At 38.1% G+C, this 121896-nt stretch overlaps 7 protein-coding genes and 1 long non-coding RNA gene across 13 annotated transcripts in view; 6 read left to right on the top strand and 2 right to left on the bottom strand.

Annotated features, from left to right (window-relative positions):
* The first annotated feature begins 674 nt into the window (after window positions 1–674).
* Window positions 675–4275, top strand: LOC148845122 (SEC14 cytosolic factor family protein / phosphoglyceride transfer family protein). Of its 4 annotated transcripts, none has more exons than XM_088954754.1 (4): window positions 675–1147; window positions 2115–2379; window positions 2513–2707; window positions 3547–4275. In XM_088954754.1, exons 1-4 carry the CDS (start codon window positions 895–897, stop codon window positions 3557–3559), a joined length of 726 nt encoding a protein of 241 aa, XP_088810880.1. In that variant the 5' UTR covers window positions 675–894; the 3' UTR covers window positions 3560–4275. The 4 variants fall into 4 exon arrangements, with proteins under 4 accessions (XP_088810880.1, XP_088810879.1, XP_088810881.1 ...); XM_088954756.1 differs by having other exon boundaries at window positions 773–1147; window positions 2115–2337; XM_088954753.1 differs by lacking the exon at window positions 3547–4275 and having other exon boundaries at window positions 2513–2923.
* A 14951-nt stretch (window positions 4276–19226) lies between these two features.
* Window positions 19227–22869, top strand: LOC148845121 (cation/H(+) antiporter 15-like). Its single transcript, XM_088955214.1, has 3 exons — window positions 19227–19669; window positions 19771–20766; window positions 21358–22869. The coding sequence occupies exons 1-3, from the start codon at window positions 19433–19435 to the stop codon at window positions 22654–22656; spliced, it is 2532 nt and encodes an 843-aa protein (XP_088811340.1). The 5' UTR covers window positions 19227–19432; the 3' UTR covers window positions 22657–22869.
* Window positions 22870–36710: 13841 nt separating this feature from the next.
* On the top strand, window positions 36711–40011 carry LOC148845120 (cation/H(+) antiporter 15-like). Of its 2 annotated transcripts, XM_088954908.1 has the most exons (4): window positions 36774–37242; window positions 37389–37587; window positions 37711–38390; window positions 38474–40011. In XM_088954908.1, the coding sequence occupies exons 1-4, from the start codon at window positions 37003–37005 to the stop codon at window positions 39743–39745; spliced, it is 2391 nt and encodes a 796-aa protein (XP_088811034.1). In that variant the 5' UTR covers window positions 36774–37002; the 3' UTR covers window positions 39746–40011. The 2 variants fall into 2 exon arrangements, with proteins under 2 accessions (XP_088811035.1, XP_088811034.1); XM_088954909.1 differs by having other exon boundaries at window positions 36711–37242; window positions 37389–38390.
* A 1706-nt stretch (window positions 40012–41717) lies between these two features.
* On the bottom strand, window positions 41718–58420 carry LOC148845119 (putative magnesium transporter NIPA6). 2 transcript variants are annotated; one of them, XM_088954781.1, is made up of 9 exons: window positions 57731–58420; window positions 57571–57627; window positions 56253–56343; window positions 55984–56144; window positions 55751–55878; window positions 55265–55402; window positions 42923–43015; window positions 42562–42682; window positions 41718–42434 (listed from the first exon to the last, which is right to left on the bottom strand). In XM_088954781.1, exons 1-9 carry the CDS (start codon window positions 57858–57860, stop codon window positions 42304–42306), a joined length of 1050 nt encoding a protein of 349 aa, XP_088810907.1. In that variant the 5' UTR covers window positions 57861–58420; the 3' UTR covers window positions 41718–42303. The 2 variants fall into 2 exon arrangements, with proteins under 2 accessions (XP_088810907.1, XP_088810908.1); XM_088954782.1 differs by having other exon boundaries at window positions 57705–58133.
* Window positions 58421–79290: 20870 nt separating this feature from the next.
* On the top strand, window positions 79291–89590 carry LOC148845118 (uncharacterized). The gene is made up of 2 exons (XM_088955644.1): window positions 79291–79424; window positions 89140–89590. The coding sequence occupies exons 1-2, from the start codon at window positions 79321–79323 to the stop codon at window positions 89411–89413; spliced, it is 378 nt and encodes a 125-aa protein (XP_088811770.1). The 5' UTR covers window positions 79291–79320; the 3' UTR covers window positions 89414–89590.
* A 6052-nt stretch (window positions 89591–95642) lies between these two features.
* Window positions 95643–100746, top strand: GLDH (L-galactono-1,4-lactone dehydrogenase). The gene is made up of 6 exons (XM_088954808.1): window positions 95643–96507; window positions 97181–97431; window positions 97607–97792; window positions 98186–98606; window positions 99016–99156; window positions 100341–100746. Exons 1-6 carry the CDS (start codon window positions 95827–95829, stop codon window positions 100497–100499), a joined length of 1839 nt encoding a protein of 612 aa, XP_088810934.1. The 5' UTR covers window positions 95643–95826; the 3' UTR covers window positions 100500–100746.
* Window positions 100747–101574: 828 nt separating this feature from the next.
* LOC148845116 (uncharacterized) lies at window positions 101575–102530 on the bottom strand. The gene is made up of 3 exons (XR_016102587.1): window positions 102395–102530; window positions 102127–102204; window positions 101575–101809 (listed from the first exon to the last, which is right to left on the bottom strand). It is a non-coding gene; the product is annotated as an uncharacterized LOC148845116 (long non-coding RNA).
* Window positions 102531–121780: 19250 nt separating this feature from the next.
* LOC148845115 (wall-associated receptor kinase 2-like) overlaps window positions 121781–121896 on the top strand; it is a 6682-nt gene continuing 6566 nt past the window's right edge. The window contains exon 1 of the mRNA XM_088956000.1: window positions 121781–121896. This exon is cut by the window's right edge and continues 764 nt beyond it. Coding sequence (XP_088812126.1) covers window positions 121781–121896 — 116 coding nt within the window.

The following is a 121896-nucleotide window of genomic DNA, read 5'->3' as shown; positions in this document are numbered from 1 at the left end:
CATGTTGCAATGGACTAATGTCTTTGTGAAGCCTTCAAGAACAATGCCCAGTTTGGTGTTACTCTGAATTATACCAAAGCCTTGGGGCTTCTTGCCGCATATGGGGTAAACCATATATGAGTATCTTTCAAATATGAAAGAAACTCAGATCTGGTCATTATTCGTTGTTCCCGTAGTTTTGGCAAAGAAAATGAAAGGAAGAGGGGGAGATCCGAATAATCTATAGTGGAGGGTAAAATAGTCTTTTTCATATCTATGCTGACGGACCTTAATGCTTAAAAATGATTAGTTAATTATCAGAAACAAGAAACAATAGGGTAGTATTTGTCAATTTTTAAACTATAAGGGTACACTTAGGGCCTATTCATTTGCTGTGGAGTTTAATGAAAGTACAATAATTATATCTCAAAGTACAATATTTGTATTGGTTAATATTTCTTTCTTCTGATGAATTCTGAATGTAGAATATGTTTTATTTTCTACATTCATATATTTGAATTCTAAAAATGATCAAATATCCATTTTGACCTCATATATATAAGAGTTTTATTTATATTTTTAAGAATATCATTGAAAAACAAAAAATTGTATGATTGCAACAAGCAACTAATTTTATGTTAAAATTAAAAGATTAGAATTAAGATAAAATGAACATGTTATTAGTTATTTTAGCCCGTTGGATTACGGCCCTCGTAGACGTGATCTTCCATTTTGAGCTACTTCAACGGTATAAATGTCTTCGAAGTACAATATTAATATAGGTAAAGGAATGAATAGATCATCAATATCGCAAAGTTCGCAATCACATTTCCGTCTGAAAATCCTCGTTAGGTCCACTGTGGTGTGCTCCTGTTACTCTGCGTGTGCGTGTTTGAGAGAGAGAGAGAGAGAGAGATGGGGAGTTCATCGGACGATTTCTCGGTGTTGGTGTTAGCGTCAGATCTAGGCATCGACGCTCGGCCCTTCTTGACGGCATCTGATCGAGAAGAAGAAAATAATAACAGAGAGGAGGAGACCTGGCATGATTGCCCTTCTTACCCTTCCGATGAAGACTTTTCCGACCTCGATGCGTTACAGCTCTTCCGTGTTCAAGGCACCGATAAGTCTGGCAATCGTATCGTCCGCATCGTCGGAAAGTACTTTCCAGGTCTCTCTCTCTCTCTCTACACACACACACACGACAAACCTCCCATAAAGCTCGTTCTATTTCATCTGTAATTTGTATGGATGTCTGGGGATGGTGGTGGTTACAAGTTGTAGTTTAGAACCCATTTTCATTCTAAGGGTCTTCCAATAACCCTTTTTTTGGGATAAAGGTTAAATGTTTCTTTCTTTTATTTATTTGCTTCAAATTAGGCATCTGAACTCTAAACCCATCTGCTTAAATCGGGTTGAATAAACTTTCAAGGGGTCAGCTCATAAACTGGATTTTATTTTTTTAACCTCCTTGAAGTTTATTGTAGGAAATTGGCTTCTTCTCTCCCTCCCCCTCCTTTTCATGGTTAGGTACTTAGGTTTGAGCTTGTGTTTCGTTATACTTGGGGGGGGGGGGGGGGTTGGTTCCTTGTAGTTGTTTCTATTTCTTATTACTCTTTTTTCTCTTCTCTTGGTATTGCAATTTTTGGAAATTTAGCTATCCAAGTTGAAGAGGTTATCAATATATATGCAGGAAGATTTTCAAAATGAAGTTTTTGGAATATAATATTGTAGGAAATTTGTTCTTCATTTTCTAGATACTAGTTAAGGCATTTTACTATCATATTTAACAGTTTATATCTTAATTTGAAGACATATCTTGGCCATAATTTTCTGATATGTAGCCTTCCCCTTGATAAATTGCAGAGTTTCTCACTGCTTTCTTCAGATTTTTTTTTTTTGTAATGTTAAGTCCTTTCTCTAGGTTTCATGTTTCATGGAATTTAGCACTGCAGGAAATTCTTATTTGTTTTTGGTTCGAGCCCATAAGGTGAACATTAAGACTTTTCTGTTTCTGCCACTTGGTTAACTTGTAGACGATGCTTATCTGGAAAATGTTGAGAATGAATTGCTTGAATGAACAACTTTTTGGGATGATGACATGACTAAATGTACCTGGTTTTATTCATGATATGCAGCTCCAGTTGTGAGTGGAGAACGGCTGAAGAAGTACATTTTCCACAAGATCTTCACTGAATTGCCTGAAGGACCATTCTGCATTGTTTATATACATAGTGCAGTGCAAAAGGAAGATAATTACCCTGGTTTGACAATCTTGAGGTGGATTTATGAAGAACTTTCCACTGACTACAAGGAGAGGCTTCGTATTGTGTATTTCCTGCATCCAGGAATCCGTTCAAGGCTAGTCTTTGCAACTCTTGGCCGATTCTTTTTAAGTGGGGGGTGAGGACTTGATACCTGGAGGTTTTTAGATAGAAAACTTGAATTTAGATTTTTCTGATCAGCTATATACTGATAATTATTGCCATTATAGGTAACTGTAGACTTAAAAATTTTATCTGCTGCCTTTTTGTAGTTTATATTGGAAAATCAAGTATGTTAGCCGTCTCCAGTACCTTTGGGAAGATGTAAAGAAGGATGAGATTGATATTCCTGATTTTGTGCAAAATCATGATGATGTTCTTGAGCATAGGCCACTGACAGATTATGGGATAGAACCAGATCCACTCCATCTGTCTGAGGTTCCACCTGTCGGGTATTCATTTGGGAGGTATGAAGATAGGTGGGCTTCTCGAGAATATATGTCCTAATTTTATTATTTCTTGGAAATTAACAAATGTACAGAGTAAGGCTTTACAATGTTCTTGTTCCATCAACAGAGTCCATGAGTATGAAGCTATATGTTGGTCTTTTGAGATTCATGTAATGAAGTATGCACTATGCAGTATAATATACTTATCCACAGTGACATGTGGTAGGCATGCAATATGATAATGTACCTTTCTACCTTCCCCCCCTGCCAGTTTCATCATCATCATCATCTAAGCCTTGTCCCAACCATATGAGCTCGGCTACACTAATTCTGTTTAGCCATGTTGTTCTATTCAGTGCCATATCCATTATAAAATTTTGCAGGTTTCATTTAATTATTTTTATATCCTTCAATTCACTTTTATTCCTCTATTCCAATTCTAATTGGTTGAATCATATCCTCCTTGAAATTCATTTTCAGCATATAAAGTGTATTTTGAATCATCAATAAATATATTGTATGCTTTGAAAGACATGAGCTCTGTTGCCACTGAACCGTCAAAGTTGGGAGTTTCTATGTGGTTTTATTCAGTATGGGGTGATAATTTTATCCTACCATGTACTGTTATCCAACTACTCAACTATCTTTTATAATCATGAATTACAAGAGTTTATACTCAACTATCTTATATAACCATGAACTAGAACAGTTTTACAATTTCTTTGCTACATGGAATGTGGTTATCCATTATCCCTTCTCTCTCTCTCTCTGTGTTTTTATTACATAGACTTTTGAGTTAACCATATAATTCAAAGTAGCTGGATTGTGGAATTTAAAGGGTTTATTGGTTTAAGTAGGATCAATTTTTAAAGAGGGAAGAAGACCATGCAGGAGTGGAATAAGTAGAACCGTCTATGGATCGGCATCAATAGAGGGATCTCCAGAGTCATTGTGGGTTGCAACCAATGAAGGGACACGCTCCCGTTTCTGCACCTTACTGGAATAAGAACTGTCCATGGGTTGTGGTTCTTCATTGGTCATAGAGGTACCCACCAAGATGTTCAAGGCAGTTTGTTGGTTAGTGAGAGCTGCCAGCTTTTGTGAATGATCGCCCAAGTGACTCTAGAAAGGCCCTATGGAGTTGTAGCATCTATACCAAGTCGGCAGCTTGGCAGAGCACATGATTACAGCAGCAACAACAATAATGTCTCACTCTCACCAATTATCCGATTTCCACTAATGTTTCTTCCACTGTCCATCTATTGTTGCCACCGAAAATTTGTTTCATGGTGACCATGCTGAAGCAGGTGAAGACGTTGTAACCTGCAACCGAAGTCTGGGTGATCTCAAAGACTTGCAGAGGAAAAAGAAAGGAGAAATCTCATGCTTGCAAGTCACTGCTTAGCCGTTAATGGATACTGATTTAGGAGTTGTAAAAACAAATTGAAAGTCATTGTTGAGTCAGTTAATTACAGGTGATTTAGAAGGAATTTAGAGAAAGGAATTGCAAGTCAATGCTGAATTAGCTAAAGAAGAACAATGAAGGGATAAGAATGAGGGGGCGCTTACATGTCTCCATCTCTCAATTTTGTTTTTTGTTTTTACTTGAAAGAAATTGGACGTAAGCATGAGACGAATATCTCTGCAAGTAACGGGAGTGAACATAGATGCGAAAATCTGTTAATTGCCAAAACTTGAAATAAAAAGAATAATAAAACATGAAAGAAAATGACCACAGAATGAAATAACAAAGTCAAAGGTTGCATAGTGTTTTGGTCGCAGTGATGCACATGGTGAGATGTTTTGTAGATTGAGATGTATTTGCAGAGCTCCAGCTTTGACTGCACTCGGAGTTGGATCCAAAAATGGATGCCTCCTTGCTCTCTTTCACTTTCGGTAGAAGGGTGGAAAGGAAGAGAGTTGACTCTTAAAACGCTGGAAGAACATGGGATGCGACCAAGAGAATGAAATGCTAGAGTGAAGGAAAGCACTACTTAAAGAGAATGAAACGATAAAGATTGTCCTAGATTGGAAGCTCCCCATTTTTAAGATTGGAAGTTACAATTCGTTTATGTATCTAAAATATGGCAATTTCCCAGTTTTTGGCAACTTCCCTCAATTACGATACTAATTTTTTGGCACCTTTTCTGTGATATTATAATGTGATTTATAGAGAGATGACATAATCCAATAGGAGAGGGAAAACGTTAATGAGGTGGCAAGTTGAGAGTCTAAAGAATGGTATTTTGAGGAGAGCGAGTGAATGAGGGAGAAGCCAGGAACTCAGAATTGGGGTAATTAAGCAAGGAGAGGCTATCAACTGCCACTTTTGACAGTGGATAAGAATCCTCTTTTAACATACCAGATAGGTTGTTTATGACTGTTGCGGTTAGCCGCAAAGAGAGAATGGTCAAGTTTGAGCCCGATATATAGGTTATTGATAATTGTAGGGAGGTGCCTAACTAAGGTTGAATTGAACTATAGGAGCTAGGGGTGGCCATGTCTAAGCTTCTCACGAGATATTTGAGCTTGGCTTGGCTTGGTTTAGACCAAGCTTCGAGTCGAGTTTGAGCCCAATATATAGGTTTGTTTGCTAATCGAATCGAGCTCGAGCCCAATTAAGCTCGGTTAGTGAGGCTCATGAGCCTAATTGAGCATAACTTTTATTTTGTATACATAATATTTTTATTTTTTATGTATAATAGTAAATAATTTTTATAAATCTTAATTTTTTGTATGTAAAATAAAAAAAAATTATGTGATTTTTATTTTTTAGAAAAAGCTTAGATACAATTGAGCTCGAACCTAACAGAGCTTGAACTTGTGAGCTTTTGAATCGAGCTGAGCTTGAGCTCAAATCTCTAACTCGAATCGAGCTCGAGCCTAACACTATTTCTATGAGTCGAGCTTGAATAGCCAAATATTTGGCTCGACTTAGCTCGAATCCACCCCTAGGCCCTAGTAAGAGCTAGAAAGGAGTGACATAAACACGATCAAGTTGTTCACTAACCAAACCTGAGGATCTCTGATTAGATCAAGTAAAATGAGGACCTTGGGAACATTATGTTGTGAACTGAAGGTAGTTATTTGGGCTCAAAGCTCATCATGATTTGTGTGGGATGAGTGGCCATAGATTTCATAATGTGAAGAGCCTTTTTTTTTTTTTGCAATAGAAAGCCAGCATTGCTGGCAAATTTATTTATATGATGAAGGGGAGATTGTCAACCTATTACATATTTAGCTAATATTAATATTATATATACAAGACTAGTAAGCAAAAAGATGGGCTATGGTGTTCCGCTCACGTCTAACATGTTCTATCTGAACCTCCTCAAAGGATCTTTGTAAAGTGTATATATAGTCTAAAAGCATTGTTTTGACCCAGTTGCCACTACATTCTTTACTTTGGATTTTTGTCACCGCTTGTGCTGCATTAGAAAATATAAAGACTTTTTTGAATCCTTTCTTTTTCGTTGCTTCCTTTGATTATGGCACGGAGCTCAACATCTTGGCATCTAGCTGCTTGACATGGATTTCCTTCTATAGATATTAGATGGTTCTCCTTAGACACTATAGCATAAGCTGCACTGGCATGCAAGCATGAGGGTTTAAATGAGCCATGAGTGGAAGAGCTTTCAAGGTTTTCTTTGTATAGCAATTTTAATTTTTCTAGCACCTGTATAGGAGATGAGAATGTATTTCGAAATTTCCTTGAGTTTCGCTTGTCCCATATAAGCCTCAAAGTAACGCAGAGTTTAGCAAAGTAGTGATCGAGTTCCTTCTTACTCATAGTTAGTTTGAGCCTGTTCCACCAAGAATGAATGATGAGGTGAAGATGTTCTTGTTGAATGTTTTCTGGATTGATACCTAGTTGAGTACCACACCAGATAGCCCTAGAAAACAGGTAGTGGAAGAAGATATGGTGAAATGATTCCTGATGAGAATTGCAAAGATAACATTTATCCTCCATTTTCCTTGTGAGAAATTTGCTCTGGATAGGAGTTCCATTCCATAAAGCCTTCCATATAAAGAGTTGATACATGTATGGTATCTTTAATTTACATAGAATAGACCATTTAAAAAAGGAATCCGATGAGGAAGGCCTATTAGAAAGGAATTCCTTATAAATGGATTTGATCGAAAAAACTCCCCTTTGAGTTCTGGACCAGACAAGCTTATCCCTTGGATTCTCACTTAGGAGTCTTACTTTTTTAACTTGTTTTAAAGATGCAGGAGAAAAGAACTATCCAAGTAGAGACAAATTCCAGCTGCTATCATTATTTAAGAAACAAGAGATCTTCATATCTTTTAATTGTGGCGGATCTTGAAGATCCCATGGAAAAATTGGAAACCAAGGATCTTGAAAAGCCTTTACCTTTTCACCATCATGAAGGACCTAACAAATATTGCTTTTAATGGATGATAGCAGTTTGAAAGCTTCCCTCCAACAAATATTGGGGTAGTATTTAGCTTTGATAAAAGCTTGCCTAGAGAGAATTTTCATCACTTATGTGCCTCCAAATTTGTTTTGAGAACATTGCCTTGTTCATTTCTAGGCCTGGTCTGAGCCCAGTTCCTCCTTTTGTTTTGGCTGACAAGTTTCTCCCATGAAATTGAATGAAAATTATAGCCATCTTAAGAGCCTGTCCACCAAAAAATCCTGCATAATTTATCATAGTGTTAAAAGAACTTTGGCAAGATAGTTGTGCTCATAGTGTAGATAGGAACAACTTGAGCTATTGATTGTATTAATGCATTCCTTCCTGACTATGAGAGAAATTTTGCTTACCAAGACTCTAATTGAAGTTTTAGCTTATGAAGTAAGTCTTGTTGTTGCTCCTTTTCTGCATTATTTCCCCCCATCTTGATGCCAAGGTATTTCATGTAGGTCTTGACATTTGTAATATCTAGAATTGAAGATAAGATTCTTCTATGCCTCTTAGGTATATTGTTACTAAAAAGTATACTTGATTTGGAGAGATTGGTTTGTTGGCCTGATAATATTTCAAATCTATTTAGTATGGCTTTAAGATTTTGGAGATGCTGAGGAGTGACTTCACAAAATAGTAAATAATCATTTGCGAAGAGCAAATAACTAATACAAACATTTGAGCACTTTAGTTTGTAGCTAGAGATGAGACGTGAAGCTTCTGCATCCTGTAGTGAAGTGAGTACCTACATGCCTATGATAAAGAGGTAGGGGGATATTGGGCCCCCTTGCATAATGTCTCTTTTTAATTTGAAGCAGCTTCCTACTGAACCTCTTAATTTGACAGCATATGAAGGTGTTGAAATACATTGTTCAACAAGATTATACCATTTGGAAGGAAATTTCTTAGCTCAGAGCATCTTTGTAATGAAAGACCACCCCATCCTATCACAAGCCTTTGACATATCTATTTGTAAAGCAATCATTGAATGTAGGATCTCCTTGGCAAGCAGAATGTTATTTGAAATTTGTCTTTCTTTTAGAAAACCAGCTTGGTTTGGAGTAATGATGTCTTGGAGAAGTGGTTTTATCCTGTTAACCATTCACTTTGTGACAATTTTGTATAACACTTTGCAGAGACTGATTGGATGGAGCTGCGTTAGCTCCACAGGAGATTTGACTTTTGGTATGAAGACTAGATTGGTATTGTTTATTTCTTTTAGTATATGTTCATTGTTATAGAAATATAGAGCCATTTGGTAAATCTCCTATTCAAGGAAAGACCAAAACTTTTGATAAAAAAACCAAAATATCCATCAGGCCCTAGAATCTCATGTGGGTCCATTTGAGATAATGCTTCTTTGACTTCATCACATGTAGGAGGCCTCGTGAGAGTGAGAATTTGAACGTCTATCAAAGTCGGGAGTGAGATGTTATTCAACCCTTCCTTGATAAATAACTCATCTACATTACCCACTTTTTGAGCTTCCCTTTCAAAAGCCTCCATGATATCCTGGCTTTCAGTCAGCCAAGAGTTGTTTGGTGCTCTAAGGCACATTATCTCCTAATGTCTTCTTTTGTGTTTCACCATTTGATGAAAAAACATCGTATTACGGCCACCATCTTTGAACTATAGTTCCCTAGATTTAAGTCTCCAAAATTGTTCTTCTTTCTTAAGCCAGTCCATCATATTGTGATTGAAGATGTAGCAATTCCTTCTTTTCTCTAGGAGACTTTAAGGATTGTTATAAGGCTTGAATAACATTCTGGATTGAATGAAGTTGAACTTCAATTCTTCCAAAGACTTTCATATTCCATTCCTTCAACCTTGATTTGCAAAGTTTAAGCTTTTGGACTATTCCATATGTAGTCGATCCTGTTAAGACTTGTTTTCATATTAATTGGATAATTCCCTTGCAATCTTCATGATCTGCCCATATGGATAAAAAGTGGAATTGGGACTTACCATGATCCACTTTCATGGAAGTATCAAGTAAAATTGGGTTGTGATCAAAGTGGATCATTGGGAGGTGCTGTATCCTGGAGTTGGGAAATAACGATAGCTAAGGATCACTTGCTAGTGCCTTGTCTAATCTTTCAAAAACCTATCCTACCCCATTTGGCCATTGGTCCATGTATATGGGGGCCAATGAATCCCAGATCTTGAAGAGCAAATCTTTCTAGAACCCCTTGCATTATTGATGATAATTGAGGAGTAGAATTCCTTCTTGAGTGATAGTCTGTTTGAATACATATATCGTTCATGTCACCAATTAAAATCCAAGGGCTGTTCTCAAGCTTAATGTACTGAAGAAGGGTTTCCCATATTTTTCTTCTATGTTCACGTTGTGGATGACCAAGAAAAAAACAAGAAACCAAGATGACACTAGGAGTAGATCCTCAACTCTTAATTTGATAATATGGGAGTTTTGGAAGAGTATTGAGAGAGATATATTTTGACCCCAAAAGCAAAGAAGACCACCTGAATTGCCGACAGCCTCTACCAAACATGAGAGGGAACTTCTTATAGAATTTCAATGCATTTTCCTTTGACATCCGAGTTTAAGATATAAACATGAAGTCTGGTTTATGTCTGTGATAAAGAAATTTTAAATGTCTCTGCATTTGAGGGTTGTTTAAACCTCTCGCATTCCATAAAAGTATTTTCATATTGGTAGTATCTCCAAGATGATAGATACTGAAATATAAGTGCAAACCATACAGATGTATATTTTTATGGAGAGAATGATTACCTAAGTTAAAATAGCTGCCACTTGTATTAAGAAATGATAATTAAGAAAACCCATGATATCCGCTCAAGAAAATCGTGGGCTAGTATTTTATAGGTGGGAACAAGTGTGACTGCCATGTATTGTGATGGAGCTGTGATCACCACCTGTTATGAGAGATTCTTGCATGTTGGAGACGTGGAGAGTTATAGGGAATGAGGTAGGACATTGTTCATCTTCCGAGTTATTGGCCTGGTTGATTCACTTCTGCCTGTTGCCTGAAAACATGAAACCAATGATGCCTACCATCAAGGATTCCTGCAAAAACATATTGATACAGGATCAAGGTGAGATGGGGACTAACCTTGACATAGAAAAAACAGGCTTGAAACTGAGAGAGATGAATACAATCTTAAGGCCAAAGAACTTGACTACAAGCTTGGTGCCGATGAATTACTACAGGTTTGAGGCTGAAGAGCTTGACTTCAGGCTTGATGCCGATGTGGAGTCAAACTTTGAACATGCACGAGATAGGCTTGATGCCGATGTTGAATCTGAAGAAAAGAGCTTTAAAATCCTTTATTTTTATTCAGAATTGAAGAGACTCCGCTCGGCTTGTCACTCACTCGCTCCTCCATTGATGACTCTGCTGGATTGTTACGGTTTGACACAGGCTTAGCCTTGCCTATGCTTGGTAGGCTTACGTTAGGGACATCACCGTCATTTTTGCTTGTAAGATTTTTTGGGAGAATTGATGTTATCTTCAGGCAGACCACCAAAAGCTTAACGTACTCTTTGAGGAGGGGTGGTCGACCTCCTTGGGTGCCTAACCTTGGCACTCCTAGACCTTCATCCCATGCGGGGCGGCCCTGGTTAACGGCTAGCATGGCTACCAGGGTTCCTCATGGGCACACACATGCTCATGGGGACAGTGTTGGACCGGCATTGCGCTATCGACACTCAAGGGAGGCTTGGCATGCAGGCCTGGCTCAAGCATGACCCTTCACCTCGCCAGCCCCCTTGCCCAAGCTGATTGAGCTATCCAGTTGCCCCTAGCGCACGGGTGTGTTCCGGCCCAAGTGGTTGCCTATCATCATGGCACAGGTTCCTATCATCATTGGCATACAGGAGACCCTTCACATCGGTGCCAAGTCACCTCCTCGGCGCACAGTCGCCTTGCATTATGGTTGTCCCCCTTTAGCACGTAAGTGGCGCCTCCCATGGACCGGTCTGAGCCAGCCGAGTGCCCTGGCCATTGGACTTGAGGTCATGATCCAGTGATACTGACTTTGGTGGAGCCATCCCATCGGGCAACTCATAGCCTCTAAGCGCATTAAGGCTTGTCCTGGCTTACCTTGGCCTGGACGCCGCACGGGTTTCTTCTGCTGTAGAACTACCCCCGTGACAGTTGGTATCAGAGCTATGAGGTCATGATCCAATGCTACTGACTTTGGTGGAGCCATCCCATCGGGCAACTCATAGCCTCTAAGCGCATTAAGGCTTGTCCTGGCTTACCTTGGCCTGGACGCCGCACGGGTTTCTTCCGCTGTAGAACTACCCCCGTGACAGTTGGTATCAAAGCTAATTGGCCAATTGCTGCCACAGTTGGTTTTCAGTAGATTAACCTAGAGCTAGTTGAAGCGGTCATCACGACAAGCAGCAACATTGTGGGGTGCGGTCCTTAGGCACTTCCACCCAGGATCGAGCAGATTTCAGATCAGGCCTGGCAAGAGGCCATTTCATTGTTCATGTTCCCATTCCAATGACCCTAAAATAGCTTCCCTTGCGGGGGCAGACACATTGGTTGTTGTCCTCATGCGGGGGTAGACACATGAGCCTTGTTAGGAATGTGGGTACACTAGCCGTTGGAGCATGGCGACCCTACACCAGCAAAGTATTAGGTGGACATGCTCAGTTTTCAGGTGGATCACTTGTAGCAGCAGAAGCACATCACAAGGCGAGTGCATGTTCGGCAACTCATGGGTAAAAGTTGCCACACTCGCACAGAAAGCGGTCAGGTCTCCTTGAGGCAGTAGTAGTGGGGTCCCCTCGGAGTGAAGATGTAGCCCGAGTCGACGAGGCGAAGAGTAGTTTCGAGGGCCAAGAGAGCATAAGCCATGGCTAGGTTTGAGTAACCCGAATTGGTGAGGTGAAGTCTACAGGCCAGCATGGTGAAAGGGTACTCAGGTCATCGCCAACATGAGGAGTAGACCTATCAGCGTGTTCGGTAGCATCACTGAAAAGCTACCAAGAAGACGGTTGAGCCTTGAGGTAAGATGATACATGGGGCGGACCTCTGCGAAGTACCACACACATTTCTTCGAGGGCCCTTCTTTAACAGTTCAACGGCATAGCCATTGCGCGGTTTGAGTAACCTCAACACTGGGAGGTGAAGTCCAAACAGGCCGACATGGTGAAATGGTTCTGTCCCCATAAATGGACACCGACATAGGCGAGACTTGGGCTAGCTAGACGAGCCCTAGAACTGGCAAGGAAGTGGATGGTGCGGGACACATACACGCATTCACGAGAAGACCATTGTCGAGGACGACAATGGATTGAGTGGGGGAGCCTGTTATGGTCTGGCACAGGCTTAGCCTTGCCTACACTTGGCAGGCTTACGTTAGGGACATCACTGTCATTTTCGCCTGTAAGATTTTTGGGAGAATTGATGTTATCTTCAGGCATACCACCAAAAGCTTAACGTACTCTTTGAGGAGGGGTGGTCGACCTCCTTGGGTGCCTAACCTTGGCACTCCTAGACCTTCATCCCTTGCGAGGTGGCCCTGGTTAACGGCTAGCATGGCTACCAGGGTTCCTTATGGGCGCACACATGCTTATGGGGACAGTGTTGGACCGACACTGCGCTACCAACACTCAAGGGAGGCTTGGCATGCAGGCCTGGCTCAAGCATGACCCTTCACCTCACCAGCCCCTTGCCCAAGCTGATTGAGCTATCCCGTTGCCCCTAGCGCAAGGGTGTGTTCCGGCCCAAGCAGTTGCTTATCATCATGGCACACAGGTGCCTGTCATCATCGGCATACAGGAGACCCTTAACATTGGTGCTAAGTCACCTCCTCGGCGCACAGTCGCCTTGCATTATGGTTGTCCCCCTTTAGCACGTAAGCGGCGCCTCCTATGGACCGGTTTGAGCCAACCGAGTGCCCTAGCCATTGGACTTGAGGTCATGATCCAGTGATACTGACTTTGGTGGAGCCATCCCATCAGGTAATTCCTAGCCTCTAAGCGCATTAAGGCTTGTCCTGACCTACCTTGGCTTGGACGCTGCACGGGTTTCTTCCGTTGTAGAAGTACCCCCGTGACAAGATGGCTTGGATCTAGGTACATTGGATCGCTATGGTGAGTCTTGAGACTTGAGAGAACTATCGAGTTCCAATTTAGCTTCTCCCCGGCGACTCGGGTCATTGGTTATCATCGCCGTGTGCAACTGACGCAAAAGATGCAATTGGTGACGAGCACCGAGCGGTCGTTGCCAAAATACCAATTCAAGCTGATGTTCTTGGTTACTACGATGAGCGCATATTTGATACGCCTACTTCAATTCAAGAGCTTAGTGGCCATGTCAACAAACATGGCACCTGAGCTACAACCCATGACAGAGTTCTACCGCTAGCGACAGGCCAAATTGGCTATGTGAAGTGCAATTGAATTTAAAGATTTCATAATAATATTGATTGAGAGTACCATCCAATCAAAGACACTCATGAAGTTGTAAGGTGATTTCTTCTCTAGTCAACAAAGTATAGTCAAGAATTCTAGGTATGGGTTTATAAACAAAGAAGAGGTTATAAACAAAATATAGTCAATCCGTCTTTACCTTTTTTATCCTTTTTGTGTTTATGATACTTTAAATGAGGTAACGTGAATTAATATTAAGCCCTCGTTCGCTTTTTTTGGTAAATTACTTATCCATCGGTAAATGCACTCACCCGTAAGTGTTTCATGGTAAACAGTTATCTACGTAAGTGCATTTACTTATATTCTTTTATTTTTCATGTAAATAAGGCAACGACCATTTTAGCTATAAAAATCCTTTATTAAAATGGACATTTTTGTCTCACTCAAATGTTGATAACTTTTTTTCAAGATGGGAAAGTTATTTACCCACCTAGGAAGAGGGGTGTCAATTGGACTGGATTTGGTCCAATTCGATTCAGTCCAATGTGAGTCCATTATAAATGGACCAGGTCCAATCCAGTCCAATGAATATTTTGGACCATTTTGGATTGGTCGTCTGGTCCAATTCAATGTCTGGACCATCTAATCTGTTCAAATTCATTTTGATTTAGATTGGTTTCAACCCAAACTTGGTCCATTGACACCTATATTCTTATCTTATATCAATGGACCAGATATTGGCTTAATCCAACCCAATTCAATATAAATTTATTACAAATGGACCAGGTCCAATCCAATCTAATATATTTTGGACCGGATTGGTCCAATCCAATATGTCTTGTTGGTCCGTCCAATTTGTCCAAATTGATTTTGGATTGGACAGGGTCCAATCCAAAACTGGTCAATTGACAACCTTACCTAGGAGATGGGCATCATTTGCCCCGACAAGTGATACCCAGGAAAATAAATTTTCTCTAGTCCCCACATAAATCTGAAAAAAAAAGAACATTGATTTTTTGGTCAATGGGAACTAAAATCCTATTGACCCTTTTTATTTGTATTTATGTCCATGGTTTTATGAGCCCATGTAAGGCTGTAATTAATCACACCTAGACCTCTTCATGGGCTGGGCTTGGCCAGGCTTTTGCTCTTCACTAACAAAAATTTTTTAGGCCTGACTCTGAAGAACAAGTTCACTGGTGGCGCCGGTGCCTAAGTTCACCTCTGAGAGTGAGAATGTCGCCTGAGTTCATCGGTTCCTAAGAGTTTGAGAGTGAGAATGAAAATTGAGAAAGTGAGAAGATAGAAGATGAAAATGGTGTCGACCGGAGAGACGGCCTAATTTTGGTGGCGCCGATACTTGAGTTCGCATGGGTTTGCCGGTTCTAAGAGCTTGAGAGAGAGAAACTGAGAATGAGAAGAAAAATGAGAAGATAAAACACTACTGAAAAGAAGGAAATGGGAAAGGGTTAGGTGATTTAAGAATTTAGGGTTTAAACTATATAAAAGTTGGGACGGGCTGGGCTCTTTTGAGTGAAAAAAAATCGAGCCGGGCTTTTAGGCTTAGGCCTACGGGCTAAAACTCATATTCAAGCCAGTCCGAGGGCCGGGCCTGCCTGTCGGGCTACCCGGCCCATGAACAGTTCTAATCACACCACATATGTTGTTCCGAATAAGATCCATAGAAGCAAAGGGATGTAATTAATGTAATTAATGTACAACAGAAGGCTGTAATTAGTCTTTCTGTCAATTGTCAACCCAAGCCCACTAAATATGGGTATTGTGTAGGGTCAACTAATGGGTCAACCTGCTCCACTTGATGCACGGTTAAAATCAATGTTTTCAAGTTTCAACATGCTATCGAACCAACTGGTTTGACTGGTCAAATTTACCTAGATCCAAAATTAATTTTTGAATATCTGAATTCGAATCTTATTAATCATATTTAGATCAAACTTGGATTGGACATGAAAATTGAATACCATTAATAAATTCAACAAAACAATATGATATTATACATTAAATAATAAAATAAACTAAAAGGCTTGATATTATATTTCATAGATAAAATGACTTCATAATAATTTTATGAAACCTGAACTTCCAACTCTAGTAAATATACAACATCAAACTAACATTATTCATAGATAATTATTTTATGTAGATATAACTATCAATGTAAATGTTTAAATATTATAGGATCATATTGAACGGGATTGGAGTACATTCATATTTGATCCAATTATAAAGGATGAAATTTGAATCACCTCAATGTAATGATATTGGAATTCAAATTCTGAGGCAGCCCTTTCTAACTTAAAGTCATGATTTATAGCAAAAAAATTAAATCCTTCATTAATGTCCCACTACACGTAGATGCCAAAGATTATTATTAATGGTAAGAAAATGGAATGTTTTCTTTTAGATCTATATCTGGGTTCATGAATCTATGGATCCATAAGATTATTTAGGGGTGGCAATGAGTTGAGCTTTTCATGAGTTGTTTGAATTCGGCTTGGCTCGGTTTCAACCGAGTTTGAGCTCGAGCTCGAGCCTATTAGAGCTCGACTTGTGAGGCTCGCAAGCTGGCTCGAATATATATATATATATATAATTATCAATTATTATAATTCTTAATTTTTAAAATTTAAAATAAAAAATATATATATAATTTTTATTTTTATAAAACAATTTTTTTCTCAAAATCGAACTTGAGCCGAGCCAAGTTCGAGCTTATGAACTTTTGACTTGAGCCGAGCTTGAGCACAAGGTTCTAGCTCGAACTAAGGTCGAGCTCGAGCTCGAGCTCGAGCCTTGTAGAATAGTCTCAAGTCGAGCTCGAGCCTAGTACTATTCGGCTCATCTCGACTCAAATCCACCCTAGACTATTATTAATATCACATACATATGCTATTTTGCATAGAATCCATGCACACCACTCAATTCTCTAGGTTGTGTTTGGTTGCAGTACAAATTTATTTGCAACTGATGTAAAGTTATAGTAGTGCATATGATTTCAATGCAAATTATGATTTATTTTTATTCTAAAACAAATTAAATTAGAATTTGTATTATTTCAATTTGCACTCCCAAACATTTGTACAAGTTCAAATAAAATTTGACTGCAACCAAATACAGCCCTAATATTTAGGCTCCATTTGGTTCATGGGAATAGGGGTCTGGAATCAGAATCGGAATTGGAATGGGCTATTATGGTTCCAATTGTTTGGTTGGGAAGAATCGGAATCCCATTCCTTTTCTTGCTGAAGTGCATTACCCCATTTGAGGGAATTGCCATTCTTTACCCCTCTCTTGGGAATGAAATCCCATTCCTATTGATTCTAATTCCTATTTTTATTTATATCTGAACCAAACAGACTATGAGAATGAATCATTCCGATTCCAATTTCAAAGGATTTCGATCCTGACTGCAAGCAAAACGGACCCTTAATAATTAATAGAGTAATTGATTAAATGAATGGGTCCGATTTCCTACTCACCACATTCTATTGCCCTTCCTACTAACTTAATGACTTGGTGACATCTGTCCCATGCCTTGTTTGACATCCCTCCCTTGTGTAATATGCTCTCTCGTTTTTCTTTTCTCTATTTGCAGACCTTTGATTGAAAGTTGAAACCCTAAATAGGCAGGAAATCCTATCATTCTCTCTTAAATAAAAAAGAAGCACGATAGACAAATTTTGAAGCTTTTCTAATAAAACATTTTTTTTCTTTTTAAAAAATATGTACTTTTTGGATGTCATAATGAGTTGGGGGTTCTGCCTGGATTCACTAGGAAGAAAAAAACTACCGGAGGCGGTGAAGCAGAAGCAAATCATAACTACTTTGTTCGACAATCATTGTGAAGGAATAGTTGGGGGTTCAGTTTAGATTGATTATAAAGCAAAAATGGGAGAATAACTGATCAATCCAGCTCAGAATTCTTAACCCCACCTCACAGGGGGATGAATCCTGACCGTGAATGACCATGAATTGATGTCAAATCCACGGGCAGGATATGGTTTATGAGATGCTACTAATAGACTATGGGGGCAGTAATTTCAGAATTAATTCTGCATTCAGCTGCAGTGTATTTCTCGTAAGAAAAAAATAGCAGAGGTAATGCTTTCAAACAAACCAGAAAATGACCCCTGTCAGTTGTGAAGAAATACCTTGACCAATCTACAATTGGTTTTGCTTCCGTTCCCAACAAGCTTTAACCATTATACCAATGGGTCTTTTTGTTTTTTCAATTTCTTTTGGTAAATGGGTTTTTAACGTCCTATTAATTTTGGCCATTAATTGAACATTAAACGACGAGGAATGAATTTGGAGACTAGTTGAAGCCAATAATAAAAGCTCCCACCCATTTAGCATTGTTTAAATGAACCAATAGGATGGATAAAATCTATTATTAACTATGAACAGAAACAAGAGAAAAAGGAATTGATGGGAGGACGATGATACTGTTGAGCAGCGCTAGATGGGGGAGTGGGAGATGTTTCACGTAGAAATTGTTGCACATAATAATGAGGTCACATGTCACCTACGTCATTGAATTAGTAGGAAGGGCAGCAAAATGGGGTTAATAGGAAATCCGGACTGAGAGTTGGGAGGGGTTATTTGTGTCTGGCCCACGAAAAAGGAGATGAACTGAAAAGTATATCCAAACTGTTTTGATGGTTCAGACAAGTTTTCCTCAAGAGAAGAAGAAGAAGAAGAGAGGAGAAGAAAGGAGAAATCAGTTAAATTAGAGAGACCAAACCCGAACCCAACCCGACTTGGATTGGGTTAGGGTTGAAATTCTTGAACCCGGCCTTAATTCGGTTGGGTTAGGGTTGACCCCTCGGGCAACCCGATCCAACCTGAACCTGACCCCTATAATACTAGACTACTAGTCTACAACTCTACTACATGTCATATATATATTATTCTGATTTGTTTAGATGCACGATAGTTATATAGCCCCCCCTATATACTATCATGCATTTCTTTAAGTAATTCATAGGTACTTGATTACTTGTCTTTGCCTTTTGTCTTGTAATTTTTATGTGTGACCAAATTCAAATTATTTGCTTGATCCTATGAATTGTTATTAGTGATTTTATTTTTTTAATTTTATGTTTCATTATTGTTAATTTCATGAATTTATATTTTTAAGAAAAATTCTATCATAGGTCATAACTCATGATAAATAAATACTTATTTTTCTACTAAATTTCAAGGGATGGGAAGGTTGGGTTGGGCCCAACCTGAAGTTGACATCGGGTTGGATTGGGATGGGTTAGGGTTGAAGGAATTAGTTAGGGTTAGGGTTAGGGTTGAGTAGGTCGGGTTGGGTTAGGGTTGGGATTGGGGGTTTAGAACATAGGGTTGAGTTAGGGTTGGCCTCAATCCGACCTAACCCGGCCCGACTTGCAGCCCTACTTTTATTTTATTAATTAAGGGTATAAAGACAAATATGCCCCCTATGGGATGACAATTCACCACTTAAAGTCAAATGAAAAAGACTAAGTTACCCCTACTCGGCCAACTCTAACACAAACAAAGCAATGCACACATGTCATCATATATATCAATGAGAAAATAAGAGAAAATGAGCATTGCCCACGCAACAGCCTTGTTCACTACAATTTGTGAGAGTCTCTCGGTACTAAAATATGAGAATGAGCATTGTCCACGCAACTGAATTATCACCATTCATCCAAAAAATAGAAAAGAGTAATGGCGATTGTCTTCCCTACTTATTTGCTTTGTTTTTTTTTTAAATCTTCTTCTCCTTCATTTCTCTTCAGTTCCCTTCCCGATTACACTTTCGATGGCCTTGTCGACCCCTTTCTTTTCTTTCTTCTCCTAGCATTCTCACATTGCTAGAGAGAGAGAAAAGAAGGGTGTCAGACAGGGAAATTGGTGGGTGTGGCCTTCTGCAGAGGAAGGGAGGCCAAAATGTCTGGTCTTGATTCTAATTCTGCAGATGGCCTTAGCATGAACTTCACAGGGGAGCCAATTGTTTGTTACTCGCCAACCATGATCACGGCTGGCGGAATTTGGGAAGGTGACAACCCCCTGGACTACTCCCTTCCTCTTTTCACCTTGCAGCTTGGCCTGATCGTCATTATCACTCGCATTCTTGTCTTCATCCTAAAGCCCTTCCGCCAACCCAGAGTCGTGTCTGAAATCCTCGTAAGCATACATATACTACACCTTGAACTCAACTGCATCGCATCGATCTTTTTGTTGTTTTTGCTTTGTACGTAGATGTAAAGACGAATTAATGAATGCAGGGAGGTGTGATTTTGGGCCCATCTGTCCTTGGGAGGAGCAAGACCTTTACTGAGATTGTATTCCCGTTGAGGAGTATCACGTTGATAGAGACAATGGCAAACGTAGGACTTCTCTACTATTTGTTTCTAGTTGGAGTGGAGATGGACCTCACCATGATTAAGCGCACAAAGAAGAAAGCATTTGCCATCGCTATTGCTGGTATGTTCCTGCCATTTGCCATCGGAATTATATTCATGTCCTTCACAAGCCGAAACACCGGTGTGAGCCATAGCACTTCATCTATATTCTACCTAGCAGTTGCCCTCTCTGTAACTGCCTTCCCAGTGGTAGCACGCATCTTGGCAGAGCTTAAACTCCTCAACACTGAGTTGGGGAAGATCGCCATGTCTGCAGCCCTTGTTAATGATATGTGTGCATGGATGTTACTTGCTGTGGCCGTTGCCCTATCTGGGAATGATTCAAACAACATGGCCCCACTTGGCATGGTGTTCACCACCATCTGCTACGTTGGGTTTTGCATCTTTGTCGTAAGGCCTGCCATTGAATGGATCGTAGAACGCACTCCAGAGGGTGAGAACTTCAGTGACTTCCATATTTGCCTCATCCTCACTGGTGTCATGGTATTTGGGTTCATCAACGATGCTGTGGGCACCCATTCCATCTTTGGTGCATTTTTCTTTGGTCTTGTCATACCCAATGGTCATCTCGGAGTTGTACTCATTGAAAAGCTTGAAGATTTTGTCTCAGGATTGCTTCTTCCCCTCTTCTTCGCCGTTAATGGCCTGAGAACTGATGTCGGGGCTATTCAGGGGTTTGGCAGCTGGTCTACTTTGATCCTGCTCGCTGTCTTGGCCTGTCTTGGCAAAGTATTTGGCACACTATTCGTTTCTTTCTTATACAAGATGCCAATGCGTGAAGGGGTTAGTCTTGGACTGCTGATGAACACCAAAGGCCTTATCGAAATTATCATCCTCAACATTGGAAGGGAACATGGGGTACAAATATTCTCTCTCTCTCTCTCCACGACTTGCTAATCATACCAACTTCACAGCATGTTTACAATTGAATTCAATTTACTCCTCACAGAACGCGCCTCACACCACCTTACAGCCATGCATGGGAATATCTCCCATCCATGAATGCATGACAACGTACAAGTACAGGAGATATTCCGAATGTGCCGTTGCACGTGCTGTAGTGAGGAGCAAATCCAAATTCTTCCTAATGCATGACTGCCACATGCCGTGAAGGAGATGGGATTTCATCCTCACAAAATTGCTCCTCACCTTGCACAACCGGCCCTGCGTTGGGAACGAGTCCACAGGGGTTAGAAGGTATCTTATTGGCAGAAGATCCCAACTCATTGGGAACACCTCAGTACTTATATGTTTTCATCCTCACATTTGTGCTGTGAGGAAGATGTTCTCAATGCACGGTTAAGTGTTGTGAGGTCAGGGTGAGTACCAAATCCGGATTAACTGTGAGGTTGGTGTGAGAGCAAATCCAATTTACACGATTGTAATTAATTATTTTGCTTCTGACCTTCACAAAAACACACACCACACACTTGTATACTGGGTGGATAGGTTCTGGATGAACAATCATTTTCAGTCATGGTGATTGCGGCGATTGTGATGACGAGCCTTATCACACCCATCGTGACGACTATCTACAAACCCACAAGGCGATTTTTACCCTATAAGCGTAGGACGATTCAGATGTCGAAGCCTGAGAGTGAGCTCCGAATACTGTCTTGCATTCACAGCCCTCGCAATGTCCCGACCATCATCAGCCTTATTGACGCCGCTCATCCTACAAAGAAGTCCCCAATTTGTGTCTACGCTCTCCATCTTGTTGAGCTCACTGGTCGAGCCTCCGCCATGTTGATCGTCCACAACACTCGCAAGTCCGGTCACCCTGCTCTTAACCGCACTCAAGCGCAGTCAGACCATATCGTTAATGCCTTCGAGAACTACAGGCAACACACTTCAGGCATCGCCATCCAGCCTCTCACGGCCATCTCTCCCTACTCCACCATGCATGAGGACATCTGCAACCTTGCTGAGGACAAGCGTGTTACGTTTATCATCCTTCCATTCCACAAGCAACAAACAGTTGATGGTGGTATGGAGGCCACAAACCCTGCCTTCCGTAGTGTAAATCAGAATGTCTTGGCCAACGCTCCTTGCTCCGTCGGCATCCTTGTTGATCGGGGCTTTACTAGGTCGGCAAGAGTGGGAAGCAACCACGACACTCACCACGTTGCCATGCTCTTCTTTGGTGGACCAGATGATCGAGAGGCGTTGGCTTATGCATGGAGGATGACAACCCACCCTAATGTTAAGTTGTCATTGCTACGCTTCCTTCCAGGGAATGATACCAGCGAAATCATAGTGGCAGCTGGCAATGAAACTGAGGATTCAAGTATTTTGACAGTGGTAACCGACAACGATAAGGAGAAGCAGCTCGACGAAGAATACATAAATGAGTTCAGGCTAAGAACCGTCCACAATGAGTCAGTCACGTACAGAGAGAAGATTGTTAAAAATGGGGAGGAGACTGTAGCGGCCATACGGTCCATTGATAACATACATGACCTGTACATAGTAGGGAGAAGCCATGGTGTGGTATCGCCTCTCACGGCTGGTCTCACCGACTGGAGTGAGTGCCCAGAGTTGGGGGCGATTGGGGACTTGTTGGCATCATCGGACTTTGCAGCCACGGTATCGGTACTTGTAGTGCAGCAGTACGCAGGGGCAGGAAATCATGCAGATGGGATGGGGACAACAGACAGTGCAGCACAGCTCCAACAAAATGATCAAGACAAGGCAGGGAACGCTGGAGGTGGTACTTTTCAAAATCAACCCCTGGCCATGGAGGTGTAGCTAGCACTCAAGGGAAGGGGTGGGGCGACTTTTTAAATTGGGTAGGGCTCCCATTCATCAATATAATATTGGTGTGGTTAGTAAGGAATTGCTCTGATAATGTGGGAAACAAAAAACTACCTTGTTTGACAAGAATTGTAATGTAGATATCCAAAAGGGGAAAAAAAACAAGAATAGCAATGGGATTGGACCAAATTTTGTTTTATGGTTCCACATCATCATCTTCTTCTTCATTAATTTCCTCTTTTCTTTTCTGTTCTTTCAATTTGTCTTTTTTTTTGTTCATCATGGAGCTAAACAAGAAGTCCCCAAACCCATAGCCCACCAAAACTCTGATGAGAAGGGGATTTGATCCCAAGTCTCCCCTCATCCAGTCAGATAATTTACCATTCTAAGCCACACATCATCAGTTGGTTATTATGGTTCCACACAGCTTTGTGCATGCACTTGAAAAGATTACACTCTCATAGTTTGCTAGTCCCAATACCTAGAAGGCAATAATTTCAAGGCACAAATATTGACTAAAATAGGACACACTTTGTAATTTGGAAACATTAATGAAATATAGTTCAGTAGTACTAAAGAGTTTTGCATGTCATTTGGGTCATACATGTAATCCTTGCCAACAACATCAACATATATATACCTTTTATGCAAAACTTTAAATCTTGAGAGCGGATGGATGGATTTTATTTGTTACCCGGAATTTTGTCAAAAACCTTCCAGATCATCAAAAACCTCTGTTGCTAGGCTCCTAGGTTCTCCGTGCACTGATGGGTTTGGGATCTTTACCAAATAATATAATTATTAGATCATTAGTAACATGACCTTGAAAAAAAAAAAAAAAAGGTTAACTTCTCGATCTTGATTTGGGTTACGAAATTGTGTATAATTTTATTTATTTAGGGAGATTTAAAAGATTTAAGAAGAGCTTTGTTTTGATTTGATAATCAATCGAATTTTAATTAAAAACCATATATGAATTATATTAAATAAACTATTTGGTGAGACTCGGTGCTCGTTTGGAATAGCTTTCTCATTTGTCAGGTGGGATCCACCTGAGTAGCCTATTTTACTAAGCCACTTATTAAAATCAGCTTCACCACAGTCAATTTCTTGGCTGAATGTGAAAGCCTATTTCGGCTTTCCTGGTTTTTAACCAAACAAAGCTTCGAGGCCTTCCGTGTGAAACCCATCTTGCAAACCTAGAAGCCGCTGCATGAAATCCTCATGAATGTTTGAAGAGTGGCTTCTTCATTGTGGTTATTTGGCAGCTAAAGCAACTCAGCCAAAGCTTAGGCTCTCCCATTTCCCAAACAGGGCCTCATTGCCCGCATGGAAAGGGCGAATTACGTGAAAAGCCTGTATTCTTGGCTCTTGAGAAAAGAAGTGGCCATGTGGAGTGGATGAGAGAGAAACCTGTATAAGGGTCCTTGTTTTAGTGTGTATTTATAACAGTGTTTTTAGACGATTTAGACCAAAGGCGGTTGAACCAATAACCAGTAACTCAATTAGTGTTTATTTGGTTTGAACCTGACAAGATTGGTCTATATGGAGGTATTAAGCAAAACATGATTGGTAAGAGTTTGATGTAGCTAAGCAATAAGAAGAAAAATGAAAAAATAACTTAACAAATAAGAGAGAGAAGATAAATTGGATGAGTATAGATAATAAAATTACATAGAGGCTAGCTAGGTAACATAATTTCGGGACTCAATCAAGAGATTATTCTCTTGACACTCAAAAACTATGTTCCCGACTCTTACCTAGAAAGGTAAAATTTAGATGTTTCAAGCTTGAAAATAGATGGTTTTACATAAAGAAAAATATAGATGTCAAATTGGAAACTGGCTTGGAAATCCAGTATTAAATTAGTTGTTAAAAATTCACTAATAAATTAGGTGTTAGAACTTAGAAGCCAAGGTGCAAACTAACTATTAGAAATCTACCAACCAAAATAGTCATTTATAATTTCATTTGTTTTTTAATAAAAATGATTTGGTGTTTCTTTTTCTTTTTTTTGGTAAACAAAGATGGTGTTTGGAAGTGTGGGTACTTTTGGGGACCGATTTTCAAAAAAAAAGCCAATGCTTCCAAGACCCATTTTTTCACAAAAAAAAAAATGCTTCTGCCACATAGGTAGTGAGCAACACTATGTTGTTTGGTAAGGTGCTTTTCATAACTGTTTTTCATGTATGTGCTAACAGGTAAGTAGTGTGTCCGGAAGCACGCCATTAAACACTCTGGAACACCAGTTTAAACATTTTTAAATTTTTACCGTTTCTCAAACTACTAACATAGTAATTGGGTGAAAATGGATCGTATCCACAGGGAAGCAAGTGAAAAATTAATATATACTTAGATCTAGACAACAAAATGCATTCGGGAATGACATAAAATACGAAAATAAAATCTATTGTTGTTGAGAGTAATGTTTCAAATTTAAACAAGATAATAAATAAAAATCATAATCTAGTAAAGTATGGGAATCAACAAAGGAAATAAAGTAAATAAATAAAAAATGATCCAGAATACGGATCCGGTGGTGGTAGTTGCAGATCGGTTAGACAGCTTGCAGAAACCCCTCCTAACAAGAACCAGACATCTGTTCTTTCTACAACCCTCGAACCCCTCGAAACACCTTAGCCTTGAATTGAACGAATTCAGATATATAAAATAGAGAAATGAAAAAGAATTAAATCTAAAAGATTACGGAAATAAAAATAACAAAAAAGAAAAAAAAGAAAAAAAAAAGAATGGTTGATCAGATCCAGTAGCGATCATTGCAGAATGGTTGAACAGCTTGCAGGAACCTCTCTTGACAAGATCTAGATGTACTCCCCTTCTACAACCCTTGAACTCCTCAAGAAACTTTAGCCTTGTTAATTGGGTGAATTGACCAATCCCTTCTACAAGGCCCCTAGGACCTTTTTTGTAGAGAATGGTGGATACAACTAGATATAGGGAGAAAGATGGGGGCAGCAACTGAGATTTAGCAAATTTAGGGACACCCTAGGATTTCTAATGGATGCTAAGATGGTTTTGGGTGATCATATTGCTGAAAAATAAAAGGAGAGGGTGCCAAATGTTATATAGGGCTGAGATTTGGGCGCTCAGAAATGGAGGGTGTAGATTATAACATCTAAGGTTGAAGGGTTAAGATTAAAAGAATGGGTGATTTGGATGTGAAGGGCTGGATGGTGAGGATTAGCAGAATAGGTGGCTTCCTAGGGTTTAAAAACTATAAAGGAGAGCGCTAAAATGAGTGGTTGAGATTAAAAGAGGTGGAGGGTGGAGATTAAACACCTAGGGTGGCTAGGGTTTGTTAGGAGTGAAAAGATTAGGTTGAAAAGGCTCCCTACAGTTTGCTAAGGAGAGGGGAGCATGGTAATATAATAGGATGGGCCCCAACTGGGTTTAGCTTATAGGAGGCGTCCTCCTATTCTCAATTCTTTACAAAAACACCCCCTCTCTCAGTTGGTCTTCACACCAGCTTCCCAAAAACTTTAATTCAGCCTAGAAAACTTTCTAGTTTTTTGTATAATTTGCACAGAGACTCTCATAGGTCACATAATTGATTTTAACTGGGAAAATGTTACAATTTGACTATTCTAAGGCAAAAAATACTCCTGAATTTTTGCCCTTAAGGCATCAAAATGCAGGGTTATCACACCCCCTAACTTAAACATTGCGAGTCCCTTAGCAATGCAACCTTAAAATTACACTGAGTATATAGATCTTTCTCATTACAATGTCATCCCTAACAGAATTAATCAAGCATCATGATTCCAACATTCTCAAACTCTGTATAGATAGGTATTGGGCTTTAGGGGTAAAACTGTCTTATTTTGAATATTAATGAAACATGGCTTAAAAATGTTATTTACCTTTCCATTTGTAAACTGTCTTGATAGGATGAGATTGATTTTAAAATCAAACAAGTATTCTTATTATTTCTGATAGCGGATTTTTACCATTGAACTTATTTTTATTGTTATCTTTCACTGTTTTACACGAATCTCAACACTTGACTTAGGTGAAGAGACCCGATTATTAAGTGTTAGGCAAATATCTTTGGCATTCCCTTTTCTGTTTGACGTGAATCTCGACACTTGACCTAGGTGAAGAGACCCGGTTACTAAGTCTAGGGTGTCCATTGACCTTTTATTCTCTCTCCCCCTCTCTCTCTCTCTCTCTCTCTCTCTCTCTCTCTCTCTCTCTCTTTGCAACACTGTTCAGGGTAGTCCACTGTCTTTTAACAATTTAAAGAATTTTGTCTAAATTCTCAATCTTTCTCTTCCTGTCTTGACAGGGGCAAACTTGGGAGTATTTTCTAATTTCTAAATGGTTTTGACAATATTCAAACATGACCAATTTTTTAGACTCCTATCACTTGCTACAAATTTCTACATAATTCAATATTCTTTTATCAATTTCCTTAACTTTTTCTATTTGGGAATCTCTTTTAATGGAAAATTTTTAATATTTCAGTGAACTTTTAATTCTCCATCTTTAATGGCTTAGTTTCATTACTTTTTTTTTTCAATTTTTCTCTCTCTTTCCTCACCCCCAGCTTAAATGTCATTGTCCCTAATGGCATGACTAGAATGATGCAAAGAAGATTTGGGCCAAAGGGAACAACGAGTAGGGTTTTCCTGAGGGGTTCAAGGTATGCCACCTAGTCTTGAATTAAGAAAAAAAAGCTCTAATCCTAAAAGTAGAAAACTAAAAATGACGTTGGGTTGTCTCCCAACCAATGCTAAGTTTAACGTCTTCAGGTAGACATAACTGGATCACCCAAACTAAAGGTTGCAACTCCTCTATTCTCAGATACTCCTTCTATGTATGGTTTAAGCCTTTCGCCATTGACCTTGAACATGGTTTCATTCTTGGGATCAACTATTCTAACCGCACCATGCTCAAACACTTTATCAACAATAAATGACCCATCCCATATGGATTTTAATTTCCCCGAAAACAACTGTAACCTAGAATTAAAGAGCCAAACTTTTTGACTAGGTTCAAATGTTTTTCAAGAGATGTTTTTATCATGAACGCTTTCATTTTGGCTTTATAAATGCAAAAGTTTTCATAGGCTTCATTACGAAGTTCTTCCAGCTTAGAGCTCGGTGGGGTCCGTCTTGGGTTAAATCCTAGTTGCACTTTTTGATGGCCCAATAAACTCGATGCTCTAATTTTACAGGAAGAAGGTAAACTTTGCCGAAGACTAGCCTATAAGGAGACGTGCCAATGGGAGCTTTATATGCAATCCGATAAGCCCAAAGTGCATCAACCAATCTGTCAGGCCAATCTTTTCGGTCTAGCCTAACAGATTTTTGTAGAATACTCTTAATTTCCCAATTGGAAACTTCCACTTGTCTATTTGTTTGAGGATGGTAAGGGGTTGCTATCTTATGAATGATTCCATATTTACGGAGCAAAGCACAGAATTGTAAATTAGTGAAATGTGACCCCCGTCACTAATGATTGCTCGCAAGCACCCAAACCTAGAGAAAATGTTCTTTTGCACAATTTTCATTACAATTTTGTGGTCAATGGTCCGGGTTGCTTCCGCCTCAATACATTTTGACGCATAATCAACAACCACCAGGATGTATTCGTAACCGGATGATGGCGGAAATGGTCCCATGAAATTAATACCCCAAACATCGAAGATTTATACAATTAGAATGATATTAAATGGCATCATATACCTACGGGACATATTCCCAATATCTTGGCATCTTAGGCAATTTTTACTAAAAGCATGGGCATCCTTAAATAAATATGGCCAATAAAAGCCACTTTGTAGTACTTTGGTCGCCGTTTTCTTCCCCGAAAAATGCCCCCCACAAGCAAGAGTGTGACAAAAATAATGATACTTTGGTGTTCAGACTCAGGGATGCATCTTCAGATTACTTGATCCGAATAGAGATGGAATAGCTCAGGGTCTTCCCAGAAATAATATTTGAGCTGTGAGAAGAATCTATCATTCTCATTCTTGGAACACCCCTTAAGAATTTTACCCACTGCTAAATAGTTGATAATATGAGCAAACCATGGAGGTGTGCTATGGGAGACCGCTAAGAGGTGTTCATCTGGAAAAGAGTAGTCATGCATGGGTTTACTCTTCTCAATTTGGATTTTGGACAGATGATTAGCTACTACATTTTTAGAGCCCTTTTTATCCCGAATCTCAAGGTCAAATTCTTGTAAAAGAATGATCCATTTGATGAGCCTACGTTTGGCTTCTTTCTTAGACAACAAATGTCTTAAGGCCGAGTGATCAGAATAGACAACCACTTTGATGCCCAATAGGTACTGGAGGAATTTTTCGGAGCAAACAATACAGTTAACAATTCTTTCTCTATGGTGGTATAATTCAATTGGGCTTCCGAGAGGGTACGACTTGCATAATAGATCACCACAGGATGTTTATCCACATTTTTTTTCCAAAACAGCTCCAATGGTATGGTCGGAGGCATCACACATGATTTCAGAGGATAAAGACCAGTCGGGAGGTTACGAAATTGGAGTCTTGGTTAGTGCCCCTTTCAAATACTCGAGGACCTTAAGACCTGTGTCATCAAAGTTGAATGAGACATCTTTTGCTAGGAGGTTGCACAATGGTCTAGAAAATTGGGAGAAGTCCTTAATAAAACGTCAGTAGAAGCCGACATGTCCAAAAAAGAATGGATTTGCTTGAAAGAAGTGGGAGGTGGAAGTTTAGAGATTATGTCAATTTTTGCTTTATCCACCTCGATACCCCGTTTAGAAACTATGTGGCCTAAAACAATGCCTTCTTTGACCATAAAATGACTCTTCTCCTAATTGAGGACAAAGTTTGTCTTGATACATCGTTGAAAAACTTTTCATAAGTGTTCGAGACATGATTTGATGGAATCCCCAAAGGTTGAGAAATCATCCATAAATATTTCTAGGAAATCACCTATCATTTCCAAAAAAATTGCCATCATGCACCTCTGAAAGGTTGTTGGTGCATTACATAATCCAAGCGGAATTCGTCGAAAGGCGAATGTTCCATAAGGGAAGGTAAAAGTTGTTTTCTCTTGGTCTTCGGGGTAAATGGGCACTTGGTTATACCTAGAATACCCATCTAAGAGGTAGAAATATTTTTGCCCGATGAGTTTTTCTAGAATTTGTTCAATGAAGGGAAAAGGGAAGTGGTCCCTTTTTGTCACTACGCTGAGTTTCCTAAAGTCAATGCACACTCGCCATCCCGTGGTAAGTCGGGCAGGGATTACTTCACCTTGATCATTAATGACCACGGTGAGTCCAACTTTCTTAGGCACCACTTAAGTAGGACTTACCCAATTGCTATCCAAGATCGGGTAGATAATACCCGCATCTAACCACTTAACTATTTCTTATTTGACCACCTCTCTCATATTTGGGTTCAAAATTCTTTGCATCTCCCTATTAGGTTTGGCACCTTCCTCTGTATAAATATGGTGCATACAAATGGATGGACTAATACCTTTCAGATTAGCTACTAACCAACCAATAGCACCCCTATACTCCTTTAATGCCTCAATCAATTTCTCTTCCTGTCTAGGGGTTAAGTCTGTGACTATGATCACCGACAGTGTTTGGTCGGGTCCTAAAAACACATACTTAAGGGAGTCCAGTAAGGGCTTTAGTTCTAGTTGTGGGGGAGATTCCAGAAAAGACACAGGTGGTTCACCCTTTAGTTTTGGTAGAGGTTCAACAATAGGCCAACATTGAAACGGGTGAGGAGACTTCATTAAGGCATTAGTTTCCTCCATCGGGTCATCTACTGTGGCCATATTGGTTTCTCTGTGGTTTCTTTCTACATCTATCGTACAACAATTCTTATTCTTTTCTGGGTAGGCAGAAGGACTTTCAGACTCATACAGGTCTTTACACCTTTCCTTCCTTTGAAAAGCTGAGGTTTCTATAACATTTTTTAATTCTGGGGTACTAAAGGTTATAGGATATTTGTATTGGGGAAGACCTAAGGATTCATCTCTGGGGTTTACAACCGGTTGACTAGGCATTGAATCATTTTCCTATTGCAGGTTAACTTCCCTAAGCAGAATTACTTAGCTCTTTAATTTTAGGATTGATTGCTGCTGAGCTAAGATTAGCTATTGGAGCTACCAAAACCTATCATCAAATGAATCGGTTTGATAAGGCTGGACCGGTTGGGTCATAGAGTAATCATTATACTCATAGTGAGCCTGAGCTATAGACCATTAAGAGTGCAAATTTGGCGGGGTGGTTTCTTGGGCTTGGGCCCAATAGGCAAAATTGGGTTGATTCTTCCACCCACGATTATATGGATTAAATGATGAGTTAACATTGGATTGGAGAAAATTGTTAGCTGCATGTAATTTCTCTGTGATTATTGGTTGACATAGGCCCGCCATAGGGCATTGACTCACATGATGGGCTGGGCTTGAATAGATGGAACATGTTGAGTAGGATGACAAGGTTGGGAATTGCTGACGATATGAAAGGATTTGGTCAAGTCTTTAGGCCATCCCATTGATCTTCTCTAGTTGTTGAGACACATAATTCCAATCTATTTGTGGCTTAGGTTGGAATTAGTTTCTCATTCCACACACTCCGGCCATTGCAATTTTTTTTCTTTTTTCTTTTTTATTTTTTGAAATTTGAAATTTTAATTTCAAATTTAGATATTGAAATTTAAATTCTAAAATTTAAACTCAAATTTGTTTTTTTTTACTTTTTTTATTTTTTATAATTCAAAATTTAAATTTTTGGAATTCTAAATTCAAATTCAGATTTTGAAATTTAAATTCCTAAAGTTAAAATACAAATTTGAATTTTTTAATTTTTTATTATTTTTTTAAAGTCAAACAAATCAACCACACGACCTAGGGGCTGACCTAGTGTTTCCTAAACTAGTGGTTCAACCAATGTGAATTCTTTTAGGTTCACTTGGAATTACACCACTTCCTTTGAATTAGTCAGGTAAGAGGTGGGGATGTGGGAGACTCCCCTTGATCTCGCAAGGACCTAATTAAGTAACCACAAAACCTGCTTAGGCTTAGCCATTTAACCTCTTTCCTTAGACACCAACCACCGGTTATGGAAAGTAATTACAAACTTTCCTAAAATTCAGCACACCTTTGAACCAAGTGTGAGGCTTTCTTAAAGGATATTGCTATTCAAATTTTAAATTAGGGTTAGGGTGAGCCGCATGTGAATAGAGGTGATTTTTGGTCCAAGGAAGGGTGATGAAATCCTCACCTTATCTTATTTAAATTGGATACCCTTAAATGGATTAATGGAAAAGCATAATAAACACAACAAATGCAACTAATTACGATGCATGAACAAGTATTTCTAATATGCAATTAGCAATATAACATAAAAGAATAAAATAAATTAAGCAAGAGAAGTAATTAAAATAAAAAGAAACCCAGCACATTCATAACTAACAAACTAATTTCAGCAATTAAATAATCCTATATGATGCATGCTCTAGAACATATCAAATCCTAGATGTTGGAATGCAAATGCAAAACTTTTAAAATATTAATTTTTTTATTTTATTTTATTTTATTTTATTTTTGAAATTCAAATTCGAATTAAACAATTTCCTATTTAACAATTAATTATTCAATTAAAGCAACTAAAAGAAAATAAATTAAATAAAGCAACAAATAATAATTGCAAAAAAAAAAAAACAAAACAACAATTAATTGTGCTAAACAGAATTAATAACTACCAAAAATAAATTCTAACAAACTAATTGCTAATCTAAAAATTAAACTGAAAATAAAATGATCAAAAATAAAATTATTTAAGAAATAGATAAAATAAAAGAAGAAAAATACAAATCTAAAAAAATTAAACCAAAAATAAAATAAACAAAAGAAAAAATATACTGAATTATTTATATATATATATATATATATATATATATATATTGTTTTTTAATAAAATAAAAACACAAATCTAAAAATTAATACGAAAATAAAATTAACAAAAGAAAAATACTCTACAAAAATAAAATAAAATAAAATACTCTTCTTTATTTTAAATTTTAAAATAAAAAAGAAGAATAGATCTAGAAACAAAATGGAAGCAAAATACTACTAGAAAAAAATAAACTGGATCTAAAAAAATTAATTAAAATTTCAAAAATTACTATTCAACTAAAAAAAATGAGTTTAGAAATAAAAATAAAAAAATCAAAAGTAAAATGGAACGACTACACCTGAAACACAATCCAATTCTCTTCTCTTCTCTTCCATCCCACAATCCCACAACGCTCCGATACCCCACCTTTACTATTCGTCCTGTAGTATCAATGAGAAACAAGAATTAAACTGAGATAACGGATCAAATAATAAAACGAAAAAGAAAAAATAATGAAACAGATTCAGAAGAAGTAAATAAATTTTTTTATCCATGCTTCCCCAACATTGGTGCCAAAAACTTGGTGTGTCCGTAAGCGCATCGTTAAACACTCTGGAACACTAGTTTAAACATTTTTAATTTTTACTGTTTCTTAAACAAATACTAATGTAGTAAATGGGTGAGAATGGGTTGTATCCACAAGGAAGCAAGTGAAAAATTAATATATACTTAGATCCGAACAAGAGAACGCATTCGGGAATGGTAGAAAATACGAAAGTAAAATCTATTATTGTTGAAAGTAAATGTTTGAAATTTAAACAAGACAATTAATAAAAATCAATTTTAAATAAAGTATAGGAATCAACAAATAAAATTAAATAAATAAATAAATAAAAAGATCGAGAATCCAGATCCAGTGGCGGTAGCTGCAGTTTGGCCAGACAGCTTGCAGAAACCCCTTGAACCGAACGAATTCAGATATGCAAAACAGAGAAACGAAAAAGAATTTAATCTAAAAGATTGCGAAAATAAAAATAACAGAAAAGAAAATTAAGAAAAGAAATGATTGGTTGATCAGTTCTAGTGGCGGTAGTTGTAGAATGGTTGAACAACTTGTAGGAACCCCTCGCGACAAGATATGGGCATCCTCCCCTTCTACAACCCTTGAACACCTCAAGAAACCTTAGCCTTGTTAACTGGGTGAATTGACCAACCCTTCTACAGGGCCCCTAGGACCCTTTTTATAGAGAATGGTGGATACAACTGAAAATAGGGAGAAAGATGGGGGGCAGTTGGGATTTAGCAAAAGTTAGGGATGCCCTAGGGTTTCTAATGAATGGGTAAGATGGTTTTGGGGTGATCCTATGGCTAAAAAATAAAAGGAGAGGGTGTCCAATATTATGTAGGGTTGAGATTTGGGCGCCCAGAAATGGAGTGTGTAGATTAGAACATTTAGGGTTGAAGGGTTATGATTAAAAGAATAGGTGGTGACCAAGATTGAATGGTTGGGATATAAGATGGAGGGAGTAGCTGAGATTTGGAGGTGAGGGACTGAATAGTGAGGATTAGCAAAATAGGTGGTGCCCTAGGGTTTAAAGGGTATAAAGGAGAGCTCTAAAATGAGTGGTTGAAATTAAAAGAGGTGGAGGGTAGAGATTAAACACCTAGGAGCGGATAGGGTTTGCTAAGAGTGAAAAGATTAAATTAAAAAGGCTCCATAGGGTTTGCTAAGGAGAGGAGAGCATGGTAATACAATAGGATGGGCGCTAGGTTTAATAGATAGGAGGTGCCATCCTGTTCTTAGCTCTTTACAAAAGCACCCCCTCTCTCAACTGGTGTTCACACCAGTTTCCCAAAAATTGAACTTCAGCCTAGAAAAATTTTCATTTTTCTACATAATTTGCACAGAGACCCTTAGAGGTCACATAATTGATTTTAACTGGGAAAATGGTACACTTTGACTATTGTTAGGTTGAGAAAACCCCTGAATTTATGCCCTTAAGGCATCAAAATGTAGGGTTATCAGTAAGCACCACATAGGATACATATTAGTCAATCGTTGGGGGAAACACATCGGTGAGTCCCGATTTATGAGGCATGCCCGATTTTTCAATAAATGCCTGAACCAAACATTCATATATATAGGCGTTTGTTGAAATACTTTTGTGGATCCGACGTGGCACCGTTTTTTTGAAAAACGGCCACAGTTCCAAACATCCCCAAAAGGATATGGTCTTCAAAGAGCATAATTTGATGAATCTTTGAGAGGTATTGGACAACACGGTTGGCTTTGTTTTTGAAAACAAAAACAACTGCCATGTCATGCCAGTCTTGCCATGTCAGCTTGCGAGTCTTGGTGGGTTGTACTTGCTTGGCACGAATTTCCAAGAGGGTAGCCCAGTATGGTTTGAAGTCCGGATCCAAAATGGGCAACATGACTTGTTTTAAAAAAATTGAAAAGAATAATATAAAATGTTAAAATAAATTAACAGGATAGATAAAAAACTGAAAGAAAAGATCTTAAAATTTTATTTCAATGTTGATGTATACAATTGTTTATATATGAAAGAATAAAAAGAAATTGAAAAATTTACAATAAAATAGAATAATAAAATTAGAAATATAAATTTATATACATATATGTATATATTAATATATTATTGTATAATAATAATATTTATTATTATTATTATTATTATTATTATTATATACATATACATATATATATGTAACTTGGCCCGCTTGCTTAGTGACTGGGTTGTGGTGGCCCGGCCAGGCGGCCAACTTTACACCTCTACAAAATACCCACCATAATTATAAAACAATTTTCTAAGACCCATACCCGATATGTACCTGTTGTAATGGGTTGAAAATGGCTCTACTTGGCTCCAAAAGAGAAAACAAAAACCGCTTCAGTTAATAACTATAAAACTATTTCGTCTATACAGGACTAAAAATGCATGGTTTTGGCCATGTCAATGATCATTTCAAAACCCGTTATTTTGCATTAAAAAAAATAGAAAATTTAAAGTTCACTCTACCTCACGGATTTTTATTAGATTTTTAGGTTTTATTTATCAACAATTCCACCTATGATTCACTATCCCCTTGAATTTTGATTCATTCTCTTTCCTGCACCTGAATGAGTAAACTGATATGTAGACTTGGCAAAAAGTTGACCCAATCAAACCTAAAAAAAATAGGATTAGGGTCTCATATGGAACTACTTGAATTTGAGAATGACCCGACCCGATCAAATTGGGAAAAATTGGGTTATGTTGGACCATGGGTCAACCTGCTGACCCGATTGTTAGTTCTAATTGGGACTATTTATGTATTGTTAGAAGCTTTCTCTCTTTCATCTTTACTATTTAGTCATTACTCATTATCATTTACTTTTTGAATTGTTGAATGTTCAAATTCTTTGATTTTATGTTTGGAGTTTTAAGGCTAAATCTTTTAATTTTGACATTTTTCATGTATTTTTTCTTTATTTTTTAAAACTTCTATTATTTTTAAAATGACCCGACTTGACCCATGGGTCAACCCTAACCCAAACATTTAGGATTAGGGTCTATCATTTGCTGACTCAAGCCGGAATCCAACCCGATACGAAATCAACCCATAACGTCTCGACCCACCCAACCCAATTTCCAGGTCTACTGGGATTACACAACATGATATTACCCGTCCCCCATACCCATAAACCCACCCAACCCTGTTGACAGCGGGATTTGATCCCAAAGCCTCCATTACAACTCAGCGAGAGACTTCACCAACGAATTCACATCTGCGCCCCACACAGAGGGCGCCCACAAACGCCCCACATGCACATCTCAGCAGCATGCATTGGGAACATGTTCCAAATAAAAAGAAGACAGTAAATGACATGAGTCTTAAGCTAAAAAGCTAATAGGTTGAAAACAATATGACCTTTGCTTCAGAAAGATTAGTAAGAAAAACTACTAACTTGGACCGGTGATCCACAATCTCAGGCCTCATGCAATCCCGCTTCAGTAGGATGACAGATTAAGCTACGGGATTGTAGGGATTCCAAAGAAAAGAGAGAATGAGTAGTGACCACACAACATAGCGCATCCTCCAAATGGAGCGCCCGACCACCTAAAGAGTCAATAGTAATTCTTCCCTCCTTTACCACCATTCATCTTCCAAGCGGAAACAAGGAAGCATTACAGTTCGTCAAACCTGTATTTTTTTTTCCTTATCCTCTTGGGTTTCCAAGTTTTTCTTTCTTTTACTACAATTCTCTCACGTCCCCATGTTCTTCTTTCCCTCATTTGACTCGTATCTTCTCTCTGCTTCCTCTCTTGTCTTAATGGGTTGAGGGAAAGAAAACGTATCAAAGGTTATCACTGCAGATCATCGTGGTGATGGGGGATGCACTTGTTTCGTTTTTGTTGTAGGTAGAATTTAGAAATATATTGCTGTTGGTGTTGAGGACGGAGGAGTGAAATGGAGTTAAACGTAGACACCTCTGGGGCTGCGGTTGGTCCTATGAACAAGACAGAAGACCTAATCGTATGCTATTCGCCAACCATGATCACCACAAGTGGCATCTGGCAAGGCGACAACCCTTTGGATTATTCGCTTCCTCTCTTCATCTTGCAGCTCACTCTCGTCGTCATTACCACCCGCGTTCTTGTCTTCATCCTCAGACCCTTCCGCCAGCCCAGAGTCATCTCTGAGATCCTTGTAAGGAAAATATAAAGCAAACAATAGCACTACTGGACTTCATGATCATCTATCTTCTCTCTGATTTGTAGTTTAATCACAACCAAATTAGAAACAACATATAACGTAACGAGATGAATGAATAATGATGAATTTAATTAATGCAGGGAGGTGTGTTGTTGGGTCCATCAGTTCTGGGACGAAGTAGTAAGTTTGCCAACGCAGTGTTCCCATTGAGGAGCGTGATGGTTCTAGAGACCATGGCAAATGTCGGATTGCTCTACTTCTTGTTCTTAGTTGGGGTGGAGATGGACCTCACCGTGATCAGGCGCACAGGAAAGAAGGCCTTGTTCATCGCTCTTGCTGGTATGATCCTGCCATTCATCATAGGCGCTGCGTTCTCCTTCTTTTTGCTCGAAATAAAGGAGCAAACCACTGTTAACCATGTCACCTACCTCCTCTTCCTCGGTGTCGCTCTTTCTGTGACAGCTTTCCCCGTGCTAGCTCGTGTCCTTGCAGAGCTAAAACTCCTCAACACGGAGATCGGAAGAATAGCCATGTCTGCGGCCATAATAAATGACATATCTGCATGGATCCTGCTTGCCGTGGCCATTGCTGTGGCCGAGACTGATGCTGCCTCTTTGGCCTCCCTCTGGGTGATTGTCTCCACAGCCATGTATGTCTTGGTTTGCATCTTTCTTGTCAGGCCTGCAATTTCATGGATCATAAGACGAACCCCAGAGGGCGAGAACTTCAATGATGTCTATATCTGCCTCATTCTCACCGGGGTCATGATCTGCGGATTCATCACTGACGCTATAGGCACCCATTCCATCTTCGGTGCCTTCGTCTTTGGTCTTGTAATACCCAATGGACCGCTTGGAGCAGCCCTCATTGAGAAGCTTGAAGATTTTGTCTCAGGGCTTCTTCTCCCGCTCTTCTTTGCCATTAGTGGCCTTAGGACCGATATTGCCTCCATCCATGGGTCTTCCACCTGGGCAGTATTGATGGTCATCATCGCTTTGGGCTGTGCCGGAAAGGTGTTTGGAACAGCTCTTGTTGCTTTCTTCTACGATATGCCAATTCGAGACGGAATCGCTCTTGGACTACTAATGAACGCTAAAGGCTTAGTTGAAATGATTGTCCTCAACGTCGGCAAGGACCAGAAGGTCTCTCTCTCTCTCTCTCTCTCTCTCTCTACCATGAGTGCAGTGTACTTAACCCTTTTTATACATATTGAGTACTGGAACAGGTTATAGACGATCAGTCATTTGCGCTCATGGTGGTTGTTGCAGTACTCATGACAAGCGTCATCACTCCGGTCGTAACGATGATCTATAAACCGGCGAGACGATTTGTACCATACAAGCGTAGGACCATTCAGAGATCCAAGCTTGACGGGGAGTTCCGTATATTGTCCTGCATCCACACACCTCGCAATGTCCCAACCATGATCAATCTCCTTGAAGCTTCTCATCCCAGTAAGAGATCACCCATTTGCGTCTACGCACTCCACCTTGTGGAACTCACAGGACGTGCCTCTGCCATGCTGATTGTCCACAACACCCGCAAGACTGGTCATCCTGCTCTCAATCGCACCCAGGCACAGTCTGACCACATCATCAATGCTTTCGAAAACTACGAGCAACATTCAGGCTCTGTCTCCGTCCAGCCCCTCACTGCAATCTCTCCCTACTCCACCATGCACGAGGACATATGCAACCTGGCTGAAGATAAACGAGTCGCCTTCATCATCCTCCCTTTCCACAAGCAACAAACTGTGGATGGTGGTATGGAGGCCATCAATCCTGCCTGCCGCAATGTCAACCAAAATGTCTTGGCCAATGCCCCTTGCACCGTCGGCATTCTTGTTGACCGCGGCCTTGGTGGGGCTTCACGAGCGGCAGCAGGCCAAACCTCCCACCACATTGCTATACTCTTCTTTGGTGGACCTGATGATAGAGAAGCATTGGCGTATGCATGGAGGATGTCGGAACACCCCGGCATTATCTTGACCGTGATACGCTTCATTCCAGGGGAAAATGCAGTGGATCCCCTGGTGGAACCTGCCAGCGATACCCATGATATAAAAATCCTAACAGTGATTACAGACAGCGAGAAAGAGAAGCATCTCGACGATGAGTACGTAAATGAATTCAGGATGAAGAATATGCACAATGAATCGATTACATACACGGAGAAGATTTGCAACAATGGGGAGGAGACGGTGGCCGTAATACGGTCCATGGACAACATGCACGACCTATACATTGTTGGGAGAGGACAAGGTATGGTATCACCTCTCACCGCTGGTCTCACCGATTGGAGCGAGTGCCCCGAACTGGGGGCAATCGGAGACTTGTTGGCATCGTCGGACTTTGCTTTAACAGTATCGGTGCTTGTGATGCAACAATATGCGGGAGCGTCACATCATAACGAAGGAGCTGGGATACCAGACAGCCCAGCAACACAATCTGGTGACTATTTCCAGCAAATAAACCGGCGGATGTTTAGGGGGGGCTAGTGATGTTCAACTTCCAACCACGAATACATGCCGGAGAGAGGTCTAGGGAGTGGAATTGAGCTGGAGGAGCTCCACTGAGATTTGTTGTACAATTCTGAATAGTATTGGAGGATAAACAACGACCTTCTCTAACCTACTGAACCATTTGGAAAGGAAGAAAAAACACAAGTTTTCTTCTTTCCTCGACCATGAAATACTGTTAAAATATGTTAGATGTAGTAAAATTGTCAATTATTAAATGGTGTAAGTAGTGATAGATCCCTGCAGTTTACTGTTCTAAGTAGATTGGTATAATTTGATAGTGCCTAAGTGCCCGCTTTTTCCAAGTCATATCAAACTTAAAAGAAATAAAATAAATCTTTAGGCTCAGTTTGGAAGGAGTACAAATATAAATATTTACAGTATAAATACATACAAAATACATAATTTTGCACTCTACGTATTTGCATTTACTCCTTCCAAACTGAGTCTTAGTGATTAACTGCCATGGTGATGAAGGTTTGCTATCTGTTCTTAAATCTGGACTAGTGAATGAATTACATGAAGCTGAAAAAGAGGAGATATCTTGGGAGGTTTTAATGCTTAAAGTGGCATGCATTGACTTGGAGCTCCTTTCAAACGGACCAAAGCAAGTTCCTGCACTAGATAGTAAAGATACTAATCAAGGACTAAGGAGATTTTCCTCATGTGTGGCTTTCCCAGCTTTAGATCCAATGTCTTCTCTCAAATCTATCCGTTTTCCCTTTCCAAGTTTTCACATTGGCCAGCTTTCATCGTTCAATTGTGATGTTCAGAGGGAATTTGCCATGAGGGAACATATAACTATTTGGTTTTGTTCAATGTTTAAAGTATCTACATGTATCGGGTCATATCGGCCGATAGTATCGTATCAGGAGCTTCTCGATACACCCCTATATACCCTTACAGAGGGTGTATCGGGGTTTCGACCAGTTCAAGGGGTGTACGGACCTTAAACCGACCCCTCTGAACCAGATTTGACAAAAAAAAAACTAAAAAATAAATAAAAAATCTATCAATATTGCCCGATAAGCCAATCGGGTGTATTGATATTTTGAACCTTGGTTTTGTTCTGTTTGTCATTTAAACAAAGTAGGGGATAACAACTTACAGGGTGTTTTGTTCTGTAGGCATTTATTCAATAAACGGTGCCACATAGGCACCACTTCAGCAGTTCCCCTCTCTTGCTCTTCCGTACGCATCGGGAATGACAAAAGTGAACTTCAGTTTTTGTATATACCTACTGTTTGGAGAAGTTAATTTTCAAAGTTTCCACAATGGTTAGCCGTTTTTTTTACTGATATACTAATGTAGTGATATGGGCTTAATTATCATAAACGGTTGTAATTATTACCTTTCTCGATTTTACAAACAAATAAAATACAAATGTTGAATGAAAAAAACATAAACCAAACCAAACACATACTTGTTTTGGCTCCGTCCCTGAAGTAAATTCCTCTTTGATCTGCTTTAAGATGACAAGAATAATTCTTTGAAGGTCATCAACGTGGGTGAAAAAGATACCATTGATGGGGAACTTGACAGATGAACAACTACAGTAGTACTACTGTACTCCGAATCATCAAATATTGGAAGCACTTCTATACGAACAGTTAGTTTTGAAGCCATAGAAGGCTCCAAAGTTTCCAACTCTAGTAGACAGTTTTCAAAATTGACAACCTAATCGACATATTCACCTTTTACATGTCTTAGCAGGACTATCTGCTATGTAAGCCAATAGCCTGCAGTCTTGATGAACACGTTTTCCTGTACAACAAAAGAATAATTCCTTCGATGTCTGAAATAAGCCCACTTTAGTAGGAAAATAATATATTCTAATTCCAAATTTAGTATTTTATCAAATAATCGACCCTAGGCCCTATTAAACAAACTTCAAAAATCAAGCCCTCGAGGTTGGTTATTCCTTTGCAAAGGAGACCGAATAGATAATAGGTTTACGTTTAACAAGACTTGAAACTTTTCACTGTGAGCATAAAGAATACAAAAATCAATGACATACTGTACAAGAATACACCAATGTTGTACAAACCAAAAAATAAATGCATCAGTGTCGCTGAGTACCTGATGAAACCTCACTTTCAGGTATGTCTACATTTTTCTGTGCAGATACTTCTTGTGCAAAAAAACTAACGTCATGACCAAAACTAGGCCTTTCATTCCACTTTCTTTTTCCCACAAACACAACACTTTGTGCCAAACACCCATTAGGGGTAGAAAATCTGAGAAAGTACGTGTCCTGGCAAGTAAACCTGAACAGCCATTCCCATGACCTCCTTCCATAAAACTGCAATTTAAGGAAACCACAAGTTTCAATGGACAACTTATATGAACCAAATTCTGCAAATTTCCATTCCCAAGAGCTTTTCCAAATCCTTCTGAAATCCACTTTGACTTCAACTAATGACGTGGAACTATCAACTCTATACATCTCTTCTCAGAATTTGCAAACTTGCACTCTGGTTTCATCATGTTGTCCAGTGGTATGGTTGGTGAATAGTTTCTTGGAACACAACCAGCTACTAGTACAGCTCTTGTCTTTTTAAACAGATTTCCTCTGAAGTTGAAGCATCTTCGTCACCATGCTTCAATAATTCCCCATTTCCACTATAGAGCCGGGCTGACAACGATGGGGACAATGGTGCATAATTACCTGTATGGATGTAAACATAGTAAATACAAGAGTCTAGAAGAAATTCAAAAATTTAGTAAAATGATTGTATGGGAGTGAGTGGGAATGAAGACAGATTGTGAAAGAAAATAACAAACTTATCTCGCACCTCTAAAGGAGGAACTTCTATCAGAGTCTTTTGTCACATGTAATAAAATGGTCCCAGAGAGCACTACAATAAATCCACATATTTCTGATACAATGCTTCCTCCACTTTGCCCATCCCAATCCTGAAATATTTCACCAGAAACAGTGTGAACTGACCAAAGATTTTTTTTCTATTAAATTTTTCTTAATATTTTTTATGATAAAATTCAGATGATAGATGATTGGTCTGACACAAAATGGTCTCACATATCAGCTTGTGTGAGGAACCAACCCAACAAAGCTAGCATCAAACAAACTAACTTGAAGAAACAACTAAGAGGAGCAGTAGAACCAGCATGAAAACTTCAGTGGATTGACAATACCTTAAACATTATGACGCTTGCAAGGATCGTAAGTGTTGTGAACATGACATAATATATAGGAGACACGATAGCAGTGTTGAAGGTGTCAAGAGCCTGAAACATTGCAGAGAAAACCTTAGGTGATGTTTGGTTACAATTCTGCTCCAAAGAACCACTATTGGAAGAATGGGTTCTTTGAAAAAAGTGATTCTTTGTTGAAATTAAAATTTTCAGCTTCAAAGAATGAATTCTTAGAACGAGTTTTGAACCAGAAAAAGAAAAAATTAAAAAAAAAATCATATATTCTCTATTTTGGGCTCATTTGTAATTGTAATTTGTTATTTGGTAGTTTTTCCCATTGGGAAAGTTAAGAGAGCTTATCTCCCCTTTTCTGTATTCTCATTTTAATCTGTTTTAATGAAAAGGTTACTTGTTATTGATAAAAAAAATTAAAAGTGATTCTTAGAATCACCATCGGAATTTTTTTTTTTGAGAAAGGATAACTATTATTTTCAAAAAAGGGCAAAAGGAAGGGGGTGTACATAAGATGATGTACAAAACCATCAAGATCTCACTATCAGAAATTCACTCTTCAAAGAAAAAACTATCAGGATTAATTCTCTGAAAGTATACCAACTGTAGCCTTAGTAGCTTCTAAAAATATGTAAATAAACATCTATGTCACGTTGGAAATTGACAAACAAAATAAGCTAATGAAATTAAGTAACAAGTCCAGAAATCTAAAATATTCTGAGATAATCCAAAGAAAGCAATGACTCCAAGAGCTAATAAACTGAACATGGGAGGAAACGGATACAACCCAATAAACATTATGCACCCTTACAGATTTTATTAAATATAACCTGTTCATATGAAGCCCATGGCAATTTCTCTATATATGCAGGGTCAATGTGAACGAGTATTGATACTTTTTTTTTCCTAATCAAAATGTAGAGATCCGAAGATGCAGTACAGATGATATTATGAAAATTATCTTAAAAGAATTTCCTAGATACACTTAACAGCAAAATTAAAAGTTAAACAAAAGAGATCTATATCTAGGTTGTTGGTAAATCGCATCTCCAGTTGAATGTGATGTTCAGACTTATACCAAGATATCTATGCTCCCTAATGTGATAATGAAGCACACCTGAAAGTCCCCCTCCACCTCTGCCCACAAGGTGATTTGGAGTTGTAAATTAGAAGGCTTCTTCTGGATAGGGAGGTGGAGGAGTGTATCAGGCTGTTGGATGTACTAGAAAAATCAAAGCTGTCAAGTTCTTCAAGGGATGAACTTTTGTGGAAGGAGTGCAGGAACCAGAGGTTCACTGTGAAACCCTTTTATTCAGCCTTAATAAGTTCGCAGATGGATGCAAATCAATGTGTAGGTGCATGGGGCAATCCTGTTCCCCCAAGAGTGGAAGGCTTTGTGTGGTTGGTTTCTATGGAAAATGTTTTAACAGCAGATCACCTAAAAAACAGGGGTTTCAGTTGGGCTAGTGTCTGTTATATGTGTGAAGAGCAGGACGAATCATTCTTTCACTTGTTCTTATCCTGTAATATTGCTGGTTTTTGTTGGAAATTCTTTTCAGTATGCAAGTTTTTCAACCAAGAATCCCAGAAAAAATCTTTTCAATATGGCCAACATTTAGAGGAGGTAAAAAGTTTAAGGTAGTGTGTGGAGCTGCATTCCATTTGCTATCCATTGGACCATCTAGAAAGAGAGGAACAGAAAAGCATTTGAAGATAAGCATCGAAAGATTGAATTTGCAAAGTCTGCATTTCAGATCTAGGGGTTAATTTTAGGGTTGTACTTGAGTTATGAAACTGTAAGTGCGAAACTTTCTTTTGAGTTGTTCTTCCTCGGTGTTACCTTAATACCTGAGTATATTGTAATTCTCTTTTTTTTTTTCTTTTAATGAAATTTTCATTTTACTAACAAAAATGTACTTAAAGTTTTGAGAAATTTTAACCAAGATTTTTTTATAATAAAGGGGGGGGGGGGGGGGGGGGGGAGGGGAACAAGAGGAGATATACAAAACAGGGGGGGGACCCCCTGCAAGTTACAAAGGAGGAAGCTTGTCGCTATACAAATGCTCCAAATACACAACCAATTTAGCTAGGCCATCTGCGGTATGATTGTATTTCCTAGGAATCCAAACTAAATTAACATTCAACCCATCCAAAGAATCCCAAGCTCTGAATCACGTGCAATGATCAAATTCTGAATACCCAAATTCTTAATTATCCTGATTCCGGTGAGAGCAGCCATCACTTCAGCCTTTGTGGAGTTGGCCCAACCGATTGGGCCACTAAAAGTCCAGCAGATATTGCCCCTTTCGTCCCTTACTGTACCACCAATACCTGCAAATCCCGAATTTCCTAAGGCACAACCGTCAAAATTAAGGGTTATCACACCTTCACAGATGGGAACGGAATGCCTCAAGGGAGTTTTCTGAGGATGAGGCAGAAACAGAAAGGGGTGAATATTTCTGCTAATATAATTGACTGAAAGTCCTTTAAATAGATCTGAATTCACCAACCAAAGGATGCAAAGATAGGTAATATCTGAGATTAACTCCTCCAAGGTTCTGCTTTTATTGTCAAAGATATGGGTGTTTCTTTCATCCCAAACGCCCCACATTACTGCATGAGGCACTGATTGCCAAAAGACTTTACCCCTTTTGCTAAGCCCTATTCCTTGCCATTGATTCAAGTTGTCCACAATGTGTTTTGGAAAAGCCCAGCAGTACCCTGCCATATTCCAGAAATGGGACCATATCCTTTGAGTGAAGCTGCGATGAAGAAGGATGTGATTACAGATTCACCCTCATTGAGACATAAAATACAAACATGAGGAGAAATGGAGCATCTTCCCAAAGGCTTTTTCTGAAGAAGATCACAAGTATTAACTTTCTGGAGACAGGCTTCCCATACAAAAAAGCAAATTCTTGAGGGGATGTGACTACACCAAATTTTCTTGTAAGGAAAAGAGGGATGCTGATCTTCAGCAGTCAAAGCCCTGAACATAGACTTAGAAGAGAATTCGCCATTTGGGTGAAGGGTCCATATTCGGGTGTCAGAATGAGAGGGGCATATATAAGCATCTTTGAGGGTTTGGATTTAAGCTATTAAATCAGAAATCTCCGAGTCCCTTAGGGGTCTTCTGAGGTGGAGGTTAAAAGAATTCTCGGTGGACTGGTTTGGGAGGCAATCAGAAATAGAGGCTTCTTGGACAAGGGTGACGTTAAACAACCTTGGGGAAAGAGGCATCCAAGGTAGATTACCCCCACCAAAGATCTTTCCAGAATTTAATTTTAGAACCATTTCCCACTTTATACCTTATAAAAGGAAAGGAAGAAGTATGAATGGAACATATACCTTTCCAAGGATTGATGGCCTTTATCCTGTTCAAATGGAGATTGCAATCCCACCCGTTTGTATTTCGCCCATATTTACTTGAGATGACAGTAGTCCAAAGAGCATTAGGTTCTTTCGGAAATCTCCAGAGCCATTTGCATGGAAGAGAGGAATTTTTCTCTTTAAGCTGTTCAATACCCAAATCGCCTTCCTCTTTTGGTCTACATACTTGTTTCTAGCTAACTAAATGGTTTCACTTATCTCCACCACCTTCCCAAAGAAAATTCCTTTGAAGCTTCTCAATCTGATTTCTAGCTTTGGTCAAAATCTGGAAGACAGAGAGAAAGTAGACCGGCAGATTTGATAAGGAGGCCTTCAAGAGAGTAAGACTACCCCCTTTGGAGAGATAACACTTTTTCCAAGTCGATAGTTTCTTCTCGCATTTCTCCAACACAGGACTCCAAAAGTTGAGGGATTTTGGATTCCCTCCAAGAGGCATCCCAAGGTAGGTAATGGGGAGATTCTCCACTTTGCACCCCAATAAAGATTTGAAATTTTCTAGAAGATCCACTTCCACTGAGTTTATAGCCACAATACTACTTTTGTAGAAATGAACTCTCATACCAGTAAGAATCTCGAAACATTCAATTACCATTTTAGTGTTTGTGATGTTGGTTATAGAGGCATCTAAGAATAGGATTATGTCGTCGGAAAACTATAAGTGAGAGATGTGAAGTTTATCCCTACCCACTTCAAAACCTTTCGTCAAGTTGAAAAGAATTGACTTGTCAAAGAGAGAATTAAATATATCCATCACCAAAGTGAAAAGAAAAGGAGAAAGAGGACAACCTTGTCTTAGACTCCTGCTTGCCTTGAAATAACCTTTCACTTCACCATTTATCAATACTGAAAACCATGGAGAGCCAATACACCCTTTAATTCACCTAATCCAGTTTCTCCCAAAACCTCTTAGCCTTAAGCAATCAAGAATGCCGACCCAATCCACTTTGTCGTACACCTTCTCAAGATCAAGTTTCATAAAGACCCCTGGGATCCCAAAGGATTTTCTGTCTTCTACACACTCATTTGCAATAAGAATGTTGTCCACAATTTGTCTTCCTTTAACAAAAGCAAACTGATTTGGGGAAATTAGATCTTCAAGGGCTTCTTTAAGTCTATTGGTCAGAACCTTCGCCAAAATTTTGTATATGCTCCCAACCAAACTTATGGGTCCGAAGTCTTTAATTTCCAAAACTCCCCCTTTCTTAGGGATAAGGCAGAGAAAGGTAGAGTTAAGGCCTTTGTTAACAATGGCAGATGAATGGAGGTCCCTGAAAAACTCCATGAGATCTGACTTTACAATTTCCCAACAATTTTGGAAGAAAAGATAGGGCATCCGGCCTTGGAGCCCTATCATTGTCCATGCTGAAAATAGTCTTCTTGACTTCTTCCTCTTCAAAACTTCTTTCCAATCAATCCCTCTTTTCAGCTGAAAGGGTAGTGCCAACCCAATTAAGTATTGTGAATTGATTTTCACTATCCTTGGAGTAAAAGTTTTTAAAGAAATAAAGGAAAGCTTCAGAAATTTCCTCAGGATTCTCCACTTCTCTCTGATTAAGATTGAGCTTAGAAATAAAATTCTTCCTACTTCTTCCCGAGGCATAGGTGTGAAAAAATCTGGAATTACTGTCTCCTTCTTTCAACCATCTCACTCTTGATCTTTGTCTCCAATAGATCTCTTCCCTTCTAACTAGTTGCTCCTCTTAATTCTTCTCTTTTATTTCTGTTTAAGGCATCGAGGGTCCCATTTTGCTCTCTATTGTCCAAGTCCTCTAATTCCGAAAGTATTCTTTTTTTCTCTTCTTCAACAGCTTTAAATTCTTCTCTTCCCCAAGCTTTAAGATTTTTCTTCAAAGCTTTTAGTTTCTGAAGAAGTCTGAATCCAGCCCAACCCTCTACTTTGCAGTCTTCCCACCATGTTCCAACCTTTATACCGAAATCCTTGTGTTGTAGCCAGAATTTTTCCAATCTGAATGGGGACTTTCTTTTAATTATTCTCTCGGTGTTCAGAAATATGGGCCAGTGGTCTGAGGTACATCTTGGACGAAGTTCTTGACACAGCAATAAAAGAGAATTAATTACAATAGTGCCCCTTGAGGCACAAACTACTATAAAATCCGAACATTTATTTTGATGATATTCTTATATATAGAAATAGTCCAAAAGAACATATCAATCATTTAAGTCAAGTGATGAGAATTTTACACCAAGAGAAACTCTACATCAACTTTAGGGAAATGACCTTTCATGACACCTGAAGTTATATTTGTGGGGCTTGTTTCTGCTGAAGGCGTAAGTGTTGATCCAGAGAAGGTAAAGACTATCTTAGAATGGCCCCTCTCTCTTCAAGAGATTAGGAGCTTCTATGGCCTAGCTACCTCTTATAGGAGATTTATTAAGGGGCTCAGCACTATCATGGCCCCAATTACTGATGTAATGAAAAAGGTGAATTTAATTGGATTAAGGCAGCAACAAAAGCATTTGAGACTGATTATAAAGAACAAAATGACAAAGGCACCTATTTTACAACTTCTAGACTTCTCTAAAGTCTTTGAAGGGGCAAGTGATGCATCCAATGTAGGAATTGGAGTTCTCATGCAAGAAAACATTACATTGCATTTCATAGTGAGAAACTAAATGAAGCCAAGAAGAAATATTCAGCTTATAATTCTCTCTCTCTCTCTCTCTCTCTCTCTCTCTCTCTCTCTGTATATATATATGTGTGTGTGTGTGTGTGTGTGTGTGTGTATTCAACTTATAACAAGGAGTTACATGCAGTAGTGCAAGTTCTATGACAATGGCAATACTACTTAATATCTAAGGAGTTTGTATTCTTTTCTAATCATAAAGCCTCATAAGTACTCAAATTACCAAAACAAGCTAAACTATAGGCATGGGGACTGGGGAGTGGGTGTCATTCCTACAAGAATACATGTTCGTTCTTAAGCACCAAGTTAGGAATGAGAATAAAGTGGTAGATTCTCTAAGTTGGGTGTCTTACACACTTCATTCCATGAATGCTCAAGTCATTTGTTTTGAACAATTAAAGCAAGGCCATGCTGGTTACAAGAATCAGCATCATCTGTGCTGATTTACAAACGAGGAAGCAAGATGAGTATCATTTATTTTCACTGCATAATGATGATAGGCCCCCAATTAACCTTATGTATGCTAGGAGAAGGAAGGGGCAGCATAAGCCAGGTCAACAATTGGTTAAGGGGGGAAAAGAAGAGTCGGAAGGGAATAAGAAGAGTTTTGGGGCATTTATAGAGGAAGTCAGAAGGGAATAAGAAGAGTCTTGGGGCATTTATAGCTATGTCAGTTATGAATAAGAAGAGTGTTGGGCATTTATAACTAGGCCAGCCGGGCATTTATAGGGGGAGTCAGTCATGCTGTCAGAAGAGTATAAGAAGGGTCTTTGGGGGATGGGGAAAGGTATGTTTTTGTGGAGTGAAGAATATTTTGAGTGTTTGGGAGAGTCGGCGGTCTCTCAAAGAACTGACCAACTGTTAATGCTTTCCTCTGAATGAATATCAGTTTCTTTTCATTTGAGTTATGCAATTTCTGCTGTGTCTGAGAATTGTGTGTGAAATCTTCTGGGACATATCAAATGGCTATTTGTTTTATGATATTTGGTTATGTTTACCAAATACCTCTTTACGGGATTTTGTTATTTGGGAGTTACATGTTGGAGGTGTAGTAGACTAGTAGGTCATTTTGGTAGAGATAAGACTGTTACCATGGCAAAAGATAGGTTTTATTGGCCTAGTTTGAAGAATGATGTTGCTCATATAATAAAGCAATGTAGGACATACCAACTTGCCAAAGGACAAAAAAAAAAAAGAAAAAACATTGGGCTATATACACCCTTGCCTATTCCTCATGAACCATGGCAGGTTTATCCATGGATTTTGTCCTTGGATTACCCAAGAATGCTAGAGGTTACAATACATCTATGTTGTGATGAATTGTTTCTCCAGGATGGCCCATTTCTTACCATGTAACAAGACACATAATGCTTCACATATTGCTACTGTATTTTTCAAGGAAGTGGTTCAACTTCATCATGGAGTTCTTGCTACTATTGTGAGCAATCCAATGATGAAAATCACAAGAAAGTTGGGAGCAAAGCTGGCAGATCACCTATTGATGAAAATCAGACTTAGTGATCCTATTGGAGAATATGTGATAGATGTCAAGAAGTTTCAAAGGTTGGTAGGAAGACTTCTCTACTTATCAATGACTCAACTTGATATAGCATATGTTGTTGGTGTCCTTAGTCAGTTTATGCATGCTCCAAGAACTTCCCATTTGGAAGTAGCAAAGAGGATACTTAGATATCTAAAGAAATATCGGGGAGTGGCATATTGTTCAAGAAACATGATCATATGAAAGTGGAAGTTTACACAGACGTAGATTGGCTGGTGCAGTTGATGATAGGAACTCCACTGGTGGATACTGCACCTTTATTGGCGGAAACTTAGTCACTTGGAGAAGCAAGAAACTAAGTGTAGTTGCTAGATATAGTGCTGAAGTTGAGTATAGGGCTATGGCTCATGGGGTAGCTGAAGTACTCTGGGTAAAAAATTTAATTGGTGAATTGGGCTTCTCTGTTGATGGTCCAATGTCCCTTTACTGTGAGAACAAAGCAACCATTAATATTGCAGCCAACCTAGTTCTTCATGGTAGGACCAAGCATATTAAAGTTGACAAGCATTTTATAAGAGAAAAAAACGTGAGAAGGGTGGAGTTTGTACTCCTTACATCACTTCCAAGGAACAATTAACAAATGTCCTTAGAAAAGGCCTATACTATTTGCAGCATAATGAGTTGTGACAAGTTGGGCATGATTGACATATATGCTCCAACTTGAGAGGGAGTGTTGTAATATGTTATGTATGGTGTCGTAGGGGTATTTTGGTATTTTTTTATTCTTTTCATTGTATGCTATCACTCTAAGTATAAATATAACTTAGCCATCGCCAACTATAAACTTTTGGAAGAGACTCTTCCCTTCTTACTCCTATTCTCTTTTCTTTTCTTCTCACTTTTCCTACGTTTTTTTCTTTTCTTCTTTGCTAGACTACAAAACTAATGAAGTATTTGCAACCTCTTTCAGCAACAATAGTATTAGGGACCCACACATCAGAGTGAACAATTTGAAAAAGAAATTCAGCAATTTTATTTCTTGGATGAAAACTTGTTCTACAATGTTTGCTTAGAGGATAAGTTGGACACTAAAGTGAAGACTCAAACACTGACTGATCGGTTTTTGCACCACTTCCCTTGGTAAAAAGATCAACTTGTTGCCCCCTCTAGAGGATTCATGGCTATGCTCCTACTCTCCTCAGACTGAACTAATGAGTATACTTCTTGAAGTGATAGCAGTACTTTGCTCCCTAAAATCTAAATCCATATGGGCTTATAACTAGGGTTAAGACCTACAAAGAAGGCAAACACTTGCTACTGATTTACAAGCCTTTTGTACTCTCTTGCATCTGATCCATTCTTCCGGTCCACACTTTGGCAATGATCAAGTTCCCTCCTCATGGAGGTAAGAGATGAATAATAACCTGACAGCCTTTTCTCCCCTTGTTTACAATTGGAGGACTCAACTTATAGCTGATAAGTACAAGCATAGTGCCCCTGCTCAGAAAAAAACAGCCTTAGCCTGGTCCAAAATCTCCTTTGCAGTTTCACCCTACATAAAATTCTTTCTCAGACTGAGGTGAATAGAAGTTACAAGACAAGACATGATCAAATAATTTTCTTGAACCCACTTATAATGGGCTGCACCAGCCTCTTTGGGTTGAGGGATATCACCGGACAAGTACCCAAGCTTTTCTCTAGACCCAACATACAATTAACACTTCTGGACCACTCCAAATAATTCAGTCCATCAAGGATTGAATCATCAGTTGACATTGTTTGCACACAGTAAATATTACAACCCACAAGCAACTTATACCAGGAAGAAAGGAACAACACTAACAACCAAAGAAATTCGGTCTGTTTTCCAGTTTACAGTCCACTGTAAGCAGCAAAGAAATGCTCCGAACTCCTTTCACAAGAAGTAGGTAACATAATAAAACACTTTTAAACACCCCAAATTAGAAACAAGAGGAAAAAACCTTCATCCAAACTTCACAGGTTAAACACTGCTACAGTCTTGAACTTCCAAGTAAAACAAAGAACATCCAGCAAAAAAAAAAAAACAACAAACAGTACAGCTGAAGAAAACACAGACCTGAAATGAGAGATCCAAGAAACTAGGCTTACCACTCAGCCGACTGGACCTCAGACCACACAACCATGGAGAACAAAGAGAGACACCTCTCCTCACACTCAAACCTCCATCACAGGATACAAGGGAGACACCCAAACAATGACCCTTTTGGTTCCACAACCAAATGGGGAAAAACAGTACAAAATCCCTTGCCCAATCAGCTCCATCTCAGATTTGAAGTGTTAAAACTTACAATCCTTTCCAGAGAAAACCAAAAGAAAAAAGAGGAAGAAAAATCCACATGAGCACCAATCTGCTGTCAAACCTGCTCTGGTACCATCTGGAATGGAAGAAGAAGAGAAGAGAGAAATAGAGAATAGAAGAGAAGAGAGTTTACCAAAAGATAGTAGGGGCGGTGGCCCACTTGGCTTATATATTAGGGTGTTCAAATAAAAAGAGGATATTACAAGAATACCCCTGATTGCAACTTAACAGAAAAAACACATAAGCAGGCCCACTAACAACCCACTAACGGCCCAATAACAGCCCTAATAACATTCCTAACAACAAGGATATTTTCTCTTCTTTCTAAACTTTTCTGTCAATCATCTCAATAGAAGGATAGCCTGCATGATTGATCTCCTAGTCATAGAACCAAAGTGGTTTCTTGATATACTTGTTTCATGCCATAACCTTTGCTCAATTACTCCCTCATAAAGTTTCATAGTGTTTCCGATGAGCTTAATCCCATGATAATTGTTACAATTATGTATATTTGTAAATACAAGAATCAGTGTTCTTTCTCCATTCATCTGGCATCTTATTTGTTTTCATTATCTTATTAAATAGTTTAGCAGCTTTAGCTAGCCATGATAGGCCAAGCTCTCCCGTACCATACCAAACTTCTAGCGAGATACCAACAAGTCCTAATGTCTTTTCCCTTCTTCATCTTATCTAACACCTCCTTCACTTCCAAAACTCTAATTTTGTGAAAGTGCATATTATTTTTAGTAATATTTTTTTTGATAAATTATTATTATTACTAGTAATATTAGAGTTACTAATCCCTCCTCCAAAGACTTTGGGCCAGGGACACATCTCTAAGCTTCACTATGTGGTCCTTTTTTAGAAATTAATCTCTTGGAAAGGTTATGCTTTCCCTAATAAATGCATTTGGAAATACAAGCCCTCATTAAAGGTCTCCTTTCTGGCATGGACTGCTGTTCTCTGACCAAAGATTAGCTACTTCATATGGGCATGAACATCTACGATACAACATGTGTTTCTTATGGAATGGAAGAGAAGGCAAGCAACCATTTTTTTCCTTCACTACAGTTTGCAACCAGGTGCAGAGTTTCATTGTGACTATTTTTGGAGGGGATTGGTTCTTTAGTCTACTGGAATGTTTATTGTATGGTATCTTATTAAGTGAACAAAAAGGGTAGGGTGGTTTGGAGGCTGGTTCTTATGGATATAGTGTGGACAGTATGGAGCGAATGAAATTACAGAGTTTTGTCTAACAAACGAGCATCTAAAGAGATGGTTTTGAAAAGGGTAAAAGGATTCATTTATTCGGTTAATTCTGGTTCAGAGATTGAAGGTTCCACTTCAATAAATGAGACTCAGTTAAGAGAGTTCCCTGTGTACTCACTTGAAACAGGGGGCTAGTTGATGGTATGAGGTAACAAATACATTTGATCTTGGAGATTTCACTCTCTTGAAGGTAACAGATACATCTAAACAGAGAATCAGTCTATAGAGGGGTCATAACGTAAGTCTAAACGTTAAGATTCCATTCTCTCCTAGTGTGAACGGTAACAGATACATTTGGACAGAGGACATCGGTTTACAGTGGGGTCATAAGGTAAGTCTAAACATGGAGATTTCACTCTCTCCTACTATGAAAGGTAACAGATACATTTGGACAGAGAACATCAGTTTACAGAGGGGTCACAAAGTAAGTTTGAACCTGGAGATTTTACTCTCTATCTCCTACTGTGAAATATGGCAGATTTGCGTTCTGATTTCATAGGTTAGTGAAACCTTTGTCTAATTTAGTAGATTTCAAATGAGTTTCATAGTCAGATGTGTTTCTTAATAGGGGAAGCAAAACCAACTCAGTAAGAGTTCAATCATCTTCTTTATTTTTATTGGAGTTCAATCTTCTTCTGGTTTTAATGAAGTTGCAGGGTTTTTAATGGAATGGATTCTTATTTTGGTTTTAAACAGAGAAAATGGTGAGAGTGTCCTTGGTAAATGTGCAAGTTGCATTTTCTTCAATTTAAACAACCAAACACTCACAAGTTTGCATTCAAATTTGTATTGTTCATGTCCAAACAAAATGAATCCATTGGGTCTTGAAATTTAGTCCCAGTTTGCACACAACTAAACCATTCTAAAACACTTATGTAACGTACATTTCTGCATTTTATCACAACCAAACGCATCCTAAAGTGCATTAAAGAGGCAGAGAACATCAAACAAAATCAGAAGATTGGGAAATTATTGAGCTTGCCATTTTTTACAATTATTATATCTTGAACAATGATGCATATATTCATGATGGTTCCCAAGTGTTTGGTTTTTATCACATAAGTAAGAAAACATTTTGTCCCTAGACCCTAGCTGGGATAGCTTTTTGAATGTAACAACTTCACAAGAGAAAACAGCATTATTTTAAGCATTATCATAGTAAACAACAGTAGCCCATAACTAACCTTGTTGAGGTAATTCATTTGTGTGACAACACAGGTAACCACTACCAACATAAAGAACCATGTTTCTGGGTAGACCAATTGATTGTTACCCTCAAAGGTCAATTTCAGGGAAGTTCCAATGGCTTTAACACTCATTACCTGCATAGTAAATCAATACTCAGTGGATAAAAATTGCAATTTATATGTAACTTTAATAATTTCCTTTTAGCTTTTAAATCCTAACTAGGTAAGCAAGGATTTTTTGGTTTTTCAATCACAAGCTGATGAATGAAGCAAAGATCAAGCATAGTCATATGGAATAGCTAGAGAATCCGAAGGTTATGTATATTTGGGTAATTTGTAAATGAAACATTTTATTCAATCACTACACTCTGGTTATCTCACCCAAGCCTTTAACAAGTTTATGGATGCCCCCAAGAACATTGGAGTGTCAGGTCAGATCAAAGTCTCCAAACTAGAAAAGCACAAGCAACTTAACTAGCTTACCGAAAGGGAGCCCATCAAAGAACAGATGCCCGTGAAAACTAGTATATTTGTATTTCCATATCGTGGTGCAAAATGAAAGACTAGAACAAAAACCAGCACAATTACTGATGCCACGTAAAGTAAAAATGCTGAAACATAAACAGAAAAGAAAACAGAAATACAAGGATTTAGCCATTAACAGAGTAGTCAAATCATGTATAAGGAATATGAAAATAATAAGAGAAACCTCACACCTGTTTGAGTTGCCAAACTCCAAATTTCTTGAACAGAAGTAATTAGGTGCTCTTGAGGTGCATGGATAACAATTACAACTGAACCAGCAATGCACATCACACAGCCCAAGATTCCCAGTTTGTGTAATCTCTCCTTCAAGATAAAATGAGCCAACACAGCACTAGTCCATGACATCCAAACCACCATAAATAGTCACTGAAATTCCCTCTTACACAGAAAATATTGAGTGAACACTGAAATAAAGATAGAACACAAGGACGGTGATTACCTGACAATAATACTTAAGGCACCAAGGGGGGTAACAAGAACAGCTGGAGCAAATGCATATGCAACAAAATTTGCAACTTCTCCCACAATCACTAATCCAGCAAGAGATGGGAAAAAAGTATTATAATTGCAGACATTCAGTAAGAGAAACGAAGAGAATGCTGAACAATAGTTTGGTTTCTGAATACACCAACCATGAAAAAAAATAGGAAAAAAAAAGACCAACCTACAAATTCAAACTAAGAGAACTTTGCACTCACTAAAAACATAGCCAGAGTCACATCCAATCTTACAAAAAACATAAGCAGAGATGTATTCCCATTAAACATCTAAAACAAACTACCGCTCTTTTGCATCAATCTAGACACAAGGATACTAAATGAAGTTATTGCAAATTGCACACAGACTAAGTCAGTAATGAGTGTGGTTTGGACCCCTCTACCTAGTGGATTCGTGAAACTAAACTTTGATGGGTGTAGCAGGGGAAATCCAGGACAATCGGGGACTGGGGGTGTTTTTAAGGATGAAAATGGGGTCATTTCTACTATATTCTCTGGCCCAATTGGAGTGGGTGACTCCCTTAGAGCTGAGATCTTTGCAGTTATGGAAGGAGTACAGAAAGCTAAGGAGTTGAACATCAAGAAACTCTTAATTGAAGGGGATTCAGAGGTGGTGATAGGGTGGCTGATCAAAGATCACAATGGCTTATGGAAGTACAATAATGAGAGGAGGAAATTCAAGTGGCTGGTGCGGGAGATGGAAGTTAAGATACTTTGGGTTAAAAGATCGGCTAATTCCCTCGCGGACGGTTTAGCTAAACAAGGGGCAGAAAGGGATTCACTTTTTTGGACTAAGCTGTAACTATAGTGTGTTTTCTTTATTTTTTTCTTTTCTTGAGGTTCTTTGTTGCTCTTGTAAATTTAAGCGTGTTTGTCTTCCTATTGTAAATCTTATTTTGATGAGTTAACGAAAGTGTTATTGATCAAAAAAAAAAAAAAGGATACTAAATGAAGTTAAATTTCCAAACACTCGTAAGAAAATGATTAACTTAAATATATACAGTGAACACAAAATTAAACCTGCAAAATCCATAGAAAATAATGCATATCTAATACCACGAACGGAAACTCATAACATTTTCTTGAAATAACTATAATCCGTACTCAATTCAAAAAGTAAGTTAAAAGCCTAAAAAATACATAATTTAACACCATAATCTATGAATCACAAATAAGAGGAAAGCCATAGGAAAAAAATGAAGCAGAAACAAAATTTAATAGTTTGTGCACAAAAGGTATAAAAAGAAAAAAGAAAGTTACTTGTGATCATGCCTGCCCACCACAGAGGTTCCAAAAGATACGAATAGCCACCAACTCCTACACCGGAAAAAAGGAAAATAGGAAAAAAAAACAAAGAATCAACAGAAACCCATGTCAGAAAATCAATAACTCACCAAAGCACTGCATCAAATGAACCCACCCGCTCGAACTCCAGAAGCAGCTGCAGCACGTCTAAGACCTTTCTTTTTAATTATAAAACTTGCCCCTATAAACCCACTTGAGAGAAGAGCCAAGACAAATCCTTTCAGATTATCTGCCGAGAAACCCATTCAGATCTTCCCTCCTTTTACTTCTCCTCCACCTTCTCATTGAAATTTAGCAACAAAAGCTTCTGATCATTTGAGTCTTCCTTCCAACCACGATAGTTTTCTGTACTACCATATAAAACAAAGCTCTGCATTATATATGGGTCCTACTCCTACCAATCAGTTCCGGGTAAAACCCACCAAATTTGTCATTCAGAACAAGGTTTCACTGTTCCACATCCAATTACAAGCTGGAGTACAGGGATATTTGTTATGTTTGTTTTTACTAAGGTATTTGTTTCGTAGCGAGGTAAGAAACGAATGGAAGAGTCGGGTTGAGGCCGATCCTAATTCAATTCAAAGTTTTAAACCCTAATCTAATATGGCCTTCAACTCAATTAACCCAATCCTAATCTTAACCCTAACTAAATTCTTTAACCCTAATCCAATTCAATCCAACCTGAATTCAACTCGATTAATCCAACTCTAATTCTAACCCTAACTAAATTCCTTCAACCCTAACCCAATTCAATCCAACTCGAACTTGATTTTGGGTTGAATTGGGCTTGGGTTGGGTCCAACCCAACCTTCTTCCCATCCTTTAAAACCTCATAGGATTTCTTGATTTTAGATCTTAATTCAATTCTCACTACATATATTAATACTGTGTGGTATTTGTTTGGTAATGTTTTTTTAGTTCTTTTGGTACAAACTTCAGAAAAAAATAAGTATTAGAAATGACTATAGTTTATTATGAATTATGACTTAAGATAGATCTTTCTTAGGTGGCAAACAACATAGAGGAGATATTATGAATTATGACTATAGTTTATTATGAATTATATTAAAAGAAATATATGATACTATATGGTGGGGGCTATACAAATATCATGCATCTAAATAAATCAATGTATGTTATATATTACATATAACATATATTCATATATGACATATACTATAGAGTTGGATTCAGGTTGAGTTGGGTTGGCTAAGGGGTCAGCCCTAATCCAACCCGAAGTAAAGTCGGGTTCATGAATTTCAACCCTAACCCTAACCCGAACATCAATCCAACCCAACTTTTTCTGGTTGGGTTCAAGCCAACCCGGTACAAGTTGCAGCCTTAATACTGACCAATGGAGAGTAGAGTAGAATACTTGACAATTTTTTTTAACGCAGTCCTAAGGTAATAACTCTACCTTTACTGTGTACTACCCCAAGTGGCAATTGACATTACCGTTAAAGGATTCATAAAAATAAAAAATAAAGTGTTTGAAAATTGACTAACGCTACTCTTGACAATTGATTAAAGTGGCGTTTGATAAATCTGAAAATTCATATCTAAAAAATTAAAAAGATATTAAATGTGTTTGAAATCTGAAAAGAGGTATAGTTGCTTTTTTACTTTTAGAAGATCTGAATCCATGAATTTGTTTGTGTAGGATCAACCTTTTGCCATTTGAAATTTATTAATTTTACTATTTTACCCCTAAAATATACAATTTGAAAATGTTGAATTCAATTTACATTGTCTCATAAAAAATAATTTTCAACCTCAAAATAATATTGAAACAATATAAATAAAAAATAATAAATTAATAATTACTAATTAATAAATGAAACAGTTAAAATTAAAAAAAAATAAATAATGATTATAAAAATATTAAAATAGTTAATAATTTATACAAATAAAAGTTAAAATAATTTTTAAAAATTAATGAAATGATTAAAAATTATTATTTAATAAAAATAATTAATAAATAACATAAGTAAATTTAATAAAAAATAATTAATGTTTAATAAAAAATATTAAAATAATTAATAAAAATATTTTATAATTAATAAATTAATAAAACCAATATTATTGTTCACCGAAGTACCGAACCACCACTGTTGTTTGCTGCAGCGGCGGTAGCAATGGTGGGAAGATAGGGGAGGGAGAGAGAGAGAGAAGACAGGGGGAGAGAGCGAGAGCAAGAGAGAGAAGACAGGGGAGAGAGAGAGCCACCATAGGGGGGAGAGAGAAGACAACAGCGGTGGGAATACAGGGGGAGAGAGAGAGAGAGAGAGAGAGAGAGAGAGAGAGAGAGAAGATAGGAAAGGAGAGAAAGAGAGAGAGGGGGAAGCGAGAGAAGACAGTAGGGGAGAGAGTCGTCACTGCAACAGCTGCAAGGCGATGGTAGGAATATAGGGGCAAAGAGAGAGAGCAAGAGATCGAGCGATCGAGCGAGAGAGAGAGAGAGAGAGAGAGAGAGAGAGAGAGAGGTTGAATGTTTTGGTTTTCTAGGTTTGGAGTAACAAGGGTAATTTGGGTCATTTATGAGAAATTGTAAAGATATTTTGGACATTGAACCCGAAACATAACTGAATGCATTAAGAGCTAACCCAAATTTGTGATTTTTAGATCTGAAAATTTGTTTTAGACCCAATTTAAAAAGTACAACCAAACATGAAAAATAGCATTTTCAAGACGTCTATAAAAAGTGCAATCAAACGGCACCGAATACGTTATAAAAAGACTATTTTACTCTTTATTTTTTCCAGATTTTCAAAATAAAACCTTTGTCGTCAAGTCTAAGAATTAGCGTCTTTTGCTTTTTTTCCCTCGGATATTCTGTCGGTCACGTGATGCTATAAGACAACGGTTCACTGTCCTATTCCGCCAGTCCCTACCTTCTCCTTCGGTCTCTTTTTATCATTATCCCGTTTCTCTCTCTCTTTCCTCTTTCTCTTTCTTCTCATTCCTCTCCTTGTTGGTGACGTTTCAACTCATCCTCTACCTTTGTTCCCCGGTTACAGAGGAGAACCGGTCCAACTAGGGGAGAGAGTAAGCGAAGAGAGTGATAGAGAGGGAATAAGAGGGAAGAGAATGAGGAAGAGGGGAGAGAGTGATGGTTGGCCGATACCGTAAATCGCAGTGGCTGCAGTGGAGTTTCAGAACGAGTGAGCAGAACAGAGGAGTAGGAAAGATAGAAAAATCACAGTATAGTTAACTTTTCCCCAACCATCTCAGATGATTCAGAAGATGATCTTGATGTACTTCTTTCTTACCAAAATGGCTCATCTGATTCTGTGATTCTAACAAAAAAATGCGAGCTTTTAAATCTTTCCAGAAGTGCTTCCATTCGTCTTTTTTGATCTTCCATTATGAGAAGAGATTCACTTGCAAAAATATCCCCATGCAGATCAAGTATCTCTGTAGTTAGCAGGGTGTCACCGTTTAATTTGTTCTATATTTCGACTACCAGGACTTGCTTCTCCTTTGTTCAGTGATGGAACTGGATTCAGTTCCCATACTACTGACAGTGGCGGACATTCATTTAGGCTAGTTATGTAAGGTGGCGCACTGCCTGTCTCGTTCATTGGCTAGTGCACGCAAAGAGCGCGTTGTTGTGCTAAGACGGGTTGGCTAGGAATCCGTCTGAATCCTCTGGTCTCACAGGGAACTTATTGGTTGTGCCAGTCAATCCCCGCCGTTCTTTCTCTAAAATTTTAAAGGCTCTTTGCTTCGCCGAGCGGACCACCCCTCGTTTGTTCATAGCCGCTCCAGGTCGGTGGAGTGTTAATTATTTTGTTCTTGGGTTGCGCGAGCGGACGTGGAGTCTTGTTTTGCTAGGTTTGATGAGCATTCAGCAGAAGAAGCATAGCGCTGGTTACCTCCGGTTTTTGTGCAGTCAAAATCCGCCAAAGTCGATTTTTACATAAGATTGTGTTGGATTTCAATCTCATAATAGATTAAATACAATGGGTTTGATTGGTAAATTATAAAATTATAAGTTTTGTTTTCAATATTTTAATAGGAGTTGATTTTCACTCCTTAGAACTACTAGAGTAGAGTATGAGGATTCAATACCCCGCAACGTGTATGCACGCGTGTTGCGTGTGTGTGTGGCGCAATGAGGTACTTTAGAAGCGCACTTTGCTCGCACCCGCGTGGCTTGCGATGAGCGGCTTCGATTTTGGTACGTTGATGACCATTGATCACCATTGATGAGATCAACGATCACAATTCGATCGGGTGTGATCAAGAGAAACAATTCAAAGTTAACAGTCACCAATTATTAACAATTTTTTAAACAGTCACAATGGTTGAAATTGTGATTGTTCAATGTCCATTCTCTAAACTAGCACCTACCTTTTTCTCATACCTCTTCACAAGTTATGTAAGGAACATGAATGAGACTCCAAAACACACAATTTCGAAATTCATTATCTCTCTCTCAGTACTATCTACTACAGTTTCACATAAGGTTTCTTTGGAGACTCTTCAACTTTGTTGGTTGCAGATTCTCGCCCAAGGCTCTATTATATCCTGTGAACGAATTTGCCTATAACCCAACAGTAAACTCAATAAAACTGAGAGGGGGCAAATAACGTCTGAAGACACTGATAATGTCTAAAGACAATGTCTTCAGACGCGCCTCAAAACTTCTCCTCTTAAGTTACAGTGACCCCATCTTCACCAACTGATTGTGGGTGGGTCAGGTTTTATACAAATATTGATTTCCAACGTTGATTTTTACAGAAATCATGGTTGTTGGCATAGTTCCAGGAACCGATCATTGTTTTCCAGTTGGAAAATCCCAGAAAAGGTACCCTTTCGCTACTATGGTTGCTGCATCGAACAAAACTGTAGCAAAAACGGGTTAAGAAGACAATGAATCCGGGTCAGATTCTAGAAATTTTGTACAGTGAGATGCTCACACACAGCTCATTTTCAGACCTATTTTTGACATCTAGGTGTTTGTGTGTGTGACCGTGTGGAGTTGTCATCTGTTACCGGGAAACACAGCCTTGATTTTCAACCTCCTTAATGAGGTTCTAATATTGATTACCAAAAGAAAAAAAAACAAGAGTTTTAATCTGAAAAGCCAACGATGACGAGGGCTATAATTCAGTGAGAGACCACACCTTCGCCGGGTTTTTTACTATACGAGCAAAACTTGCAACGGTGACGAGGGGCCGAAGGTGGGTGGGGTTATTTCCGCCACTAGTTATCACAATTCGGTTTGCCGCTACAGAAGGGGACGGACGAGGGAGTGATAATATTGAGACTTTAAAGAATTTTAAACATTGTATGTTATCATATGTTTTGATGGGATATTAATGGATGTTCGGTAAAGTTAATCAATTGTTATAAGTAATAACAATTAGCTAAACCGTAAAGTTACGTCAATTAGCTAAATCATAAGATATAGTTTAAAAAATTTATCCAAAAATAAAATATTAAATTTACCATTCACTATTTTTCAAATTTTCAAAATAAAATCAATTGATGAAATTTTTGAATCCATTGGAATAATAAAGAGAAACTACTTTTCTCTTTCGATCTTACGACTAGAAGCTTCAGCAACCGACTGAACACTTTCTCTGATCGTCCTCGCTGATGACTGGTATAGATCGAAGCAACCTGGATTTGTATCGCTGATTGTGGAAGAAATTGTAGATAAAACCATATGGGTCTCCACACCTACAATCCTATTCGGACAGCTAAGCTAACGAGTGCATCAGAATTGACTCTCAGATGCCAATGGTTCTCGCATTTGAAACTCATACCAGATTTTCATTTTAATTTTTTGGGTTTAAAAAAGGAAAAAATCTTTATTAGCATTTTGTACTTTGTGCCTAGTGTCTTAAAATGCGACAATTCAATATTTGAACTTTTAAAATGTGACAATTTATCAGTAGTTAATCTGTCATTAAATGATATTTGAAAAGGATACAAATATCCTTCAAGTGTTATTTAATTTTCTTTATCAACCATCTAAATATTGACAAAAAATTATCAGTCACAAATCCTTGCTTTTTGTGTTTAAGAAAGTTTGGGTTAAGTATTTTGGTGGTCCAAACTTTTTTGAATAGAAGAGGCAATGATTTGGGACTATTAATTTTTTTGTCAATGTTTAACTAGTTGATAAAGAAAATTAAATGACATTCGAAGGGCATTTATGTCTTTTTAAAGTATCACTTAACGGTTGGTAAACAATTAGTTAACGGTATATACTGGATTATCACATTTTGAAAGTTTAGATACTAAATTATCACATTTTAAAGTTCGGAGACCAAAGTGACTCTAGACCCAGAGTACATGGTACTAATCGAGAATTTCCCCTTAAAAAAAAAAGCAAAATCAAGCTGGAGAAGATGCTTCCACCACTAAAGCTGGTATGCTCTTGGTCTTGTGAGAAACCATTAACAACCCTCTTCTTTAAGCCTAAACCCACCGTTACCATAATAATCTTGTTTCTAATGATGATAAAAATGGTGCTCCATGTCCAACCCCTTCACCTCCACTGAAGAAGCCGAAGCTACAACAATAGAAACGCAGGAAGAAGAAAGAGTGGTAACAATGGCAACAAGATGAAGTCTCCATTGCGTTGTTGAAGGTGGCCCGCCCCAATTGGAGCCCCAGTGCCATCAAGTCGGCCCTTATGACCACCGCCTACACCCGTAAGAACACCAAATCCCCTCTCCGTAATGCAGCCAGTGGAGCAATTTCCAACACCGTAGGCCCATGGGTCGGGACATGTGGTTCCATAGAAGGCTTTGTCTCCGGGGCTGGTGTACGACGCTACACCTAAGGAATAAGGAATACATCGCATTCCTCTTCTCGTTGGACTACAGCATATCCTAAATCCAGGTGATCACCAAGCAGCCCAATATCACCTACTCACGACGGTTTGTAGACCCCGGTCACGTAAACTATCCATCCTTCTCTGTATTCTTCAGTGTCGAAACGAGGATGGTCCAATACACGCCCTCAGTTTACAACATGATGTTTTGACCGAATCCGCCAGTTCTATGAAAGTTGGCGATCAAAGTGGCAGGTTAGGTCTCAAACGTTTCAGGTCACCACTGGTTTGGCGGTGACAGAGGAGACTAGAATTGAGGAAAGAGGAGCAGAAGAAGAAAAAGTATTTTAAGAATTTTTAGGAAGTTTGCAAAATAAGGGTATTTTAAGAAATTTAAAAATATCAATCATGATATTACATGTGAACCGAGTATGATAGAAAATTAACAGTAAGGAGGTTTTAGACAAATGTTAAAAAACTTAACAATACTTTAAGTTAATATGTAAACAATAAGGATAGAGTTAGTCAATTTCCTAAATATTACGATACTTTAAGAAATTTGCCCAAATTTTAAATCTTCTTTAGGGGCGACTGCTAATAATTCTTGGCTTCTTGCTTTCTTATATAGTTGGATCATGAATGAATGAATTGAGTGGTCACTGAGAAATCGATGAGACCTCTCTATCTTTTTTTTTTTTTTTAAGTATTTGACACCATTAATAACTTCCCCCTTGACCCCTTTTTCCCTGAAAGTGGTGGTTATGGGATTCGATTCTACGTCAACTACTGGATTGAAATAAATGAACTTGTAGATCCCACTACTGGTTTGATGTAGTGGTTGTAGAGTAATTCCAACAACTTCAATTTTGTTGAATCAGTAGAAAAATCATTTTGCTGAATTAATATAAAACTGAATCTTGCTCGTAAGTTGTGACCTTTGTTGTTTCTTTTTGTGAACTCTATAACATTATTGATTTTAGTATATATTTCTCCACGCTGGCTTGTAGATTCTAACATGAGCTAATAATCTTTAAAAGGATTTTTTTTTTTTTTTTTGGCTTAGTAATCTCATCACATAGGTCACACAAGCCCCTCTCTACTCTTTGACCTGTGTAGAAATAAAAATGATAATCTAAAAATGAAAAACAAAAATAAGACCACCTTGTCTCAATTCCCCTTTGGCCCTTTCATGCCTTTCATAAATCCAATTATAAATAGGAAATTTGAAGAAGAAAAATTCTACAAGCTAATTTTGGTGGGTAAAAGAGCTGAGATGGAACAGGTTTCCATAGAATGCATCCCATGTGTGCCTCACACAAGACTGTAATTGAATTAAGCACTAATCGAATAGTTTGACCTCGAGTTTGATTAGGCTCGATTCAATTTCAATTCTAATCTATAAAGCTAAAGACAAGCACATGCCTAGCCCAAGACATAGCAATCAAGCCCAACGTAATTCCAACGGCTTCAAATTGTTGTAATTGTTACAACTTGTTTTCAAAATTCAAATTGCTCTCTCTCTCAAGGCTACCTATCATGAAACAGAGACCTCTCTTCCAAACACACCTAATACATGGTATTATTCCAACCCTGTCTCACCTACATCTTCAAGAATCACCCTCTCTAGCCTCACCAACCTAATTTTTGTCAAACTCTACAGAACTAACTATCTTCTTTGGCTTACCAAATTATTCTAACCTTAAAAGGCCATCGAATCTTTGTCTACGTTGATGGCTCATTCCCTTGTCCACCTCAACGTGTGACTAATACCAATGGTCGAAGTATTCCAAATCCTTATTATATCTTGTGGAAAAAACAAGATCAACTGATCCTTAGCTAGTTGCTTTCCACATTAAAAGAAATAATGTTGGCACAAGTAGTTGCTGTTCATCCTCTCAATCCATATAGGAGACACTAAACAAGCTTTCTCTTTATCCAATAGAGCTCGAATTCATTATCTTAAATTGGAGCTAGCACATGTGAAGAAAGGTAACTTATCCATATCTGACTACATTCAGTGTGTAAAAGGCATAGCGGATTCTTTGATTGTTTCCAAATATCATGTTTTCTGGTGGCTTATCCCCAAAGTATGACCCATTTGTTCTCACTATTACCACAAACTTTGATCATTTAATCACCAATGAAGTATAAAGTTTGCTTCTCAAGGCAACTCGAGAGAGATGACTAACTCACTATGCCTCCCTCTACACATGTTTCCAACTGTACAAAAGAAAAAGAATTCCACCTCTAGTATTCTTCTCAATCTCCATATCAAAAGCTTAAACAATCACCCAACAACCAGAAAACCAAACAACAGTATCCTCCTCCCATCAATAACAACAATGCTCGACATAAAGCCTCTTGTTATATATCAACTTTGTGGATACAGTGGACATATTGCAACAATATGCTGACGATTAGGGCTACAAGTTGGGCCGGGTTAGGTCGGATTAAGGCCAACCCTAATCCTAACCCAACCCAAAGTCAAATTCGAGTTGGGCCCAATCCAACCTTCTTCCTATCCCTTAAAATCCCGTAGACCTTCTTAATCTTAGATCTTAACTCAACTTTCATTAAATATATTAATCCTGTGTTTTATTAGTATTTGTTTGTTGATGTTTTTATTGGTTCTTTATATACAAAATTCAGGAAAAAAAAGTGTTTGAAATGACTATAGTTTATTATGATGACTTATAATATATATTTTATGGCAGCAAGCTATGGGTGACAAACAACTGAGAGGAGATAAAGAATAAAATATTAAGAAAACATAAAATATGTTATCAAGGTTTTAGTATTTCCAATTAGGTTTGACTGAAGTGATTATCTTAAATAAAATAAATGATAGTATGTGGTGGTGGCTATACAACTATCATGTATCTAAATAAATCAATATATGATATAATATATATAACCCTAACCCAAGCATCAACCTGACCCAACCCAGTCAGACTTTTTCAAGTTGGGTTAGGGTTGGGTTCTGGCTAACCCGACCCAAATTGCAGCCTAACTGAAGATACCTTGCACTTAAAGGATCTTCATCTTCTCACTCAAATGGCTCAACTCTCATTGCCCCTTCTCCCTCCTCCAACGCTGACATAAATTGGTACCCTGATTTAGGGGCCACCGATCATCTCTTGCCTGATTTGCAGAATCTCTCTTTGTATAACAACTATCAAGAGACAGATCATGTTACTGTAGGCATGGGATAAGGTTTGGAAATCTCTCATGTTAACTCATCTATTGTGTACATTCCACATGGATCTTTGCAACTTGGGAACATTCTACATGTTCTCAATGTCACCAAAAATCTTATTTTAGTAAATCAATTCTGTCACAAAAATAATGCTTTGTTTGAGTTTAATGTTCATGATTTTTGTGTTAAGGATGAAGCCAATGTTACAAGGCCCAGTTAAAAATGGTCTCTATTAACTTCAGGCTTTACGTTAACAACATTCAAATAAAGGTGGTGTTGCACTCATTGGTGAACGGATCACAACTTCTCTTTGGCATAAGAAACTTGGCCATTTGAGTCCAAGAATCACTCAACATGTTATCTTTAAGTTTCAACTACATATTTCTAATAAAAAAAGTTGGACTTCTATGCTTTTTGTCTATTTGGAAAGAACCATAGGTTCCCCATTGTGTCTAGCACTTCTGTTGTTTCTAATCTATTGGAGATCATTTATTCAGATGTTTGGGGTCCTGCCCCCTTTCCATCTTCTACTAGTTACAAATATTATGTATTGTTTGTTGATGAATATAGCAAATATTCATGATTGTTTTTGATGACTTGCAAATCCCAAGTTGCATATATCTTTCTTCAATTCAAGGATTTTAATAAAAATAAGTTAAATTAAAAAATAAAGAACTTGTATACTGATGGCAGTAGAGAATACAAACCTCCAGATACTTTTCTCCAAGAATATATCATCACTCACCAACTCACATGCCCATATACTTGGAACAGAATGGTGTGTCTAAATGTCATCATCGACACATTATCAAAATTGGCCTCACTTTTTGCCACCTCATCTATTCCAGAATCATATTGGGTGATTCTTTTAAAGCTATAGTCTATCTGATTAACATCATGCCATCCCTAATCATCAACATGGTCTCTCCATGTGAACATTTGTTTGGCTCCATTCCAAATTACATATTTCTTCATGTATTTGGGTGCTCTTGCTACCCTTACATTCGTTCATACCAACACAACAAGTTTTAGTATCAGGCTTCTCTTTGTGCTTTTCTTGATTACAACAATCATCATCATGGCTACAAATGCCTTGACATGACAACATAGAGGATGTACATTTCCAGACTTGTTTTCCCTTTGCCAACAAAGCTTCATCTTCCCTTCATCCTACCACACCCACTCAACCATCCACCCTTGGACCCTCACATGTACACTTCCCATCCACCAACCCGGTTCCCTCTCTTACCTAAATACTACCAAGTTCAAACCCACCTATTTATCCTTCTTAATCTTCACCATTACCACCACAACCCACACTGTTAGATCGATCCCCTTCCACTAGTAGCTCGCCTACTCCCATTTCATCTCTTTCCATATCCAACATTGCTCCACTTACTGAACCATATCACCCCATGGTAACCTAATCCAAACATGGCATTGTCAAACCCAACCCCAAATATGCCTTACAAGCTAGCTCATTACCTGAAACAAAACCCACATGCTACATCATTGTTCACAAAGACAATCATTGGTTACTTGCCATGACTGAAGAGTATGAAGCCCTTCTTTGCAAGAAAACATGGACTCTAGTCCCACCACTCACTGGTCGCACTATCATTAGCAACAAATGGATCTATCATATCAAGCAAATACCAGATGGGCTAGTACTTGACCACTTCAAAGCCTGTTTAGTGGCAAAGGGCTACAACCAAGAATCTAGGATTGACTATAAAGAAACTTTTAGCCTAAACATAAATCCAACCACAATTCGGGGTTGTCATTTCTCTTGCTACCTCATCTAATTGGGTTATCTGCCAATTGGATGTTAGTGATGCTTTCTTGCATGGCCACTTGGAAGAAGAGCTCCATATGAAGCAACCTATTGGAATTGTTAATCTAAGACACCCTAATTATGCGTGCAAATTTCACAAATCTTTGTATGGACTCAAGCAGACCCCTAGAGCATGGTTCAAATGCCTTCATGATTATCTTTTCACTCTTGGATTCTCTGACTCCAAAGCTGCTGCATTAATATTGTTCATTTTGCATACAACCAATGATATTACTTTCTTTCTCGTATACATTGATGGCATTTTGACATTTTGATCATAGGATCAAATCCTACAACCATTTAGAATATCATCTTGCATATCACATCACAATTTTCTCTCAAAGACCTTGCTTGGCTACATTTCTTCTTAGGTATTGAATTGAAATTCATTGTTCTAGTCAAGGTATCCTTCTCTCACAACACAAACACATACAAGACCTTGTACGAGCTAAGATGCATGCAAAACCTTGCTCTACCCCCATGGAAGCTTCCACTCACTTCACCTCCACAAAGTGGTCATCCCATTTCCCATGTCTATGAGTATTAAAGTGTAGTTGGCAGTTGGCACACTTCAATACGTGATTATCACACAACCAGAGTTGGCTTGCTCTGTCAACAAAGTATGCCAATTTCTAAAAGCTCCAACTACTAAACATTGGTCTGTTGTCAAAAGGTTACTTAGATATCTCAAATGCACCATTGATTATGGACTTCCAATAAGGTCTGGTCCTTCCATTACCCTTGAAGCATTTTTAGAAACTGATTGGGAAAGTTGCCTTGAAGGCCGACAATCTCATGGTTGGTTATGCATTTATCTTGGTCCAAACTTGATCTCATAGAGCTCTAGGAAGCAAAGTACTATTTCCCACTCCAGTACCAAGTCTAAATACATGAGTATTGCCTTTGTAGTTGCTAATTTTACATGGGTTTAAATGCTTCTCACTGAAATGGGTTTCTCCCCTACGTCTCCACCCATAATTTGGTGTGACAGCTTAGGGGCAATATACCTATCTACAAATCCAATTCATCATGCCAGAATGAAAGCACATCAAATTAGATATACATTTTGTGCGTGAAAAAGTTGCCAACAACTCTCTTCGAGTTTGTTTTCTCTCCACTAAGGATCAAGTTGTTGATATATTTACGAAACCTTTATATAGTGCACACTTTAGTGACTTACGTGCCAAGCTCACCATCTATTCTCAAACAGTTTACTTGAGGGGGGCTGATAGAGCTAAAGACAAGCACATACCCAGTCCGAGATCCAAGCCCAAGACATAGCAATTAAGGTTGTTGGATTTCAAGCACTACAATTACAACTTCCATATATACTTTGTAGTCTATGTAGTCAAATTTCAAATTGTTGTAAACGTTACAGTTTGTACTCTATATATTTGTACCTATTCAATCAATAAGACATAGAAAAAGTTCTTCCTCTTCCTCCAATATTTCACTAATCAAGCTCGAATTGAGTTCAATTAAATCTCAGGGTAATTTTGATTAGTTGGGCTTGGGTAGGTTGGTCGGATTTGAAAGAATTTATGTATATATTTTTATATAGTCATCTTTTATTGGGCTTTATGACTCAATTTAAGAATATAATTAATTGAAAATATGTACAAATTTCATTTATAAGTGCATATATACATATTTTATACATGTACACATATATACATAATTAGAAAAAAGATAATTTTTATATAAATATAATATACAAATGTATGTATTCTTTGGGCGGGCTCAGTTTGGGTTGGGCTCAAGCTACCCGAAAGCTTCAACCCAAGCCCAACCCAAATTTAGGTTGAGCCCAAGTTTTTTGGTCTAGGACCAGCCTACAACCCTAAAACTCAGTCCCAAACCCATGCAAAAAATTCAGGTTAGGCTCAAGTTGGACTTGCCTAAGTATCACCCCTGGTAGTGGTTTCCTTGTGAAATTTATTAAGAATTCCCTCAATTTTTTCCCACTCGTACTTTTCTATCAAACCAAACACAACATTAGGGATAGGGATGTGTTCCATTTGCCAAAAATAAATGTACCCAATCACTTAGGGTGCAAGTTGGAGAGACTAGACTAGGTTTGATGTCAACCTAGGCCCAACACTAAGAATTGGTCCTAAGGCCTAAGCTTAAATTTGATAGAGATAATGATAAAGATAACATTGATGTTAGAGATAATGCTAAAGATAAGATCATGCACCAAAGAGTCATCAAGAACTCAAATACTGTGTTATCCTAATAACTCATTTTCCTTATCTTATACATAATTTTCTTTATATTGTATTCTATTGACATTAAATAACTTATAGATGTACACATGTAACTCAAATATAAATATACAAACGACTCTCAACAAGAGTTATCGATTTTATTCTTTCCCTCAATCTGTTTTGTTCTTTATGGTATCAAAGATTTCTATGACCATGATTTCCTCTACTACCTCTCAAACCTCTAACACGACTATTGCTAATCTCAGTCTACTAGCAACAATCGCACACCTAATCTCTGTTAAGCTAGACCATACAAACTATCTTTTGTGGTGGTCATTGTTCACTTCAACATTGAAAGGATTTAAATATCTTGAGTATGTTGATGGAAAAAGCAAAGCACCAACCAAGTTCCTTAACTGGATCCAGTGACTCAACTAATCTGAATCCAAAATACATACTCTGGGAGCAACAAGACCAACGAATTCTAAGTTGGATTTTATCATCTCTCACTGAGGGTGTACTTGATCAGGTTATTGGCCATACCATCGCTAGAGGAGTATAGGAAGCTTTATCGAGGCTCTTCGCGTCTCTCTAGAGCTCACATTATGCAGTTCAGATTTGAACTCATGCACCTCAAGAAAGGAACTACAAGCATGGTAGATTACCTTTAGAAAGCCAGGATACTCTTTGACAACTTGGCAGCTATTGGTGAGTTTATTTCAGATTCAGAATTGATCCAGTATGTTTTTAGGAGGGTTGGGTTCAGATTATGAATCTCTTGTAACTAGTCTTATTCTAAAATCTGAAGACTACACACTTGATAAAATTCGTGCTCTTTTCTCTAATCATGAACTTCGAATGGAGCAATCAAAGCTTCTATTTGATGTTACACCATTTGCAAATGTTGCTTCTCGATCTACCCTTTACAAGTCTTCTACTCCCAAAACTGATGCTAGTAAGAATAAGAACAAGACTGATAAAGAATGTAAGTCAAATCCCTACCAAGGAGTCAAATGTCAAATTTGTCTTAAACCACATCATACTGCCTACAAATGCATAGCATGTTTTGATAAAAACTTTGAACAAGAGAGGTCAGAAGGTAGCAGTGTTGGTGGTAACGTTTCAACCTATATTGCAAGCACTGCACCATTCATTGACAGTAGTTGGTACCCTGACTCAGGAGCCAGTTATCACATAACATTTGATCTTGAGAACTTATCTCTGCATATGATGGTCCTGATCAGATTAAGATTGGTAGTGGAGCAAGTTTGGGCATTAAACACATTGGTTCTTCTACACTTTTTTCATCTTCTAGAAAATTTGCTCTTCATAATATCTTACATGTCCCTGACATCACTAAAAACCTATTATCTGTTGCCAAGTTTACACAATATACGATGCTACAACGGAGAGATGGAAGAAAAGCTTACTTCCTGCAGTAGCATACAATGGGACAAGGGTTTTTCGTGGCTAGCATATAGCATTGTTGTATGCCCGCCCCGAACCACTTCAACTGCCCATCCAAGAGCATTTGGCTTCAAAATACTTGTTTTTCTTTTTTTTTTTTTTTGGACTGAAAAGATCTTCCAGTCCAAGCATAGCAAACACAGAGAGCAGCTCATGCAGAAGGGATAATAACTGCTACTTTGAATTCTATCTCTTTGGTTTTATAGTGAAGGATCTACAGACAAAGAACATACTTCTAAAAAGACCAATTGAGGAAGGAATCTATAAATTGCAAGTCTACTCCAAGGGAGCAGTAGATTATAATGACTTTGGTTCAACATTTGTAGGTGAACGAACTTTAGCAAATAATTGACATGCTCGGCTCGATCATCCTGCAACACCAATTGTTAGACATAATATGCATAGATTTCAACCTCCAATCTCTTCTTATTATTTTGATTTTTGTTCATCTTGTCCTCTTGGCAAGGCACATAATTTACCTTCTATTTCTAGTAGTAGTACATATTCTACTCCGCTGGACTTAATCTATTCAAACTTATGGGGACCTATCCCAATTTCTTTAGTACATGGATATAATACTATATTATTTTTATTGATGCATTTAGTCATTTTCAATGGATTTTTTCTCTCTACAAGAAATTTGATGCCTTGAATGCCTTCTTTCTATTTAAAGCAAAAGTGGAGAATTTGTTCAACACCACCATCAAACAGTTTCATTCTAATGGTGGGAGAGAATTCAAAGTATTTAAGCCTCTCCTTGATAAGTATGTTATCATTCAACGTGTGTCATGCCAACATACACATGAGCAAAATGGTTTTGTAGAATGTAGACATCGTCAAATTGTCGAGACTGGTCTAACATTACTTGCTCATGCCTTGGTACCTACTAAGTACTTGTGGGAAGCTTTCCATTCAGCTATGTACCTTGCTAATTGCTTGCCTACCAAGACTCTTCAGATGTAAAGTCTGATGGAAGTCTTATTTGGAATTACACCAAATTACAAAGAATTGAAAATGTTTGGGTGTGAATGTTTTCCTCTATTTCGACCATACAATGCTCACAAGCTTTAATACCGGTATGTAAATTGTGTTTTTATGGGTTATTATGATTCCTATCGTGGCTATAAATGTCTTGATCTTGCTTTAGGTTGAACTTATATTTCCCGCCACATCGCATTCAATGAAAGCTCATTTCCGTTCACAATGAAGAACGTGTAAAGACAATACAATGGTTTCACAGTCAACTCCTACTTCCAGTTATATTGGACCACCACCCACTGTGATTGCCATTGCAATCATAGATCCAACTAGATCCACTCACATTATTGATGCATCAAATCATGTCATTGAACTTGTCACAGATCAACACACCATTGATGCATCAAATCGTGTAGTCAAACTTATATTTCCCGCCACATCACATTCAATGAAAGCTCATTTCCATTCACAATGAAGAATGTGTGTAAAGATAGTACAATGGTTTCACATTCAGCTCCTACTTCCAATTATATTGGACCACCACTGATAACTCTGCATTTTGATGCCTTAAGGGCATCAATTTAGGGGTATTTTTGGCCTTGGAATGGTCAAGATGTGTTTTTTTCCCTGTTAAATGCAATGTTGTGGTCTCTAAGGGTCTGTGCAAATTTTGGGGAAAATTGGAAAATTTTCATGGCTAAAATGTAGATTTTGGAAAGCTGGTGTGAAGTCCAGCTGAGAGAGGGGTGTTTTTGTGAAAAACTGAAAGCAGGAGGGCGCCTCCTAGCTGCTAAACCCAGTTTGACGCCCCTCTTACTGTATTAGCATGCTCCCCACGCCTTAGCAAACCCTAGGGCGCCTTTTAACCCATTCTTTTCACTCTTAACAAACCCTAGCCACCCTTAACTGCTAAATCCTCACCTTCCATCCCTTCTAATCTTCACCATCCATTCTAGGGCACTCTCTTTTTAGCATTCTAACCATAGGAGCCACCTAACCTCTAATCTTTACCATTTAGCTTTTAGCCTTTAAATCTCAGCCTTACATAATATTGGGTGCCTTCTCATTTTCTTCTCAGCCTTATGATCACCCTAGAACCATCCTAACCCCTAAACCCTAGGGCACCCATATTTTTGCTAAAACCTAGTTGCCGCCCCCCTCTTTCTCTCTATTCCTAGTTGTGTCCACCATTCTCTATAAAAAGGGTCACAGGGGCCTTGTAGAAGGGGTTGGTCTATTCACCTAGTTAACAAGACTAAGGTTTCTTGAAGAGTTCAAGGATTGTAGAAGGGGAGGATGCCCACTTCTTGTCAGGAGGGGTTCCTGCAAGCTGTTCAACCATTTTGCAACTACCGCCACTAGATCTGATCAACCATTCTTTTTTGTTATTTTTATTTCTGCAATCTTTTAGATTTACTTCTTGTTTGTTTATCTGTTTTTGCAGATTTGAATTCGTTCAATTCAAGGCTAAGGTGTCTCGAGGGGTTCGAGGGATATAGAAAGGACGGACGCCCAATTCTTGTCAGGAGGGGTTTCTGCAAGCTGTCTAGCCGATTTGCAGCTACCGCCACTAGATATGAATTCTGGATCATTTATTTATTTATTTATTATTTTCTTTGTTGATTCCCATACTTTATTAAATTTTGAATTTTATTTATTGTTTTCTTTAAATTCGAAACATTTAATTTCAGCAATAATATATTTTATTTACGTATTTTCTGCCATTCCCAATTGCATTCTCTTGCCTGGATCTAAGTATATATTAATTTTCACTTGCTTCCCTATGGATACGACCCGTTCTCACCTATTTACCACGTTAGTAGTTGTTTGAGAAACGGTAAAAATTATAAATGTTTAAATTACTATTTCAGAGTTTTTATGACATGCTTCCGGACACACCAACCACCCACTGTGGTTCCCATTCCAATCACAGATTCAACTGGATCCACTCACACTGCTGATGCATCAAATCGTGTCATTGAACTTGTCATAGATCAACACATTGCTGATGCATCAAATCATGTAATTGAACTTGTCACAGATCAACATGATTCTACTGTTGACTCTCCTCCAATGCAGCTCTCTCCAGAAAACACTTCTAATGGTGATTCTCCTGCATCACATCCCTTACTAGTACCAGTTTCCAATGCTTTTACACCTCTAGCAGTTGTAGATCCTCCCACACTTTATGTTTATCCTATGGTAACCAGAAGCAAAGTGGGAATCTTTAAACTAAAGGCCCTATATTGCCTCCACTTCCCACCCTCTTCCCATGGATGTAGAACCAAGTTGCTTCCACAAGGCTCTACAAGATCCTAAATGAAAGGCAGCTACGCAACCAATCTCACATGAATATAGTTGGTTGTAAATGGGTGTTTTGTCTCAAGTACAATCCCGATGGCTCCATTGTGTGGCACAAGGCATGCCTTATTGCCAAAGGATACAGTCAATGTGAAGGCCTTAACTATCAAGAGACATTCAGTCCAGTGGTTAAGCATACTACTATTTGAGTTATTCTCTCCCTTGCTCTCTCTAAGGGCTGGTGCATCCATCAACTTGATGTCATAAATGCATTTTTACATAGGTCTCAACCACCCAGCTTCGTTGACTCCACCCATCCTAAGAAGCAAGCGCCACGTGTGTGGTACTCTAAGTTATATGATTTTCTTCTTGAAAATGGTTTTATAGCTTCAAAGTCTGATTCATCTCTCTTTATCTTTCTACAAGGGAATATCATGCTCTATGCTATTGTCTATGTAAATGACATCATTCTCACTGGCTCCCATCCATCTTTGTTAGATGATCCTGTTCTAAAAATGAATTCTACATTTATTGGCAAAGATTTGGGGCCTCTTTATTTCTTTCTTGGCCTAGAGGTGCATCACGCTTTCAAGGGATTGCTTCTCTCTCAAAGAAAGTACATAGTTGATCATCTTAGATGTGCTGGTATGATTGATGCTAAACTAGCCTCTACACCCATGGCGTCATCAACTAAACTCAGCAAGCTCGATAGCCACACTCTCTTTGATCCCTCTCTCTATCGAAGCGTTGTAGGAGCATTATAGTATCTTACATTCACTAGGCCTGATATAGCCTTTGTAGTAAATAAAATGTGCCAATTTCTTCACTCCCCAACTAATGTTCATTAGGCAACTGTGAAGCGCATACTACGCTATCTCAAAAGCACTCTATCACATGGCTTGCTAATCCAACCTTCCTCTTCCTTGCGTCTTCATGCATTTTCTGATGTAGATTGGGATGGATGCCCTAATGGTCGATGTTCACATGGTGGCTTTTGCATATATATGGAATCAAACTTGGTCTCTTGGTCATTTCGCAAGCAATCTACTGTGTCACGGTCTAGCACGAAGTTTGAGTATAGGAGCCTTGCACTAGCTGCTTGTGAACTAATTTGGCTGTGTTCTCTTCTACATGAGATTGGAGTTTCTGTTGCGGTCTTGCCTCTCCACCTGTTTTATGGTGTGATAACTTGGGTGCAACATTTCTCACTTCTAATCCAGTTTTCCATGCACGTACGGAACACATAGAAATAAACTTTCATTTCGTATGAGGTCAGGTGACCTAGAAGCTCCTTGAAGTCAAGTTTATCTCCTTAGGTGATCAGATAGCTGACATCCTAACCAAGTCTCTTGGTCTTACTCCATTCTTTGTTCTTCGGTCCAAGTTAACTATATCATCCCCAGTCAACTTGCGGGGGGCTGATAGAGATAATGGTAAAGATAATACTGTTATTGGAGATAATGCAAAAGATAAGATCATGCACCAATAGACTTGTTCATGGGTTGGGTAGCCCGATGGCCCAACCCGCACCCCGGTTGGGCTTGGTCATGTAATTAGGCTCGTGGGTCTAACACAATAAGCCCGACTGTGTTTCAGGGCGAGCTCAGGATTTGTTAAAAAAGCCCAGCCCAACCCGACTCAATATTATATATTTTATAAAATACATAATATGTATTTTTATATATTATATAAAATATATAAATAATATAATATTTATTAAAAAAAATATATATTTATAATTTAATATATACATTTTTTATTTTTTTCTTTATAATTTCTCTCTCTCTCTATCTCTATTTAGCTGCTTTAGCAATAGTAACAATATGGGCTAAATTTCGGGCTCAGGCCTTAGAAAAATTTGTTAATACAGAGTGAAAGCCCTGCCCGGCCCATGAACAAGTCTATGCACCAAAGAGTCATCAAGAACCCAAACACTCTATTATCCTAATCACTCATTTTCCTTATCTTGCACACAATTTTCATTATCTTGTATTCTATTTACAGTAAATAACTTACAGCAGTACACATGTAACTCAAATATAAATATACAAAGGACTCTCAACAAGAGTCATCGATTTTATTCTTCCCTCAATCTGTTTTGTTTTTTAAAATCAAACATAAGGTCAAGTCCAATTTATCCAACCTAGGTCTAACTTCCACTAAAATTTGACATATTCGGATTTAGCTTAGGCCCAAGCCAAGTTTGAATTGATCAATAGGCTTAGGTCTAAAATTTTGTATAGCTAGACCCAATATATTAAAAAGTTGCCCTGAACCTAGTATTTACTATCAGTAAGTTAAACATTAAATAGGAATTTTGTAAATTTGCAGGTGTATTTGTATATACTTATGTATATATCTATGCCTGTATTTATGATCTTTAAAAAACAAATCTGTATTTGTGTATATATGTATCTATGTACTAATGTATGTATATAATTGGATTGATCTTAGGTTGGACTTGGAACATGCTTAAAGTGTTGTGCCCATAAATTTTGGGGCTTAATGAGCCGGGCCTGAACACAAATAACCTATGCTCAAATTCAAAAATTTCCAGACTGGGCTTGAAGCCTGGAAATGGTCTCGCCTAAACTGTGTCTAGTGCTTGCAGAAATTCAATAGAAGCAATCTTACCCAAAAAATAGAAGCGAAGCAATTGTTTTTCTCATTTACTGTTCCTACCAGTTCCATTGATCCATTTAGAGGGTTTCAGGTTTGGGTTGTATTCGGTTTAATCTAAACTTCAAACCGTTCCCACTCAACATAGGTTTTGCACTTTTGCTCAGGTCGAATGCGTACACTTTGAGTTCGGCTTTTATTAGGGCACGGTGCATACACCCACCGTTCTCGCAAAAGGAAGATGCGCCACGCGTCTTTTATTTTTATATATCCGCTTAAAGCGTGCGAGGAGAAGGAAAGACGTTGATAAGAGATGCCATTAGACTCTATTCGAAAACAAGTTCTTTGCCGCCCTACACTGAACCCAGTTCACTCTCATTTTTTCTCTCTCCAACCGGCGGCGACTAACATGCTCAGGTATTGATTTTTTTTTTTTTTTTCATTTTTACTTTCTCAAACATTGCTTTAGGTATTGCATTTCCTTCCATCCTTTTGTTTTTCTCAAAACCTAAATCGAATTGCATTTCCTTCCTTCTCTTGTGCAATTGGATCTGGTGAATAGAGTATCCAACGAAGAAGGGGGATTGCCCCTGCTTCTGCAATGCCTACATGATTCTCCTTTCTAGTTTTTGCAAGAAACCTCCACTCACGGGCAACACTTGTTTTTGCCCCCTGTGACCCATTTGATAGCTGTTGGATAAGAAGCTTAGCTGTTGCTCTGTTAGAAGTTGCAACCTTGGTTGATGGTGGCGTTGAAACAACTTCTGAAGGCATACCAATGCTCTCAGATGGATCAAAGTGGATTCATGAGTTGTGAACCATTGGGAAATAAGGTTTCGGAGAACTCTATTTGGAACAAGGCGCATATGAGAAAACATCTACCCTGTCTTTGGGTAGGTACTGTGACCTTCTTCCATCCATCAAGAAATCGGTGATCGATCATAAATTTGCCCGGTGGAGGTTATCATCGGATCTCTCATCAAATCCAATGAGATTGGGCAATAGAGATCCTTTGGAATTGTAACGAAGGTCTCCCCAATTTCCTGATTAATAATACCCTTCCATGCCTTCTGATTCCCAGAACCCATTTATTATTCTTCTTCAAATCCGTAAAGCAAGAATCTGCAATACCTAGTGAGCGACAAAGCCATTGAGTACTGATGATGCAGTTGGCTCAACGTCCCCTTTGTTATTGTAAATATGCTCCTCTAGAAACTCAATCTCGGCTCTACAAATTTTTGCCTCCAGAATCCCCAATTTTTCGATAAAGAATGTCCGAAGTTCCACTGCATCAAGTATTCATCCTTGCTCGAATTCATCAAGGAAGGAGTAGAGGCGGAGTTTGAGGTTTTCATCATGTTGATCGACGAATAACTTGGCTCTTCATGCTTGCTTCTGCATAAGCTCTAAATGTTCTTCTAACGTTGGGAGTAAGACCAAGCTCGCCGGTCGTTGTTCGCTGTTGCTGCACAGAGAAGATGAAATTTCGATGTAGGTTTTGGGAATACTGAAAGAAATCCAATACTTGAAGCAATGTTTGGGAAAGAAAAAATGAAAAAAAAAAATTGAGCTTTTCCTCAGTTGGTGATGGTTGTTGGTCGCCACCGGTACGAGGTGGTAAAATAGAATCTAGGGAGACTGATCAGCCCAATTCAGAATTCTTTAGCTTCATCGTATAGGGAATGAATCCTGACCGTGGATTGATTCTAAATCCACTTATAGGATGCGACTTATAAGAGGCCATTAGCAGATTATGAGAGACTGTAATTCAGAATTATACAGTGAACTCTAGAATACTTTTTTCCCTAGAATCTAACGAACGGCATCTCCTGTCAACGTCGTTTCCTTTTCTTTGCACGGTTTAAGTAGGCACACGAAATAAACGACGCGTGGCGCTTTGCGCGATTTATGCGATAGAAGCCGGACTCATACACTTCGGTGCTGGTAGGGCTATTATGAGGCTGATAGGCATCATGATTGGTTGGTCCAGTATCCTTCGGTTAATGGCTAATCACGACATGTCACGCTATCACAATACATTGGGTCCCACATTACAGAGCTGACGTTTGTGTTGTTATTGGCGATACCACAATACAATGATAGTATCTACGAGACCAAATCTGCTCCTTATACAGGGCGCCTCACATCGACCTCACACGCAATCCTCTCATACATTAGGCACATCTCACTTATTTATAAGTTATTATTTACGGTTGATGTGTCTGTGAAGTGTGTGAGGAGCAGATCCCGTCATCTGTGGGATTGATGACGGTGGATGTGCCTACGAAGGCTCCCAATTTTTTTCTTGGGAAGCAAGAAAACGGAAAGGGACAATTCGTCATCCGTGACTGCGTTCGCAGTAGCCGTAACTTTTAAAAGCCCAAAACCAGATTCGGGAAAGTTTGACGAACACAAACAACTTGACGCGCCCATCGTCCCATTTGTCAAACCAGTCATCATCGGACAGGGTTTAGACATTAGACAGACGTCTATACTTTTCTCTGCCTTCCAAAAACGCCAGAGTATTCTTTCGTCTTCCTCGTTGCAAGCTTCAAGCATTCAGGTATTATTTCTCTGCTGATGTTACATATTTGATTTGGTTTAACTGTTTATTCATGGAGTGAGAGAATTGAAGCGGAAAAAGGGAAGAATCAAGAATTATTTTAATTGGATTTTATTTGGGTTTGTTTGTTGATTTGCCATTAAGTTAATGCCTACTCTTTGTTTATGTTGTTTAATGGGTCTAAGCTTTGATTATCAGTGGAGAACTCTAACTGAAAGTAGATAATAAATTAAAATACAAATTAAGACATGCTTTTGAAATAAACAGTTCCTTTCATAGAAGAACCGAGCTTTCTTTTATTTATTTACTTTTAATTATGCGTAGCTGTTTATATTTTTGATTAGGGAATGAATCTGACTTTATCTATTATTCATCACTTCTTGTTGGTTGCCCGGGGAGGGGGATTGAGTGTGTAAGGAAGAAAAAATTTGTTAGGACATCAACGCTGAGGATCACTTTCGTTGATGCTAATGCATATTATTAATGGGCTTTTATACTTGCAAGTTATCCTTTTTATCCGAAACTTATTTGCAATTGTTATGCTCTTATTTTCATTTGATCTCTTTCTCCCTCTTCTTATTCTATAGCTTCATTATTCCTGCAATATTGTGAAACTATACCTGTAGTGTTGTAAATGGGAACTATAAGGTGCACTGTCTAGAGCTCATGCACTAAGCTGTATCACTCTTATCTTAAAATTGGTTTTTTTTACCATGTTCGAATAATATAATGCTCACTTGAGTTCTTGGTATCTAACTGATGTTACATTCACCTTATGAACCATTTTAGTTATACATAAGCAAATAGCTTACTCAACTTGGGTAGCATGTGATGATCATCTTATGTCAAAACAAGAACTTATTCAACAAGTGGTGAATTGGTAGCAGTGCAGTAGATACAAGTTCTGGTGATGTAGTAATGTATGTAGCTGGATTAGATATTGAGATGGGCTACATCAAGACTGAGTGGATATAACTAGGAGTATGTGATATCAGGGAACCTAGGGGGTAGCCCTTACAGTATTAGTCTTTTCCATTGGAAGGTGGATTCTCAGGTTTTGGAAGAGGATCATAAAGGTATCTTTTTGATTAGCACCTTGTGTTGTCCTTTTTGGATTTTGAATTTGCTGGATCAATGGATCACTCCAAAGAAGGTTTGATCAGCTTTTATTGAACCAACCAGTCAACCACAAAAAGTATTACTTGATGGTTGCTTGATGGTTTCTTTATTGTCAACCATCTAAAGAACATGGTAAGTGAATGGATAACTGGTGTAAGTGTAATGAGGAGACTGTGGACAATGGCTTTCTCATTGCAGACTTGCTAGCTTGTATGGGGATTTTTCTTTTCCCTATGTATTTTGAGTGGATATTACTTAATGAACTTTTCTTTTATTTTCTTTTTGAACAATATGGTTACTTGTTACTTTCCTATACTCTTAGGAATGTGAGATACATAGAGGAGTCAAATAAAGACCTTTTAGCAATGTGGAGATGTTGGGATGTAGGATCACCTTTTCTGGGTTGGAATTTGTTTTGAAAGCATTTACAAATATGGACCATATATTTTGCCAGGGGATTGTGGTGTTTTGTTATGGATAAGTCCACCTGATTTGCATAAAGCTCTGTGCATATTTAGTTAGGTGCATTATATGCCGTACTTGTTCTTCTAAAGAAAATACTCATGACTGGTTGTTCATCTAAGGACCATAATTAGTAGATGGAGAGAATCATAGTAAATGTATCATAGTTTTACTCCTGAAAGATCAATAGCAGGCATGAGTCCTTTTATCAGTGCACATCCCTTAGATATCACATATATCAAACCCGCATATCTTAAAATGGACCAAATATGTACCACAAAATTTGATCTTTATTGGACCCAAGTCCTGATCCGGCAAGCATGTTATTCAATAAATTTTGTACCTGGCTCTAGTTTAATCTGGTCCAGATCTAATTATCTAAACCTGATTTATGCCCACTAAGATATTTGCTCCAGAATAGGAATGACAAAGGGGTAGATGGTTGAATGGTCCTTAATTCTTGATTTTCTTGGTTGTAGGGTCAACCCTAATCTAAAGACGCTACATAAGTCATTTTCTGTAGAGTTCTGGTCTACTTTTGATTTTATTTCTGATGATGTGTAATAGTTGTGGTTCATCTGAAGTTCTGTTATTTTCATGATTTCTCCTTCTCTTGTACTTTCTTTTTTTTATTCAATGAATTTTTATTTTTACAATGAAAAGTAAGTAGTGAAAGTCCAAATTGTAGTAAACTTGGACAATTTTCCTTTCCCCATTCATTGGGATGACCATTCCTAGGATGTTGTTTCAAGTGGTTCCAGTGTGTCCTATTACTCCCCCTCCATTCTTTTGACTTCCAATGGATTGAGGAGTGGCATCTGTCCTTCATTCTTTGAAAATCTCTCTCTCTCTCTCTCTCTCTCTCTCTTTCTCTCTCTCTCTCTCTCTCTCTCTCCCCCTCCTTCCTCTTGGAAATGTTTACTAGGATGATTTGAAGCAGAGTGATTAGATGGATAGGATAGACTATAGGTTTTGAAAAGAATTGCAAATTGTCAAATATGAAGTTGAAGTGTGGAATCAAAAGGTTTTTGGGCTAACAGAAATAAGGAGAAGGAGAAGATTGCCATTATAAAATCAAATTGAAGATATTGATCAATTGGAGGAGGGATCCTCAGCTCATGTACTGGGTGGGATAGGATGGGCTACGAAGTCTAGGATGGCCTGATGGGCCCCTGAGCCCGACCTACCATGTACTGGGCTTAACATTGAGGCTCTAATAAGCTTTTTCAAATATTTTATTTTCTTCAGAATTTAGAATTGCATATTCTTGTACTTGTGTATTAAGCTACTTTAATTTTTCTTAATTGTGGCACCTCACCCATTTAGATGTGCACCTTGCTGCTTTACAGATCAGTCTCTTAAGCTGTGTTTGATTTGAAAGAAAAGGTAGGGAGACCTATACTTGTCCTTTATGGTTTTCACTTTAAAACCATGCTTAGGAACTCCTTTTACTTTGGTCTTGCTTTTCACTTTAAAACACCAGAATTTACTTATCCCTCATGGTTCTTTCACTGATTCCTCCCTTCTCAAAATTGCTTGCTCCAGTTTCACCTCCTCAACTGTTGTTTCTAGTAAAAACAATGTGGCTGGGACCTATGTCACTAAAAACTAGGGTTATTTATCTGCGAGTGAAAGGAAAATATCTCCTCCAGCTCTAAGGAAGTGGTGAGGAATGCAATATCTTTATTACCAGCCTTTGTTATTTTTTTTTTTGAAAAAAAAGAAGGTATACATGTATGGTCCTCTGTAGTCATATAAATAATTTCTGTATATTAGCAGTTCCCTTAAGGATCCCCCCAGAAAAATCTATGTTCAAAAAAGAGGATGAAAAATCATTTCCACTGAAACAAGTAAAGTAGACAACCAGAAGACAATCAGCTCCTTGTCAAGTTGGCTGCACAATTCATTACTACCTCCTCTGGATTAGATTTCTGATAAAAAATTCTTAATTCTGTCATTCCTTTCAGACCACAGTGCCTACATGACTGCTAAAGACTACCCAGCAAACTCTTCCTCTCTTGGACATCCCTTGAACTTGCCTCCCAGCCAGAAGGGCCTTCACTGAATTCGGAAAATAACCATACTGGAGCAGCCTTTCTGAAATGGTTTCAAATCTTATAAAAGAATTTGCAGATCAGGAACAGATGTTTCAAAGACTCCATTTGTTCATTATAGAAAGAATATTCGAGGTCTGGCAGATTAACTCCCTTTCTGACAAGCGTTTCCTTGGTTAAGCACCTTTCCCACGGCACCACCCACAGAAAAGTTTAACCTTTGATGGTGCTGCAGTTCCCCAAATGGATTTGTAAGGGAAGGACCTGTCTTGTTCTCCCAATAAACCATTTTAGAAAGACCTGACTGAGAAGTTACCTGATTTGGACCATTTACACTTTCTAGTATCTTGTCCATTCACATTGATTTGCTGGTTGTACAGCAAGGACAGCAAGTCAGCTACAATCTGCAATTCCCGTCATAAACATTCCTTCTAAAAGCAGGATTCCAAGTACAGGATGTTCCTTCTACCTGATTGCATTCTGCTACTGTAGCTTCTTTGTTGCATGCCAAAACAAACAACTCTGGAAATCTTTCTTTCAAGGTCAGTTCATCACACCAGAACCAAAATCTTATTCTAGCTCCATTGCCAAGAAGGTATTTTATGTCTTTCAAGAAGTTAAGGAAGGCTTCATAAATTCCCCTCCACACTAGGACATCCAAAAATAATTAGTACCCTAGACATTATCGCATAAGCCATACTTCTCAGCAATCAGCTCCATCCACAAGTTGTTAGGATTTGTGCAAAACATCCACAACCACCCTGCCAAGAGAGCAGTATTGGAACTTTTGACTTTTATTATCGACTTATCCCAAGTCCACCACAGGAAATAGGTTTGCAGATATCATCCTGCATCACTAAATGAAACTTCTCTTCATCTTTCCAACCTTTCTACAGGAAATTCCTCATAGCCTTTTCTATCTGTTTTGCCACCTCCACTAGAATTGGAAAGAGAGACAAGTAATCAGCTGTTAGGCTTGCTTGTTAGCTTTCTGTTGACCTACTTTAAGACTGGTCCCAGATGTATTTTTGAATTACATCTAGCATTTAGGGGTAAGCCCAAATAATTGGTTGGGAATTTCCCCACTTACAGCCAAGAACCTCTGCCAGATCTGAATCATCTGATATATTACCCACTTCTCCCACTGCCAATATCTCACTCTTTTGCCATATTGACCTTTAGGCCTGAGACCACCTCAAACCAGCTGTGATCAGGCCTGTATTTTGAGAAATAAACAAGCAGAAATCCTGGTACAGTAGAGAAGAACGTAGAGAAGAGAATAGGACTTCAGACTCTCTCTCTATCGAGAGACTGAAATAACCCTGCACAAAACACTTTAATTTAACACCAGCAAAGAAGATATCTTAAGTAAAAGACCTGTTCCAAGTTGGCATCCAAAAAGAATAAAGTATTGTTTGCAAACTGCAACAATGCAGTTTTGAACCATTGCTTTTCACTTCAAAACCTAACAACAGACCTCCCTCAATGGCTCTTTCTGTCATTTTCCTTAATCCCTTCAATACTATAAAGGACAATAGGGGGGATGGTGGATCCCCTTTCTCAACCCTCTGGAGCTCTTGAACTTACCCTTTGTAGACCCAAATTATAGTGCAGACTTTGATCCAATTCCTCCACTTTTTCCCCAAAGTTCATTGTACCCAACATATAGTCCAAGAAAGTCCAATTAACATGATGGTATGCCTTTTCCAAGTCAACTTTAATGATTACACCCTACTTGCCATTCTTTTTCCTTGATTCAAAAAGTTCATTTGCAATAAGAACATTGTCTTGAATATGTTTATTGTGCAGAAAAGATCCCCGGCATGTAGAAATCAAATAATTCATTACCTTCCTCATTTTTATGGCCATCCTTTGTTTTGAATATGTTTGGTAATTATGTTTATTGTGGCCTATTTGCAAGCTTCAGTTGATATCATCAATATTAGCTCTTATATTTGTTTTTTCCCTTGCCAAGAGGGGAAAGATAATGCACATGTGTTTGAGGGCAACCCTTTATGGTTCCTCTGAGTAGACATGGATGCTGTTCTCTAATAAGGACCAACCACCTAATGTGCTGATGTGCTGATTGATATCATTGATATTGGAGTTACTGGATTCTTGTTGAGGGGGTTCTGGGATTTTTCAACTGATGGAATCATAAGAGGATGATTCAGTGCAGAAAATTCATGAATTCATATATGAAGGAGTATTTGGAGCTGGATTCCTGGTACACATGGTGCAATCAACTAAAATTTTGACACCTGTTCTATTTTGAATCTAGGGCAGGTTTCAGGATTCAGAAGATGGAGATCAGCTAAATGTTTTCATGCCCTATTAGTGAGGGTGATTCTGTTTGGGCTGAGATCTCCTCTCTCCTACATGGACTTGGAGTAATGTTCTATTTTGCTTTTTTATCGTGTGGAAGTGGTGGATGGCTTCAAGTTATCATCAAGTGGATGAGAGATGGTGACGAGGGGCCTTTGTCCTTCCAATATCACATTAGAGGTGTAATATCTTTGTTCTCCAGATTTTTTTTAAGTGTGCTAGCAAGGTCAAATCTGTCATTGTAAAGGGTCATGCCAAGTAGAGGAAACAAAAATACAAGGAAAAGGAAATAAGAATCTTGGCTGACCTTCAATTAGGCATAAAATGCCTGAACTAAACCTGCAATCTATCTCCAGATTTCCATTAAATGAGATGTTCATCCTAGCTGCCAAAGATCTTGCATCCTCAATGAAGTAAGGAAACTTAGGAAGTGTCCAAGTCTCTCCCATAGGATCTTATCAATGTATTACCACTGTTAGAATTTTCATCAACATAAATGTTGTTTAGTTCTAGAGTGCGAGGTTCTTAGACCTTGAAAGAGCAAGCATATTTCTATTCTATTAGCTCCTTGCAACTTGGAACCCCTATTATAGGACTGGACAAAGGAGCTGTAACTTATCCTACAGGCCTCCTAAAGCTCATAATATTCCCAAATGTGCTTATATCTCTTTGAGCTTTACCCTTTCATTACAGGGAAAAAAGAAAAAAAAAAAAGAAACGGGATGGCGATACAGCTGCCCATGCTGCAAAGGAAGCATTTAGAATGAACTCAATTAGATGAGTGCTGAGATCCACCAGGTCTTGGCGCATATCTCTTGAATAGTTAAAATATTTGATGTCTGAGTTTGTTGGAAGACATGTTTCTCTTTCCAGGGGATTTGCTGGTTTATTTTCCTTTTCAGCTTACATTGTATGTGGCTTGTTGCATTTGTAAGTCCTGTTCATTTCTTCACTTGAGTATTGAAAACTTGTTTCTTTTTAGCCAATAAAAAAAAGACAATAATAGGTAACTTGTTTCAAGTCACCTATTAAAGTAAGACAATAATAATAAACTTGAAGGTTGGCTCCTTAGAAGCTAGTTTGCAAGCCATTGATTTCTTCTTTCAGGTAAATATATAGATAATTGGATAATTATCGGAACAGACTACTCCAGTACTCCCATTTTTTGTAGTCTGCCTAGTGTCTTAATACAACTCCTCCCTCCAAAAAAAAAAAAGAAAAAAGAAAAAAGAAAAGAAAAAAAAGAAAAAAAAAGTTACAGAGGATGATAGATAATTAGTTGTCTGAGATTGTATTATCCTTCTTTCCTCTATGTAGTCTAATGGAGGGGGACATTTATACTCTTATTGTTGGAGAAAATCATGTATATTTATACATACATCAACTGTCCGAGGTTTTACTCTGGACAGATTTACTATTTTTATATTCTTCCTTACAAGGTTAACCATCTTTAGGACACAGATAAAGTAGATCTAGTTCTTATATTGGATTTTTTTATAGACTAATCTTGGATATGGTGGCCCTCCCTTTGGACTTAACTGTCACTTTTGTGTTGTGAATTTATGGTTCCTTATTCTCCTACCATTCTAATGTGAAGTTTCTTTAACAGTTGCATTCCACGAGTCCAACGATTCTTCGCAATGAGCAGCACAGAGGTTGCGGTGTCTACATTTTTATCCTTGACTTCATCTGGATCAAAACAAAAGCAAGGATCAACCGCAGCATCTGGGGCTGATACAAAACCAAAGAAGAAGATCTGTTGTGCTTGCCCCAACACTAAAAAGCTCAGGGATGAATGCATTGTGGAGCATGGTGAAGCTGCTTGCACAAAATGGATTGAAGCTCATCGTGCATGCCTCCGTGTGGAGGGCTTCAATGTTTGAAGTTGTGTTGGACAGATAGAACATAGAAATTCAACATTCTTGCTTAGGTTGTATTTTAAACTTCTTAATTTAGGGCTCTATTTTGCCAGAAGAGTCTGTTTTACTTGAAATTACAAAAATAAGGATGTAGAACTCCATTGTTCAATAAACTTAGACAAAATACATTTCTTTCCTAAATAACTGGGAAATCATTTTATAGTCTTGATTTCTTTAGGCTTTTGGACACTCCGGATCTCCTACCCACAAACTTTTCCCACTTCCCTACCCACAAGACACCATTGCTGTGTATTTGAAACATCCTCATTATGAATGTGACAAGGGAGATATTCCCAATGCACACTTGTAGTGTCCTGGGTAGGGATGTGGAAACAGTTTGTGGTAGGAGATCCGAGTTCCAGTATTGAATTTCAATTCTGTTACCACCTGGATCCCACAAATGAAATGACAAGTGCCTCAAATTCTTCTATGATGCAAAATTTGCAGGTTAAAAAGCCCACTTACAGCATTTTAAGATGTTGGAAAAAAGAGCATTTTAGGATGATGAAAATTAGACCAAAACAGAGAATCGTAAGATTCAAATGCAACCTTTTAAGGTATTTATACTTTTATAAAGATTGACATGTGTTAGAAACCAAGAACAAGTCATTAAACCAGTTATCAGACAAGTTTATTCAAGGAGAATAGCACATGGGTTAAAATCAGTTGTGCAAGATTCATGTGGTAATTTCGAATGAGTTGTGACAACTACAAACTTGTACATCTATAAATAGAAGGCAAAGCAATAAGAAAGATATCTAGATTCATCCCAGTAATCTCTATGCTCTCTCTTTCCTCTCTCATTTCTTCTGTAGGAGACTATGCTATCTTGAATTTGTGTCTGTATTGGGTAGAAACCCAACATCTGGTATCAGAGCCTACACTATGCCTCCCGGTTGCAATAGTGTGGCAGAGGTCATGACATCAAGTATTGTAGTGTTCGGTCGAGGCTAGGTGGATTAGTGCAAAGTTAGTCTATGTAGATGTCGGGACTGTGGAGTGTGGTGGAATGTTACAATTCATTTGTCCCATGTTAGTAGTATGGAATGCTAATGTGAGATATCCCACATCGGTAGTATGGGATACTGTTGTGTGGTATATATGTGCTTGAATTCCCTCCATCTAACAATTAGCTTTTAGGGATAAATTCTCCTATGACACATATTGAATGGTATCAGAGCTTCCCATTCTAACAGTCTTAAAACCACAATACCCACTACTATGCATTCTAAAATAAAAAATCCAAGAAAAACCCCAAACTGCAAGCAATTCAATCTAAATGGGCCCAAAACCCAACAATGGTACTAGGTTACTCAATGCAAGGCTCATTTTTTTTTAAGGGTCACATGGTTATGTCATCCACTTTAGCACACTTACCTCAGTTATTGCAATTGTACCACAACTTACTAGAGAGAGGACACTCAGGCATTTTAAGAACATACCTTCGCATTGCATCACACTATTTTTGGAAGGCACGAAGTGCATCATTAAGGAATTTGTAGCGATGTGCCCAATGTGCCAAGTCCAAAAATACGAGGTGCAATTACTTGCTGGTCTTCTCCAATCACTAAAAAAATACCAAATTTAGTATGGGAAGAAATCTCTCTTGACTTCATTGTGGGTCTGCCCAAGTCTAAGGGATACTCCATCATACTGATGGTAGTTGACCGATTATCAAAATAGGCTCATTTTATACCATTGTCGCACCCGTATAGTAACACAACGGTAGAAACTATGTAAAGGAAATCGCACGTTTACATGGTGGCATACCTAAAGCCATCTTGTCGGATCGTGATCCAACATTCCTAAGCAATTTCTGGCGTGAATATTTCAAGCTCCAAGGCTCCACTCTCAATAGGTCAACGAGTTATCACCCACAGACGGGATGGACAAACAGAGGCCATTAACAAATGTTTAGAAACACATTTGAGGCGTTTCATCAGTGATAACCCACGACAATGGGTCCAATGGCTACCCTGGGCAGAATTGTGGTACAACTCCACATTCCACGTCTCCACGGGTATGACGCCATTTAAGACAGTTTATAGGTGTAACCACCCCCATTTCCATATGAAGAAGGATCTACCTCATTAGTGGCGGTTAGACAATCACCTATCATATAGAGATAACATTGTCAGAGAGCTCAAAATAAATTTAACACAAGCTCAACAACAAATGAAGGTCCAATATGATAAACATCATTGTTAGATTGAATACAACATAGGTGATTTGGTTTATCTGCAGTTTCTTCCTTCTCGGCAAGATTCACTAGGGCAAAAAAAAGTTGGCACAAGTTATCTCCAAGGTACTATGGACCATTTTCCATCACTGAACAGTTTGGAACATTTGCATACAGATTATCTCTATCCCAATCCTGCCGTCTCCACCTTGCTTTTCATGTATCAAAATTAAAAAAAAAAAAAAAAACACGTGGGTACTTCAGCTTGCATTGCCCCAACTCTACCAGAATTTGATGAGGATGGACATGCCATTTTGCAACCAAAGCATATCCGGGGTTATCGCTGAATCAAAAAAGCATCAGCAACTGGTATGGGATGCTTTAGTTGAATGGGAAGGGCTTCCTCCAGAGTATGTAACATGGGAGGCCTGCTCAGTAGTAAGGCAACAGTTTCCTCACCTCATCCTCAAGAATGAGATTACTTCAGAGGGGGAAGGAACTCTTAGTAAGCAAGAACAAGTCAATAAACCAGTTATCAAACAAGTTTACTACAGAAAAGAGCACGTTGGTTAAAACCAACTATGCAAGAGACAAGTGGTAATCTTGATTCTTGAATTCTTGAGTTGTTACAACTACCAACTTGTATATTTATAAATAAAAGGTGAAGCAATAAAAAAGGGTATCTAGATAAAATCCAGAAATCTCATTTTTCTCTCTTCTCTCTCTTATTTCTTCTCCAGGAGACTACGCTATCTCAAATCAGTGTCTGTGTTGGGCAGAAACCCAACACCATGTCAATGTTAAGGGTATTGTTCACGCCTTAGTTTTTCTTGGGAAATTAAGGATTTAAGGATCCTTCAATTGACCATGATTCTGCATCTACCCTATGTTATCTTTGATGATATATTTTCTTCATACAAGGTGAGTGACATAGTTGTCAAAATGGTCACTTGACGCTCCTCCAAATAGGTGTGGGATCAAACTTGCATAACTGCAGGTTCTATGTGGTATGGCCAGTGGGCCTTGTGCATCCTGCTCTGCACCACCCCATCCTCAATTTCTGTCCTACGAAAAATACAAAATTCATACAAGAAGCTTATGGTGAAGTGAACTGCAACTCAGTTTTCATTAAGAGAATGTATAGGTCCGACTATGATACGGAAAACCATATTATATCTAAAACCTATGCTACTGCCATGTATACAGCAGTTACCTGAGTTATTTAAGTAACCGATAATTATTATTTTTATATGTTAATTAAAGTTTAATACTTTAACTTATCCGTTAATCTCTAATCTTCCGTTACCCATTCTTATATCCTTCGAGTTCCCTCTTCTGGTCAACTTCTTCGAGCTCCCTCTTCTGGTCGAACTTCTTCGAGCTCCCTCTTCTGGTCAAACTTTAAGGGAACAAATTTGCTTTGAAAAAAATTTACAATACGACTTTTGGCCTAAAGATCAGTGGCTAATTCCTTCTTAAGAAGTTTTGCCATTTGATATCAGGTTCAAACATTTTTAGCGGAATAAATGGGCACTTAATTATTCAGTATTTGATCATGACAAGTTTCATCCTGAAGGGTATAGGGAATAAATGGGCACTTAAGTATGAATTGAAGTTTGACAACTACATGAAATTGACATTAAACGAGCAATGTAATTCATTTCCAAGCTGCCAAAAAAGCAACCCTAAGAATAAAGAATCAACTACAAATATACATGTATTCCAAGTTTCTTTTTCATTAATTCTACCAATACCTCGTTGTGTAGATCCCTACTGCAAGTAGGGCTGTTCATAAGAAGGTCCAACCCGACCAAATCAGCCAATCCGGACCGACCCAACCCGAGTTGGCTGGGTTTTCATAAGCACTGATCGGTTTCGGGGTGTACAAATTCATAAACTGATGGTTCGGGTCGGTTTGGATTTTCTTGTGTGAAAACTGAAATCGATCCGTACCGAACCTACTTAGTTCCTACTTAACTAAGTTGCCTCTATCCTAATTCCTAATTACAACCTAACCTAGTCTTCTAGTTCCTATTTAACTAAGTTGTCTCTATCCTATTTTCTATAGTCTTTTACACCAAATAGGCAACCAGTTAGGCAATTACAATTAGAATTAGATGTCATTTTTTACTTAGATTAAAACTTAGAAAGTTTTTTGAAATATACAAATTTCAGCATTCTTTCTATAAAACAGTTTGATTTTCTATTTTCTTGATAACTTTTGTCTTCTATTTTAATTCTAACTTTTTAAATATATTTCCAAAAAATATCTTAAAAACTTTAGTTTTCAGTTTTTAGAATAGATATTTTCTTTTAGTCTTCTATGTCCTTTTGTATAAGAGCAAAACCAAAATCGATCCAAACTGACTCAAACCGACCAAGTCGGTTTTGCTTAACACTGGATCGGTTTCGGTTTCCATCTCAGGTAACCCAACTAGGTCAGATCGATTGGAAAAACCCCAATAAACCAACCCAATCCGACCCGTGGACAGCCATAGCCACCTACAAGAGAACAAGACTTGCCATTCCCACTCCAACATATACACAAATGTAGAGAAGAGGGATCTAATAACACTGTCTAGCGAATGAGATAACAAACCTAGAAATGTGTTTGCCGTTGTCGGTTGGTGTCGTCCATGGAGAACATAAAGAAAATAACAAATGATATCGAATACAGAGAGAGGAGAGAAAAGACAGAGAAAGAGGAAATAGAGATTTAGCGATGGTTAGATGTCGCCGCTGGTTCCATCCTCGCCGGTGATGTGAAGTTTGAGTAAGAGAGAGAAAGAGACGACTGTGGGAGAGATTCATCCGAGGAGGAAGAACGAACGAAAAGACGTTAACGTCTTTATTATTTGAAATGAATTTCTTTTTTTTGAAATGTGATTTTAATTATTGTTAAAACCGGTATGATTGGTCCATCTCATCCGATATGATACGGAAAAGATACCATAGATTTTCCCATATTATATACTTGGTAGGCAAAATCTATGATGCAAAAACTGCACCGTGAAGTAGTGGGTCGGGTTTAGGTCAGGACAAGGTTGTCATGGTCCCAAACCAATTATTAATTGGGATAAAATCATAGGTCAAGAGACTAGAACCATTACGATTAATAGTGGAAACTTGAATTTTGATAACATAGCCGTAATAAAAAATTAAATACAAACAAAACTTAATAAAACTGATTGTAAGATATTAAGTTGTTTATATATTAATAAATTAAACATTTTAATTAATATTGTCTTATATATTATCTATCAAATTTATTATTTTAAACATAAAACATGTAAAAATAATAAAAAAATTAAGGAAACTTTATGTATACTTAATAAAATAACCGGTTCAAGATAGGCACAAATTATCTATCAAATTTATTATTTATCCTCTGAAAATGATAACTGATATCTATGGAATTGATACAAGTTTGGTTGAGTGTGTGTCATCAATATGAAAAGAAAGGATTTGCTTGATGGGCAGAATTATAGAATTATTAGGAGAAATTTCGTAGAAAGGAGGCAGTTGGTGGATTTATTTTGGATCGTTACACCCAACTAGGCAACTACACTACAGCCTACAAAGCCTCCACCTCGAGTCACGTCTTCTTTTTGTAGCATAATCGGACACCCATGGAATTGATACGAGTGGTGTCCCCAAATCCCAATTCATTGTTTCGTGTAGGGAAAATCTGACTAGTGTGCAAAATGAAACTAGAACCTAGGGTATGCATGTAATTGTAAAGTAAGGAATGGGTGTTATTTGAAGTATGTTAAACTCATAATTAGCTCACAGAGAGTGATGCTAAAGCAGATAGATACACGCCTCACATATCCAACATTATGTGATTTCAAGTAGGTCCCCGTCCCTCACTATTAGCAGAGGTGGGGTCTTAGAGACAATTCCAATCCAATGGTTATCAAGAATGAGATAGAATTCCATACCTAAGCCGTTTGATTGGAATCTTCTATCTCTACTGTGTAGTTCTTTGATCTATTTACCAATGACATCCAAACTGCCACAAATAACCCAACAGAACCACCATCCAGTTCCCTCCACTTCTCTTGAGGGAGTGTTAACTGCAGCTCACTGACTAACCGACCCCTCTCTTAAATAGAGCAAAAGCTGTTCTTAGAAGGAGAAATGCTGCACTAAAACCACTCATTTCTCCTGCGTTCTAAGCAACTCACACCGAGAAACAATGTATAGAGCACTTGGCTTACGGCGATCAGTACAAACCTTACTACAACAACACTCCTCCAATCCCTCTTCGATCCCTCGTTTCCAAGCTCTGAAAACCCTAACTGCACTCCCTCAAGACCTTTTTAATCCTAATCCTAACACTAGGTTCATCCGTTCATTCTCTTCTTCCCCATCCTCCTCTTCTTCCGATGCCGAAATTCGCAAGTACTTGGGATACTTTGCTCTTCTCCTGGGCTGTGGCATCGCCACTTACTATTCCTTCCCTTTCCCTGAAGATGCTAAGCACAAGAAAGCTCACCTCTTCCGATACGCTCCACTGCCGGAAGATCTCCACACGGTTTCGAATTGGAGCGGGACCCATGAAGTCCAGACAAGGGTTTTTCTGCAACCCGAGAGTCTGGAGGAATTGGAGAAGATTGTGAAGGAGGCGAACGAGAAGAGGCAGAAGATTCGGCCTGTTGGATCGGGGTTGTCGCCGAATGGAATTGGGTTGCAGAGAGCTGGAATGGTGAATTTGGCATTGATGGATAAGGTTTTGGAGGTGGATAAGGAGAAGAAAACGGTTAGAGTTCAGGCGGGTGTTAGAGTGCAACAGCTTGTTGATGGGATCAAGGAGTATGGGCTTACATTGCAAAATTTTGCGTCTATCAGGGAACAACAGATTGGTGGAATTGTTCAGGTACAATTCTCTCTCAAAATTTTGTTGATGTGAAGAGTTCTGTTCACACGAACTGATTCTATTATAATTTTATTAAAAGTAAGTTCATTTGGTGATCTGAGAATTTTGTGTACCATTTCGGCTCTATGAAGTATGCTTTCATGGATTTCATGTTTTGCCGTGCCACATTATTGATGGTATCACTGACCTGTAGAAAGAAATTTGGTCCCAAGATGGTTTAGTTACCTTCCCACCGGAACTCTAAATTACCGCTAAGGCTTAAATTCTGTAATTTGCTTAGTGGATTGGGTTTTACAAAGTATGTGTACACCAGATGCTGATACTGTGCTAACATACTTTTGAGTTTAGATTCTTTAGCAAAGGGATATTTGCTTTGTCTGTTTTAATGCATTTTCTAAGAATTTGTGTCCATTGAAACAATGATTCTTTTAGAAAATGTGATTGACCGGCATTGATAAGGAATTTATTATGTGAGAAATTATTAGGGAATGTTACTCGATTTGTATCCATGATGGGAAAGTGATTTGTTATTATGTACTTGTTTAATTTTTCATTTCTTAATACATTAATTTGTACTTCGGTGCAAAACATGACATGCATGAGTATGCTGCTAAGCTTCCTAAATATGCAGCTGTAATTTATGCTAACATCTTTGAATTCATTTGTTCATCAGGTGGGTGCACATGGTACTGGTGCAAGATTGCCTCCCATTGATGAGCAGGTCATCAGCATGAAACTGGTTACGCCTGCCAAGGGAACAATAGAGATTTCAAAAGAGAAAGATCCAGAACTGTTTTATCTAGCTCGCTGTGGTCTTGGAGGGCTTGGAGTGGTTGCTGAAGTCACCCTCCAATGTGTTGAAAGACTTGAGCTTGTGGAGCACACATTTGTTTCAAATATCAATGAGATCAAGAAAAATCACAAGTAACTAATCTCTTAATCCTTGTTTGGTATCAAATGTTTGGTTTTTCTTTCTTTATTACCAAGTCAAGGAGTGGTTTTAAGAATCATATCTGTCCATTTCACATATGATATTACACAATTGAGTGTCCCATTAATTCTCCCAGGAGTCACCATCTTTTTTCTTTCATTTTTGCAGGAAATGGTTGTCTGAAAATAAGCATGTGAAATACTTGTATATTCCATACACAGACACAGTTGTGGTTGTAAGATGCAATCCTATTTCAAAATGGAAAGGCCCACCTAAGTTCAAACCCAAGTATGGGAAAGATGAAGCTATCCAGCATGTTCGTGACTTATACCGGGAGTCTCTCAAGAAGTATAGGTAGAACTTTAGAAGTGTATCTTTTATTATTCTAATTTCAAGTGTTAAAATAAATTAAATTACACAAACAAAACTAATGATTGCTTTATGTTTCCTTTATATGTTTATTTCAAGTTTGTTTCCTCCAAACAATGTCTTTTATTTTCTATCTAATTGTATATTTAGGAACTTTTCCTTATTTTCCTAATTAAGTGCTAAGCTCAAGATTCTATTTTCTGCAATATATCCATTTAGTGTGGTTTTTGATTTCTGTTTTCTTTGTTGTTAGATTTGCCTTTTAAAAGATCTGTCTCCAAAATCTAGTTTATTTGTGTCTGACTTAAATGAATGTATTCATTTATTTGTTTATTCTATCTGCTCTTAATATTTTAGTTGATCTTTTTCTTTTTTCAGAGTTGAAGAAACTACAGCTAAATCTCCAGAAAACGACGAACCAGACATTGATGAGATGTCATTTACAGAGCTCAGGGATAAACTTCTTGCACTTGATCCTCTCAATAAGGACCATGTAATCAAAGTCAATCAAGCAGAGGCTGAATTCTGGAGGAAGTCTGAGGGTTACAGAGTGGGTTGGAGTGATGAGATTCTGGGCTTTGATTGTGGTGGCCAGCAGTGGGTTTCAGAGACATGTTTCCCTGCAGGAACCTTAGCAAAACCAAACATGAAAGACATAGAATACATAGAAGAGTTGAAGAAGCTAATACAGAATGAAGGGATACCAGCACCTGCTCCTATAGAGCAGAGATGGACGGTTTGCAGCAGAAGCCCCATGAGTCCAGCTTTCAGTTCTGCAGAAGATGATATATTTTCATGGGTAATTTCATTTCCATTTCCATAAATCTTGTTCCTGTCATGACTCATGATTGGACAATCTATCTTGCTTTGTGTTACTGCCTAGACAAATCTCATCCTTTGTCTTTGTTTTTTGAGTCTATATATTAATATGTTCTTTTTTCAGTACCTAGAAATATGCTTTTGAAATGCAACTATATTTGCACCCCAGAATCTGGTGGCAACCTTTTGAAAACCAAAACCAAAATCCATATTTATATCACAACCTTAGGAATTGCAAACCATCATGGGTTTAGTATTTATGGATGCCATGTGATCTAGCAAGAGAAATATGTTCTATGCTATGTATATGTTTTACTAGGTTCAGAAAATAGATAGAATTGAATAATAAAATCCATAGCTACATTACCTGCTTGTGTCTCTGCTTTCAGGTAGGCATAATAATGTATCTTCCTACAATGGATGCTCGCCAGAGGAAGGAAATCACGGAGGAATTCTTCAACTACAGACATCTAACGCAGAAACAGTTGTGGGATCAATACTCTTCTTATGAACATTGGGCTAAGATTGAGGTATGAACTATGAATTGCATATTGGATTAGTTCCTCCTTGGGATTCACAAAATCAAGTTTAGATCACAAAAATGAAAATATCTGTACTTTAGTGATAAAAAGATGTATCAATTCTATTAAACCTGTAATTCCATTATCTTTTTAGAATTTTGCTAGAAATTACTTGAACTCTTGGTGTATATAGGGTGCATGTTTCATTTTGAGAACTTTGGCCCCATTTGGTTTGCGGGAATAGGGATCTGGAATCGGAATCAAAATGGGCTATTCCGATTCCAACTGTTTGGTTGAGCGGAATTGGAATCCCATTCCCGTTCCTGCTGGAATGGCATTCACCCATTTGAGGGAACGGCCATTCCCTGCCCCTCCCTTGGGAATGAAATCTCATTCCAGCTGATTCCGATTTCCATTCCCATTCCTATCTGAACCAAACAGACAATGGGAATAGACCATTCCAATTCCGATTACGATGGATTCCGATTCCGATTCCGGCTGCATACCAAACGGACCCTTAGTCTCTGTTCTGTCTTGAGTATTGATAGCAAGTTGTCCAGGACCATCAAAATGAATCACTTTCTATTCTGGCACAAAAAATATCCAACATTACCATTGAGATCCCTGCAAAAATCTAGGCAGGATCTTTTTCTGCTTCTCTCTCACTTTTTTCTTATTCTTTTTCTTTTATTTTTATAAGCTGAAAAGATGGGCTACACAACATGGTGGGTAGCCCTTCCCCAGGAATCATAAAAGCAAATGAACAAAGACGAAGAGTCAACCCTACCACTTTTACCCCCAATCAACCCATGACCCTCGTTAGCTTACCAATCAGCAACAGCATTTGTCTCCCTATAAACATGAGAATAGATAACATTAAGCCCTCTCCTCCTACCAATAACAAGACACTCTCTTATAATGTTATCAATACTCCATGGGGGTTTAGCTAGACCCGAGAGACTGTCTACTAATAAGAAGACACTCCTTTAGGATGTTAGCAATGTTCATTCTTTTGCTGACGTGATTGGTATAAGAAAGGAAGGAAAAATTTGGATCAAGCTGAGTTGATATATTCTTATTATTATATTCTTGTTCTTGTCTATTAATGTAATATTTTTTTTGCTTTTATTTGTGATTATCTAATATTACATACATGTATGCGTAACCTAATGGGCTAATTTCTACTTCTCTAGGTTCCAAAGGATAAGGAAGAGCTTGCGACACTCCAAGCAAGGCTGAGAAAGCGGTTTCCAGTAGATGAGTACAACAAAGCGCGAAGGGAATTGGACCCTAACAAGATCCTGTCTAATGGCATGGTTGAGAAGCTATTCCCATTATCAGAAGCCAACTGAGACTCGTTCTTCTGCACTAGTGGCAAAGCACATATTCTCTTTTCATTCCAATGAAGCGTAATGAATGTAATATGTACTTGATTCCTCTTGGTCATTTCTTTGGTTTAGTGAAACCATTTTGGAGGGAGCTAAGTGCATCTTCTAGCTCCAGGATAAGATTGGGTTTGAATATACATTGAAGAAGTCCTGGGATCAGAGGAAAGGTGTAATTTGTTGCTTTTAGCAAAATAAAACAAAGTTCACTCTCTCTCTCTCTCTCTCTAGATTTGCAGACTGCACGCCTGCACCTTTGATGTTGACGTGCAAGGTGCAACATCAGCGGCTGCGATCCATGGGTCTTCAAGAGCGACTTTGGTGGCACACCTGACACCTCCAACATCCACTTTGCACAAGTATTGAATTCATGCCACTTGTCAGATGGATGGATAAGTTCTAGTGGGTAAGCTCTGGTACAAGCACGAAAATGAGAAACTGCATTACATATATTTGCATTTTGAAGTTCATTTTCGCAAGTACTATTGGCTATTGGATTCAATATGCTCTACAGAACACAAATTTGTGGCTGAGGCAAAAGAGTCTTTGCCAAATGAAACGCTACCTGTAACTCGTAAACATTAACTATTAATCGACAGTTCGGGAAGAGTTGGCGACTTTGGTTAACGAGACATTAGAATTTAGAACTCAAATTAGTTCGGATGGTCTATACTCCATAGTACATGAAGCCTAGTGGAGTAAGACCGAAGAGAATCTTACTCTGTAGTAGTCTTTGAAATGCTGTAACCATAGAAGTATAAACCCCATCGAATCGCAAAGGGATGGGAACGTGATGTTCGGGACTTACGCTAACTGCAATGCAAATCACATTCACAGCTGAAAAACACAAATGCAAAAGCTGAGGCTCACATTAGCCCGTAAGAATCATGAATCCCATTTTAGCCCAACCAGGAACTTAGACACATTACTCTCCATGTTTGGATTGCTAGAGAATTAAGAGAGGAACAGAGAATTATATTGTCTGAGTCTGATCACACATTTTTTTTTGATAGACCAGTCTGATTCACACTAGCAGCAGAGAAGACAAAATTCACATAATCCTCAAATCCAGGTAATTTGTATATGGAAGGCATAGTTGCGAACTCCCAAGTACGGTTTCATGATAGAAACATGCTGCTACCCAATGGGCACAAAAAATGCCTTCACTTGCTACATATTCTAAACTCTAGCATTCAGCCAATTGTCATTCAGTCATCACAGGCTTATTCTCGCTTGCTTTAGGCTTCTGTTCCTTAGGCTTTTGTTCTTCAGTTCTCCTGGAATTACCCACAAAACATGTACAACAGTTAGGACACCACAAGAAAAATCATAAAAGAAAGAAAACTACTTTAACGCAGTAATCATGCAAAAGTATTTCGTCTCCCAAATAATGTGTTCTCACAATGTGTCTTTTGTGCCTTTTATCACCGTGTCTCTGTGTGAGATGTTGGGGGGGGGGGGGGGATTATGAAATTTTAGAGCTACAGCTACTCAAACAAAATGATTGATTGAGGAAACAAGATGAACCCTCACATAACTCAAACAAACTTAAGAGTAAAACAGAAATGGTAAATATGTATATATATCCAAATACTTCCTGTTGTGTCAGAAAAACATGATGTTTGCATTTCATCCAATGAAACCTGTAGCCAGAGCTATCCAGCTTGTTCTCCTAAAAAGCACATTTGAACTTGAACTTGTTGATAAGGTCGAATAAAGAAAACCAAATGCAAACTTTCAGAATCAAACATTAGAACAGTCTCTTTATCACATTACAGAGTAAAAAGAAAACAAAATAAAGATAGAAAGGTCCAGCTAACAGTATAACTGACGAGAGAGGGAGAGTGTGTGTGTAAAAATACCTCTTATCAGAGGCCCCGCCCTTTTGGCTGAGGAAGGATCTGAAAAGAGGGGAGTTCACGTCGTAGATCATTGTGTATGGTCTCAGAGGTCCAAGCCAAGATAGAGCTCGAGAAACCCTAATTTTCTGGTTTTCGCATATATTTCGATGGGGTTTATGGTCGGTATATGTTATATACGAAAAGATGAAAACAAATACGAAGAACGGAGGAAGTGAGGAATGAGTTCTCCAGAATCGGGTTCGGGGCGCCTTAAAAAAAATCGGGTTCGAGGCGGGGATCATATTCGCCGTCGCCGACTTCGATCCCCGCCGGGGATAAATGAAAGGTACGCAAATTACCAATAGCTTCCGTGAAGTTTCTGAGATTTCGGACAGTGCAGACCCGTTCGAACAGCGGAGTCAATGCAAGGCTATAAAGATTGTTCGAATGAGCCTTGCGCTGACTGAATCCGGTTTCGGACTGTTGCTGAAAATTTTCCTAAAGTTCAGTAATTGCTATCGTTTCTTTACACAGTGGCAAGTAGATCCCGAGTCGTAGATCCTTTCCTTGAAGTATCCTCAAGGCTCTAAGATAGGCATTAAAATGTAAAAAATATCCATACAATTGATTAAAATGTTTATTTTTCAAAATTTTCTTCATATCAATTACTATTTTAAATCTTTTTAATCCTTTTTCTTAAATTGATTTATTTTCCACATTTATCATCATATCAATCATTTAAAGTTAAAGCTACAATTTTAAACTCTATTTTTTTTTTGTAGTTTATAAAGTTTATATTGTTTTTTTCTCGGTAAAAAAATTAATCTTAATTATAATTGCATGAATACTTTGGACATTTTGTATCTGTTTTTAGAAGATTCTAATAAGAGGGTCTACTTATAACTATATAAAAAAAGTTTAGGAGAGATGATTGCAATTACCAAACTTCAAAGGAGGTTTTAACAATTTATCTAAATAAAAATGGCTTTTTGGTTTCTTCTTTTGTAATTCAATTTATGGGATTTGCCCCCTTAATCCATAACATCCAAATCCTTATTTTTCCATCACTTAGTGTGGTTCAGGTTGTCGAGATTTGATAGAAAAAAATTGGAGTATGATCATATTGGAACACCTTCTCACCCATGGACCGGAGATCATTGGGGAGGAGTTTCAGCTAGATCTTGTAGGCACAATATGGTAAGCACATTCAATGAGCACTTGATAAATATTCTGACAACTGTCAAAAGTGGTTTGCTCTTGGTTAAAACTGTGAAATCATGGCCTTTGTCCCATTTTACATATAATGTAGATATTATTTGGTTAAGTTGATGTTTATGTGAAAAACAACGTCAGTTCAATGTTATATAAGCACTTTTCGAATAGAGTTGGAAATGTTATTTGGTTAGACCATGTATCAAATAAATCTTTGTATGAGACTCATCTATTTGAAGAAACTTCTTTTTAATATTTTTGCCAACACCAAGGTATCTTTTGTTCATTGGATAGCGTGCCTTGGACTTCACAATACATTCCACTGTGTATTGGGAACATCTCTCTATGAATATCAATGTGAGCATTTGGCATTCCTTATTTTAAGGACTTATATCCTTTTTGCAAGCTCGGATATCCTACACTCACTTTTTCGTGTATGATGAGGTGCATTTCCATTCAAGTTTTTACACATTAGGCATGCATGAACTTATTGAGATCTCACATGGGCCAAGGGCAATAGGGTAATTACGCTTTCAAGACGAGGGCTGGCTGATAAGTCTGAGCTCTATTGTGGCTGAGGGCTTGTAGGTCAGTCCTGTAGAGGAAGAGAGCACGTCAGAGGCCCCGAATGCTAACCCGAGGTGGAGACTTCGACAATCAAGTTAGCGAGAGTGTGATGGGAGGTGGGCGAGGCCTGAGTTAGGATAACTTAGACGAGGTCACAGTGGAAGTAATTGAGCTCCAAGTAGCAGTGTCTGGATCCCTCACCTTAGGGTGGGTCACCCCCTATTTATACTTGAGAGACTGCTTGGATGTAGGTGTGCACGAACGGTCAGGATGCAGTCTGGCCTTGTGTGTGTGCGGCCATACCATTGGGTCCGCATTGCACACCGGCTTCTGCTCCGCACAACGTCCCTATTGGGTCCGCAGTGTGTGCCACCCTCTGCCACGAGTGGGCATGCTACTGGTCTGCCATGAGCGCCTACATCAAAGAAGGAAAAACCTATTAGGAAAAAACCCTAGCTCTTCTTCTTCATCAGCTGGGAAAAGTTCCTACGTTGCATAGGCTTAACCTATGTTTACCTCTTGACCTCAATAACCACTCTATGGTGTTGTAGATAATTTCCAAAGGTCTTGTGGGTCTTTAATTTAAACATTGTTGGCTTTTACATGTGAATGATTCAGACATTGGGAATGGCCATGTACAATGGATTTGAAATAGAACATCGATTCCTAACTACTTCAGCCCAAAAGCGTAAGGGGCTTAAGAAATTGGATTTGTATTATAAGAATATATTGTTTACTAAAGATTTTGTTTCTATAAGACAAAGAGGGATGCGGCAGCCGTACTGGTTTATAGGGGTGTCAATTGGACTGGATTTGGTCCAATCCGATCCAATTCAATGTGAGCCCATTATAAATGGATCAGGTTCAATTCAGTCCAATGAATATTTTGGACCATTTTGGACTGATCCAGTTCAATGTCTGGACCATCAATTTTGTTTAAATTCATTTTGAATTAGATTGGTTTCAACTCAAACCTGATCCATTGACACCTATATTCTTATCTTATATCAAGGACCAGATTTGGCTTAATCCAAACCAATCCAATATAAATTTATTAAGAATGGACCAGGTCTAATCCAATCTAAAAAATATTTTGGACCGGATTGGTCCAATCCAATATGTATGGTTGGTCTGTCCAATCCGTTCAAATTGATTTTGGACCAGATGGGGTCCAATCCAAAACTGGTCCATTGACACCCTTATTGGTTTCTATGCGCAAAATTTACAGACTTTTGGACATTCTAAGGTGTTGTGGGTTGGGGTTGAGATGGTCTTTGTTTTGAGTTTCCATATATTAAAGCAAGCTCTCTGCCTTAAGATTTGGGCATCCTAAAAATTCATGAAAGTGTTATTTAATGGATGAACTAATCAAGAGAACAAATTCATCGTATGCTAGGATTCAAATGAAATTGTATATAAACCCCTCCACCCCTTGTGGAATTGAACGCATATGCTTCTGTTTAAATCATAAAAAAATAATGATCCATGGTTTCCTACCCTTAGTTAAGAATCATGCTAATCAGTTTTTGTGAATGTTATTCAATACATATTTATTGTACTAGAGATGAACTTCCAAAATTATTCAAAAGAGAAAATATATATTCATATTCTTTCTATATCGTGTCTTCTCATTTTTTGCATAGTAGAACTCTACAATAACAGACGATAGTTTTGAAGCACCTTTGTTCCAATTGATAAGATATTAAGATCTAAAAATTCGATTTAACTTATTAAAGGTTTTTTTCGTAATTTATCTTTTCACTCAAGCTTCTGAGAAGAAGAAGAGGAAGAAGATATGAATCGAGAAAAGACGCGACCATGACATTAAATAACTTCGCACATGTGAAGATCTGAACTTGTGTTGGCTGATGTATAAAATCTTGAATGGAAGAGCACCCCTGCACACACCAATGTCAGTATAGATCTGCTCTCCCTTTTTGTAGTTAAAATGCCCCCTATGAATACTAAATTTTTAACTGTAAAATTAAAAGGAGGTAAGTCCTTAGAGGAGTTTGAAAAATCTGATTTGACTTTAACTTGAATTGTGTGTCAACCAATTCAATTTGAACGAATCAAGTGATCACATTACTAAGATCGGCTTCCATCAGGGCAAACCTATGCCCACATCCTTCTAACTGCCTTTCCCAACCTTGTATTGTGAATATCTCTCTATAAAATAAAACACATAAGTACAGAAATATATTAAATGCAGGGCAGTAAAGGGTGCTAGTCAGGGACTGAAGCTGAACTCCACATTACCTCCCCAAACAGTGGTCCCATAAGCACCCCACAGCACTATCTCTCCTCAAATATGGGAGACGTTCCTAGAAATCTGATTTGATCATCACAAAATTGTATTCACACCATTTTTCATAGTCATTTTTGGCCATGCACAAAAAATCCTTCCCATAAATAAAAAAATATAAATATATTCCAAATGCACGATTGAAAAGACTGTAAGGACAATGTGAGCACGATTTTGTTAATATTGAGTCTGCCCCCATGTGCTCAATGCAGGACGAGATGTACGGTGGGGCGTGGGTAGAGTGGCGTTGTGGGAGCAATTCGATTGATTCTCCCAAACTACGTACTTGTGTTTTTAGTTTATGTTGTTTGTTTTTATTTATTTATTCAGGTCAACAGCGCTCTACAAATGGGTAGAATTTTACGTGTTAATATAAGCAAACATTTTTTTTTTGAAGGCAAGTATATTTCATTCTATCAAGAAACTTGAATACAAAGAATTGGTAACAGTATCAAGCAAGAAAGTCTAAGACAAATTCTTAGGAAGAACAAAATATACATGAATAGTGGATAAAGGAGAAGAAATTAACTTCTGCAAAAGACAAAAGATGAGTAAAATCACCAACAAAAGAAACATCAATCTGATGCAGCTCCATTCACCCAATGTGAGAGAAAGAGATAAGAGAGATGCTCAAAGAAAATGGCAAAGAGTCAATAATAGTGTGACTAAGAAAGTTGTAAAAGGTGACAGTGCTGGGAAATTGGGTCATTGTAATTTTGGAAGAGAAGATCTGAGGCGCGTCTGAAGATATTGTCTTTAGATCGTTATTTGTCCATATTTAGTTTCACTGAATTTGTTATTGGGTTACAGGCAAATCCGTTCCCAGGATACAATAGAGACTTAGGCAAAAATCTGTAATCATCAAAGTTGAAGAAACCTTCTATGAGATTATAGCAGACCTGACTGAGAGAGAGAGAGAGAAAGTGGATTTCGAAAAATGTGTGTTTTTGAAGTCTGATTCATGCTCCTTAAATTGTTTATGAAGATGTATGAAGAAAAGGTAGGTGCTGGTTTAGAGAATGCACCTTGAACAATCACAATTTCAAACATTGTGACTGTTTAAAAAGTAGTTAACAGTTAATGACTGTTAACTTTGAATTGTGCCTCTTGATCACACCCGATCGAATCGTGGCCGTTGATCTCATCAATGATGATCAACGGTCAGCATCGCACCAAAACCAAAACCAAAATCAAAACAAAAACCAAAGTGCACCTCTAAAACGCCTCATTGCGTCGCACACACGCGCACACATTGCGCGGTATCAAACCTCCATACTCTCCTCTACTATTTCTAAGGAGTGTAAATCAACTCCTACAAATATGCAGGTGTAATTTCTCATGTAATTGACCAATCAAACCCATTGGATTTAATCTCTTATGAGATTAAAGTCCAACAAACAAAGCCCAAAAAAACTGCAGCCACCAAGGAACTGCAACTACCACCAAGGGACTGCAACCGCCACCAAAAAACTGCAATGGACGATGAAAATAACCTTTGAACCAAAACTACCAAGGATTTGGGCTTCAAGAAACAGCCATGGATGGCAACCAAAGTAGCAATTGTGGCCAGCGCCCAACAAGGAAAAGATTGAATAGTGCATCTCCTTTACCATGTTCCCTGCAAAACAAGAACAAATAAATAACAAAAAACAACAAAGGAACAAAAAAGAAAAACATGTAAATCGAAAAACGACAGAGGATGGAAGAAGGGAAAAACTACAGATGATGTAAGGAGGAAGAAGAACTGAAGCAAAGGATGGAAAAACAAATGACAGAGGATGTAAAATGATAGAGGATGGAAAAACAACAGAGGACGAGAGAGGAGTGAGAACTAAAAGGACTAGAGAAGGGGAGAAGAGAAATAAGAGGACTAGAGAGAACGAGGAGGAAAAGAAAAGGGTGATGGGGGGAGCCACCCCAGTGGACCGAAGGTGGAGGAGGAGACGATGAAAGATTGAGAAAGAAAAACCTTGAGGAAGTCTCGAGAGGAAGGCTCTCTCTAGACAGAGAGAAACGAAGCCTCTGAAAACCTAGAGAGAGATAGCGGAAGAACTTTCTTTTTCAGTTCTACTGATCAAGCCAACTGAAACCTTCAATATGAGCAAATATGGGTCGTATGTATATGGGCGGTTACGCATATTTAGTTTAAATGTTTAAAATTGCAAATTGCCAGTTATATAGTTGGCCCTATATTGCTGGCTGGGTTGGACTACGAGCAGCACATGGATTGGTTTGGATGTATCAAGGTTTTTAAAATCAAATTAGACAATGAACCAGTCAGGTGTTTGATTCCCGGGTCGAATAATCTGATTGTTCAAATCAAATGGATGCCTCGTTTTAACAAAAAAAAAAATTAAAAAATTAAAAAATGGTCAAAATGGTTAGACGGTTCAAATGGTTTGACCACTTAAGTCAATAATTTACTGACCAATCAACAGTTTTTGATGAAATAACAATTTTGGGATAAAATATAAGTAGTCACCTGACCGATTTCCAATTTTTTTAATCCAAACATCCGGGTCCGGTTTTGAATACCATGGGATATGTATGATGCAAATTGATTATCCGGTGCTTGAATAGAATTGCTTAGTTTTCACACTTTTTTTTCAGAGTGGTGTAGAGATATAATGAATTATAAAGCTCACACAAAAAGACTTTATAATATGCTTCTATTCCTTGGCTGAAAGCCGGGTCAATAACTAGATATACCCTTTAATATGCTAATCAGATCCATATATTATTTGCTTTCACTAACTTAATTAACACGAAAACTCAAATGTATAATGATGTCAGTCTCTCAAGTCTTACCTCACCTGAACTATTTAACGGGGTTATCCTAAGTGGTCACTCCATGAAACAAACAAGTCATATTACGAACTATTGGCTTTGGTTGGCTGATGCTTTTGCTCTTTCTTCCATGGCCAACCACAGTGACATTATTAACAGCCTCATCAATGGCAAAGCCGGGCTGCCAGGAGAAATGTGGGAACATCACCATTCCCTACCCATTTGGCACTGGCGGTGACCCAAAATGTCATAGAGAACTATTCGACGTAACCTGTAACAACACTCTCAATCGTCCCAAACTGCTCTTAGGAACTACCAACTCTGAAGTCTTAGACATATCACCCCAATTGCACATTACTGCCCCAATACGGCCGGATTACCATTGCTATTCCAAACTGGGGAATCCTCTAATGCGTGGCCCAGACTTGATTTGAAAGATAGGCCCCTGTACGTTTTCTAAGACTAGAAACAGATTCTCAGCCATCGGTTGCGATATTATTGCCATCACAATAGACCCTGGGGTCTACAATTTCACCAGTGGGTGTAACATGTTTTGCAGTGATAGAGTGCGCATCACCAATGGGTCTTGTTCTGGCGTAGACTGTTGCCTGCAGACTTCCTTCCCGGGAGGGATGAAGGAGCTATCACAATCGCCTTTGGGAGCTTTTTCAACCATAGCTATATATCTTGGATTTCAACCCATGCAGCTATTCTTTCCTGGTTGATTACAAGTGGTACAACTTCAACTTCTCAGTATCTGATCTCCTGGGCTACATGGATTTCTATAATAGAAATCAAGGAAAGCTTCCAATTGTGCTTGACTGGGCGATGGAGAACTATACGCGTGGAAATGCTTCCAGAAATGATCCCTCTTATGCATGTCACAACAACAGCTATTGCTTGAACTCCCCAAATGGTCTTGGATATCTTTGTCAGGTTACCAGGCCGGGCAACCCTTATCTTGAAAATGGATGCCAAGGTATATAGCTGAGCGATCTCCTTCCTCTTTGCCTTACTTTCTCTAGCTGGAAAGTTGATCTTCATTGTCTAGTGACGAGTCTCATTCGATTGTGTCATATGGCTTGCAGGTATAGATGAATGTGCTAATTCTACTATGAATGACTGCGAGGGGATTTGTACTAATACACCTAGAAGTTATAACTGTTCATGTCCACCTGGAATTAATGGAAGGAAGTGGAAGAAAATATGAACGTCCTTGCGTCCCTCTGGTCATTTCAGAGGCCAAACTACGGCTAATACAAATCTCTATAGGTAATAATATTCATATTTAGCTTAAATTACTATCTTAATTAATATTCGGAGAATAATTTGAAAATTTAGGCCCATTCGTTTTTCGGTAAGTTACTTATTCGGGTACATGCAATTACTAGGGTAAGTTTTCCTGTGAAACACTTACCCGGATAAGTGCATTTACCCATGCTCTTTTATTTCCCAGGTAAATAAGGCAATTCCATAGAAATCCATTATTAATAGGGGCATTTTTGTCCTATTCAAATGTTGGCAACTTTACCCCTATGTGGGAAAATTATTTACCCACCTAGAATATGGGTATCACTTACCTACATAAAACTGAAAAAAGAACATAGGATTCTTGATAAATGGGAACCAAAATCCCATTGATCAACTTTCTCCCCTCTCAAAAAAAAAAAAAAAAAAACGCCCCCTCAGAGTCTCTTAAAGTACTATCCCCGTAGTAGCCAAACTCTTATTAGTTCTGATTAACTCTGAATATCTTGCTCGTACAAGCTTCAACTATATGTTACTTTTCCCTTACACATGCTTATACATCAATACATGCACATACACCTAGCTTTCTTAAATGGGTCCTTCAGATTCCCAATATAAATCTCATCCATGCATGGATGGATTATGTTAGACCTTCCATAAAATTCAACTCTCTAATTAAATTTCTCATCATGTAATACACCAAAAAAAAGAATGAAAAATAAAAACCTCATCATCATCATGTATTATGCTAGAAATTTGAGGTTAATTTCATTGAAATCCTTTGCTAGGTCCTAGGCTCCTAGCTACCCCATACTAGGAGAATGTAGAGACTTCTGGCACCACTCAAGCTTCTTCCTCAAGGAAGAACTCTATGTAATTTAGATCTCAAATCAACTTTGACATACCTGTTCAGATATATGTTTTAATGATGAAAGTTTTTTTTCCAGAAAGTTTAATAAATATATGTAAATTTGCTATATAGCCATTACCATTTGGTAGAAACTTGTAACTAATTCTTGATTCATCAACTTTTCATGTGTTGTGTAGGTGTGGGTTTAGGTATAGGATTGCTCCTTTCTACTTATTGGTTGTATCATGTTTTGAAGAGAAAACAAATAAAAAACGCAAAGAAAGATTCTTCAGAAGAAATGGTGGTTTATTATTACAACAACAACATATCATCAAGCGAAGGCAGTTTTTAGAAATTAAAAATTTTTATAGTAGAAGATTTGGAAAAGGCAACAAATTATTATAATGAGGATCAAATTCTTAGTAAAGCAGGACAGGAAACAAAGGGATGCTATCAGATGGGTAGCAGTCAAAAAGTCCAAAATAGTGGACGAGGGCCGGCTCGAGCAGTTCATTAATGAAGTTGCCATACTTTGACAGATCAATCATAGGAATGTGGTTAAATTGTTAGGTTGCTGTTCAAAGGCAGAAATTCCTTTACTAGTTTATGAGTTTATATCAGGTGGAAACTTTTCCGATAATATCCATGGAACAATCGTTTTCATGGAACAATCGTTTAAGAATTGCAATAAAAGTCGCAAATGCAATTGCCTACTTACATTCAGATGCTTCCATATACCAGTTTATCATAGAGATATCAACTCTTCAAACATACTCTTGGATGGTAAGCATAGAGCTAAGGTTTCAGATTTTAGGATTTCAAGGTTAATTGCAATTGATAAAACTCACTTAACTACATAGGTACAAGGGACATTTGGATATATGGATCCCGAGTACTTTCTATCAAACCAGTTCACAGAGAAGAGTAATGTCTATAGCTTTGGGGTAGTTCTTATAGAGCTCTTAATAGGGAAGAAACCAATTTCTTCCATCAGACCATTAGAGGAAAGAAATTTAATAACATATTTTAATTTCGTTAATAATGGAGAACCATCTTTTTGAGATTCTTGATTCTCAAGTTACACAAATAGGTAAAAAAGAGGAGCTCCAAGCAGTTGCTGACCTTGCAAAGAGATGCTTAAATTTAAATGAGAAAGTTTGATGAACATTCATTGGATCAAATCAGCAAGAAGTAGTGGAGAGTTTCATAAATGAACCATTTAGATTATGGGCCATAGGATCAACTTCACCTGGGTGTAGAAGTTGGGAGAACAATGTCATCTCATGTCTAGATGAAAAACCACTACTGTTAAATCTATCAACTCCACATCTTGACTAAGATGTAGGTATTGGAAACTTGTCCATTTTAAGCTTCTGTATAATTATATTAAACCTTTCATGCAATAATATTACAGTCATGCAATGCTTTAGATAAAAGTTTTCTTCTAGGAGCTATTTGGGCACATCCCAACTTTGAAATGGGGCATACCCCTATGACCCTACTTATTAGACAAAAGTACATGCTTTGAAAGATAAAAATGTATACTTTGTACGTGCTTCTTTTGAAGGTAAAATAATTTTTTTTTATTAAAATGAAGGAAAAAGATGGTTTAATCATGTGCATAGAAAACCACCACTAACAGCTCTAATTAAAAGAAATGATTTGTTACAAGTGGAAGGGGCTAGAAGAGATAGGGGTAGACCAAGAAGGACAAGAATAGAAGTAGTAAGGAATCATTTAAGCACTAATAATTTAACAATGAATGCTTTAGATAAAACAGATTGTTGAAACAAGCAGAATTCATGTAGATGATCCCATATAACTGGGATAAGGCACAGATGATAATGATGATATCATAATATATATATATATATATATATATATATATACTGTGTGTGTGTCTATATTATAATATTAATGAAATTTGGTTTTAATTGAAATAACAAAAAATTGAACAAACAATTTCATTTCTGGTTCATTTTTTGTTTTACCAGTTCAGTTTTTAGAATTTCATTTTATTTGGTTCACTTTTTAATTGAATAAACCAAATGTTCACTCTTAATGGAGCATATTAATCTCCCTCATCCACTTATTAATTTTTCTTACGAGGCTTGAGGTTGACACCCCCTTTTCTTTGTATATATGAGACAAAGATAAAAGTATCAATATTGTTATTGTACCATACAACTCGGATATGGATATGCTTTAGAAACACATGGATAGGGACAAAAACTATGAAAATGTTTGGATACACTAGAAAAATGCATACAAATCAGATAACTCGGTTTGGAAGGAGTACAGATACAAATATGTAGAGTGCAAAACCTTGTATTTTGTATTATTTTGTACGTATATACACTCTACATATTTGCATTTGTACTGCTTCTAAATTGAGCTTTAATAACATTAAATCTAAAGTTGGATTATCTATGAATAAGATGATAAATACACTTTAATAGGTTATATGAAGAGAAATATTATTACATCATACAATAATTATCACTCTATTTCAGTTTTTATAATTATAATTGACAATTTTATTGTTTTTTAAAAAACTTATTTATTTAATACTTTTATGTAAATAATAGCTTTATTTTTTCAAATAATAAATATATTTTTATTTTTAAGATATAATTATTTATTTTACATATAATTGTAAAATAAAACATATAAATCGTTTAAGGTAGACAAAACAAATTATTTTTATTAAGTTTTTGGAGAAATTAAATCTTAAATGATTTATTTTAGGTTTTTAATTATAATTCTGTTCCAAATTTTAAAAATATAAATTTTTTATTTTTTATTAAATTTTAGAAACAATCAAACTAGACATCAATACACTTCTATATTGATGCATATCGAACTATATCCATTAATACAATGTGATGCAATTGAATATGGAGACTATCATGCCAATACTGTTGACTTGTGGGATATGATGCATACCTAGTTGTGGCATATTTCTTATCATATCCATTGATATAGATACGATACACCTCATATCAGAGGTATTGAGGTGTATCATAATGATATTTTAATTCTTGATATGAGAATATCTTACTTTCCAAGTCACCCAATTGAAGATAGATGGCAAAATTATATAAAATGAAGTTCCCAATGGTTTGGTCGCTTAAAATTGTCATGCAGAGAGATCCCACATTATGTTTAACATCCCATGGAAGTGATCTCATTGTAGGAGCATCTTTGATTGTCCATTAATGGTTGTTTCTTTTAGCTTCTTTTAGCGAGGAAGTGATTCAAAGCAGAATAGTCTCCATTGACATAACATGCCATCTTTTTTATAATAAAAATAAACAAAAAAAAGTGTATGCTATGCCACTTGATTTTTCCCCGCATTAGAAAGGTCACAACTAAGAGAGGGCTTTTGGCTATGGTTTATGCATTGTGATACCGGTTTAGGAAGTAGTGTAAGGGGTACATGCTATGCACATATTTGCAAATAAACAGTAAATATATAAATTGATATTGTATATTAAGATTTACTTTTATAACCTATACTACAATCAAAGTAAATGTCCACTTTATAATAGTATAAATATAAATATGGATATAGACATAAATTATAGTATACATTCTTTATAGCATCGAATTCTAGGTGATTTTGGTCCAATAATTTACATGGGCCTATTCTAAGGTATAGTTCTTGATTGCTGTTAAACTTTATTAGAATATGAAATTATGGATTATATATCAAAGGGAAAACAATAGTTCGCTATGATGATTGACTTGCTTAATTTACTTTTTTAAATAACAATTTGTTTGGTTATTTTAGCTTTGCAATAGGTTGATCACGACAATAATTCATTGAAGGAAACTCAATTTATTATATTATAAAGAACAATTTATGGTCATTCTCACTGACTAGAATAATAATTCCGTGCCTAGATGTGTACCAGAACGTTTCATCATCAGGAAAAGTAGGTGGAGTGTGTGCATGCTTTTAAAAGATTGTTAATGTCCTCATATATAAATGAGTGTAAGCAAAAGCATCTGATATGGAATAGTTGAATAGATCTCAAAACAAAAATGCAAAATATATTTATGATTTTTTTTTTCAAAACTGAAATAACAAATATGTTCTTGAATTAATTCCTAGTTTAAAAAATATGTTTTCATCTGGTTTTTTAATATCATATTTCATAAATCATATAATTTCTGTATTATAAAATATGTTTTTGTTTTATAAATCAATTGTTTTGTGGTCCTTGTTTTTTGAAACAAACCAACTTGTTTTTGTCTTTGTAAACAAAAATTGTGCTCTAAAACATGTTTTTACTTTTTTTTTTTGACATAACAATTTCAAAAATAAATGAAAACAAAAACATTTATATTACAAAACACTCCCATAACTTTCACTAAAAATAGGGGTATACTTTTCGTGGGCCAAGGATGGTTAGGTTTGATAATATAGTCCCATTCCATTTAATCGGGTCAGATTTAGGTTGCGGTTGAAACTGTACCAACCTAAACTGTTGGCATCCATATTCGAATACCAGAAGAAGCACAAGCAACATATGGTTGATTAGAGGGAAGGGACATGGTTTTTTTTTTTTTTTCTTAAGCCTAAGAGGATGGTAATGGAGATGGTTTTAGAACCAATGCCATTTTCTGAGAAGTATTTTTATACATGCCGAGTCTCACTCTTAAGGTGGTCCCAGTTTCATGGTGAGATCTGCGGTATAAGATCAGATCATGCTGGTGTCGTATAGGAAAATGTTTTGTTGACACCACATGCCACTTCTTTTTAAAAGAATGACGGTTCATCCCAGGATTAAAATTTTTAGGCCGAAAGTATAGTTAGGGCAAGTGCCAGCAAACATTGATGTATAGAATGAGGGTATTTGACATTTTAAATATTTATAAATGGGCAGTGGAATTTAAAAATCTACATGCGGCCTGTGAAGTCACCATATGATTTGACATTATATATGCATATAAATTAATGCTATGACGATTATATTTTCTTGTACGCTAAAAGGTAAGCCACTGCCTTGTGGCACAAGATTAGTAGATAGGACTGACTTGGATTAGGGGATGTAATGGATCACCCGAATTATTTTGATTCATTCTCAACAATAAGCGTGTTTTATGATGCAAAACAATGCTTCATGCTTTTGTCTTGCTTGTTCCAATCCCATTCAATTTTGTTTCATATAATTTCAATTTATGAGAAGGGTGAAATGAACTAATCAATTAAAGATGCCAACTACATTTGGGAGGACCGCTCCATATTCTATAACCCATTTGTGTAGAAAAATTAACAAAGAAAGAAGAAATAAATGAGGCAATTAACTCCATTTTTTTTGAATAACAATTACACTTGTATTTCCTTTCACACATGTTTTGTCATCTCAGTTATAGAATTATATTTTACCCATCAAAAATGTTGTAGAATTATATTTATTCATATTTTTCTTAAGCACTTTACCTTAATTAATTAGCAAATTAAATCATATGAAACCATCCCAATTAATAGTTTCATAGTTGATTTTGTTTCATGTTGTGCTAATAATAAATACTTTATTATTTATAATCGTAAGATTATTTAGTATATATCCATTCCTTATAACCATTAATTTTTAAATTTTAAATACTAAACTCATCAGACAATGTACATATCTCCTATTATCAGCATGAGATATAGGACCGGGCTTCTTCCTGCTGAGAGCTCTTATGCCAGAAAAGTTGTTTGGCAGAGCACTTAACCATCCAATTTTGTTTATCCCAGGAGTTTGTTAACTCTGATAGATATAATCATGTGAACCCAAGTTAAATTAATTAACTCGATCTATCTATTATGTTAAGTTGCTGCAATCACATTTCTCATGATTGAGAACTCTATCTTCTGGTCTAGCGCAGTTAAGCAATTGCTTTGGTATTCCCTTCATCAAACAATAAAATTCCAATTGATTATATATATCAATTGAGATTGCTATTAATTAGTTTTCTCTTTATTATTTTTTGTAGAGTATTAATACCAAGCAAATGCCTCCACATAATATATAATAAGATGATTATTAATGACTACTTGTTATTATTTTATACTCAAGTGATCGATCCATGACCCCAAAGATTATTATGACTCTTGCTAAGCAAGTTTTCGGGATCATGACAGTTATTGGATTTAACTACAACTGGAGACAATATTATACCACATTTGGTATATAGTAGCTAAAAATTAATAACTATATATATTGTATCTCTATAAATGGCCAAAAGAGTTCTGATGGAGCACGAACTGGATGCTCCCTTTTGAAAGATGATTTGGAGTTTTGTTGTGTGATGAGCAAGTTGTTCTACAAAACAGTGAGTTCAAAGAACCCAGGGTGGTTAACCCGACAAGGTCATTTTGATTCTTAAGTTAGTATTTTTGCGGTAGATGGGGAGCTGGAAATGAGCTAGAGTGCTAGTGTGAGGGTGACACTCAGTCCATTCAAAGTGCTTGTTCCTTTTTATTGCCTTAAAAAAGGGCAGGCACCGACCTGCTGACTTAGACATGAACCGGCTCAAGGCTGCTACTCGTCCGATCAGTCTCTGGACTTTTTTTATTTTTCGAGGTGGTTTCATATCTAAGATGGCCTAAATTTTTTCGGGTTGGCTTCGATGCTGCGTCGGTTCACTATGTAACCTAGAAATTTACCTGACGTGACTCCGAAGACACATTTGCTCGGGTTCAACTTCATGTTATACTTCCTTAGAATTTGAAAAACATCATTCAAATCACTTAATAGAGAGCTAAAAAGTTGGGTTTTCACGACCATGTCATCAGCATAACACTCAATTTTATTGCCAATTAATGGTTCAAAAACTTTATTTACAAGGCGCTGGAATGTTGCCGTAGCGTTTTTCAATCCAAAGGGCATAACCTTGTAAAAGTATAGCCCGAGCTCAGTTACAAATGTGGTCTTGTCCTGGTCAACATGATCCATTCTAATATGGTTGTAACTAGAGTAGGCATCTAGAAAACTCAACAACTCATGCCCCAAGGTCGCATCTACTAAACGGTCAATCTTAGGCAGTGGTAAGTAGTCTTTCAGGCATGTTTTGTTTTGGTCGGTGTAGTCGACGCACATGCACCACTTGCCGTTGGCCTTCTTCACCAACACCGGGTTGGCAACCCAGCTCGGGTAATGGACTTCCCTGATGAAGTCTGCCGTGAGGAACTTCCCGCCCTCCTCATCGACTACCCTCCATCGTTCCAGGGCGAGGTTGCATTTTCTTTGTCTCACTGACCTAACTAGAGGGTCGACATTAAGCTTGTGAGTTATTACTTTAGGGTCAATTCGGGGCACTCCGTCGTGGACCAAGCAAAAATATCTAAATTTTTAAGTAAAAAACTTACTAATTGAGTTCGGAGTGGCTCGCTGATTAGTGCATTGATTTGAAGGGTTTTGGCGGGATCGGTCTCTGAAACCGGTATGTGAACTATTTCTTATATCGGGGCAACTCGTTCCTCTATGTGCTCCTCTGGTTGCTCTAGTTCGATGAGGCGCGGAAGGAACTTGCCTTGAGTCTGCGCTGTGGGCTTCAGATCAATGTTCTTCTCTTTGCGATTTGTCGTTCTTAGGTCGTGAGTATTGCAGTTGGTTAGCTCTGTCAAGCTGGTTGCCTTCACGCCTCTCACCTGGGTTCCCCCTTTGAGAAACCGGGGAAGCGAGCTTTTTGTCCGCTCCACCTCGTGGTGGAGTTTGGTTTATGGGGAATTCCGGTACATGTGATGTCCCTTCACCATGATGGGGAGATCGGCGGACGTTCTGACGCTGAGCAACATAACGAGGTAGGATCGGTTGGTGGCTCGGGTGCAGAGGAGGAAATTGCTACTGATAAAGGAAATGCTGCTGGAACTGTTGGATTTGTTGCATTTGCATCTGCATGGTTCGGACACATTGCACCAGGTCGTCGAATTGCGAATGCCCGACCCCAGAGGAAATCACAGTTGGTTCTGAAAAAGAGGTGACCAACTGGGGGAGCGGCTCACTTGCGAAGTGGTTTGTGGTACAAACAGTGATGGGAACCCCAAAACTGTGAGAGGGATGGTAAACTGACCAATACACACCGTGGGACCCTAAGGGAGAGTTGATGGCTGATCTTGCCCCCGGCGATGTTCATGTCAATACCTTTCCCAGTGTTGTTGGAGGAATCCATTGAGATATTAAGATGACCTTTCATTCAGGTTCCCACAGACAGCGCCAATTGATGGAGCACGAACTGGATGCTCCCTTCTAGAGGATAACTTGGAGATTCACTGTGCGACGAGCAAGTTGTTTTGCAAAACAGTGAGCTCAGAGAACTCAGGGTTTATGATCAATTCATTCAATATTTTCTTTTTTAGAGGATAAATTATCACGTTTGAATTATGTGTTAGATCTACTAATACCTTACCCCATTCATTCAGAAATCTTGGTTCAAACTCTTCGTTGCTGGGTAAAGGATACCCCTTCTTTGCATTTATTACGATTTTTTCTCCACGAGTATCGTAATTGGAATAGTCTTATTACTCCAAAGAAATCGAGGTCCCTTTTATTTCTCTGGTACGAAATGAGCCACTTCAAATAGGTTCATTGCTCCGGCCCAGAATACAATTAATCCGGCATGGGCGACGTGAGCCCCAAGTAGTTTATCAGACAAATTGATAAGTCGGGCATTCCCGGCCCACCAAGCGAAACCGGTGGTTTCTTGGTCACGATTAGCTAAAGCTAAAGTTCCATTAAAGAGCGTTTCCACGTGGTAGAACCTCCTCAGGGAATATAAGGTTTTCATGAGGCTGATCCTGAGCCGCCATCCAAGCACGAATCCCTTCGTTTAAGAGAATATTTTTAGTGTAGCTAACTTGGCGAAGTCACTCCGATGCTTAAGTTAGTATTCTTGCTGTAGATTGCGAGCTAGAAGTGAGCTAGAGTGCTAGTGTGCAGATGATATATGCGTACCTGGGCCCTGGAGGGGTTGTTGCCTTTATATATAGAGTTGCCGTGAGCCTCACGGAATAGTTCCGGGATCTTTGGCCTGGATGGATGAGGTCTATTCCCGTTTTATTTGGGGAGTATCGTGCCAGTTTACGATCCTTATCATTAACGCCTAATCCGGATGGGGATAGGATAAGGCCTACTGTCGTGCAGCGTAATCCCATGAGGTTCAGAGTCGTCTAGAGCCGATTACGTGTCACTTCGACTCCTATGTCACGAACTGATCGGGACACTGAGGTGACCTGCTACATACCGAGATAGCTTTGCGCCGAAGTGACCGATCACCAAGCTCCCGACCTCTTGACTAATCTCTCCTTGCTGAGTTGTTGCTTTGCTAGTGGATCGTATCTAGGTGTCACCCTTACTAATCACCTTTCATTAAATTCCAAATTAATTTGGTAAACCATAAAGGACTTGAGTCGTCATTTCACATACGTCGGGGATTTTAACCTTGTGATCAATTCATCATCAGATAAGGTCAATTACAGACTGGGTTGCTGGGCTGCAGGCAACATATTCAGGAGAAATACCATCAGCCTTATCTCTCATTCTTGTTGAAGTAATAATATGAATCGAAAATTAATTTCTCTTGTTAATTTTAGAGGTTCAACTTGAGAGAGATAGAGATGAGCATCCAATTTAAATTTTATGGGTTTGATGATGTGGAAAATCTTTAAATTGTGTACCTGAGTTGCATGCAAACCTACCTATTTATGATATGGGCACATCCCAAATGACTTCCCAAATCGAAATGGCCCTACAGATGGGTAAGGTATAGATTTGGGCTCTCTGGTTCAAAGTCAAACTTGCCTCATGAGTAGAAGGTAGACAGCTCAACTTGCGAATCGCTCAATAGGGTCCCCTGTCAGAACCCAGATCACATGTGGTGAAGCTGGCGCTTATTAAAATTATCTAGCTAGCTTCTTGTGGAGACCACAGTTTATCCAGTGGCTTCGTCAATGCCTGTGGCTTTATTTTTATAAATATGAGCCGGGCTAGCTAGCCTGCAAATATTTGAGCAAAATCAGTTGTTTATCTGAATGAAGCGGGTTCTGTGTTAAGGTACGTTATATGGACCTTCATTCTATCTAACCCGTTTGTCTTTCTCTTCAGCTTTCAGTTGGATTGGTTTGAACTTATTGACCCATGCACATATCTATTGGATGGTCTAATTTGATCCAAATGAGTTCCATGTGCTTTGCGCTTTAATTTTTCTGCAATTTGCATGAGTTAAGAACAAAGTAAGGTTATACGAATAGTTCAATAATCAATACAGATAATTGAAAATGCCAGTACTGCCCAGAGGCGCGCGCCAATGTGGTGGTTGAAAGGACTTGACACCGATCCCTCTCAAGATTATAAAAGAGGAAGGCTAGCTGTTAGCTAGACTACAAATATTTCCTATCAAAGTAGTCCGATCCAAGCAAAGCCAATTGAGTTTGAGGCTAGTAAAAATGAGTTTATTAGTCGCATTGCTTCAGTCGTTCCTTCTGATGATATGGCCAACTATGGCGGCACCATCAAAGGTGTCGTCGATGGCGAAGCCCGGTTGCAACGAGACGTGTGGCAA

The sequence above is a fragment of the Nelumbo lutea genome, chromosome 7 (assembly GCF_056320005.1).
Source record: "Nelumbo lutea isolate HS-2025 chromosome 7, American lotus-T2T, whole genome shotgun sequence".
In the NCBI taxonomy this organism is placed as follows: Eukaryota; Viridiplantae; Streptophyta; class Magnoliopsida; order Proteales; family Nelumbonaceae; genus Nelumbo; species Nelumbo lutea.
Note: the sequence above shows the minus strand (reverse complement) of the source record. Positions and strands in the feature narration are given on the sequence as shown.

What these genes read in the sequence shown, in the direction of transcription:
- LOC148845118 (XM_088955644.1), top strand. Translation starts at nt 79,321, where the DNA reads ATGCCATTAGACTCTATTCGAAAACAAGTTCTTTGCCGCCCTACACTG. An exon ending in GCGGCGACTAACATGCTCAG is followed by an intron (nt 79,425 to 89,139) that starts GTATTGATTTTT and finishes TTTCTTTAACAG; the next exon opens with TTGCATTCCACGAGTCCAAC.
- LOC148845120 (XM_088954909.1), top strand. Translation starts at nt 37,003, where the DNA reads ATGGAGTTAAACGTAGACACCTCTGGGGCTGCGGTTGGTCCTATGAAC. An exon ending in GAGTCATCTCTGAGATCCTT is followed by an intron (nt 37,243 to 37,388) that starts GTAAGGAAAATA and finishes TAATTAATGCAG; the next exon opens with GGAGGTGTGTTGTTGGGTCC. An exon ending in ACGTCGGCAAGGACCAGAAG is followed by an intron (nt 38,391 to 38,473) that starts GTCTCTCTCTCT and finishes GTACTGGAACAG; the next exon opens with GTTATAGACGATCAGTCATT.
- LOC148845122 (XM_088954753.1), top strand. Translation starts at nt 895, where the DNA reads ATGGGGAGTTCATCGGACGATTTCTCGGTGTTGGTGTTAGCGTCAGAT. An exon ending in CGTCGGAAAGTACTTTCCAG is followed by an intron (nt 1,148 to 2,114) that starts GTCTCTCTCTCT and finishes CATGATATGCAG; the next exon opens with CTCCAGTTGTGAGTGGAGAA. An exon ending in CGATTCTTTTTAAGTGGGGG is followed by an intron (nt 2,380 to 2,512) that starts GTGAGGACTTGA and finishes GCCTTTTTGTAG; the next exon opens with TTTATATTGGAAAATCAAGT.
- LOC148845121 (XM_088955214.1), top strand. Translation starts at nt 19,433, where the DNA reads ATGTCTGGTCTTGATTCTAATTCTGCAGATGGCCTTAGCATGAACTTC. An exon ending in GAGTCGTGTCTGAAATCCTC is followed by an intron (nt 19,670 to 19,770) that starts GTAAGCATACAT and finishes TAATGAATGCAG; the next exon opens with GGAGGTGTGATTTTGGGCCC. An exon ending in ACATTGGAAGGGAACATGGG is followed by an intron (nt 20,767 to 21,357) that starts GTACAAATATTC and finishes CTGGGTGGATAG; the next exon opens with GTTCTGGATGAACAATCATT.
- LOC148845119 (XM_088954781.1), bottom strand. Translation starts at nt 57,860, where the DNA reads ATGGGTTTCTCGGCAGATAATCTGAAAGGATTTGTCTTGGCTCTTCTC. An exon ending in GTGGGCAGGCATGATCACAA is followed by an intron (nt 56,344 to 57,570) that starts GTAACTTTCTTT and finishes TTGCTGGATTAG; the next exon opens with TGATTGTGGGAGAAGTTGCA. An exon ending in CAAGCGTCATAATGTTTAAG is followed by an intron (nt 42,683 to 42,922) that starts GTATTGTCAATC and finishes GAAATATTTCAG; the next exon opens with GATTGGGATGGGCAAAGTGG.
- GLDH (XM_088954808.1), top strand. Translation starts at nt 95,827, where the DNA reads ATGTATAGAGCACTTGGCTTACGGCGATCAGTACAAACCTTACTACAA. An exon ending in AGATTGGTGGAATTGTTCAG is followed by an intron (nt 96,508 to 97,180) that starts GTACAATTCTCT and finishes TTTGTTCATCAG; the next exon opens with GTGGGTGCACATGGTACTGG. An exon ending in GAGATCAAGAAAAATCACAA is followed by an intron (nt 97,432 to 97,606) that starts GTAACTAATCTC and finishes TCATTTTTGCAG; the next exon opens with GAAATGGTTGTCTGAAAATA.